Genomic DNA, 144,179 nt, shown 5'->3' on the forward strand with positions numbered 1-144,179 from the left:
TTGTGGTGTTGGTGATCGGTGGTGATTGTGGTGATGCCGGTGATTGTTATTGGGTCATGTAGAGATTGGTGATGGCATCATTTTATTTGTCGATTGTCAGATAGTTAGGAAAGGACAAGTAGGAAATAGATTTGACGGATAAACGAGGACAGGCGAGAAGGATAGAACAGTTAAATGTGCAGACAAAGAGACAGGAAGGAAATTACACTCACTTTTAGAAAACTATATTCGATATCTTCGAAATGAAGTTGATTCTTAATGAGGCAGGTTGCTAATTGAAATATCGCGTTACTTCACACCCCGCTTACTGTTCTAACGTATTTTTGGCGATTTCATAATTTTAATTACTCTCGCTTTAAGGAAAGTAGACACAATCATCTATCTGGGAGATCTTTTTGCCCTTTATTGCTGTAACTCACGGTGTCCATATAAGTGTTGTAACAAATTACTTTATTCTCTCGCAACAATTGATTCCGTGGTTATTTCATGCATGGCACTCGCACGCCCTCCCCACGTGCACGTAAATGTGATGTGGTCTTAGTCACATTCAACAACAAGCAAAGAGTTGTTATATCATAGTTAAAACTCGGAACAAACCTTGAGGCTTTTGAAGGAATACTACAGAAATACGCATTTCTCCAACATCAAGTAACAGCTGTTCCTGCTTAGAATTAATAACGGGCATTGATAATTTATTGGCATATAAATACTTTCGTAAAGATACAAATCGGACCTTCTTTGACGTGGGGTTAGCACGACGCAAAACCACCACCGAGAAGCACAATATACGAAATATATTATCAATCCCGTGATATGAAGATAGATTTCTTCATTACTCACGCTGGAAAGTGAACCGAATATATCTGGTTAAGAAGCACATTGAAGCTAGCTGTGATCCACTACGACAGAAATTTATGTGGTTATTCGTTACTGAAGTCGAAAATCTTATACTTCAACGAGTCTGAAACGACTAAGAGCACAATTCAGCATGCGACACAAGTAATATGAGGGTCAGCGAAGAAGTAAGGGTCAATCAAATACTACAGCGATCAAAAGTTCAGAATAGTTTCTCCCATAAGCAGTATTTTTACTTGGTTATTTAACGACGCTGTTTCAACTACTGAGTTACCTAGCTTCGATGAAATTGGTGCAAGCGAGATGCCGAGGATTCGCCATAAAGCACCTGATATTCGCCTTATGGTTTGGAAAAACCTCAGGAAAAACCAAACCAGGTAATCAGCCCAAGCGGGAATCGAACGAACGCCCGAGCACAACTCCGGATCAGCAGGCAAACGCGCTAACGCCTTAGCTACGCCAGTGGCCTCATAGGCAGTGTCAAAATAAAACATGGGGAAGCAATGTCTCTCTGTGAGCTCGTGTGATATATATATATATATATATATATATATATATATATATATATATATATATATATATATATTCGTTGTGAAATATTGGTTGAAATGAACAATACAATCGGCAGTCTCGCCATTCGTGAAGACGGTGATGTGCCTGATGGACATCAATAAACAAAAGACATTTGTGCTAAATTGTGGTGTCAAATCTCTTGTACACACTTCAATTGCTTCGAAGCTTTAAGTATAATTTATGTGATAAATCACCGTATACCTGTGACCTGGATACAAGCAATTATCACCCATTTTTCCGCTTTAACACTTTCTACGAGGACTTCATGAAGTTTCTTAAACGACTGAAAACTGTGGTGAAAATTGGCTTTTCTCAATGGCACATCTGAAAGAAGAATTCTCTGGTGCTCTTTTGGGGCTAGTCGGATGGAAGTCAATGGAAACAAATATACTGAGTGTTAAAAAATCCATTCAATATTTCGAGAGGTGGTAGCATTCATCTAAACCACTGGTCGGCAGGTTGTGCATTTGTGATGTCGGAGCAAAGTCAGACTAGGTGAGCACCTGAAGAGGACCACAGCAATCGCGCAGCGGCAAGCTGTTACAGTTATATAATAATAAGTGGTTTAGGGGAATCGGTTAAGCTTTAATTTTATTTATGCGTTGTATTGTATCTATATAGGATGACTCTACGTAATGTCATTACTTTCAAGGGTTTATTCTTTGAAATATTTCAAACAAACAAGTTAAATACAATTTTGCTCGTTTTTACTTCCTTATCGAGATAAAAATTATTCTATATGAAATATTTCATAGGATTTTTATGAAAGGAATTGGTTTAATTCCCAATATGCTCAGTCAATTTAAGGGAGCGGTGTATTATGGTTAATAATTATTGAAAGAATTTTAGTTTTGTCCTTTAAATGTGCAAAAATTTGATCCGAACAAATGTAATGTTGTAAATTTCCTTTTGCAGAACGAAAAGCTACATTTCATCGTATCAAATTTATACACATTTAAAGGACAAAACTAAAATTATTGCAATCATTTGTTATCATAATACACTGCTCTCTTAAACCGACTGAGCATATTGGGAATTAAATCAATGCTTTCCCAAAATACGCTAAGGAATTTTACATATAAAATCCATTTTTGTCTCGGAAAGGAAACAAAAACGAGAAAAATTGTATAAAATAATCATATTTACGAAATTAGATGTAGGCCTATAGATCGTCACTGTAGAGTTCAGTATTGAAGCTATTCTTCGCCCTCAGAGCTCTGGATGCCGATCTTCTTGAAAGAGAGCACTATTGCTCTGAGGGATGACGTCACAGAGCACTGATTCTGCCGATCACTGGCTTAAAGTATTTATTTCTATATTTATATGTTTATAGCAGTTTCGGAGCCTCATTTATATCTGCGAACGCTTCTGCAGCTGGCGGTATTATGAATTTCATGTTATTGTAAGTATATTAAATAGATTACAAACCAAAATATTTTGTTACGTTGATTTATCACGGTTGTACAGGTTTGTTTTCGTACAAATGTATTGTAAATTGTCCTGTTCCCATACTATCTCAGAAGAATGGATCGCGCTCTGTCAGTGCATAGGCGCCGTACCGTCACTGTTCAGATGAACCTTCTCTCCACGCATTGCTCAGTATGGAGACATTGCCGAGCAAAGAGCAAGGCGGCTCCGTCGTATGACGTCACAGAGCACAGAACATGCCGGCCATTGCTAAACAATAAAAAAGTCATAATACAAAAGAATCATATATTAATATCTTCCGAGATATGAGTACTTCTCCATCAGCATCATAGGGGATGCGCAATGTGACTTCCATCAAAAAAGAGTATTCAGTATTCTGAGAGGGAGTAGCATTCATCAAAACAAGAAAAGAAGTGTAATAAACATGGGGCCCAAAATGATTACATTCCGAGATATAGTGCTTGTTCATCAACTTCATAGGAGATGCTTAATGTGACTTCCATTCATTGTAAAGCATCCTCCTAACCTACGTCTTAAGGAATCATATCTTGTTACCCCTCTGTTTACTGCATTTCAGATATGATATGAAGGGTTCAGAGCCATAGTGGGCCAAGCGCCATTTATTAAAAACAGAGAAAGCAAGGATTAAAGTTAAGTGAATACCATAATTTTATGAAGATTGACATATAATTTAGTTTTAATACACATACTTTCTATTATTAGCTATATTTTTAATTAAATTGTGATAATTACTTAATTTTAACCCTTGTTTTCTCCGTTTTTTATATGGCACTTGGCCCACTATGGCTCTGAACCCTTCATATCGTATACCCAATAAGAAACAAGTGAAGACCTCACATGAGAAAATATGCTGTTTTTATTGTAGCAATTTCAAATCCATTCTTTCGAAAAAAATTTAATTTTAGGATACAAAAAATGTTATGTTTTATTTAACGACGCTCGCAACTGCAGAGGTTATATCAGCGTCGCCGGATGTGCCGGAATTTTTGTCCCGCAGGAGTTCTTTTACATACCAGTAAATCTACTGACATGAGCCTGTCGCATTTAAGCACACTTAAATGCCTAGGCCGGGATCGAACCCGCAACCTCGAGCACAGAAGGCCAGCGCTATACCGACTACGATACTCAGGCCGACTACGACTACGATGCGAGCATAATCTTGAGTTCGCGCCGCGTATGCGCGAAGCGCGAGTGGCGACCCACGAACACTGGCGGTCAATTTGGGCGTGGATGAACAATTCTGGGCAGTATATCTCGCGATTTCGATGTGCTAGCGCGCTGATTTTGGTGCCAGACGAAAGAGTTCGTCTAGATCTGTCGATTTAAGCCAGACGGATTCACGTAAAACCCATTGTCGTGTCCGCGACATAGACACCCCGATTTTTTATGCCTTTCATTAATACTAACACCTCTCAAAATGTTGAATGCTGTTTCTTGGAATTCACATGAAGATTCTCATATGATGTTGCGGAAGAAGTAAGGTAAATGCTCCTAAGATTGCGCGCTTAGTGGATTTGTGTCCTTAGATACTCATTTTTGAGACCAATATAAAAACTATATTTATGAATCGAAAGTCTTGAATCATAAGATCACAATAATATGGAAAAAGTTACAAAAATGAAATATTTGTTCTTTGCAAAAATACTTCTTTGAATAGTTGTGAACCCGCAATCTTACAGGCACTGTCCTTTAAGACTGCGCACGTTGTCCTTTAAGAATGCGCGTTAACACATGCCACATTTAAAAAGTTCTACGCCTTCGTAGCTTGATTCGTAGCTTGAACAATCTTCATGCCACCATTGTTTGCACCCACTACACTGCACCCAGTCCTCAGAAATTGGTTCTTCATAGGCTTCGTTACAATCAGGACAGAAAATATTTCCTTCTGAATCTCTTTGATATGATGAAGTTAACGCTGATGGATTGTAGTAATTGAAACTCTTTCTGCATTGTTTAATGTTGCATTACTTTTTTGTTGTAGCTGAAGAATCACTAGAACTGGTCTTTTTGAATTGTTTCTTGTTGCTAGAAGTTTTCATTGTTTCTAGAAATGAGTTCTTGTACGGAGACGAAGAGAAAGTTTCTTTTTTTTTAATTCATTTCCTTTTCTTTGACTCCGTTGTCTCTGGTAACGAAGAGATTGATGAAATTAGTGCCTGTTCAATAATCTCAGGTTGAACTGCTAAGGAAATTCATCTCCATTTTCGTGTGCTTTTATCATTTTCGATTATTGTTCGAATTTTCTCCAATATTTCTTGGGTAAATGTTAATTTTCTGTCTGATTTCCTAACATACGACGAAGTCATGATACACGTAAGTACTGTAGAAAGTTGCAAGAAATAATATTTCATTTTTAAAAACTGGTTGTATGAGACAATGTGCCCCTAAGATTGTTTATTGCCTCTAAGATTGTGCACTGAAACGCAATCTTAGAGGATTCTACATAGTTCTGCATTCTAGTCAATAAATGGCAGGAGTGTTTACTTAGACAAACAGGAAAAATTGCATAACGTAGCTTATGCATTTATCTAGCAACAGTAATACACGCATGCAGGTTTACATCGTTGGAATTGTTAAATAAACTTAATCTTCTTCATATGCAAATTTATAAAGGAATCTGAATGAAATAAATTTTTACCTAATAAAACTTTAGAAATCCACTTTCACACAAACACTTTACACCTCACAAGCAACTTCACTCGACGGAACGCCGAGAATCAACAATGCTCTGGAATATATTAATTTAAGGACAAATATTTGTTAAACCTTTTCTCTTGTTTTGATCAAAGCTACCAAGTTGCAATTCATTGAATGCTTTATTTTAACAGCGTGTATAACTGAGAGATATAGTCTGCATAATAAACCAAACATATAGTCAGACATTATGAAAGCAATGTATATTAAAATGGGTTGCCCATGTAATTCATGAAGGATAACCATTTAAAATGAAGCTGTTTATTGTAAAACGAGAAGAAACCAGACAAAGACAAGGGGAAGACAAAAGTTAAGATAGGAAGGAGTCGAGAAAGAAGCCAAACACTGAGGGAAAGATTTGTAGGGAAGAAATACAAAAAATGGAAACACATCTGAGGAAAATCAATACTCACATTGGGCTGTAGAGCCGGATAGGATTATGAATGATTGAAACGGTGAAAATTAGCTATCTTCAATAGCGGAGAGTTTGTTTGGTGAGTGAATTTGAATGCTCGTATCACATTACAATGCCTGAATTGTCGTCCACTGCTGTGGAGTAACGGTTAGCATGTCCGACCATGAAAGGAGCCGGCCCGGGTTCAAATTCTGGTTGGGATGAATTATCTAGTTAAGGTTGTTTTTCTGGGTTTTCCCTCAAGCAATTAAAAGCAAATGTCTTTAGGCGCTGCACTCTGGACTCATTATATTGGCATTATCACCTTCATCTCACTCAGGCTAGATAACCATTGCAGTTGACAAAGCGTCGTGAAATAAACCAAAAATTGTTAATTGTCATGGTGATTACACAGAAAAATATAATGGTCGTAAGTAAGAATTAGATGAAATAAATAATTTACTTCATTTTTCCGGCCCTTACTTTCCTAACAGCCCTCGTACACATAAAAAAAAATCCATCTCTTAGTCATCTGTGATTACAGTCGCGAAAGACTTGTCGCAGAACAGTTTGCCACTAAATTTAATGCGTCGTAGTAGTTCATGAACAGGTGTCGTGTCATTGTTTTGTGGAGGCTCTATTTAAAGATAAAATGTGATGATTCAGTATGCATTAGTAGTAGGCAAACAAGGAAAACAAACCTTATGACAGCACAGAAAAATATTCCTACTAGTTATGAAACACGTTGTTAGCGCGTAGTTTCAAATAGTCTCGTATTACAACGCCCAGCTTCGAAACTTACATTGTATTAGCTTTCACACATACCAAGCCTGTTTGGAATTAATTTCTTATTTAACACACAAGTTGAGTAGAAATTATGGAACACTGCTTGTACCAGAACATGTTTTTACTTCTATGAAGAAACTCTATATACAAAAGTTGTATTGGGTGAAGAAAGAACTATTTTGAACATTGTTTTCAGAAACAATCGTTTAATTTATAAATGGTCTGCTAGGAGTTTGCTTTTTCCTAACGACATTTATTTATTTTTCCAGTTTTGGATTCATTATTACGGTGTATATCGAAAAGGCCGATTTTTTTCCGAAATAAAAAATTGATGGATTCTCAAGGTCCACCGCTGTGGAGTAATAGTTAGTACGTCTGACGATGAAACGAGCGGGCCCGAGTTCAAATCCTGGTTGGGACCAGTTACCTGGATGGGTTTTTTCCGGGATTTTGCCTCAACCAATTGAAGCAGAATTGCAGGGTAACTTTCAGCGTTGAACATCGGAATCATTTCGCCACCACATCATCATCATCATCATCAACATGTTACATCTATAGACCACTACTTTATATTCTACAACGAATCCACAGATCAGTTACCCATAAAGGCCCATTCACAATGAAAATTAAACATAACCGTAACATAAACACGGAAGTTTGCGCCCAGACTACCAAATGGGATCATTCATAATGATTCACATAAGCATTGACATAAACATTACAGTAAGACGTTAACATGAAAGTTTGCAAACTCCAAACTTTCATGCTTATGCTTACGTGATTTGCAAACAGGACACAATCGTGGAGCGCTGAAGTATACCGAATACAGAATATGAGGAAATGGCGTCGTTGTTATGTTTCCATGGTTACCAAGTATGTTTGCTGTTATGTTTATGTTCACATCGTGAATGATCTTGATTTTACCGTAACGTTTATACTCTTAAGTTCACGCTTACGTTATGTTTAATTTTCATTATGAATGAGCCTTAACCATAGCAAGTGCTAAGTCCTATGTTATATTCAAAATAGTCTATGTTTCGTGTAGTTAATTTAAACATAAAATTTATTTTTAAATTATCATACATTTTGATTTGTACGTTCAGAGTTATTGTGTTATTCTGTAATACAAAAATGTGTTATTTAAATGGTAGCTATTTGGACAGTATTTAATTTATCTGTCGATCGGGATACGGGGCGAGTGACATAATAAGTACAAATATAAGACTTAGGAAACTGAATATGTAAGCCAAAAATTTCTGGAACTCTTATAATTGAGGCACTCAGAAGCAAAGTGATACAAGTGACGTTTAGTAAGTTTTGAAACAAATGACTTTGAAGGTGAAAAGAAAATTAAAAAATCTGTTACAGGATTATGTTGCTGTAAATTTACGGTTGTATATGTTGTTACTTAAATCTTTAATTTCTAAATAAAAATTGTCTATTCTAAAACCAATTTAGGTAAAATTGGGTCCTAAAGTCACTTGTACTATTTTACCACGGAAATATTTTTGTGGAGAAGTAATAGGCCTATAAGTGCAAGGGTTTTCAGTATTTGTATATTGTTTAAAAGAAGAACTAGAGCATTGCTAACAACATTGAAACATTCCTATCTTAACAGCATTTGAGCTATCTTATTATCATATTATGATACAAAAATGTGTCTATATAATCGAAAAAAGTGGGTGAAGAATATTTTTAATTTTCAATGAAATTCAGCCTTAGTCGCTGTCCATTACGTCACTAGCCTCATCTGAATCAGTCACATCTCTCTCTGCTGCAACATCTGTGTTTCTACCATGAAGTGCATTTGTAGGCCTCCTACGGCGAATATTCCTTGAACTTCCTCTTCCACGTCCACGTCCTGCAGTCCTTATTATAGGCCCCTCCTCTTGCTTCAGGTCGTCAAAGAAAGAGTGGTGTATGGGTGGGATAAATTTCTTTAGCTCTTGCAAGTTGCTCCACTTAGCAAAAGTTATCTTTATTGGATCACTGTATTGCTGGTCCAGCTCAATGTGTGCAGGCCTTTCACGAAGATGTTTGGAGAAGTCAGCGCTGTAATATATTACCTCTTTCCATTATGGCAAATGAATTAGTCATAAACAGAAGAAACGCAACAACACTATGTAAACAACGCACTTGCATTAATTTGGCTCTCAGTCAAAACTCTGTATGCATTGCAATACAAGAGTTAGACCAACAGGGAACAGCACTGACTGGAACTGCACTTATATTATTTTTCTCTGAACGGAAATGACATTAAAGATTCAGAATATACACTTATCTCACTTTTCTTTTTAATGTCACTTGTATCACTTTGCTTCTGAGTGCCTCAATTATGTTAATAAAATAAAATATAATTTAGCAAAATCAATATGATAGAATAATTGCTTAATACGGGGAAAATTTTCCAAAAAAAAAATTGATAATTATATCAGTAGACCTACACGTCTAAGAGCTAAGCAATATAAGCAAATTAAAAATATTATTTCAGAATAGGACAATTTTGGATAACTTAAAGGCCTAAGACCTCTCCGGAATAAGGAACTAACCAACAAAACTACAGTTAATGTTTCAGAAGACAGGAAAATAATTTCAGGGGCATATTACTAGCAGAACCATTTGACTAATCAAGGATATAACTTTGAAATAGTTTTTTATTATTATAAATGAATGCTTCAAAATAACTTTTTCCAACTGTCACACATTTCATTAAGTTCATGTTACATCCTTTTTCCTGGGAGGTCTTTAATTATATCAGTACAACTACAGAATTAGCAAAATCACTAGATTAAAAAAAAATACTTAATGAGGGAAAATTTTTCTGAGTAATTTATAATTATATTAGTAGAGTTAAAAAACTTAGCAAAATGAACAAACGAAGAAACAGTGTACTAAATTGAACTTTTTTAGGAAGAGTTTGAGATCTAAAATTTTCAGACAATTTTTATATTTAGTATTACCACAGTCTAGTACAGGCCTGCAGAACTCGCAAGTAGGGGAAATATGACGTCAGCCTCACTCCACTTCTATTGGGGATGATCGACTTCAGCAGCGAGAATGAATGTTGATGCAGCCGAACGTAATTAGAACGCCGTGACCGCTCAGGTAGAAAAGGTGAGTGGGGTAAGAAAGGGGAGGAAAGCAGTCGCTTTCAAGATCTACAGTTCTGAAGGTCTGGTCTAGCATATGCAGTCACGAAGCTTGAGTTTTGAGGGTGCTAGAAACAATTGACTGTGCCGGTACTATTTCGCATTGTCTGTAATGAGGCGATATTAGCGATCCTAGTGGTTAGCAACTATCTATGGATGCATATTTACTACGTATTGAGCTTCGTGACTGTATATACTAGACTGTGGTATTACCTCAGCTTTCAAGCTTCGCGCCTTGCTTTGAAACCCACGTCAGTCAGCTGTATAAAGATCTAACTTTATCGTACGTATGCATTACTTTATTGTCCTAGAAGATGATGAAGCAAAGGGCTGTAGTGCTTTGATGCAAGAATCAGGAGTACTTAAAAATTTGACTCCCTTTTTTCCTCAAGTGCATTATTTTATAAAGTCGTCAATAGTTTTGAATTGAATGTTTTGAATGTTATTCAGTAGATCTGACAGCGATACACACTGAAGTTTGCTGTTACCTGAAAAATCTGAACGTGTATTTGCGGCATGTTATGTCATCCTTTCCGCAGGACGTCCTCAAGGGGCTTGCAATTGCGATAACAAATTTTTTCAATAGACCCGTATGAACCAGTCATTCGGCTCTAATGACACTCTTCATAGTAGACCTACAGAGTCACTCTCACCAATCCGAACCCGATAAATTAGTTACAAAATATGGCGTATTTCACTGAAGAACATGTGTTTACTGTGCGTTCTTATTGGTTCAAAGTATGTTTTCTTCAAACCTGACGACAGTCCAGGGCGAAGTTTGGAGGGCGGCAATATGAAAACATGAATCCCAATTCCATCCAATGAAAGTCTGAGTATGTGCGCCATATCTTTTTAAGGATTATAATTATGACTATTTTATCGGGATACGTTTGAAACTAAAGCATATAACAAGATACTGACAGAGTTTAAGGGCAACTTGATGATGTAGAAATAACCAAGGATATTTTCAGTAAATTGGGGCGCACTGTCATACAACCGAAGGGTCAATGAAAACAATATCCTGTCATTTTAACAACCGAATCATATCTGTGATTTGTGGCCGCTACGTTTGCCCGATCTTACCAGGTCTGAATTTTTATTGTGAGGTTATCTCAGAGATAGGGAGGACAACATCTAGGAAAATATAAAGAACATTGATGTAAATGCATAATGTTTTTTACTTGGTTATTTAATAACGATGTATCAACTACTAGGTTCTTTAGCGTCGATGGGATTGGTGATAGCGAGGTGGTATTTCGCGAGATGAGGCTGAGGATTCGCCATAGATTACCTGACATTCGCTTTACGGTAGGGAAAAACCTCGGAAGAAACCCAATCAGGTAATGAGCCCGAGCGGGAATCGAACCCACGCCCTAGCGCAACCGCAGATCGGCAGGCAAGTGCCTTAGCCGACTGAGCTACGTCGGTGATGGCATAAAGTTGACACGTAAAATAAAACATATAGTGCAGCGTCGAAATGTACCTAACTACCTAGCGGAGAAAGACGGTCACTTTCACCACCTGAAGCGATGTGCATGTGTTTCATATGTACGAAGGTAAGTAAGTCTCCTGCGAATTTTACCATTTTGTCTTCATTTGTTTCTGACTTGTCGGAAAGACATTGATTTCGGTTCTATAAGAATCACTGCGTGTTAACGCAATACAATTTCCAAAGAGAGTTAGTAAGTTGAAAGAGACTTAACACCGGTAAATGAAAAGATTTTCGCACATGACTTTCAGCGAAGTTACAAATCCAGGATTTATGTCACTGTTATCCTATAGTTCTCAGCGCCTAATAAACTATCTATGCTGATTCATGCATATGCTAATATACAGTACAGGAAATCAACAACATGGCTGTAAACAAAAATCCACTTGGTAAAACAAGCCCTACTCTATTCTGATAAAATACACATTTACTGATTCATTCTCCAAACACTGAGCCGAGCAATGAATGACAGATGTAACAATGACTAACGGATGTTATGTTGAGCATAATCATGATTACGCCACAGTATATAATTGTGCACGGCAATGTGTGGTATTCTGTTTTAATAATAGATTTGTAATGAAATATCCCAAGAGGAATTTAACGTTAGAAATACCTAACCAACATATAAGTTGCCCATACACGATGACACATGCCTCGAGGCATGCGGCGATACACGGGTCTTATGATACACGGTTTCATGTGTCATCTATCTACACACGCTTGAGACAGTATCAGCAAGGAGAGTGTACAGTCTTAAGAAATTGTCGCACAGATACTTTATGTCCCAGAAGGAATGCATTGCGCTTGATCAGATTACAACGAGACAGAACTAATTTTATTACCTTAACTATGCCCTTTTCGCTGCAAGAAAAATCCTAATCTAAACACAAGCACGTGGCTGTCATACCCGCGATTGGCTCCCATTCGAAACACTCACACAACGCAAGAAAATATAGTTCCGTATTTGGAAATCATAACCTTGTATTATATGAAAATAAAAATTGAATTCTAGTTATTAAATACGACGAAACATGTAGGCCTAACTTCACTCATATATAAAACGCTATGTAAAAGAAAAGCTACTCTTATATTTTATTATTTACGTTGTAAGCGCATGAATACTAACAGTAATGCCAAGGTATTCTGTTCTTGTAATATGCTGGCGCCACTTGAGCTTGTTCTCGTAAGCACGTGATAGTATGACTTCTGCATACTCAATGTGTGTAGTTACTAAACATAAGAGTGAAAACTCTCTCAAAACCGCACAGAAACAAATGTTGAATGTATATAGTAAGTTCTAATTAATAAATTATAAAGTAACATGTTCTTAAGCAAACAAATGCATAGTAGTGAGGTTAGGTCTGCTCTGACGAGAAACGGAAAATGTTTAATATGAAACAGAATGTACAGGAGTGCGCGGGATCACTTACTGAGACTCTCTGGCGCCAAATTGTGGCCAATCAAGTCTCACTTCAGTCACGCACCATTGTTTACTGTAGGATTATTCTTACAACGAAAAGATTATAGTCATTCTCTTGTAAACCAGGTCTCTCGTTCTCTGATCATGCGCACTGTCTCAAAGTATTTATGCGACAAAACCTTTATATAAGACTGTACAGTAAGGAAAAAATACTCAAACTGAAGAAATTGTACGTGGCGAATGGAGACATTGAGGACTTAATGTCCTTACAAAGACTGCCAAGATCCTCAATCATCTCTACAAGGGAAGTACGAGATAAGTTCCGATATTTCTTTAGTAAATTTTCAAGAAATCATGGCTTTCAGACCCTACTCAGTGACATACCCTACCCAGTGACATGAGAGACTGTCGGAATTTAGTAGCGTTCAAATGCAAGCTTATTAAGCATTTTCTTACTGCGTAGAGTAGGTTTAATTTGTACTTACGTAATCAATAAAAGAAATGCTTCTCTCTTCTTAACTTTTACAATAAACTGTCTAGCTTTTATTAATCAGTTAATCTTTTAGTACTTTGATTTTTATTGTATCTGTAAATTTAATATTAATTGTAATTATAATTGTAATTGTATTCTTAATATTGTAGTTGTAATCCCCTGATAGAGGGGAAGAGAAGGCCTGATGGCCTTATCTCTACCAGGTTAAATAAATAAATAAATAAATAAATAAATAAATAAATAAATAAATAAATAAATAAATAAATAAAAACATATATGTTTTGAAGACTGCGATAGAAAATTCAGACTCTTCAATTATAATAAAAATTATGAACTACGATATTGGATGCATTCTTTAATTTAGACAGTTACACATTTTTATTCTGCACGGAGCGTTTGTTACGAATTATAATATAGATACGGTAACATAATTTTTATGGTTTAAATGAAACACATCTAGCGTAAACTGCTATGTAGGCTATGGGTAAAATGTTGTAGGTTCAAGAGTAATTATTTGTATTTGTAAAATTAACTTCTTGTTCTTTCTACTGCAGCAGGTGATGAGACTAAATTACGGTAATTAATAAAGTGCCTAAATATAACAATTAACACATGATGCAATAGCAATTTCGTTTTAGTGTTATATTTCAAGGAAAGTGAATGTGTTCTCTGATAATTTAAAAAATAAAAACACAGATGCAGAATAAATAGTCTGCCATTAAACTAATTACATTAACTAATTAATTCATTGTTTAAACATAGTGGACAAATTCTAAGTGTAATAAAACATTCAATTTTTTATACTATATATAAAACGCATTAAGCTATAAAATACCCTAATTATTATTAACAACAAATATTATTGGCAATTAATACTTCAGGAGAAAAATTCGCTCCGGCACCGGGGATCGAACCCGGGTCCTTGGTTCTACTGTATATACCAAGCGCTCTGACCACTGAGCTACGCTTGGTACGTAGAACCAAGGACCCGGGTTCGATCCCCGGCGCCGGAGCGAACCTTTCTCCTCAAATATTAATTGTCAATATTACAGATATTATTCTGCATGACAAATTAATAAATCTATAATAAAATATTATTGGGGTTAAAAACTCCCCAGATAAGTAGTATGAAATTCTAGAGCATCTAAGTTGCAAGGTTTAACAAGAACATTTATGTCAGTTCAAATCAGTATTCAGTGACAAGTGATTAAAATAGACTTCACTTAAGTAGCACTCGCTGCTGGCTGTATTTCCACGCTACCTACAGATGATCGCGAGGCAGTTAAATGCGCAGAAGGAAGTTGGCTTCTTTCCCGCGGACGCTATCCACATTTGGCTAACGTCGCGAAATTTCCTTGTGTGAGTTACTTTACAAAATTACTACAGACGCAGCTGAGAGCAGCGTTCTGTGAATAGGTGAATAATATTCCACTCACTAGGTATTGGCAGCGGGACTTTTCTCATTTTCTCACATAACCCGAATCTCCCACGCGCTTAAGGAGACCGAAGCTTCGGTTCGCGAAGGTTCGAAACCGACATTTTAGGCTGTACTAATTGCTGCAGTTATTAGTCAAGTTCTCGAACACGCAACCTCTGACATAAATAAATATCTTCAGTAAACTCTGTACGTTATACAAAATGCAAGATACCGAACAATAATTGTATATGTTCCCTCGTCTGAAAATTCTCTCCTGTTTCACAATGTTTACAATCTTTGTAAATTGTAAACTTTGTTTATAAATTGTAAACTTCTGTTTCACAATCTTTGTTTGTAATGTTGAACTTTACAAAGGAAATCAAATCTTTACTAATTACATTTTGCGCAATTTACAAGTATTTTGTTTCACAATGAAGGGTAATTTCACAAACGTGTAAACTTTACTTGTAAAGTTAGCACATTTTCTACAATAGCTCTGAGATGTGTAAAGTTTGATATTGCAACAAATTGTGAATAAATAAGGTAAAGTACCCAAATAAGAGACACTTTTATTTAACTGCTTATAAATGAGGATGGGAATAGACATTTTTAATCTGAATGAGTGGAATACATACAGCATTTCGTCCATTTTTAGAATTGACAATACAAATTTTAGTCAGTTTTTATTATTACTTTAAATTATAAAAAAAGTAAAACTGGGAAATACTGATGTTTTCAAAGGGGTTCCAAATAAGAGATACGTGTGTTATTTAAGTTTATTTTTGAACATGGACAAAAATTATCATAATTTGGCTGAAAATTGAAGCAATATAAAACATTGTGAAGTCATGTAGATACTTTAATAAATTCAGGAACATTTTAAAATTGAATAGGGCAGTGTAACAGTGACCTAACTCCTCTCAACAGAATATCTGTTGTTTGTTTGGCATATTTCCAAGTGAAATTAAGATGGTTTACGAAAAGAACACAAAGTCGGTCAAATCGGACATAAATGTACTAATCTTATTTAGGCTACTATTGCTAACGTTAATATTTTGCTAGAGAAAGAAAAATGATAGAATATTAAATTTCGATCTCCATATTTTAATTTTAAGTTCATTGCACTTAATTTGCCGTCCCCTTTAATTGACAAAATTCTTATTTCGCTTTATTGAGCAAGTTGGACAAACGAAAGGTTAATCATCAGTGCTGCAGTCTTCGTGTGCCCACTATTTCTCCCCCCTGAGCCCTGGTGTCCTTTGAAAAAAATTCAGTCCAAAACAAGCACTCTCCATCATCATAATTTTCTCCATATTCCGAGTCTCTAGAGTTAATTAATTCCATTTCCACATCGGATTCTTCATCACTGGACGAACTCAAGCAGTGCTTCTTGTACTGAGTTTTTCTGCGATTTTTGTTGTTTTTCGAACAACTTCTTGCGAGCTCCGTCTTTTCTTTGATTTTCCTTATCTAAACTCTCTCTCATTTTTTTCTGATCAGAACTGATATTATGATAGCTCCTTCTCTTGCCCTGGATGACTTTACATGCGACTACCCACTGGTTGAAGCTTACGGCTCTTGAGGTTGTGGTTGTTGCTGCTGCTGCTGTTTCTGCTGCTTCTGTAGGCCTGGCTGTGGTATAACCAAAGTCACCGTTTCTGGCGCGTGAAATAAGTAATGGGAACGTTGAGAGCGAGTAACTTATATTTGCCATAGTCTGTGGGGATTAAAGCTGACAACTGTGATTCGCAGATTACTTACGTCACATCTGTTTAGGAGGTGGTACCACTCAGCCAAAGTGCAACAGATGCCGCAGAACCTTGAGTACATTGAGCAGTCCACTGACTGGTCAGTGTACTCAAGGATACATCCCAGAAACCCAAAGTGCGAGTTTCTTGCCTTTGACGCAGTCAGTGGGCAACAAGACTGACAACTCTGATTGGCAGATTGCTTACGTGACGTGTTGGGTGTTACCGTTCTCAGCTACACTGGAAACAAGTGCTCATTGACTGGCTTTTACTCAAGAACACGCGCCACAAACGCTGGCACTGGCTGTAGTGGCGATGTTTACACAGGTCCAACGAAATTTTCGAAATCAGGAATCACAATTAAATTTAATAGTTTTAATAATTACACAAGATTTTTATTTGAAATGTATAGAGAATATTTTACGAATTAAGCACTTATGTTTTGATCTTTAAATAAGGTAAATACTGTCGGACTAGCTGATTTTAATTGACTTTAGCTATTGATATTATTGTCATCTCAATGAATAATTAATTTTAGTCATTAATAATGATAACTTAATCATTTCAATTAGTAATGTTTGTAATGAATAATTGAAGACAATGGATAATTAATGATTGACCTAATTCGTAATTAATTTTAATTAATAGTTAATTAATCTTTCATTGTTTCTTATGTAGTTGCTGGCAGACAAATTAACACGACTAGAAGCTTTAACGCTTTTCGCAAACTCTCAAAGGTGAGCATCATAATAATACCAAATAAGGGTTCTAAATAAGAGATACTAACTCTTAATAGGACCCCTAGGTATCTCTTATTAGGGAACGAAGTAAATAAAAATGAAATAGCTACCCAAGATCATAAGTCATTATCTTCCTTATTAGCAATCTACCTATTACTAGTGGCTTGTGCAGCAAATGCTGCTGCAAACTAAGTTCGTTAGACGTTCAAATAAAAATATTTCAGATTTATTTTCAATGAAGAATACTTGTCTTTTTGATAGTTATTTGCTTCCATAATAATGAAACATACTCCCTCTGAATGGATTTTTTTAGGCCAAATACTTTTTCTTGAACCTATCCAACTTCAGTTTTTGAGTTTCAACGCGAAACCGCAAGTATCAATGTCAGGACGATAGCAGTAGCTATTTCAGGTCATTGTGGATTGTAGGTAAAAGTTAAAAAAAATGTCAGGTTTGCTAAGCTTTCGAACAATAGCATTTGCATATAGCTGCTGCATGTAGAACTTGAAATGTAGAGCGTAAAATCATTTTATCCTACTAAGAGATCTTGCTGAAATGATCTGGAGGCTACAAAATTTTCTAGGCCTCTTATTTTATCTGTAAGTAATATATTTTTATCTTTCCTTAGGAACTGTAATTTTTGCGCTCTCTCGAGCCAATACTGAAGACAATGACACATATCAACATCTACACTACACCGCCATTAAGTATATGAAAAAGACCCAACCCCACTGGGTTAATAAGTATAAAAATATTTAATTTTTAATAACAATATTATTATCTTACTTAAGTTTTGTAGTTATATATAGCAGTCACTCAGTAAATTATAGAAATGAAGATCTAAATTAAGATATTCTCTACATTTACTTACATAACCTCAAAACGTTTCACTTTCATATCATCAATATAGCATCAATATTATGTACAATTAATGAAAAATAGACGCATCATGATATTAACTATAATAATATTTAATTTCTAATGGTAATAATGTCATCAAACCACCTCAAGTTTCGTAGATTTGAATATTCAATACACAGCTGTACTCAGAAAATTATACACTGCAGAATCAGTTTTTAATAACAAATTGAATTGAGCTCTAAATATGTCGGCAGGTCATGGCCTTCGTGTAATAGCCTATTTATTGTAGTGTGTGTTTTGTTCTGAAATTCAATCAAGTCTGTCGTGATTCAATAAAATTAGTTCTCAAAACTGACAACAGATGGATTTAGGAAAATAGGAAAATTATGTAGGAAAATTGACATTTCACTGAAAACTACTACTTTTCCGAAAAACTTTGGATGCCAAGCGTGAAAATGAGGGGTCATTCATTAAAATCCGTTCAGCCGTTTTCCCGTAATTTCCATTACCAGTTCAAATTATATATATAGATATGCAACATTTTGCTAGCAATTTTATAAAATTAATAATAAATTTGTTGTAGTTTACATTACCTGCTGTTCTCTTCCTCAACAAAAACCAGTAAAAAGTTTAAAGTGTGAAAAATTACTTTTCTTGCTCTCAGCTTCGTTGCTTACTTTCAACTGAGGTTAGACAAAGAACACGATGCCTTAGAAACACAAACATTGATTTACCATAGTTGTCGAGAGATGGCAAATTATACCGGAGAAGTTAACAAAGGTATCTCTTATTAGGGCCCTGGCTCTTATTTGGGTATTTTACCTTACAATATCCTGCCTGGGAAGGAAACTTTTTTTTTGTTCCTTATTCAAATTTATTCCCAATACTTTTCTATACTTGTACAATTCATGTTCTGGGAATAATGCAAGTTAATTAAGTAGTGAAATATTGCTGCAATCGAAAAGTATTGGGAATAAATCTGAATAAGGAACAAAAAAAAGTTTCCTTCCCAGGCAGGATTCGAACCACGAAAGTCTTAGTTACCAGTCTATCGAGTTCTGGAGTGAACAAAGGTCGGTCCGGTTTTTTTTGCCACTACTTTACATGTACGTACGTGTTTAAAATATCTATTCTCATCAATATTGAACCTGAGAATTTACTTACTTATCAGTAGCAGTTACAATTTTTATCAATTATCAGTAAAATAAATTCATTATATGGGCTTACATAACTGGGCTTAAAATGATTGAGGTGAAAGCTTTGTTTCTGTTATCAGCAAGCCTACAAAAATATGAATGATGCAATTGAACTTTAATGAAAAACAGCCTGCAGAAGACTGCCTGTCTAATCAGTATTGATCCACACCTTATCTGCCACTGTACAAAGGTTGTTTTACATTTTATTAATATTGCTGTACCCTGACAGATAATAATGCAAACAATATTTTGCAAATGTGTTTAATAAATAACTTTGTGCGATAGGTATTTTCCAGGATAAGTAAGAAGCATCAGATACTTACGTCGAGTGCTCCCCAAAATAGTTTCTAGAATTAAAAGGTGAGATATATATTTGTGAGTTGTACAAATTAAATATAATTGAAACATTCATATCTCAGTATCTTTCCGTCCTAGTGAAATGCAATTTGGCGAACATTAAAAATATTATTTTTGCTTTATTTTTCACTTTTAAAATATTTACAAAGAACTGATTTTAAATAACAGTAGTTCATTTCCAAACTGTGGAATGAAACAGTGCAATAATTAAGCATTTGTTTTGTATATTTTTCACAAATATATGAATATTTCATTAATTCTGACTTTAAAATGTTTGTAAAACATAAGCATGAACAACATAAAGCAAAATCAATTACTTATCTCTTGGAGAAATATTTTTCTTCATTTATATAGAATGAGTAATTATTTTAACGGTTTCATTACATATATTATTTTGTAAAATATAAATAAATCGTCGTTGTTCCTGCAATAACTCCTATGTGACATATTTACCGATTTTCAGATTTTTGCTCTATTAAATAACTTAAATAGTGATACAGCAAATAATAAAATCTCCTATATGTAATTATATCTGTTTCGAAAATGTAAGAATTCACATTCTCCTATGTACAGCTACCATTGGATGAATAGATGTGTTTTTTCCTTCCTGCTGAAAGATTTTATATTTTGCACATAGGACTTATTGCAGGAACAACGACGAAATGCTACAATTAAGATTAAAGTCTATGCTAAAAGACGTGGAAAATATACAGGTTGAGCAAAAAGTCTCGTTACCCCCTATAAATACCTAAAATATTCACGTTATTCATGCAATTCCGGTCATAATGCAGACATAAATCCACTTTACACTGACTGTGTGTCCTAAGTGTCCAAAGGGTCAATATGTCCTCCATCATTCTACTCGCACAAAATAATGCGTCGCCAGATTCGGTGTACTATCCGCCTCAGCATTGCTGGTGTAATCTGTTGGAAAGCGCGTCGCACGTCGTCCATCAATTCACCAATGGTGGTCGTACCGTACCTGTGCAAAAATGCCACAGCGCATCGTCACAGGTTACCTCAACTCTGGATTGGCCGTGGGCCACCCATCTTACCAATTCCTCTCGACTGGCCACCTCGCAGCCCTGACTTCACAACCTGTGACAGTGCGCTGTGGGGTCTCATCAAGAGCATTGTTCTGCGTTGTGTAACTTTCTCGATTCCCCTCTAACTTCATTCCTCTTAGTCCCAAGTATTTTCCTAAGCACTTTATTCTCAAAAACCTTTATCCTCTGTTCCTTTCTCAAAGTGAGAGTCCAAGTTTCACAACCATACAGAACAACCAGTAATATAACTGTTTTATAAATTCTAATTTTCAGCTTAAAAAGACAATTCCAGCATTTTGCATTGTCGTCCATTTATAAGTAATACAATTGTCATAGCCAAAATCATGTGTGTCACGTAACGTAGCGTCGTGGTTTAACGCGTTATGCCATGGACTAACGCTACAAAATGGTCGTTGTTTCGAAATCTTCACTGGAAAAAAAATTATCATGAAAGTTCTTCCGGGATTTTTCAACCGGTATCCATCCAGCGTTGTGTTTAATCTGAGGATGTACACTGAGTTGTGAAAGCCAGTTCCGCGACCCATTTATTTGTTTGTTTGAGCCAGCTACTCTTAATCACTCTTAACTATACAAGAATGACAGAAACAACGCAGTAATACAAATACATTTTTACTACAAAAAACTATACACCTACAACCAGAGCAATCTAACTACGCAAAAATGACGAAACAACTGAATAATAGAAATGCACTTTTACTGAAAAAAAACTTGGTATGGAATGAAATGAAACATCTAAAGGGGGCCACTACGATCCAGCACTGCGACTTATCAAGATCTATTGCACAAACCCTCAAGCTAGGCACATTCCCAAACTCACATCGGCTGACTACACTAAGGTTTCCTGCGTACTCATGTTTCGAGCAGGCAACCCTTCTCGTCTCTAAGCCAGTCTCCTCCGTGCGTCGCCAGCCGGCGTTCGGGCACTGCTATGGAATTGTGACGAAATAAAGAAGTTTTGACGAAATGCAGGAATAATCTCCCGCGCGCAGTTAACCTATACCCAAAACTGACCGCCGCGCGCAGTCGGGCACTTTAAAACTTGTATAAATTTATCTTGCGCGCAGTCGGAATCCCCCTGGGAATTCGATCTGGCATCAGAACTGGAATCCGGTGTGGCTTAGTAGATAAAGCGTCAGTACGTAGAGCTGAAAACCCGGGTTCGAGTCCTGGTGTCGGAGAGAATTTTTCTCTATTCTATCCATCCTTCATCATATTATATTTACGATTATATAATCGATAGAACAGGTTTCCTAGGAATAATTTAGTTTTTTACTATTCATAATTCCTCATGATCTTAACACTTTGTCACCTATTGACCCGTAAAATGTAACATATAAGAGCATAAAAATTTATCTACATACATACAAACTATAGACAGAGTTAGTATGGGTTAACTCAGAACGTTGTTGCGCAATTGCCAAACAGAATTATTGAATGTGTTGCGCTTCTTTCAAGTATCTGTTGATGTTCATCCACGTGACGTCAATGGATAGTTGAATGAGTAGACATCGAGATTGTTTTTAATGTTCTTTCATTTCGTGACGTTGATATCTGCGTCAGTTTCGAGGAGGTAAAATATAACAATGGAAATGGAAGATAATAGGATTCAGATTCTAAGTAGAAGTTTTTACGTAAAAAGTCATATTAAATTTCTAAACGGTCATTTAATTTATAAGAAATTAGTATGAACGTAATATTAGTCTTCAGGATATTACGTTAACAACGATCAGTATAAAAATTATGGTTTATTTAACGACGAACGCAACTGCAGAGGTTATATCAGCGTCGCCGGTGTGTCGGAATTTTGTCCCGCAGAAGTTCTTTTACAAGCCAGTAAATCTACTGACATGCGATCTGTGTAATGATATGAACATAAGTGAATAGTGATTTGTTATTTTTTTTTATTTTGAGAATCTGTGTAATTCGCAATCCACATTAGTAGAGCTCTCATGCAGTGTTACTAAGTTACTAGTAGACCTACTGCATTCACAGACTTGTGGTATAACAGTTACTTATCCATGCCTCATATTAAATGCAGATTGAAGGATCAGGTTTTTACCGTCTATTTCCTTAATTGCATGTAAGCAAATACTTTAGTATATTACATTTCTTGAAATTCACTTATTTATAATTAATTTTTGTGAAAGTAAGTGAAAGTCAGAATTGTATAACTGCGTAGTAAACAGCTTAAATAAAATACAACGCTAACCAATGTAATAAAAATAAGATTAGAATAGCCCGAGAGAAGAAGCCTATGTGAGAAGCAAGCATCAGTGCTTTCTCCCACTCAAAAATATTAAATAAAAATCAGTTACGCACATCAATATTTTCAGCTTACTAAGGCATTCCCATCTATGCCATAGACGTCCAATTGTAACTCGTACGAGGTAACCCCTGGCGTAAGCAACCCGCAGCGCATTTTCTTTAAGGTCGTTTTTCCTATTTTATATGGGAAGTTATTGACCTTAGCAGAGCATGCTTGACGTGCAATATCTCCTGGTTCTATAAGCGTTAGGACACCCATGATCTATGCAGTTTCATTCTAAGCATGATTTCTCCCTGTAAAAATACGCATCAAAAATGAGGATAAAATCAAAAAGAATTTTCTCCTAGGTCTGTTTTCAATCAGATTACGTTTTCACCCTTGAACAATTCAGGAAACTGCTCTTGTTGATACTGATTGATCAACTGGTCTGCCATATTGCGATTGTTATTTGTCATGTGATTGTTTTTCATGCTGCAATCCCATCAAAAGATATTTTCTCCAAATTGATTTTAATCAAAATTAGTTCCTTCCAAGAATTTCAAGAGAAAAGTACCTTCCCAAAACTTATATTTGAAATGCCGCAACATTATCACATGAGGATTTGAATAGCTTGTTTCTAACGTTGTAGTCTGTCATCATGAGGATTACAACAAAATTATGGTTTTATCGCGACTGCATAAAGAGAAAAGTGTTTGTCCTTTCTTGATCTGATAATTCTGATCTGAAGGAGTTTGAATACTTGTTATTCATGGGAACAAAGGAGATAGTAGGCCATTGATGATACAAAGGAGGGAAGTTCGGCTGGCATCGTGAATCGGATCTCGGTATAGCTCAGATGGAAAGCGCGCAAAGCTGAGAGGTCCTGGTTTCGATTCCAGATGACGGAACGAATTTTTCTTCAATAATAGCTGTCTACATGTTGACTATATATAGTCTTGATTATTTAGTGAAGAGGGCGAGGCCTCATATATGAATATATTATTATTATTATTATTATTATTATTATTATTATTATTATTATTATTATATCATCATTTCTTCGTGGTCTGTACTGGTCTCAATCAGTCTTTTACTAGTTCTTCCCAATAAAGGTGGCCCTATCCCCAGCACAGGACCTCTTTGCCCAACATGGGACATCATGGCTATATCATTCATTCATTCATTCAATAATGGTAATAATGATGATGAGGATAATAATAATAAAGTAATACTGTAATAATAATAATAATATTAATAATAGTAATAATAATAATAATAATAATAATAATAATAATAATAATAATAATAATAAACTCTCACTTTGAGAGAGGAACAGAGATTAAGAGTGTTTGAGAACAGGTTCTTAGGAAAATATTTGGGGCTAAGAGGGATGAAGTTACAGGAGAATGGAGAAAGTTACACAACGCAGAACTGCACGCATTGTATTCTTCACCTGACATAATTAGGAACATTAAATCCAGACGTTTGAGTTGGGCATGGCATGTAGCACGTATGAGCGAATCCAGAAATGCATATAGAGTGTTAGTTGGGAGGCCGGAGGGTAAGAGACCCTTGGGGAGGCCCAGACATAGATTGGAGGATAATATTAAAATGGATTTGAGGGAGGTGGGATATGATGATAGAGACTGGATTAATTTTGCACAGGATAGGGACCGATGGCGGACTTATGTGAGGGCGGCAATGAACATACAGGTTCCTTAAAACCATTTGTAAGTAGTAGTAGTAGTAGTAATAATAATAATAATAATAATAGTAATAATAATAATAATAATAATAATAATAATAATAATAATAATAATAATTCACGTAGCCACCGGTGTAGTTCAAACGGTAACCCATTTTGCCTCTTGATCCGGTTTTGTGCTCGGGCGTGAGTTGGATTCCCATTGGGCTGATTACCTGATTGAGGTTTTCCGAGGCTTTCCTAACCGTAAGGCAAATGTTAGGTAATCTATGACGAATCCTCTGTCTTATGTCGCCAAATACCATCTCTCTATCACCAATGTCATCGACGCTAAATATCCGAGTATTTTATACAGCGTCGTTAAATAACCAAGTAAAAAACAATTTACATTACATCGTGGCAGTGGATCGAATTACAAATCTACGTGACACGAGTTCGATTCTTGGCAACAAATACCAGGTTGACACTATCAATTGATCTGAAGCATGTTCTTGTCTTTCCATTCTGCTGTGTTGTCTCAATAGGCGACCTTATACATCTTACGCCACAGAAATATAGTAGGTTGATAATAACTGTTATATGAAACAATTTCATTCTAATTTCTGGATGCGTATGATTAATAAATCTTTGCCCGAAATTAGCATGGTTATTAAGAAGAGGCCCATGTCTCAATGGAAAAACTCAATCGAAAGAAAAATTCCTTCCAAGAGTATATTGATATATTATTAATGAGCCTAAAAATAAACGACTGCTAATAGAATGGTAATTATCAGGGAACGGATTTATATGGACTAAAAATATATGAAATATGTAAATATATATGTAGTTATTTTTACCAAAATATGGAATTAAATATGGATTTTTACCAAAATATGGAATTAAATATGGACTTAAAATTATAAAAAAATGACTATGTACGTTAAATATTGGTACATTTTAATCAAACTAAACAAAAAATATAATGGACGTACCTTATCTTCCAATGTAGTTTCAACAAAACACAATTTTTATTGTCTGTTACCATAACAATAGGTTACAAACATTTCTTTCAAGTGCTGAAAAGTGAATCTTCTTCTATTGTCTCTGAGGATAGATTTATACTGACTAAAAGAGCGTTCGACGTCACAAGAAGTAACTGGTACATAATTCAATTTCACAATGTCTGCTGGGGATAAGTCCAAGTTAATCTTCACTGTTGATTCACCACTCATCACAGCAACAACCTTTTGTAGTTCTTCATATCCAGGGTTTTTTGAAAGTACAGTGTCCACCTTAGCTCTTACTGCATCTGCAACTTTACCTCTACCACGATTCAGTTGTTCCACAGTACTATTTATAATTTCAAAACTTTCAGATAGTGAAAGGTGCCTATTTTGGAGACTTTTGAGCGTTTTTATGATGCATGAAAATGTATGCTGAATGTGAGCTAAGTCATTCTTCACACTTATGTCACAGGTAACTGTTTTCGCAGTATCAATTGAGACTGCATCTTCAGAGTCCAATGCAAGGAGAACATTGTTAATAGAGTCTATATGTTCGGCATAATATTCAACTGCTTCTAGCCATGTACCCCATCTAGTTAAAATTGGCTTTGGTGGCAATGGAATTTCAGGGTACATTTCTTTCAACACGTTAACTCTACTGGGAGCTTTGAGAAATACTTTTTTCACTGATGAAATCAACAAATCTACTTTAGGGAAATTGTCTCTGACCACTTCTGCCACACGATGAAATGCATGCGCCACACAAGTAAAATGAGTCAATTTAGGATATACAACAGATAATGCTTGTCCAGCTTTGACCATATAAGGGGCAGCATCGCTAATAAAGAATAACACATTATCGTACATAATACCCTTTGGCCACAGGATACCCATAGCTTCGTTGAACAGTTTAACTATAGTTTTGTTATTGCACTTTTCTAGAACATCACAATGTAAAAGAATTCGTTCAGAATATTGTTCACTTAACAAACCGATAACTACATTACCAACAAGTCTACCTTCTTTGTCGGGAGTCTCATCAATGGAAACCCAAATTGAACTATCTTTAATTTCATCTCTTATCTTCTGTATTGTCTCATCGTAGATGGATGGAGCATACGTCTTCCTAAGTGTTGACTCATCCGGGATTGTATGTTGAGTATATTTTTCAAGGAATTCCCTGAAGACCTTATTCTTTAGTTTGTAGAGAGGAATATCAGCAGAGATGAGAGAACGGCACAGGTCGATGTTAAACTCAGATCTTACATTCGATGTTGTTGGTTGTGTTAAAAACAATTGTCTCTGCTTGGAATTTAGTTGTTTGTTGGCCTGATGTTTACTAGTTGTAATGTGTTGTTGCACCAGGAACTTTTGTGTAGATGATACTGCACACTGACACAAATTACAAAATAATATTTTATTGTCAGTTGATAAACCATCTTCTTTAAATTCTGAAATGTAACTTGTTAGTTTTGATTTTAAATTGACTGAATGACGTACTTTTGGCATATTTACCGTCTTTATAGTATGATTTACAAAACTGAACCTATGTGTACTCTGACTGGCATTTAACTGTTGAGCTGCACAACTGAAGTCTGATAAAAATTTTAAATTAAATTAATACAGTTTTGTAACTTACTTTCCCATTGTTGATAGGACTGCTAATTTTCAAATAACTCTGATGTTAAAGGGATTACTGAACATGTGTTTAAATCTCTATTGTTGAAATGTATTTTTAAAAGTTAATGGAATTTTGTTTTGTTTTATTGTTAAACCTAATATAATATGGACTGTTTTATATGAAATATGGAAAATATATGGAAATTAACGAAAATATGTACTAAACTCTAAAATATGGAAAAATATGGAAAATAAAAGTAGGATTTTTCAACCCTACACATTGTGAAACATAAAGATAACGCAAAATATAAATTATATTAGCTTTATAAGTAAATATGTATTTACATATAAATCCTTTCCCTGGTAATTATTATTCATTTTTGTATAACATTCATTATAAACATATTTTTGATATTTGAAAGTAATTTCCCCAGGACAGGTCTATATATTCTGAAGGACCAAAAATTAATCTTGACGTAGATTCTTCGCCCAACAGTGCATATTACTGTGGAATCCCGGCCACAAGTCACTCAGCTGAATGCGCTCCTTGTATAATGGCAGTTGACTTAATATATGTCGAACTTGGAGTCAGGCCACAAGGGGAAAAACACTAGAGGTGAGGGATTCGATCCGGTGTTGTGGATGGAACTTCGGCGTAGCTCAGTGGTTAGAGCACTTGGTACGTAGAACCAAAGACGCGGGTTCGATCCCCGGCGCCGGAGCGAATTTTTCTCCTCTAATAATCATTAATGTTCATCCAGCTGTAACGCCCATGCTAACCATACGATACCTCTGTTTTTGTTGGAAGATCGTTCATCTCTGATGAGGCATGTAGACATGAGGCCAGCAACCGGCTGGTCGGCCTTGGCCGTTTATGAACTATCGCTCCACGTATTAATTTTAATTATTACTATTTTTCATAGTTGGTATTTTTTAATATTATTCTGAAGAAGACATTTCTATATAAAGTAATTTAGCATGTACCGAAAGAAGAAGATAAACATTCTTTTTCTAGAAAAACACAAAAAAAGTTGTTTAATTTCAAAATTAAGAATTTGACTTAGTATGTAAATGGGCTATAACTACTTGCATTTAATTAACTTATTTTATACAAATTTACATTCAAATAATATACAGGGTGTTAAGAAATGTATCCAATATTTTAGGAGGTGCTAGTATGCATCAAAACAAGAAAATAATGTCTAATAAACATGGGTCCTACAACACATACTTTTTGAGATCTGTGCACTTGTTCATAAGTGGTGCCCAATGTGACGTCCATTCATGGCAGTGCATTCCTCTGTCCTTCGGCGTAAGGAATCACACACTCTTTGAAATTGACCTGGCTGTTATTGATAACCAAAAGTCTAGGGGATTTAGGTTTGGGGGAACGAGCAGGTCAAGGTGTGGGGCCTCCCCAGTCAATCCAACAGTCCCGAAATGTCAGCGTCAGGTGTTTGCGCTCACTGAGGAAAAAAAATGTGCTGATGTGCCATCATGCATGAACCATTGTATGTAGTCTTTGCTGACATGGCACATACTCTAACAAGGTAGGCAATACGTTAATAAGAAAGTCCTGATAACGAGCCCCAGTTAATCTATGGTAGCACGTATGGCCCTTAATCTATCGCCAAGAACGCCTGCCCATACGTTGATTGAGAATCGGTGCTGATGACTTATTTCTTCAACCGCATGGACATTTTCATCAGCCCACACATGCTGATTACGAAAATTCACAACACTATCTCTGCTGAATCCCGCTCATATCCGCAACCAAACTTTTGTTTTCAGTATGTCTTGCGACGTATCAGTATTCTATGTCAGGGGTGTCAACTACGGTATGATTATCTGGTAGCCTGCTGTATTGTAGGGCAGAAAAATGCATTACCTGTACCATAACTGGACGTCACACTGAGCACCTTCTATGAGCAAGTGTTCAGATCTTAGAAAGTATGTGTTGTAGGACCCATGTTTATTAGACTTTTTTCTTGTTTTGATGCATACTATCACCTCCTAAAATATTTGATACTTTGTTAACACTCTGCGTAGCGTAATCATTCGTAATTCATTGTTGCTCACAAAAATTCGCATTTAACAGTAACACTCATGTAGACCACTGCTGTGGAGGAAGCCAACGAAGACAGTATTTCTCTAAGTGTTGACCAAAGAACTAATATTATGTCACATACGGAAAACCGAAGCAAGAATGCAGAATGTAGTATGAATATTGTACTTTAATAAGGTAGGTCGAAACCGCACGGAATTATTATCGAATAATCAGATATAGCTGGGTTCTAATCTTTATCTGTAGACGTATTTAATTTACGATGAATAAACACTTACTTTGGACGTGACGGTAGGAGTTATTTGTGTATTAATTCCCAAGAATTTAATCTCAGATACATGTCAAACATTACATCCTCAATGGCAGAAACTTCTTTAGACACTTACAGTAAGTGGGTAAATATTATCGGTCAGTGTTACCGAAATTATGATTACATAATAATCTTGCTCAGTCTAAATTACAAAAATATATCAATTTTGATTGATTGCTTCTCAGAAGATTTTCTTACGGTGGATCCCCCAGAGTTTTCCACTTATCCTTTAGGGTTAGACCAGTGGTGGGCAAAATGAACGCAACCCACAAGACAAGATTTAAATGGCAACCACATACTGTGGGAGGGGTTGCACTCTACAGTGCAGTGATGGATTTACACACAATTGAGCCACTACACTCCTACCTACCATATGTAATTAGAATAGTCCATTCACGTGATATTTAATTAATCATGTTTCAAAGCAATTTCTTCGAAATTGGGATTTATCTGTGCATGCTATTTTCAGTTGAGCAGGGAGATGAGCATCGCTTAAGCGGGATCTGTGGATGGATTTTATAAATTTCATTTTAGAAAGCAGCTGTTCGCACTGGTAGGTTGATGAATACGTACCATCATTTCCCATAATTATGGTCCTGGAACACATCTATGGTTCACGATACAACCATTCAAAGACCATTGTAGAAGTAACATAGACCGTTCGTAGATAGCTGCAGTGACTTGAATTCAAACTACAGTACAGCAAGAACATAGATAAACGAGGTACTACGTTATGGAGTACAAAATTTGAATAGTATCGTGGACAATAGTTATGTTCCAGGACCATATTTATGGGAAATGACGGTACTCATTATTTTTTAAGCAAACTGTCTAAGCAGTGGGTATGTAGTACTGGACATCTTTTAAAAAAATTTTAGCCCCCAGTAGACCTTTACATTCTGCCTTCAAGAAGCCATCATTCTGCAAATCCAGTACCTCTAACTGCAATTCTTGGATAACATTTTCAATTTAAACATGAAAAGGAGTGGCAAAAATATTGAAATCTTTCTCCATCCTTTGAAAATCACTGAATCTGTGTTCTTTGAACTCGTATAACAGGTGATCTATATTAAGAATGTACATATTTAAGTTCGCGTCCTGAATATTTGTAACTAATCCTAAACATGAGAAATGAAAGAACCGCCTTTCTTGTAAGTGTGATATCCTCTCGATTCGTATGATTCTGCGAAAGACATTGTATCACTGATTAAATTACATAAGTTAGGTCAGATGCAACAGTGTTCATGAATAAGATAGTTATATATAATAAAAGTAATATAATACAGTTATATGAACACTTTTTAATGATTGAATATAATTAATAAAATCGGTTAAAAACCATACATGTTTCGGAGGAATGCTCCTCAATCTTCAGTGGTAGTACCACGACGCTGATACAGATGTTCGACCGCGTAACGTAGCTTAAGGAAGACTGACAAGACATCTGTACCAGCGTCGTGGTACTACCACTGAAGATGGAGGAGCATTCCTCCGAAACATGTATGGTTTTTAACCGATTTTATTAATTTTATTCAATCATTAAAAAGTGTTCATATAACTGTATTATATTACTTTTGTTATATATAACTATCTTACTCATGAACACTGTTGCATCTGACCTAACTTATGTAATTTAATCATGGTTACTAGTGAAGAAAACTTGGTCAATCAGTACCACGACATGCGTCTCCAGGTCAGTCTTCCTTAAGCTACGTTACGCGGTCGAACATCTGTACCAGCGTCGTGGTACTACCACTGAAGATGGAGGAACATTCCTCCGAAACATGTATGGTTTTTAACCGATTTTATTAATTTTATTCAATCATTAAAAAGTGTTCATATAACTGTATTATATTACTTTTATTATATATAACTATTGTATCACTAATGATGCTCCGAAGTACAGCAGTCCAGTATTATCCGCCACGTACACGCGCAGTATTTTCATGGAGTGGGGAAAGGGAAGGTAGGGGCTAAGTTTGATGCTTCGCTGAGGTCTGACGTCACTACGGCAATGCCGCAGGAATGCTCACCATTGGATTAGACTGTTAGATGAGAAGACAAGTTGGAAGCCAGAAACTTGCAAAAAGAATCGAGACAAAATTTCTGCCTCTGGAGTCGGGTCCAGCACCTTCATTTCATGCCTCTCCAATCGGCAATACGAAGTTTGTGGGCCTAAACGTAATTATGTAAAGTTGTTATTGTGTTGCTTATTGTACGGAATTTGATTTATTTGAGATTTTTTAATTTCATAAATGACAAAATGGTTAAACGATTTGCTGCCAACAGTTTCATGGAAAAGTGGTTGAGATTTCCACACTAGTTACTGGTAATATAAATTTATCTTAACATGAAAAATGTTGCAGTTAGTATAATTGAGACAGGGAGATCAAAAACCCACTAACTCCAATTTTTGACAAAATTGAGTTACGGGCTGGATGGTGCTTTTTAGTTTGTCCCGTATGTGTGGAAGGCAAGAATACACTAATTTCGACATTCATTTGCATTCTGGGGGCTGTTTTAAAACTCGTGGAAGTCAGAACTCCATTTACTCCATGGAATAAGAGAGTTTTTACATTCAAAGCTTAATTTCCCGGTAGGTGGCAAAACTATCGCTCAACCAGCTGGGTAAATTGATACGGTATTCAGAATCTCAAAAAAATCTATGAAATCCATGTAAGTAAAACTATGAAACGCACAATATGGAGTCGGTTTAACTTCCAGAAACCCAATACAGATGCATCCTTCCCCAGTTAACTAAAGTACAATTCAGCATTGCCATTGAAAAAAGAAAGCAAAAGGACTTACAAAATTTAATACAGATTATTTCTGAGGAAAGTAGGATGTATTATCAAACTCTGTTTGCGGACAGTAATAATTAAAGACGAGAATTCCATGCAAATGCATGTTTCTATAGGAACACTGAGCATAGCTCAAACTTAGTACTTATCCATTTCATTACTCTCCGGTTCCAAATATGTGTACTTTTTCCGTGCATATTTGCATGTTTTGGCCTTTTTGGGGATAACAACTTTCATAATGCATAATTTTTAGTTTAATCATGCATATAATATACATTATGTTCTGTTTAAATGCATGTTTTAATGGTTTTAAGTGGACACCTCAGTTTGTCGATTTTTATGTCCCTTCCTTTATCTTCAGGAATCAGGATTGAAGAGGGAAAGGAAAAAAAAACTAAATATCAGAAAAAGGTTCATTCAAGTTTGCACCCATAACCACTTGCGATGTAGAAATGGCATTCTCTGTCTACAAAAACATATTGACTGGCAAGCACAGGAACCTCACAGAAACCAATTTAGAAATGTTGTTAGTAGTAAACTGTGCAAAAAAAGAAAGAAGTGAAGTAAGAAATTTGGAACAAAAATGAAAGTGCGTATTTTAATGTATTTTTCGCTTGATCGTGCATGTTTAATAGATTGATAGTGCATGAATGCATGCATATTTTGGGATTTTAAAGTGCATGAAATTCTCGTTTCTAGTAATAATCTAGCTGCACAGGAAGAACATGAGAGTGAGAGAAAAAAACAGAATCTGTAACATGAATCACATTGTGTTAACATTTTAATACTGTTTGTGGTTTTATTTGTGTATTTTGATGTGCTTTATGGTAATTTGTGATTTTCTGTCTCATATTTGAAATAAAAAAATTAGCTATGTTAATCTTAATAATAAATGTCCATTTTCTCGTATATTTAAATGTTTCATAAGGGAATTATGGTATAATTATATTTTTTCTTCGCATGGCTCATATTTATTCAGTTTTCTTAATTCATACACTGTAGAAGTCAGAAAACCCCTAACTCTAGCAATGTTTATTTCAAATTGTAGCGTAAGATAATGTACAAATTTAGGTTTTGAAGTTTTTAATTGATAAAGAATGTAATTTTACACAATATTAATAGGTAAATGTATAATATTTAAAGTTAGTACGACAGATGGTAAGTTTTTTCTCTCTCCTGTCAAATTTGGTTTATTGCAGTTAGGGAGTTTTTGATTTCCCTGTCTCAGTTTCAATGTCTATGTCCACTTACTATTGTGAACAGTATTTTTCTAGATTATCAGTGTAGCCTAAATCAGCTGCACGCTCAAGGTTAAATGATTGTCATCTTACCTTTATTCTGCGTCTATGTATTAACACAATCCAGCTGAATATTGATACATTAGTGCGAAACAAGAGGTGTCTGCGATAAGATAATCACTAAATAGGTGAATGTTCAATAGTTTGTGTGTGGATTTATCAATCTTGTCCTAATTTGTGTTTAGAGTGGTGATTGTTTTAAGAACATGAGTTAATGTCCTACACGCCACTGAAGCAAGTTTTCATTGAGAGCGATGCTGGACGTCAATCGTGTCTAAAGTTTTGGAGTGAGGTTGACGTCATATTTTCCCCTTCAAGTATACCACAGGCGGCCGATCTATATTACGCTCCTAATACAATGACCGAAAATTTAATATGATCCAATATTCTCCTTTGCAAAATTCATCTTTCCACTCAAATTACCTATGTCTTAGTAATTTCGCCAAAATTTCAAGTTAGGCTATTTTATGGGTTCTTAAAACTTTTGCAGACACATGGCGCAATAAAATATTCGGTCAGTAGGACGTCTTTGTTCCGTCATTGAGAACAGAGAAACAACAATGCCTTTCAAAGTAACCTTCCAAAATTATAAGGCCAAATTCCCATTTAAAATTTCGTATTCAATTAAATCAGAGATGGGGATTAGGGGATGAGAATAGTGAGAGTCAAGTAAACTAAAGCTTAGTCCACCGCTGTGGAGTAATGATCAATACGTCTGGCTATGAAACGAGCGGGCCCGAGTTCAAATCCTGGTTGGGACAAATTACCTGGTTGGAGTTTTACCGGGGTTTTCCCTCAACCAATTGAAGTAGAATTGCTGTGTAATTTTCGGCGATGGATCTCGGACTCATTTCGCCACCATTAATTCACATATCATCATAATCATCATCACCATCATCATCTATGCAGTCCACACCTGTGGAGTAACGGTTAGCGCGCCTGGCCGCGAAACCAGGTGGCCCGGGTTCGAATCCCGGTCGGGGCAAGTTACCTGGTTGAGGTTTTTCCGGGGTTTTCCCTCAACCCAATACGAGCAAATGCTGGGTAACTTTCGGTGCTGGACCCCGGACTTATTTCACCGGCATTATCATCACCTTCAATTCATTCAGACGCTAAATAACCTAGATGTTGATACAGCGTCGTAAAATAACCCAATAAAATAAAATAAATCATCTATGCAATAGCCCGGGTTAAGTTCATGGTGCCGCGTGCTGTACTTGTACAAGAGCGCGGCCGTTCGGCTACCCAATCACTCACAAGAATAGGAGTGGTAAGCACAATAAGCCTTCGGCTGCAGTGTAAGTCTTTGGGTCCCTCCTCCGTAGAAAGAGAAAAAAGCTAAAGCTTGTTTCACTCTTATTTCCGGCTGCACGCTTCAGCGATAACATCACCCCTTTGTACTTCTATTTTCGTACAAAATTGCACGAGGACAAACAGTGACGGAATGGAGTACGAATATAATTTATTTGGATCTATGGACAGGACATGTAGCACTTATGGGCGAATCAAGAAATGCATATAGTGTTAGTTGGGAGGCCGGAGGGAAAAAGACCTTTGGAGAGGCCGAGACGTAGATGGGAGGATAGTATTAAAATGGATTTGAAGGAGGTGGGATATGATTGTAGAGACTGGATTAATCGTGCTCAAGGTAGGGACCGATGGCAGGCTTATGTTAGGGCGGCAACGAACGTCCGGGTTCCTTAAAAGCCATTAGTAAGTATTACTATACTCGAAAACTAAAAAATGCTAAAATGTTAGCAGCAAAGAGAAACTGTGTATGTATTTCAAGCTTACCCAATTCACTTGCGTGATTCGAGTTCCGCATACTGCGGATAGATGGGGGACTGTGACTCATTTTTCAAGTTGCACACCACTTTGTCGGGCCACGTTATGCATGATGTATATCTGTGAAGTGTTATGTCGTGTACTACGGTGAGTATTCGTGTAAGTGTAGTGTAGAGAATGGGTGAGGATGATGATGATAATGAGGAAGGAAGAATGGAAAAGCCGGTCCGACACGTAGACTACTCCTGTCGAATAGCACCAAGAGAGACGCCAGGCTTAACGTCCCCATTCGACGGACGAATCACTATCAACAGTGACATATGCCTTCTCTTCATATGCACTGCGGAGAAATTTAGGATTTAACCCTAGCATAGGGTCTATTAGTGCACATTTAATGATCAGAAGTAGAAATTTTGCATGAAAATTTCGCCGATATTCGAACCCGGGACGGCTAGTCAGGAGGCAGACGCGCTACCACAGAGCTAACTCCGCGGACCTAAAAGAGAAGCTTTCACACTTTAGTTAACAAGACTGTACTATTTCATTAAATATTACCAAAATAGTCTCATGCGTATATTAGATAAAAATAAACTTATAGAATTAACTAGAAATATATATTTTTACACGTTTATTTTCATAAAAGTTACTATAAAGCTAACAGAACTTCAGAACTTGTCTTCACACATGTACGCTCTTTTCTTGTCACAAGATTATCTATGTCAGGATTTAAGTTTGTGGAACATAATAGTAAATTTTAACACAGACGTAAGATGCAAGTCTTATCTCTGATCGCCTCGCTGATTTGACAATGCCCATTTTAGAAAACATCTGCTTGTGTATATATATATATATATAAATCCAATCAATACTAACAGGCTGGCAGCGAAACTACGAACAAAATACCTGACTATTACAAAGAACACAAAAATACTTCAGCTTCCATTTGTTTTTGATCACATACTTCTGTGGTCTAATGTGAGACATAATTCTGCTACTGACGCAAACGTAATTGATTTGAACGATACACTGATGCGCATGTACTACTGCCCGACCGAGCGATTATGTTGTATGGTCGCCGAAAAGTGTAAAGTCACGTGACAGTTATTTTAAAGGGCCGTTTTATTTAAATTATTTTACACTGTTGCATAATATTACATAGAGTTCCAATTCCGAACGGCAAATATTTTCAGGAAAGAACCAGCCACTAGCTTTTACAGAAATGCATGCAGAAACGGGTGGGGGAAATCGAGAAGCGACATCACCACTCGGTCGGACAGTAGTTTGGTTTACCGACCTACGACATATGGATTGGCTGGCGCTAATCTACCATCTGGAGTCCATTCTGCTCCCCGATTCCCCTTCACCTTGGACGCACCCATGCGTGTTGTGCAATTATCTGATTCTTGTGAGTGCATTTTCGTGTGAGATGGCTCACATAATGCCACACTATTTGACTCTAGAAGAGGAAGTGTTTGTGTAATGTACAAGACATATACTGTAAGTATGAATCGACTCTCCGGATCTGTACAGAATTTATTGCATCCTCGACCGTCGAAGAGGCAGGTGGTACATAAATTAGTGAATAAGTTTGAGAAAATGGGTCGGTTGTAAACAAAAAACGAGCTAGAAACCGTACAGTCCTAACAGAGGCTAGATTAGATGGAATAGGCAATTCCCGAACATTCGCCACAAAAATACTGACAAAAATATCTCAGCAGATTGGCGTCCCTGTATCATCTACAAAAAACGCAACACGTTAGTACAATTGAGTTATAAATTAGAAGAACTTCAGTGGAAGAACTGGGGAGAGTTAACGATAGCACATTTACGTGATACTGCACTTGCGTGGGACGAGAAGGTTGACATTTTCAGCTACTATTATAAAGTAAATGTGTTTTAGTTTGTGTTGCTACGGAACCTACTAATTCTGACGGCCGCAACCGCAGTCCAGGCCGAGGACCCGCGCGCCGGTACATCGGTAAAGCAAACCGATAACAACTTTGTAGTACAGGTTTTTATGTATGTTTGTAGGCACTATTTCCCTTAACTGGGTTAAGTGCTACATAGGGAAGGTTAAATATTATTATTAGACACCAGTAGTAAATGTGAGGCTCAAGAAACAGCTTCTAAAATTACCTAAAAATATTTATTTGATTAGCTTCTACTAAACTGCAGGTACACAGGTGTTTGATAATATTCTACGTGATCCTTCGCCTTCCACTATTAACACAACATATAAAGTCATCGGCATAGTTCAGGATGAGGTTCTGGTCTGCTACTCCGACGCAGCGCTCGGTGTTGGTTCCAATCTCACTTGGGTTCATAATACTCGGTGTCATCTGGCTAAAATAAAATCTCGCTATCACCAATTCCGCCAACACTAGACACTATCGCAGTTGATACAACGTCGTAAAATAACTGATTCAGAAGAAACTGGACGTGTAAAAAAAAACTAAAATTTAATATTCGCGTTTCACCTCTTTCTACTAAAAAATATGCTAAGAATTTCCTTATTATCTCTTTGAAGATAGTACACCAGTTAGAGTTATATTGTAAAATTTACATATTTAACGTTAATCTGAATGTGAATTATATCTGGCTCTCCTGTGTTAATGCCACGTAGAAAGGCTATTCAGGTAGGGGAAACTAGCCTAAATTGACATACTCGGATAAATTGACATACTGAGTATTTCTAAGAAACGTCACAAGTCTCGCTGCATTTCCGGGTTGTATTGTGTTGCTACATTGGGAATACATAACCTTTATTGATGGTAGCATTCAAGACGAACTGTGTGTTACGTAGGAAATTCATTTCCAAATACAGATTGTTCAAACTTTTGAGGTAAGATTTGTTTCTTGTTTCTTATGTCATATAGCTTGTTTTAAATAGAGTTTGTATTGAATACTCTAGTATACCAAATATTAAGGAATGCAGCAGTACTTAGGTTGATGTGATTGTGGAATTATAATGGCGGAATTTTTAAGTTATGTACAACAGATGGTGTCAGGCTAAAGTGACATACTACTGATCAGGGTAAAGTGACATAACTGGTAAAGTGACATAGTTATGTCACTTTGCTCGGACAAATTAAAAGTTGCAGATATAATGGAATATCTGTGTTTATAATGCGTTATGTTATAAATTAGCCTAATTACGAATACTGAAATAACTTCAAAAGTAGCTTTATTAATTTATAAATAAAATTTTGAATGTTTTCAAAAATTGAAAATATTAAATTTGACCGAAAATATTATATATTAACTTCTTTACAAATGGTTGGGCAATACAAAAGGAAAACTTTCAAAGTTGGGGTAAAGATTGCATGCAAAGAGCTATACAGGCTGTTGAAAACAAAGAAATGGGATGGCTTAAAGCTGCAAAGCAATATGGTGTGCCACAAGCAACTTTCAGAAGAAGAGTGTCAAAAGGGAAAAACAAAATTTTACGTGACACTGAGAAAGGTCTAGGACGTTATAAATGCACTTTTGATCAAATCTAGAGAGGGAGCTCGTTGATCACATCAAGGTGTTACAATCTCGAATGTTTGGATTGACGGCTATTGAAGTAAGAATACTTGCATATCAGCTGGCCGAAATTAATGACACAGAACACCGTTTCAATAAAGTCACTCGTATGGCAGGCTGAGACTGTCTGATTGGCTTTCGTAAACGTAATCCTGATATTTCTCTGAGAAAACCTGAACCTACAAGTGCTGCTCGTAATATGGGTTTCAATAAGCCAAGAGTTTAACATTTTTTAAAACATATGAGAGAGTTATAACTGATAACAATATTAGTATGACGCGAATTTATAATGTTGATGAAAGTGCCTTATCAACGGTTCAAAAACCAAGAAAGATATTTGCTGCCAAGGGGAAAAAAACAGTAGGATGCTTGACAAGTGCTGAGAGAGGACAGCATGTTACAGCGGTGTGTTGCATGGGAACTACAGGACATTTTATACCTCCTGCCCTAATCTTCCCACGTAAGAATTGGAAACATGAATTGTTAGATGGCGCGCCAGTAGGAACATTAGGACTTGTTCAGGAGAAAGGTTGGATAACGGAAGAGGTTTTCTTGCAGTGGTTGGAGCACTTTTGCCAGCATGTGAAGGCGAGGTTGGAAGATAAAGGTTCTCTTGGTTTTGGACGGGCATTCTAGCCACAAAAATCTAGACGTGCTAGAATATGCTAAAACAAATGGAGTAATGGTTTGTTTGCCTCCCCACTGTACCAATCGTATGCAACCTCTTGTTGTTGCATTCTTTGGCCCCTTTAAGATTTTCTATGACCAGGAGATTACCAGATGGTTAAAGGCACATCCTGGTGGAGTCGTTACACAATACCAAATAAGTTCAATTCTTTCAGTTGCATTTGGTAAAGCTGTTAGTGTAAAAACAGCTCAAAGTGGCTTTGAGAAGACAGGACTCTGCCCAGTGAATGCTGACATATTTGAGGATCATCAATTTGCACCAAGTGAGACAACAGATCGTCCCAAGAAGCCAGCTAATGCAGAAGAATTTCCTTCTTCATCTACATCTTTCACTAATGCTGCCAAGGAATCCTCAACACCATCACCTGCTGCAGACACTAATGCTTCTTCAAATGAAAAAAATTGTGATGTGGCTGTAGCTTTGAAAGTTCCTATTTTAGAGATTTCACCTTTGCCTACGTCAGATAAAGTTACAGCGAAACGTAGAGCAACCCAAGGGCCAACTGAACTGACCAGTACCCCAAATATTAAAATGACAAAGCAAAAGGCAGAAGAAAAGAAATCCAGAGTTCAACGACAATCGAAAAGGATAGTGAAAAAAAGATTGGAATTCTCACAAGAAGAAGCTGATGATTCGTTTGATGATGTGGATGATAATGATGATGATGATGATGTTGATGATGATGATGATGATGAAGCTTGTTTGTATTGTAACGACCTTTACAGTCAGTCTAAGACAAAAGAAACATGGTTCCAATGTATGAAATGTAAAATATAGGCTCATGCTGAATGCGCAGGTATTTCTTCACGAGCAAAGAAAATATGCGAAATATGCAAATAAGACTCTTAATTACTTGTTTTCTATTAACGTGTTTTCTTTAATGATAGGGAAAAAATTTATTGTGTAATTTTTGTATTTTTTTTTGATAATGCACTTAGTTAAAGTAAAAATTGTACCACTATGTCATTTTAGGCACATATAAGCCTAAAGTGACATATTCCATGCTTTTCATAATATGTTTTTTGAATATTTTTCATTCATGTGTATCATTTATTTCTTTATGTAGAATGAAGAATTATAATAATAGCTTATATTAAAAAAGTAATTCACATCAAAAATTTTAATTACTTCGATAATATTGAAGGAAAACAAAATGGTATGTCAATTTAGGCCGATCTCCCCTATCGTTAAACCCTAAGGAGTCTGAGTGGTCAAACCTTCATTCTGTCACGCAGATTGTCCGGGTTCGAATCCTGGTCAGACTTGGAATTTTTAATTGAAAGATCCTTACTGATGCTTGTGATGGAAAAGATCGCACGTAGGGTTTTCCTAGGAGTCTTCCCGTTTCCCAATATTAGGCATCTACTCGTAAATAATTCCGTCAAAAATGTTCAATTTCGGTCCATAACATTCCTCGAACGCTGGCTGGCGACGCATGAAGGAGGCTGACCTAGGGACGAGTGGGGTTGCCTGCTCGAAACCTGAGTACGCTGCGAACCTTAGTGCAGTCAGTCGATGCGGGCTTGGGAATGCGCCTAGGTTGAGAGTTAGAGCAATAGATTTTGGAAGATCGCAGTGCTGGGTCCCGAAATTCCATTCCATGAATTAGTAGAATGGAGTATTTGACGTTGTCTTCAATTTTGTGCGTGTGTGCGTTGGCTACCATTACGCTGCAGTTACAGGGTAACTCAGGAGGAATACTACGGCAGTAGGGCTATGGACTATTCTTAGTAACAACTTCATATAAACGTTTGTTCAATTTTCAATGGGGATGGAGATACAGCTGTTTAAATTTTACGCATAACAAACCTCACATGTGGCAAGAAAGACAAAAAAAATACTTAATGATCACATTTATGGCTTATGTGCAGGGAACGGATTTATATGGACTAAAAATATATGAAATATGTAAATATATATGTAGTTATTTTTACCAAAATATGGAATTAAATATGGATTTTTACCAAAATATGGAATTAAATATGGACTTAAAATTATAAAAAAATGACTATGTACGTTAAATATTGGTACATTTTAATCAAACTAAACAAAAAATATAATGGACGTACCTTATCTTCCAATGTAGTTTCAACAAAACACAATTTTTATTGTCTGTTACCATAACAATAGGTTACAAACATTTCTTTCAAGTGCTGAAAAGTGAATCTTCTTCTATTGTCTCTGAGGATAGATTTATACTGACTAAAAGAGCGTTCGACGTCACAAGAAGTAACTGGTACATAATTCAATTTCACAGTGTCTGCTGGGGATAAGTCCAAGTTAATCTTCACTGTTGATTCACCACTCATCACAGCAACAACCTTTTGTAGTTCTTCATATCCAGGGTTTTTTGAAAGTACAGTGTCCACCTTAGCTCTTACTGCATCTGCAACTTTACCTCTACCACGATTCAGTTGTTCCACAGTACTATTTATAATTTCAAAACTTTCAGATAGTGAAAGGTGCCTATTTTGGAGACTTTTGAGCGTTTTTATGATGCATGAAAATGTATGCTGAATGTGAGCTAAGTCATTCTTCACACTTATGTCACAGGTAACTGTTTTCGCAGTATCAATTGAGACTGCATCTTCAGAGTCCAATGCAAGGAGAACATTGTTAATAGAGTCTATATGTTCGGCATAATATTCAACTGCTTCTAGCCATGTACCCCATCTAGTTAAAATTGGCTTTGGTGGCAATGGAATTTCAGGGTACATTTCTTTCAACACGTTAACTCTACTGGGAGCTTTGAGAAATACTTTTTTCACTGATGAAATCAACAAATCTACTTTAGGGAAATTGTCTCTGACCACTTCTGCCACACGATGAAATGCATGCGCCACACAAGTAAAATGAGTCAATTTAGGATATACAACAGATAATGCTTGTCCAGCTTTGACCATATAAGGGGCAGCATCGCTAATAAAGAATAACACATTATCGTACATAATACCCTTTGGCCACAGGATACCCATAGCTTCGTTGAACAGTTTAACTATAGTTTTGTTATTGCACTTTTCTAGAACATCACAATGTAAAAGAATTCGTTCAGAATATTGTTCACTTAACAAACCGATAACTACATTACCAACAAGTCTACCTTCTTTGTCGGGAGTCTCATCAATGGAAACCCAAATTGAACTATCTTTAATTTCATCTCTTATCTTCCGTATTGTCTCATCGTAGATGGATGGAGCATACGTCTTCCTAAGTGTTGACTCATCCGGGATTGTATGTTGAGTATATTTTTCAAGGAATTCCCTGAAGACCTTATTCTTTAGTTTGTAGAGAGGAATATCAGCAGAGATGAGAGAACGGCACAGGTCGATGTTAAACTCAGATCTTACATTCGATGTTGTTGGTTGTGTTAAAAACAATTGTCTCTGCTTGGAATTTAGTTGTTTGTTGGCCTGATGTTTACTAGTTGTAATGTGTTGTTGCACCAGGAACTTTTGTGTAGATGATACTGCACACTGACACAAATTACAAAATAATATTTTATTGTCAGTTGATAAACCATCTTCTTTAAATTCTGAAATGTAACTTGTTAGTTTTGATTTTAAATTGACTGAATGACGTACTTTTGGCATATTTACCGTCTTTATAGTATGATTTACAAAACTGAACCTATGTGTACTCTGACTGGCATTTAACTGTTGAGCTGCACAACTGAAGTCTGATAAAAATTTTAAATTAAATTAATACAGTTTTGTAACTTACTTTCCCATTGTTGATAGGACTGCTAATTTTCAAATAACTCTGATGTTAAAGGGATTACTGAACATGTGTTTAAATCTCTATTGTTGAAATGTATTTTTAAAAGTTAATGGAATTTTGTTTTGTTTTATTGTTAAACCTAATATAATATGGACTGTTTTATATGAAATATGGAAAATATATGGAAATTAACGAAAATATGTACTAAACTCTAAAATATGGAAAAATATGGAAAATAAAAGTAGGATTTTTCAACCCTACACATTGTGAAACATAAAGATAATGCAAAATATAAATTATATTAGCTTTATAAGTAAATATGTATTTACATATAAATCCTTTCCCTGCTTATGTGCAATTCGCCGATACATTTCAACAGTTCTTTGCACTCTCCGCTCTGTTGATGTGTGTTGCTCTTTTCAGGTCGAATTGTTCTTTAAAGAGGGTAGCTTCTATTCATAATGCGATCGACCAATTGAAAGTATCTTGCGTTTACTTTGTTTTGGTACACTTCGCATTTCCTCCACTCCCACAGAAAAAAATAACAGGAGTAAGGTCTGGGGACATTCGTGGTTAATGCACGTTACCACCGCGGCCGAATCATCGTTCGGGGAATGTGAGATTTAAATTATGTGCCACCTTATGGCTAAACTGTACAGGGGCTCTGTCATTCTGAAAGAACATGTCTAATCTTGCAGCCAAGGGAACTACAAACATCTGTTTCTCTACACCCATTATTATAAACAGTGCTGCCTTCAGGTAATCTCAGAAAAGCGACACGTACTACTCCTTTGTATGTACTCAATATTACGAAGCCGTTTGTCGTTCCTTCATACCATTTGTAAAGTAAGTTATGCGTAATTTTCAAACAGGTCTACCTCCATACTCATTGAAAATTGGACACAGGATTACATCGCTCTATCATTCCACCAACACTCCCCATATTCCCTTCACTTCATCTGTCGTGTGCAATATTTACAAATAAGCTGGAGTAAATTGTTGGGAGTACTAAATGTTTTTTTTTTTCACTTGGTTAATTAACGACGCTATATCAACGACTGGGTTATTTAGCGTCGATGGAAGTGGTGATAGCGAGATAGTATTTAGCGAGATGAGGCCGAGGATTTGCCATAGATTAATTGACATTTGCATTATGACTGGGGAAATTCTAGGAAATAAACCAACCAGGTAATCAGCCCAAGTGGGGATCGAGCCCGGGCCCGAGCGAAACTCCGGATCGATAGTAAATATTTCCGATGCTGATAAAGAAAGGCCAGATGTCAACACTGATTTCAAGAATGCCACCCAAGCCACCTGTTCATCATGAACAATCAGCGCACAATGGACCAATGCTAACCTACAGTAAATACAAGGGTCAGTCCGGTGTCCGATATGTCTGACCCTCGAAAAGTAAAGCCGATCGAAGCCATAGTCTTGTTTATTATTTTTTTTGTGCAATGGTAAAGCTCTTTACTTTCTGCTATTTTTCATTGCAACAGAGTTGCATGGATCACACGTAATTATTGGAATATTTTTACTCACATGTGTATCACGACATTTAATTATACATTTTTCATCAAATCGCCAGTTTAATTCGAAGCAGCAGCTTTATATTGATATTTCGCCGATTCTATGCGTGTGTGTCTCATAGATGTCATTAGTGCCGAGAAGTGTAGACCACTTAGTTCGTCAGAGACTATCGAGAGTGTGCCACAGTTGCTGGGTCTACATTACACCCGTAAGCAATGGATGATGATGATGATGATGATGATGATGATGATGATGATGATGATGATGATGTAGAAATGTGATGTCACAGGGAACCGGAGTTCCTGGAGAAAACACAAGTTACAAATTCAATATGGTTCGGGATTTGAATCCGGGCTTCTTGGTTCAGAAACCCAGAGCGCTACCACTGATCCACCGTGGTGTTAAAATTAAATTAAATTTTAAAAGATGGCTCCAACTTAATACATACTACGCTTTCATGGTGTATTCAAATCGATCTGAATAAGTTACATTTTCTGTACGGAATACGATCCCTGTTTTCATGCAATTTTCGATACGTATGGGCTATTTCGTATGGAATCGATCAGTAAAAAACCTAGCATTTTTTAATACTCTAATTTTTTCCCTATTTATACAAGGTGTTGAGGAGAGTGCATTTTCAAAAATATACTATCGACAGTCAAATGGTTTTCGTACTATTGAGCGACAAATTTAGCGTATTTTATAAAAACAAGCCTCTTTCAGCGCTCAGAACTCTGGAACCATTTACTGCAGAACATTGAACGAGAGCTCATTTTGAAGCTGACATTTAGTAGGTTATGATAAGAAGTAATACTTATGTTTATTGTATAGAGAGAGACAAATAATCTGATTTTACTTACTTTTAGGCTTTTTGCCCATTTTTTTAAATATAAAAAATATTAAGAAAAAACCTTGCATTATTAAGAGGTATTCGGTATTGTTTGCTTAGTGGCTCGGCAATAAATTTCGAGGGTATTAAGTAAATTATTTTCACACGCATAGACTTGAACGGCGCAGTACCCCACACACTGGCCGAGAGCTTAAGCTAAGCGAGCATTGGGCGTCATTTTACTCCTGTGTTTATGAAAACTTGTGATAAAGCTAGCCCAGCCATGACTGCTAGACGACACATCACGTGTTTGTCTCCTGGCCTTGCTTGTCTCTACTACCTACAGTCAGCTGGTTAGTTCACGCGCGTACTATTTATTTTCTCTATTTGATATTTTCAATACTTTCTTATCAAAGGTGCACCAGTAAAAAATATGTGTTTATTTGTACTTTCAATGCGGAATCTAACCATATATTTTAAAAATATTTTTTCGTGGGCAAAGGCGTCTTAATGAAAAAAAATCTAAATTTCTCCATTTCCATAAAAAGTAAGAAAAACTATTTACATGTCAATATAAACTATAATTCTTCAGCATCAAAATAAACGATGATTTTGATCATTGGGGTGAAAGGGTTTCGGAGCCACAACAGTTTAAAGTTGCTAATTTTATGAAAATAGGCTAAATTAAAATATTTTTAATTTGAAGACTATGAAGTTCTGATGCCTCAAACTTTGCACAAAGCATTGTATCACAGTTGTCAACGGACAGAAAAAGTTTCATTGTATTTAAAAGTTGCAAGGTCAATTTTCTCTATATTTCGGTCGATTTAAGATGGAATAGCCCGTATTGAAAACGATCTGAGTACGAAAGCTGAAGTTTCGAAAGTAGTTGTGTTGGTTAACATGTCATCGACATATTGGCGTGTTAGTCACTTTGTAGGTATTAGCTACAAACAATGTTGCGTTTTCTAAATGAGGCGCATGGAAATTTAGTAATGAATAATGGTAATATTGACTTTTAGGAAAACACGAAATAATGTTTTACAGCACTCCTTTTGAACATACATATTGCCCTAGCTTTTGGTAAAACTGCCGACACATCAAACAAATGACGATCGGTCACGCGCTTAGCGTATTGAGATCGTATTGAATACGATACCCGTTTTCATGGAACTCAATTCGAATTGAATACGATCCGAACCCACTTTTTAGGTGCAGCCTATCGACCTTGAGACATAGATCGAATTGAATCCCCGTTTTCATTAAGATTTCAATACGGTAAGTATATTCAGATCGATTTGAATACTCCATGAAAACGTAGTACCTGTGGAATGTTTACTTCTTAAGTAAGTTTACCATACGTCCCGTAAAAAGCAGGACAGTCCCCTTTTTTTGGTCTAGTGTCCGACGTCGTCATAATTTTTGTCGTGACGCGCTAAAGCCTGTTTTCAATCAAATTTCGTTTCATAATGTCAATAATTTCACTAAAATTTACTTCATAAGTTAATTTTCAAATTACTGTTTTTACTTGTATAAATGTTTTCAAATGTTAGACTTTTAAATCAGCAAACATGAATAAATTATGTATGAAAAGTAGGCTTTTATTAGACAAAGAGGTAAGTGTAAAGTTGTGTAAAGTGACATAAATGAAATGGCAAACATTCCTTAAAGGCAATAGTGTTTTTTTTTCTTAACTCCCTTGTATCAATCTTTCTTAATACGTTTTGCAGTAACTTCTAACTTCAATTCCCTTACGGAAAAATGTCGATAGTAAAAGTATTCCATATTTTCATGAGAAATTTAGGGCAGGCTTATTCTTAGGTGACACTCGGAACTCACGACCACGGCTTCAACACAACTCTCGTCTTGGGCGTTGCATATGCTGAATGGATATTAATTTATTTACTACTGTAATTGTTTTATCAATTCTCATTTGTTACTTTTTGTTATTTGTTATCATCCATTCCTTTATTTCTGTGTTTATTTTTCAATTACGCAATCACAACAGCTACGACATTATTGTTCAAAAACAAATCAACAAGTCAAAGAACAACATCCTACAATGTACGATTTAAGACTAAAGACCTTTCAGATAACAGTGAAATGCTTTTAATACAAAATAGCAAATGGAATATAAATATGGCAGTAAACAAGTGTTAAGCATGACAAACAATTCCGTTTGATATCCTCGTGTTAGATAAAGGGCGTTACCTTGCCAGTTATTTCATCACTATGATGAAAACGGCTATTTCGAGATTACAAAACAGCTGCGAACCTTATCATGCTTCATCATGCAGATGTGTTATTCAATGATTTATCTTATCTGGCATGGCAATACCACGCAGAGACTTCTGAACAAAGACGAGTAATGACTTGTTTCTGGTTGACAACGCAGTTATCGCCCACATTAAAGTCAATTTCTATGAGAAATCAAGCCCGTCGACAATGGAAAGGATTTTCGCTGCGCACAATATCGTGTACAGCACAATGAATCCACGTGAACAAGGGAATTCATTTCCACCTACGTATCCACGTGCACAGCAAGAGTATTGTATGTAGGCTATATATTTTTACGTTCGACCTTAATAATTCTTTCAATTTATTTATACACAAGTATTACAGTATATTTAACGATGTTTTCACGTGCAGAGTTTATTCAGTATCGAGGATTGGTAGGCGAGAAATGACAGAGAAAGTTTCCTCTTTCAGGGATGTACTGTATACCTACAGAATTCATGCTAAAATTTTATCGTCCGGGTTTGAATCCTCGAATGTCGGAATCAAACGTTCACCATGGTAACCACTTGAACATCGTAGACGACTTATTCAGGAAACGTGGTAAAGCGAGTCCGTCGCGATGGCTATGTGGATAGCGTATGCACTGCACAACCATGCCGTTCGAGGTTCAATTCCATGCGTGGGTTGGGAAAGAGATGCATCTTCCATCTACGAAATTGGTTGTTCGTCCGTTGACCTGTGATGTCTCGGCTGTGACCCTGGGTCATGCTGATCCTAAGACTACTAAGGCTCGCATTTGTGGAGTGTCTAGTACGATAAAGAATATATTTCCCTTCCCGCAATGGTGGACAAAAAAGGGAAGTTAAGGGCAGACTGTACTTCCATATCTTACAATGTTAAATTCCTCAATTTTGGGTGCACTTTTCTCAGAAGTTATAAAAGATACAAATGTGGAGAAATAGGGCATATTTAACATACCTTTATGTATACAACCGGTTAAATAAATTTAAAATTCCACTGAGCGGTTGGGTAAAAGAAAAAATTCATTGATAACATTTTTTGCATTAAGAACTACTACAAATTATTTTTATTTTTGCTGAAGATAGAAATGAGCCGTTCAGAGCAGAAGTGGTGTAAGTCAAACATGGGTAATGAGGGTTAAAGTAAACATTCTGTAAAATATAGCGCAAAGTAGCTATCAATATTAAATTCATTTGAACTATTAGTAGACAAGTGGATAGCACGAAGGGCATATTAATTGCTACTTTGCGTTATATTTTACAGAATTTTTATTTTAAACCTCAATACCCAATTTTGACTTACACCACTTCTGCTCTGAACGGCTCAAATAATCTTATTTTTTTATATTATAGATTTATCAGCTGAGCGGCGCCGGAGTGAATTTTTCTCCTCAAATATTAATTGTCAATATTACAGATATTATTCTGTAGGACAAATTGATAAATCTATAATATTTTCATGGCTGCAGTACATATATTCGTACAGATTACTGTGCACGTAACTGCGGAATCCCGGCCAAACAAGTCACTCAGATGAGTGCGCTCCTAGTAAAATGGCCGTTGACATTGGACATATACGTCAACATATATGCCCAACTTGGAGTCAGGCCACAAAGGGAAACATTGAAGGAGGAGGGTTAGGTCCGGTGCTGTGGATTGAAAGCGGCATAGCTCAGTGAGAGCGTTTGGTACGTAGAACCAAGGACCCGGATTCAATCCCCGGCGCCGGAGTGAATTTTTCTCCTCAAATATTAATTAATTTTTTTAACCTAATGTGTGAAATGCCATCACATTGATATTGTAAATTAATTTCAGCCTTCTGGGTACAATACTTTTTGAGAAAATTGCATCAAATGTAGAAAAAAAATAATAAAGTGCAGAAAGATGGTATCAAAGTTTTCATATCATGCAATGTTAAATTCCTCAATTTTGGGAGTATTTTCTCAGAAGTGATAAAGCATAAAATGTAGGAAAAATAGGGCATATGTAACATACTTCTATGTATAGAATCGGCTAAATACATTTAAAAATTCACTGAACAGTTGGCAAAAAATTGTCATTGATAACATATTTGCATTAAGAATTACTACAATATTTTCGCTGAAGATAGGGCTAAAAGCTGACAATTAGAAGAAATAAAATCATATTATCATTTTACACATAGTAAACTATCGAAAAACTATAAAAACCAAAATTTTATTTTTTTTTTGTCAAAGTCCTGTGTACAGAATCCCTTTAAGCAGAGTAAAAAATAAATAAAAACATAGAAAGTTGAAATAAGATAACGGTGGCTGAATCGAATTAGAAGTGGCGCAAATGACCTACACGGATTATTGCCATCTGGACATAAACATGGAACTATCGTGTATACTGGAGTAAATCCCCCTTTTTAAATTCGTAGACGAAGAAGACCAAAGGAAATTAAGCGCTGACTGCAAAATATCAGTACTATAACATCGAACAATTCATGTACTAATAAAATTAATATTTATAGGGAGTTCTGCAGATACACTATGCACTTCATTCCGGTCTTCAAATCAGTATACTACAGGGAGCTCAGGAAATGGGTAGTGGTAGGAATGGATGCAATGCTAGTAGCCGAACGTTACTGTCACTTACGAGTACTACGCGTCCGGAAAATATTGGTCGCTTCACCTAATACACAGTACGTTTAGTAAAATAGACTTTTAACTGTTGAATTTTAAAGTAACTTATTTTTATCACTACGAGAGTCGTTATTAGGCCTATATTATTTTAAAGCATTTGCGTAATTGTATCTACATCTCTTATGGTAGGCCTATATTACTGAATAATTTTATATTATAACAATTTATCTACACAAAAGAGTAGGATAGTATTTAAAATAATAATAATAATAATAATAATAATAATAACATCCATTACTACTCCAAAATTAAGGCTGAAGAGTTATTTTCATCTTCTTGCTTTCTTGGATTGAAACAAGTAAATTCAACAGTTAATAACAAAAACTTACTTGATCTTGTATTTACAAATTTAACCGAGACTGAGGTCAATCTGGCCACTCACTCACTAGTCTTTCAGGATGACTATCATCCTCCCTTAGCAATAACTCTTGAAGTCACACTAAATTTTTCTCCCCAGAATCAACAAAATTCTTTCCCAAATTATTCTGAAGGTGATTACTTGAATTTATATTGGAGTCTACATAATTACGATTGGTCCTGTGTTTACCAAGCTGTTGATGTAAATGATGCAGCTAGCTCACTATGTTGAGTAGTTAATAGTGTCATATCCCAGGCAGTTCCTGTCACTAGAGTCAAAAGATCTAGTTATCCACAATGGTTTTCTAACACCTTACGTAAACTTATTAGAAAGAAAGACCATGCACATAAAAAATATAAAAAATTCAAAACTGAATTTTATTATCAAACATTTTCCTACTATAGAAAACTTGTGAAATCTAAAATTAAATCGGATAAATTATCACGGCTTCAAAATATTAATGAAAATCTTAAAACGGAACCAAAAAAGTTTTGGAAATACATTGAATCATTTCGGAAGACAGATAATTATCCCTCTGAATTAATTCTTAATGATAAACACATCACAGATCAATTAGACATTGTCAATGCTTTTGCTGATCACTTCAAATCTGTTCAGACTAAACACAGCCATACATATGAAAACATTATTACGAATATAACAGACTCATTACCTATACCTAAAGTAACACATGATGACGTTCGTAAAGCAATTAAAAAGCTGAAACCAACAAAAACAATTGGCACTGACGGCATTCCAAATTTTATAATTAAAGGATGCTCTGATATATTTATTCCTCTTTTAGCCCACATATTTAATATTAGCTTGAAAAAATGATGATTTCCCTCACTATGGAAACAAGCTGTAATTATTCCTATATTTAAAAATGTAAAAAGAAACGATGACAGAAACTACAGACCTATCTCGATCCTAAATAACTTTTTAAAAATTTTTGAAACCATTATTCACAGACATATATCTTTTTATGTGAAAAACAAGCTCAATTCTTCTCAACATGGATTTACTAAAACTAAATCCACTGTCACTAACCTGGTCACATATCTAAATCAAATTTACCAATAATTGAAACGCAAGGACAAACTGATTCAATATATTTCGATTTCAGTAAAGCTTTTGATGTAGTTCCGCACTATATCCTTCTTCATAAGTTAGGAAATATTGGCCTTTCTGTAAGCTAAGTAAACTGGTTCGAAAATTATTTAAGTAATAGAGTTTCATGTGTAAGACTGTTTAATATACACTCTTATTCTTATAATATAAATTGTGGAGTCCCGCAGGGATCTACTTTAGGACCTCTCCTATTTATTATATTCATAGATGATATATGTAAAAGAATAACTTCTGACTGTTCATTATTTGCAGACGATTTAAAAATTTTTCGTACAATCAAAAGCAGTACTGACTGTCAATCACTTCAATGTGACATTAATTCAGTCGCTAAATGGTCGGAAGACAATGGTATGAAAATTAACGTATCCAAAACTAATGTAATAATCTTTTCTAGAAAAACTTCTTCACTGAAATTTAATTATTATCTAAATAATGTTCTAATTAACAGAACGGATTGCGTAAAAGATTTGGGAATATTCTTTGACAGTAAATTGTATTTTCATAGTCACGTTGATTATATTTATAATCACGCAATCAGAATGTTAGGAATAATACGGTCAATAACTTATTCTTTTTCCACGCCCGATTCTCTTTAATGCTTTACTATACATTGGTGCGATCGAAACTCGAATATGCATCTGTAGTTTGGAACTCGATTACAACTACGGACTCGGTTAAATTAGAAAATATACAAAGAAAATATACAAATGTTCATTCAGATTTCTGCCCATTAATTCGGGGTACAGTTATGAGAGAAAACGTGAATGTTTTTAATTGTCAAAATCTATATGCTAGACGCCATGAGCTGTACTCAAAGGTGATATATCCTGTGACTCTTTCTTAAACAATATTACCTTACGTACTCCAACACCCACAGAGTTCCATTATCGGGCCCATACTTTTCAATATATTCATTAATGACCTCCCGTTTCGCTATATCCACGGCAGAAGTAGTCATCTGTATATCTATGCAGACGACACTGCCCTCTTGGCGATGGGCAAAACCTATAGATTAGCGTCCCGTAGATTACAGTCGATCTTAGATCACCTCCAGCCGTGGTTCCACGACTGGAGAATCAAGGTCAATGTAGAGAAATGTCAGGCCATACTCTTTTCACTCAGAGCGAGGCTCGAAGACATAGCACCACCACCCACACTTTTCGGACGAGAAATGCCGTGGATGAACCAAATTAAATATTTAGGGATCATTATGGACTCTCATCTCAACTTCCGAGATCACATCCAATCCCTTCTTCGTAAGGCCAACGGGCTGATAGTTAGACACTATCCCATTCTGGCGGCCTTAACTCCTGACAACCTGAAGGTAGGACTTACCATGTATAAGGCCCTCATTCGCTCTGTCATTACCTATGCCGCACCCGCATGGGGGTTTGCGGCAGTGTCCCATCTCCGTAAACTCCAAGTTGTCCAAAACCAGGTGATTCGACTCATTACCCATCTCCCCCGAGTCGCCTCGAGAAGAAAGTTCCATGATGAACTAGAGTTGCCAACCATAGACGAGTTCATTGCTCGACTGGCTAGGAACCTGTATGCGGAAGCTCGTGCTAACCCCAACCCGCTCATATCTGGCCTCGGCCAGTATTATCCTAGGTTACGGCGTAGACACCAGACAGGTCCATTAGCTATACTATTGAGACAGGAGGACAGGGAGGCTGGCGTTACTCCCAGGTTTTGGTAGCCACGACTCAACTCCATGAGACTCCTTGGATAGTGCAACCGCTGTAAAATGACCTTGTCTTAACTGGGCTAAACAAAATCCCTCCATAACATATCTACTTTTGTTGATCGATGGAAATCTAATAGAGCCAATTGGCTAGTATATATCCATCTATTCATAGAGTCATTCAACCTAAGAGCCAACTGGCTAGTCTCTGATATTGAGACAACTCATCCTGCCTAAGGTTTTTCCGTGGTTTTCCTAAGGCGCTAAGACAAATGTCGGGATGAGCCCTAAAAGAAATGGGCCACGGACCTGCACTCATATCCCCATGAATCTCCCTAATTAACAATTACATCTCTCCCCCCTCTTCGCAATTGAGCCAACATATAGCCAAATGGCTGGTCTCGAAATTGAGACAAATCAACAAGGCTCATGACCTCCTACATAATAGCCAAATTGGCTAGTCTCTTATATGAGACAACTCATCCTGCCTAAGGTATTCCGTGGTTTTCCTCAGGCGTAAGACAAATGTCGGGATGAGCCCTATAAGAAATGGGCCACGGACCTATATGCCCTTCCCCATATATACTCACCTTTATTATAAATTATGTATGCCCTAGTTCAGATAATATTAATAGTCTATTAAACATACGAGGTCACTCAATAAGTCGCAAATTGAAAGGACAGGGACCTCTCAAATTGCAGCTTAGATTTCACGGCGCTTCTTCCGACGGCCTTCACCTGCTTTGTCATCGAACAACAGATGACGGCGTCTTGCCATCCTAACGGCAAACACCAGCCAACTCCTCCTCGCCCCGTTCCGTGATCAATTGATCAATCTCAGCCCCCCTCGCGTATGTGGTACCTAAGAGGTTACGTCCAATTTCGGCTTCCCCTTCAAAATTTTCTAGAGCTCCTTCAGGAGAGCAGCGTAACCCGGAGTGAGACTAGTGGCCAACAGGCTTGGAGCTCACATATTTAGTTTTGTACAGCCCCCAACCCCTTGCAAGGACGCGTTTTGCATACCTTTTAAATTTTCCTCCCAATTCTCCTTCGATTTTTCGATTTTTTTCGTACTCCAACAAAAGATATGAGAGCCCACAAACTTTTCTATATTATAAATTCGAAATTTCTTTCACCAGTCTCCAGATGCATAAAAATGCCAACATGCATGGCTGCGAATTCGATCCATTCAGTGTATAGAATTAATTTGCTCTTGGCAACGATTTATCATTTATGTATTCTTTTAGGCATTATACTCAATTATCATTGGCTCATAGTATTCTTAGTTATGTATTTTAAAGTCATCCATTATTTATCCATTCATCGTCATTATTGTAATTAATTGTAATTTTATTTATGTGTAATAATTATTTTTGTATTATGTTTTTGTTATATTTGTGCTGAACTGTAACTGGCCACTGGCTGTTGTACAGCACATTAAATAAATAAATAAATAAATAAATAATAAATAAATAAATAAATAAAAATTATTATTATTATCATTATTATTATTATTATTATTATTACAATATATTTTCTGTTATTTGCAGAAGACCAGCTAGTTATAACACAGGACTATGAGGACATAGAATATATGACCAGAAAACTTATAGAAGAATATAACAAATGGGGTTTAAAAATAAATTTAGAGAAAACACTATATATGTCCTGTGGGGAGGAAATAGAAGATTTGGTTTTGGAAGATGGAATGGGATGTATCAAAGGATGTGAGGAGGTGAATATTTGGGGGTAAAAATTAACTAAACATACAGCCAGGAAAGTGACATAAAATATAGAATTCAGAAAGGTAGATCAGCAATGGGGGTTTGATGGGATAAGACAGTAACAATTGAAACAAAACTCCAAATCTATAATAAGGAGTAAAGGTAAAAAAAGGTAAAGGTATCCCCGTAACATGCCATGAAGGCACTTGGGGGACATGGAGGTAGAGCCCCATGCTTTCCATGACCTCGGCCCTAGAATGAGGTGGTGTGGTCGGCACCACGCTCTGACCGCCTTTTACCCCCGGGAAAGACCCGGTACTCAATTTTATAGGAGGCTGAGTGAACCTCGGGGCCGTTCTGAAAGTTTGGCAACGAGAAAAAATCCTGTCACCACCTGGGATCGAACCCCGGACCTTCCAGTCCGTAGCCAGCTGCTCTACCAACTGAGCTACCCGGCCTCCCATAATAAGGAGTAATTATAACATAATATGGGGCGGAAACGTGGCATTTAAACACGAAATATAATATAATATAATATAATATAATATAATATAATATAATATAATATAATAATTTACAAAGAATATATAACTTAAGCTCAATTTATATCTCTGATTTTACGGTACAAATATGTACTGAATAGTAATGTTTAGAATTAATGTTACAGTCCCATAATTCAAAACCTGGCGATGATTTCGATCTGATTACAGATCGAAATCATCGCATCAATTTCAGCATAGAACACTTGAAATTTCCTCAGTAGCAGATAAAAATGTTTTTTTTTTTTTTTTAAGACAAGTGTAATTTATTGAGTATAGCAGTATGAGGTTACGATACGCATATTCTACCCACAACATTCATCGGCTTTCAAATTCCACTATTAATGATTTTTTGCTATTTCGCTATTATTTCACTTTCCACTATTATTTTAATAAAAAATGACGTTTATTGAAACAATTAAAATTACATTGGTTATGGTAAACAAATTAGGAGAAAAATATTGTTTCCCCTTTTCTGTCCTCATTTTTGCATCAATGTAAAAATGAGTGATACGGACAAAAAATTGTTACGTCTCATATCGATATTGCAGCGAATTCTCAAATTTTGTATTTAATATAACTTATACAGTTAATAAATTACATTTTATCTATTTCAACTTATCGTCGCTCTACTTCTTAACAGTTCTGTCTCCACAAAATCTGAATTGGATAAATCGAGGTTTAAAGGTTAAGATGCGTAGCATTAAAGGCAGGGAAGTTAGAAAAAAAACAATTAGGCTACATGGTATACCTACTTTTTTGTTCATAATCAAGTACTTATTACTCACACCAACAGAAATTTATATTGCCGTGTTTGGTTGTATTTTAGACAAAAACTTTGGGGATAGAACATTTGACAAATTAAATTACTAGAAGGTGCATCTCCAAAAAAACAATAAATAAAAAAAATGCTTCTTAATAGTCTTTCAACACATATTTTGTAAAACTGGACATAAACTGTGGGCATGTATGGATATATTGACATCAGTCTTTCACAATTGCAGAAGGAATGATCACATGATTATTACAAGGAGAAGTGTTGAGCATTGTTTAAGAAATAAGACTTGTGCTATCTTCTGATATTATCACTTGCGTCCTGGTTTTCCTTCCTTTGAAAAGTTTTACGGGAACAAATTCACTATAATAACTTAACCTACATTTTATCTGGAAATTATAGTCATTCGTGTACAGGAGGTTTAACTTTTGAGTGAGGTAGGGCTACTGCAGAGAAATTCATACCTTTGGAGATCTTTTTTTTTATAATTAATAAATTCTCTCATCTCAATTTCATCAGCCACTAGGTGCAATTATTTGTCTGAATGGCTTTAAGATTTCTTATTAGTGACACAGGACTGAATACACTATTTCAATAAATATTAGTTTATTTTCAATTACTGTACATTATAAAACCCGTCAACTTCACCCAAGAGTGGTAGACTAGCATCGGTACGAGCAAGTTCAAATGTATGCAAAAATGCCAGAAGAAACAAAGTGAATTCATACTCAATTACGACAAGCTAAATACGATAAGAAAAGTCACTTCTACTCTAAGTATGTAGTTCGAAAAGAAAGGACGCGTAATCGTACTAGTGTGAAAATTTCTACGAGAAGGTTTACCTACTTGCATTTTTTCAAGGTTAATGATGAACTTATCGGAATATTTTCTAAGTATCCTTGATATAAGGCAAAACAGATTTTATCATAGCTTTGAAAATTTAGTAAGCGCAGAAACTGGTGTGCCTCCCTCTCCCATTAAGCGAAAACATTCCAACAGTGATCTTCCAGAATATAAACTTGATGAGGTTCGAAATCACATGAAGTCATTCCCAATAACCGATTATCATTATTGTCGATACTTAACAAGTCGCCAATTTTGGACTCAAATTTAAACATATCACGGATTCACAGATGTGTAGGCTATATTATACAAGTACATCATTTTATTTTACTAACATTTCTAATATTAACCTGGCTGTACCTTAGGATTAACGGTTGAGAACCGGAAACACCGTTTGCTACCCCCTTCCACGACTGGAGTTCAATGATACTGGTGTAAAATACAAATAAATCACTTTACTTGGTATAGGAGGGAAGAAATGTAGTTCATCCATTTACGTAAACTAAGAAATATCGCGATTTTGAGTTTGATAATTTTCATTATGTTTTTGTTTAATCAAAATATAGTACTGTATTAACAATAAGTGCTTTTACTCACGAACTGACCTATCCATTCGGACGTATTTATTATGCAGTGTATTTTGTATTGTCTACAGCACATTAGCGTACAATATAGAGAATGAAGTTAAATTGAAATATAATCATAATGTGGATATTTAAACACATTTTTGAAAATGGTGGCCATTCATTTCGATACAGGCTTCAGTTCTTTTGTGCATATTATCTCTATTATCTCACTATAGACTATTGTACCTAATTCCAATGACCAGTTTCGTCCTTCGTACTAGTAACTCATGTTGAAATAATTCTGTACCTACTCTATAAAACAGTAACTTACGTACTGTAAATTCAATCTTCGCTTCTGCCCGATCCGAAAAGATGAAATTACTCGGAAATGCTATCTACTGACCGTCCAAAAGGTTATGTTGCAGGATCGTAGAAAGGGGGGAAATCACGTGACAATCAATTACTTAACGCGACCCTTTTGCTTAAGTCATTTTAAAAAGTTGTGTAACATTGCGTAGATGTTCAATTCCTAAGATAAATTAATGTTTTCAGAAAAGAGCTAAGACAGCCCAGCCACTAGCCTTTACAGAGGGGCGAGCAGAATCGGTTGGGGGAAACCGGAATGCGACGTAGGCAAACGGACAACAGTACCTGTGTGAAAATATGATTCAATATTGAAAGCTCTTTCGTCACTGGAAAACGCGAACATATTTCTGGAACATACTATAGGCCTACTGACTAGCTGAATACTGTATACTGTGACCGTAAGGCGACTTTCACTGCATACGCGGCCTTGGTTCTGTGTGGAGGATTATTGGAAGTTTACTAGTAGAGTGTGTGGAAGTGAAGTACATTAAAAAAACTCAGGTACAATAAAAATTCAAGTAAAATAAAATGTTATCCCTGTATAAAGAGTACTGGATAGCCCGTAAAAGAAAATATTTATACAGAATTTAATCTTATTTTCTTCAAACATAAGAGAGATCGATGCGATCACCGTGAAGTGTTTAAATGTAATATAAACTCAACTGATGATGAAGTGAAATATAATACAGATAATCTTTTCAGGAAAATGAAGGCAATGAAGAAAAATGCAAAGATAAGAAAGAGTTCGTGGCTGCGGATCAAACCATAACCCTGAAATGCTATGATCTAGAATATGTTTTTGCACCTCCTAAATCAAATGTTTCCATTTTTCTCTAATTTAACAGCGCATTGTTTTCTAGAAAAGAAAACTTACTGTTCTGTGCGGAACGAATATGACAGGAAGAGCGGGAAACGATACCGCCACTTCTCTAGTTTCAGTTCTTAACTCAATTTTTATGAACACTTCCAAGGTCACACATTTTAAACTTTGGTCTAATTCATGTGTTCGTCAAAACAAAAACAATATTATGTCAGTAGCAGTTTTGCATTTTCTAACAAGCGTGGAACAAAAGTTCTCAGAAACAGGCATTTTTTGCGTACATTTGAACTTTCTCGTACCAAGGCGGGTCTATCACTCTTGGATCGTCCTTTATCTTTTAAAATTTCCCTTTCCGTCCACATACCCAGTTCCTTGCTCTCGTCTTCTTTTCTTTACGTTTTTCGCCCAATGAATTGGATCCCATACCCTTTTCCGAAAACGCCCTCTTTCTTGCCTATATGAACAGAATTCGTCCCGGAAAAATCGTACCGCGACAATTCGTCCCAAACTATTTGTCACAACGCGTTTTAGTACCGCTACAAGATTTGTACCGCGACAAATCGTTCCAAAATATTTGTCTCAACATGTTTTCGTCCCACGTTTGTGCCAAATAAATCATAGCCTAAGTGTTTTCACAAGTATTTATTAATGCACTATTGAGTGAAATAAATCATTACATAATACTTTTAGAATAGATTTCCTGCTATGACGTGCCCCAGAGCTCGGATATATTGCTGAATTTGCCCAAGTGTAGGCCTATGATTACTTTCGTTTAGAACTTGATGTGACTCTACTTCTAAATCAACTCTAGCAGAACATTCTCCTCTTCTTTCACATCTTTCTGTTTTCTCCCTTGCTTCCCTATGCTTGGTGTACAAATATCCTTTCCAAATTAATTTGGTTTTGACTTTCTGAGATGTGGTGAGACGTGACGTTCGATGATGTTTAATCAGTTTGTACAACGAATTTTGATCTTGTTTTAAAATTTCGTCTGTTATTAAGCAACTGAAATTTATTAATTATTAATATTTCGCAATGGGACAATATGTCGTGGTACGTCGTAGATTCGGGACAAAATATTCTTTTATCAATTTGTCGTGGGACGAATTATTATTCTTGGGACGAAATGTCGCGTTACAAATTATATTCTTGGGATGAATTGTCGCGATACGTATTTCCCGGTACGATTTGTCGGGCTTCCATATGAACATGATGGCGATAACTTTCTGTATTGTCTCTAATTTAAGTCCACAAGGTATAAAAATTTTGGGGATCCTGAGGAAAACTGGTGTGGATCGGAAAGATAGGAGGCTCTTCAGTAAAATATTTATATAAAACGAGTCAAACTCAGGATAGGAGAAGAATTGTCAGAGGGAAGTAGAATAGGGAGAGGAGTATGACAAGGATGTCCTTTATCACCTATTCTGTTCAACATATACTTGGAGAATTTATATTACTATGATGTATCGAAGTACATGCGATATTTCCGTGCAGGAATTCTGCATTACCATATGGTGAAGAATGGGTAGAATGGAGAAAAATTCTCTCCAGCACCGGGATTCGAACCGGGTTTTCAGCTCTACGTGCTGACGCTTTATCCACGAAGCTACACCGAATTCAAATTCCGATGCCGGATTGAATCCTTCTCAGTAAGGAGAACAGAGAGAGAGAACTAAAATTGAGGGGTGATAATAGGAGGAAGCAGAATAAAGTGCATAAGATCTGGTGATGATATGGCTTTGTTAGCAGAAGAGGAGATGGTATTAAAGGATATGTCACTGGAGTTGAAAGACAGCTGTGAATAGTATTGAGGCTGAGAAGAATTGCCTATGTGTGCTCCAAAGTTGTTGGCCATTTGTCTCACTACGATTTTTTTTAAGAAACATTACACAATTCTGACGAAAGAATGCCGAAAATGAACGTAACCAAGTAGCTATGACATGAAAGGGGCACCAAGCTCGACAAAACAGCAACAGGGCCGATCCTGAAGATGTTAACAGTCTGGGTAACGCGTAGGAACAGGGGTTCCCGCAGTCCTCGCAAGAGAAGACATTCGAGTCCTTGCGCTGTGCGACTGGCACTCGAGTATATCTCGCCCTAAAGTAGGGTACCGAAAGCGACATGCGGAAACCAAGACTCCGATTTCAGAAGACTTTAATTTGGAAAATGCCGAAATTTATGTGAGGGAAGATGTAAGTCCGTGCCCCATTTTTTTAATGCATACAGAATATAGCCAAATAATACTGGATAGAGGAATTCATTAGAAAACAATCATCAATATAGGTTTAGTGATTTAGACAGATACGGTACCAAAATGACAGACCCACACAGGATAACAAAAGATGCAGTAAAGCAGTGGTATTCAATCCATGGTACGCCTATTCCCAGGGACACGTGGGGATGTCTCAATGGGTACGCATCCCACTGATTGCGTATGTAAAAATGATAACATATTTATTTTACTACTCTTGTTGACAATTATTGCATTATATTATAGTCCCTTTTGTAATATCAACTCTTGTTTTGCCTTGCTTGAATACCATTTTACGTAAATCATTACTATTATTATTAATATAATAATAATAATAATAATAATAATAATAATAATAATAATAATAATAACAATAATAATAAATTGTAGTACAACATCAAACCGAGCGGGCTAGCGGCGTGGTAGAGGGCTGGCCTTGCATTCGGGAGGTCCGGGATTCGATGCCAGGGGTTGGCAATCCTAACTGAGGTTTTTCATGGTTTCCTCAGTTATTTTCAGGCAAATGTCGGGATTGTACAGCTGTCAAAAGAAAAAGTGGCCGCTCTCCTGGAACAAAGTTCCCTTCGGGTATCTTCGCTACAATTCGGAGACAGGCGATGTTACATGTTGTTGGATCACATTGCCTGATATCTACAGTTATAATTGAAGTATACTGTGTGTTATTCGATAGCATAAGGGTAGCGTTCAGGCCTCTTATTCATGAGGTCCTGCGTTCGACTACAACCTTGTGCTTTTTATGTCCTTTTTTGTTCTGTTTTTGAGAGAGACAAACTAGACATAATGGCTCCTTTCTCTTTTATGATTATTTTAGTAATTAACATCAGGTTCATTAATATATTATGCCATGACTTTATCATTATCATTATGATATTGTGGCTGCAAATGGAAAGAAAAAAGATTTTATTCTCAATAAAATAACTTTCGTGGCATAAACATAACAAATTTACTGGCGTCGGCCTTAAATCATTCAAACAATTAAGCGTTCAAAAAACAAAACAAAAAGCCACAATTCAATATTTAGTCTATCTTCCTCTTATCTCGATCATCTTGCAGTAGAGTGGGCATGGAATTGACTAGTCTTTGCAAATAGCGACTGTTCTTAGACACGATATTCCAGACATTCTGAACATACACACATAAATGTTCTGTCCATGGGCAGGTCTTTCATTGCAAACCCAGCAATCTCCAATCTTTCCTATTTTCTGCCTTCCTCTTAGTCTCCGCATATGATCCACGTATCCTAATGTCGTCTATTATTCTTTTCAACCAGAGACCCAACCAATTCCTTTTTCTCTTTCTATCTCTTTCTAATCAGTTTCAGCATCATTATTTCTTCACTCACTTTTTCAAACACAATTTTATTTCTTATTCTGTCTGTCCACTTTACACGCACCGTTCTTCTCCACATCCACATTTCAAATGCTTCAATTCGTTTCTCTTCATTTTGTCGTAATGTCCATGTTCTTTCCCCATACAATGCCACACTCCACACAAAGCACTTCACTAGTCTCTTCCTTAGTTCTTTTTCCAGAGGTCCGCAGAAGATCCTTCTTCTTCTATTAAAAGCTTCCTTTGTTCATGTTTGCAGTTTTCTTGGGAAGGATAGGCCTAAATGCGGTAACATCCCGTTGCTTTCCGCACACCACTATCTCTTTCGCATCTTATTAAATTCCAGGGGGCCCAAGCGTGGAGATGAGGAGAGTGGATTTGACTAATTGGGCCCTCCGGACTTCACCGAAAGTCACGGCAAGGGTTAAATATTAATTCTATCAGGATGTTTGACCCGGTCAGAGACCGGGAAATCTCCATTAGCCTTTGCCCCCCGCATCCTGGACTAGCTTCTACGAATCATCAGAAAATCTTAGAGTGTGATTGGGCCAATTTTTCCGAAAATGTTTCCACACCTTTGCTCTCGTAGCTCAGCGGACGAACGTCGGAATTTAGATGTCAACGTCTCAGGTTCAATTCCTCGTTACTCCTTTTCATTTTATTGTGGTTCAAGATAGTATGATGTAATAATACAAAAAGAAAAACTAATACCAGTATTATGCAACTGGATTTTTCCAAACCTAATATTAAATTTATGTTATTTATATCGCTAAATAACAGTTACAATATAAATAACTTGAATATTATTTATACACTATCACTAAAGAACGATAACAGAATATAAATGATAAATATCGGTTTGTTTAATTAATATATTGCGAAAGAACAATAACAATATAAATAACTTGAATATGGTTTTATAATGCTAATGAAGGAAAACAGAATATAAATGATAACTTGAATATTATTTAAATCGCTAAGAACGATAACAATATAAAAAACGTGAATATTATTCATATCGGAATTTCACAGATTTATTACAGATATATTTAAGAAATTGTAGAAGAATAGTAATTAGTAACAGTGTCCTATTTATTCTTCTTGGAGCCAAATTTGTAACTTTTAAAAGTGTGGTTACTATGTTGAAGTGTATGTGTTGTAACGGATGCTTGATTTGTTATGTATGTGAGTCAGTTATGGGATGCTTGATGTCGTCGCAATTTCGTAATTATAGTTTAATTGTGTTTGTGTGACTATTGTGTATTAATTTATGATGTATGGTACGGAAAGCTGCATATTTGTGTTATAGAAGTGTTACGTATGTGTGTTGTTAATGTTTTTGTATGTTTCAAATTGATACCTGATATTTGTTTTGCAATCGCAATGCCTAATTTACGGTTTGTTTATGTTTTGTTTACATCGCGTAAGCTAATTTAATTTTCTTTTCCATTTCTCTTTATGCTTACCTTTTTTGTGTATGAAACTATAGCCCTAACATACATATGTAAAATAGGGCTATCCCCCATTGGAGATACAATAATAATAATTATTATTCATATCGTTATAATACGATAACAGAATACAAATGATGACCTGAATTTTATTCATATCTCTAAAGAACGATAACAAAATATAAATAACGTGATATCCATAAAGAACGATAACTGGATATAAATGATAATTTGAATATCATTTACATGCTAAAGAACGATTAAAAAATAAAATGAAAATTTGAAGAAGGCCCGAACCCACGACCTTTGAATCATTAAACAAGCACTCTACCGCTGGTCTACGAGGCGCAGATATGGAACACTCTCATAGTTCCGGAACTGCGTGTACAAGCACATGCATCGTGTAACATCGCCGCGACCCGAAGTGGACTTTGAAAATATTCGCTGTTTACGAGTGCGGCCACTTTTTTTTTTTTGACAGCTGTACCTCTTGAAAGTCCGGCCTGGACGGCGATCCTTCTCTTAATCCTTTCATATGTGTGAGTGAATACTGTGTAATGTCTTAAATGTTTGTGTTGTATCGGAGGTGGCCCTGGCATTGAGCTGATCCCTCTTCCGGGGAGGCCCTCCATGTCCTTGTGTGGTCAAAAAAGTATGTATATGATCCAATAGATTAATTCCTCTCCCGACAGATCGTGGCCCTGTAAGGCCCGTGAGGCGTGGGTCGTATAAATGAATCTAAAAGGGACAGGTTAAAGCTAAGGTAAAGAAAGAAAGAAAGTACATCAATCTTAGTCTTTTGTTAATTTTTATATAATTGCAATGGATTTTGGGAGTACAAATATATTTTCGGGGTACGCTAGCAAAAAATGGCTAAATACCACTGCAGTAGAGGAGCTCCAGATGAAGAAGTAGAAGGTACAATCACAGTCTAGTATATACAGTCACGAAGCTCAATACGTAGTAAATATGCATCCATAGATAGTTGCTAACCACTAGGATCGCTAATATCGCCTCATTACAGAAAATGCGAAATAGTACCGGCACAGTCTATTGTTCCTAGCACCCTCACAACTCAAGCTTCGTGACTGTATATACTAAACTGTGGTACAATCATCTTAGCAGAAGTAGGCCACAATATGTATTAAATGAGTAAGTTTTTGTAGTTAATTTTCTTCTTTGTACTGTTCACTTCCAAAACAAACATTATAAAAGTCTAAACAGAACAGTATTCCATGACACATTGGGACTTGGGGTTCCGCTCAACTTGACTTAAGAGCAGTAGCCCAGTTATCACGCATAATATTTCCCTCTAACGAGACATGTTTATGTTCGCCACTTCCGCCCACAAAATCTCTGGTGATAAGCGCTTCAGACCGACACATTTGAAACCAGCTTTGTGTATTGAACATGTCAGTCCATATCCCACATTTTTACTGTATACAATTCCCCCAAACCTTGTACAAAACGACGCAGTAACATTCGAACTATAGTTCACGACTTTATAATAATTATTTTATCTGAGATGAGGCTGTGTTTACTTAACCTGAATTTTGTTCCTCTCTTTCCTTGGGCAGACAGCTGACCATATAATCAGTTTCTTTTCATATTTGATTAATTTTGTTCTAGCTTGAGGTATGGTTTTTAATAGAATATTTCCAACCATGCAATTAATTACTCAGTTTCCAAATGACCCGAGCTAGACCTCATATCTTACAGCAAATTAAATTCAAAACTTTCCAGTATCTATCTTTATAGTGATGTTAAAATTCTCTCAAATGTTACAATGGAGACAATGACAACACAGTGTACAAACTTATATCGCAATTCTGACTACGATTCTTCAGTAGTATTATTTATAACGATTTGTTAGATGTCAGCTGTGTTGTCAGTATCCCAAACGAGACTTCGTCACTTTTATTACATGACGCACAAATTTTGAAAACCGTCGAAACTGTTATTCTGAGCCACGTATCCTTTTACATGTGACGAAACAAGTTCAATAGATTTGAGTTCGCAGTAGAATGGTCGAAGACGCAGTACGTGTCCTTTATTTTGTTCTAATTTCATCAATCACTTATCTTCAAATTGCTCCCATTTTCAAAATGTAACTTAATATATTTGCCTTACACATATTTTCTTCCGTTAAAAGGACATTTTTCTGCCCTAATCTACCTTCAGTTTTAATTTTACCAGTTGTGTGTCGGCGAGTTAGCTGCCCTACACAATGGATAAGTAGGATTTTTATGACAACCTAGCAGTTAGGCTCAAGATTTGGAAATATTTTTGAAACCTAGAAAACGAAACTCGTTTTCTCCTAACACTCTTTGGTTCAGTCAGATTTACAGACCCAGAGCCCATTAGAAATAATAATTTGTCGCTACCTAGGCCTAGCCTACTAGGCCTCTCCCAGTGGAGAGCCCTGTTGACTGTCCCTGAAAGAACGCATCTTTTGCAGATTTTGTGCTAGTTTGGCTTAGATTTATTCTCTTCTGTTTCTTCGCATATTTACTTCAGGTAATACATTGTTCCTCAACTGCATTATACTGTTTCATAGCTAGCAAGTAATTTCTTAAAAATTAAAAAAAAAAACAATTACCTTACATTTGACTATTGTTCTTTCAAATTCCAGATTTTTTCAGAAATTTATATACAGTGAAGTTTTAAAATTTAACAGAAATTTCTCATTTCCGGTAATAGAATTTTCTAGATAGAAGTAGGCCTAATGTAATTTAGTCGAAATGCAGGTTTTCAAAATTCGACCATAACACTGAAAATTCTCTCACATTCCGCTTTTATTTTACTTGTCGCCGGGCCGGGTGGTTAAGCCCTCTAAGACGTGCTCTCCTTAAGTGGCACGGTCCGGAGGTTCGTGGGTTCGAAACCCGCGTGGGCCCAGGCTAGGAGAGGCCAACAAATATGTTTCGGTGTCTAGTATGTGTGATCGATTGCATCATCCTTCCCCTACAAGCGTTAGTAAATCTTGCAGGTGGAGGTTAAATGAAAATATACAGAGAGGTTAGTTGGGGACGCTCGGGATTTGCAGGAGCCGTTCCCTGCCAAGAGATGGCATGATATGGCATGATCACCAGGAATAGTGTGTCCGCATTCTCGGCGCGCGCGCAAACAATGACTCAAACTACAGTTTCGCTATAGTTGTGTTGTGAGAAGTAAGTTGGCGGTGAAAGTTGTAATCTTAAAAGTTTAAGTTAAGTTTAAAGTGTTCCGTGTAGGCTACTGTTGTAATGACGTGAACGTACTTATCTATATAATACATACATACAGAAATGAAAATCTTGTGCGGCGACAAGACGCAGATTTCAGGAAAAGTTTCCAGAGAGACGTGTTCCAACTGCCAGTACAGGAATCCGCTATTTTCGTCGCCGATTTTTCGTCACATATTACATTTTGCCACTGCAACATTTTGTCACAGAGTCACTTTTGTCACCACCATATTTTGTCACAAATCACTTTTGTCGCTACCATATTTTGTCACCAATTTAATTTCCTCATCACTATCCGCCACCACAATTCCCCCCCCCCCTTCGTGTCACTTCCCTTGATGATACCTATATGAAATGACACGTAATATAAAACTTCCTACTTCATTGTATTCATATTGTTCATTTTGTTTCCAAGGATACATTCATTTTTTGGTTTCGAAATCTTCAGTTACAGGATTCATTGGTTTAAAAATCTTCACGTTAAGGTATGGCGGAATCATTTCGAATCTTAAAAAGTAACAGCGCAAGAGATAAATTGATCTATAAAGGACATATACTCGTATATACAAAGCACAAAATTACAAATATCGGGATTGTATGGAGGTGCGATCAGCGAGACATTTGTAATTCACTGATAGATATTTCCTCAGGTAAGAAAACAATTATAAAAGAAATTACAGAGCATTCGAACCACTCGGTAAATTGGGGTAGAATTGGAGCTGCGGAATGTGTAGAAGCAATGAAATCTGAAGCTGGAACTTCAGTGGAAGCAACGTTATCTATTTTACGACATACAATTATTATTTTTGCGACGAAATCCCCTCAGTTTTAAAAAATGATGACAAAATGTATATGATGACGACTTATGTTCGGTGACAAATCTCCTTAGTGACAAAAATATGATGACAATATGTATTTGATGACCAAAAAACTAATGACGAAAAATAGGTGAGAACCTATAACGGTAACGAAATTTCCGGTTACGAGATGCCCTAGACCCGCCAGTACAATAAGAAAACGTTTATGAGAAGTTCATGCGGAAAGGTTCGGTAAACGATGAAAAACCGAAAATAGAACGCCATGTTCTGTCAGAAGAAAAATTAGACGAGATTGGTGAAAGATTGGAACAGACCTCTCAAAAATCTTGCGAGAGTGACTGCAAATTTCATAAAAGAAAAAAGATATCAAGTGTGTGTTACAGTAAATGGAGGACATTTTGAACAACTAATGTGAGCTTGGTAAGCACTGTAACTTTTAAGCATCGTAACAGTAGGATTGCAGACCTAAAAGTGCCGGAGACGCGCGTGTGATCCTCGCGGTAACCAACACATTGATTGCCGGGACGGCTCCGAACGAAAACCCGAGCGTTACTAACTAACCTCACTGTGTATATGTGCTAGTTTTAGCAACTCGTGATAATGTGTCCTTAATAAATTTTACAAATCTCTCGATGTAGTGGAAGAAGGTGTCACTCGTTCCACAATGTCACTTCACCATTGCTTTACAGACATTGAAAAGTTACTTTTTCAGTCATACGGCATCCTTTTCCTCGTTTTAGCTTCTTCGGAAGTGCGGGTGTCGACATAATTATTGTTTCACAATTATCAAGTATAACGCAAATTAAAATTCTTATAAACTTTTCCAATATTATTATACAACAAACACTATCTTGTTATCCAATGAACCCAAATAGAAACCTGGAACAGTGTGGGCCACAGAAAGCATATTTATGAGCGACCCTATGACTGACTGACAGCTATTGGATAATAAAACACACAGTTATACTAAACATAAGTTCATATATATTGGTGTCCTGACCTCACGCCAACAAGGTGATAAAAAGAATCGCTTCATCCCAGTGAAAACTAATGTGCCGTGAGACAGCATTGGGGAAAGAAGTTATTTTCCTTAACAAGGAGATAAGTTATTTCAGGATATAGACAGATCATATACAGTATGTATATTAATACATTCATCCATCCACCACAGATGTATTCATTCATTCATTCATTCATTCATTCATTGCAAATATGCACATACATATATGTATTATTAATAAAATGCATACATTCGAACACCTATCGCAGACATGCACACATATAGAAAGTACCTATGCGGACAGATCCCAGATAATAATGTTCCGTTGACTTAATGACCTCAGTGCAGAGCGCCCGTCTCGAGAATGCTAACAAACAATCATTCTCATGGGGACAAATAAAAAAGTTTTTTTTCCACCATGTTAATAACGTTACAACATAGTGCTTACACAAACTTTGACCACTAGAGGGCAATTACGAAGGCTGTATAAAATTAAGTTTCCCTGGGGCCGTTTAAAGAAGGAAAAGACAATTTCATGGACAGAATTATTGGAACATATATATTGCAATTTTTAACTATTTTTTTAACATTTGTCATCAGTGGTCTCGACTTTTGTATCCCTGTGTCGTAGAAGTCTGCCGCCTGGGATCGGAACCAGTGTGTGACAGCCCTCAGCATCTCTCTGTCGATCCCGTGGTATGACAAATGTCTCATTTCCAGTGGGGAATATGCTGTACCTGAAATTGTTTTCATACTGTAAACGGTCCCAGGGAAACTTATTTTACGGACCATGTAATTGCTTTCCACTAGCCAAAATTTGTATAAACACTTGTTTTGACATTATTAACATGGTGGAAGAAGAAATAACTTTTTCATCTGCCCCCTTAGAATGTTTGCTTGTAAGCGGTAAGGTGTGACGTGGGACTCGTCCTCGTAGGGCAGCGTGCATGGACTTGTCTGTACACTGGCATATGACCACTCGCCGTTCGCCAACAGATTTTGTTGCGTAGAGGTTGGAGTGCCTAAAATATGCCAGTAGGAAAGTTCAGGATAACAGAGAGGGTTTGGAATTGAACGGGTTACATCAGTTTCGTGTCCATGCGGATGACGTGAATACCTTAGGAAAAAATCCACAAACGATCAGGAAAAACAAGGAAATTTTACTTGAAGCAAGTAAAGCGATAGGTTTGGAAGTGAACCCTGAAAAGACAAAGTATATGATTATGTCTCGTGACCAGAATATTGTACGAAATGGAAATATAAAAATTGGAGACTTATTCTTCGAAGAAGTGGAAAAATTCAAATATCTTGAAGCAACAGTAACAAATATAAATGACACTCGGGAGGAAATTAAACGCAGAATAAATATGGGAAATGCCTGTTATTCGGTTGAGAAGCTTTTGTCATCTAGTCTGCTGTCAAAAAATCTGAAAGTTAGAATTTATAAAACAGTTATATTACCGGTTGTTCTGTATGGCTGTGAAACTTGGACTCTCACGTTCAGAGAGGAACAGAGATTAAGAGTGTATTTAATTCGTAAATTTTAAGCCATCTCTTAGTATAGCTATTTATTTCTTCTAAAGTAACATGTTTAATAGCTATATTTATATCTAATGGTTATAGGAAGAAATACATACATACATATATATATATATATATATATATATATGTGTGTGTGTGTGTGTATTTCTTCCTATAACCATTAGATATAAATATAGAGACATGCCTTGAGGCTTTATGAAACGATCCATTCTTTCATTAAAGTGCATTCTTGTACATAATTCATGTGAATTGTAACCATGACCACAATTTTGTATTATAATTTTATTATTGTTTATTGCTTATAAAATATGTATTTTGATACCAACTATAACCCTAATATACTTCAGGGTGAAATATGGTTTATTAAATTGGATAATAATAATAAAAAGGATGTTTGAGAATAAGGTGCTTAGGAAAATATTTGGGGCTAAGAGGGATGAAGTTACAGGAGAATGGAGAAAGTTACACAACGCAGAGCTGCACGCATTTTATTCTTCACCCGACATAATTCGGAACATTAAATCCAGACGTTTGAGATGGGCAGGGCATGTAGCACGTATGGCAGAATCCAGAAATGCATATAGAGTGTTACTTGTGAGGCCGGAGGGAAATATACCTTTGGGGTGGCCGAGACGTAGATGGGAAGATAATATAAAAATGGTTTTGAGGAAGGTGGGATATGAAGAGAGAGATTGGATTAATCTTGCACAGGATAGGGACTGATGGCGGGTTTATCTGAGGGCGGCAATGAACCTGCGGGTTCCTTAAAAGCCATTTGTAAGTAAGTAATTAAGAGGTTGGAGTGAGGCCGGCCTGCATAAAATCTCTCTCTACATTACATAACCTTTAAATGTAGTGAATTAACAGATGTGTGCAAATTTTTCCTCATACATTTTTGTGGACAGTGATGGTGGTTACGATGAGAGGAATGATATTGTGTGCTAGTGGTGGTAGTATTAATGTTTAAGGTTGACTAGAATTACTATGATATAAACATTATTACTATTAATATAATTTTATTAAGCTATTACTTAAAAGCTGTGACTCAAGGGATAGCGTTTTTTGCAACAAATCAATATAAAGCGTGTCTGGTTTCAAACAAGGAACTGGGGACTTGAGTCCTTTTTGTAGGAACTCGGCGTGTCCTTTGTTTATGTTTGTCTGTGCACCGTAATGATCACGTATCTATGGAGTCACGCTACCTTCCAATGTCTATTTTTGGTCTCCAACACGGCCAGAGGCGTATCAGATCATAGGCCAAATCCTTGAAAGTAGGAAAATGGATGTTAATTGTTTATTATTATTATTATTATTATTATTATTATTATTATTATTATTATTATTATTATTATTAGACAGTGGATGCGGGACGACTTAAGGAAAAGTGAAGTTGTTTCGTATCGGAGTATATGACACATGCCGCGCCGTCCGTCTTTTGTGTACCTGGCGAGTAAAGCAGCGTACATAACGAAGGAACCCCGATCCACATTGTAACGCAATGTTTGCAGTTGTGTTATCCTGCTCAAGTATTTAGTACGAGATGAACAGTGTAGTGCTGATGCATTCATAATGTCGAAGTCAAAACGTTACATTCGCTTAGAGATACGAAATGCAATTAAGAAGTATGAGAGTGACATTTCACGTATTAACGAAGACAATATCGAGTGTAATGTACGTAAAATTGAAATAAAAACCAGGACAACTCAGGCTGTAGAGAAACATTGCAACAGTACATCGCACAGGAAATGCGTTGAAATGAAATCTGAGGAGCCATCATCATCATCATCATCATCATCATCATCATCATCATCATCATTTAGTTGTGCGGGTTTAAACGACACGTGCAACATGATGCTCAGTGCAAATATTCCTCTAAAGAAATTGAGTGATCCCCATTTTAGAGGTTTTCTTCAGAAATTCTCTCGATACAAAAACTGTTTAAGCGATAGGCGAAGACGATTCAGCTTCGACAACTTACGAGAATTTATCGTCGTTTAATGCAACGCTGGTAATTGCATCAATGATGACGAGGACTGAACTTGCAAGGTACGTGCCACACTACTACAGTACGTTATTTTTCTTTTCCTTCTGACTGCACGGAGATACAGTAGCATGTTGACCTCGTCTGTTTACGTTTAAAACCTGTTGAGCCAATGGTCTGAATGAAAAAATGTAACATATAGTAAATGTGCACCTACATTCAACGATAAGTCATCCCTCATCCACTGTCTTATTATTATTATTATTATTATTATTATTATTATTATTATTATTATAGTTGTAAATATATACGATATGAATCCTATAGATTCAAAATCCCCTATATTCACTTTCACAAATTGAAAAATTTTAACAGTAACCTATGACAAATATATTGAATTTTCAACCTAACAGTGAATTTTATCAAACCTTTTGCTTCAAATTCATTGTCTTTTTTAATTAAAACTGTATAAATCATTCCAATTGATTATTAACAAGCAATATGTGGGCGTAACACAATTACGAACAAAATGATCTTTAGAGGGTTTTGAATATAGAGGATTATTATTATTATTATTATTATTATTATTATTATTATTATTATGGTTGTAAATATATGTGATAATTGAATATGTAGAATCAAAATCCCCTATATCCACTTTCACAAATTGAAAAATTTTAACAGTAACTGGTGACAAATAGAGGGAATTTTCAACCTAACAGTGAATTTTAACAAACCTTTTGCTTCAAATTCAGTGGCTTTTTAATTAAAACTGTATAAATCATTAAAATTGATTCTTAACAAGCAATATGTGGGCGTAACTCAATTACGAGCAAAATGATCTTTGGAGGGTTTTGAATCTAGAGGATTCAGATTATTATTATTATTATTATTATTATTATTAACAGTTACTTCCTACCATATATATATACACTTTATGACATAAAAGAGAGAAGAAAAAACACATTAAGCGGTGTAACTACATCTGTATAATAACATCAATTTAAATACGTAATTATGTGAATTTTGTTTCGCGAACGTGCAGAACATCGTGTGTGAAGCCTAGCCTTTATCATTTAATTCTATTTGAGTTGTTGCGTCACAAACAATCTCATTGTACCGGTACTTTACCCTTACGTTTTCCTAAAACGGGAACTGTCTTACGTAACCAGTCCTCAGCTGTCACTATTAAGTGTTTACTGTCAAGAAGTTTTCATATAGCTGGCGTTTTAAGTGCTGATATCCGTTACATCACTTCCCATAACCTCTTTGCAGTGTTTTGAACACAACGCTGTTACGCTTCTTCCATTCAGATAGGCAGGCGTTAGTGACAAGTGTACGCGATAACTGAGAGTCCGTCCTTCCCTCTTTTGTGTGTAGTATGAAATTGAGATTTTAAATTTCAAATTTCAAATTTATTTATTTAATACACAAGGTTTACACTACATCAGGCATTACAGCCTGAAGGAGCAGAAGCTCGTGCTCGGGAGCAGTTCAGTCTAGTTATACAGGGTGTTTCCGGGCTGGTGTTACTAACTTTCAGAGATGATGGGAAGGGCACATGTATCAATTTGAGATAAGGAACCCTGGTCCGGAAATGACTGAGTCGAAAGTTATAAGCAAAAATAGTTGTGTGGAAATGAAATAATTTTATTCCTCTATACACCTTATTTATGTGTATTTATCTGTACATCTTACACATACTGTATTCATCTGACGTTCTTTACGTTGTCTACCTACAGTATTCCGTTTTAGAGAGACGTAATCCCCGAGTTGTTGGAACATATCCCACTGGATGTGCGTCAACGTAGGTGCTTCAAACATGATGGAGCCCCATCCCACTTTGCACATACTGTTCGTTACCACCTGTGTGCGACGTTCCCTGAAAGGTGGATAGGAAGAGGAGGTTCTGTTTCGTGGCCAGCTCGTTCACCTGATCTGACAGCACTTGATTTCTTCTTGTGGAGTTATGTGAAAAGTCTTCTGTATGAGACACCAGTCGACACGGAAGAGGATCTCCGAGCACGAATTCTCCCTGCCTGTGACAATGTTCGAACAAAACCGGGGTTGTTCCAAAGGATACGTCAGAACCTTGTGCGACGATGTCATGCCTGCATCGAAGCCGGGGGCGCAACTTTGTACACCTGTTGTGAATACAGTACAGGCATGTGTACGATGTACTGATAAATACGCATAAATAGGTGTGCAGAGGAATAAAATTATTTAATTTCCACACAACTATTTTCGCTTATAACTTTCGACTCAGTCATTTCCGGACGAGGATTCCTTATCGAAAATTGATACATGCGCCCTTCGCCATCATCCCTGAAAGTTAGTAACACCAGCCCGGAAACACCTTGTATAAAATTGAAGCGTGTTCATTCAGCACAAGTCCACATCTGTGGAGTAACGGTCAGCGCGTCTGGCTGCGAAACCAGGTGGCCCGGGTTCGAATCCCGGTCGGGGCAAGTTACCTGGTTGAGGTTTTTTTCGGGGTTTTCCCTCAACCCAATACGAGCAAATGCTGGGTAACTTTCGGTGCTGGACCCCGGACTCATTTCACCGGCATTATCACCTTAATATCATTCAGACGCTAAATAAGCTAGATATTGATACAGCGTCGTAAAATAACACAATAAAATAAAATAAAAAATAAACATTCAGCACAATAATATTAATATATAGTAAAATACAGACCATGTAATAACATATACGAATACACACACACGAGTATTATATTACAATTTTAAACTCATGCAGCTTAATAAAAGACAATACAATTAAATAATTAATCTAATTTGTTTCCTAAATCCATGTGTGTCCAGTGTACTTAGTTCAGGGTAAGTTCTAATTAATGCGTTATATATTCTGGGTCCAAAATTTTTGCTGTGTTTTAATCCAGGAGTTGTGTGGCATTTGGAAGTGATTAGAAAGAAACTGTAGTATTGTCTCGTGTCATATTCATGAATGTCAAATATAAATTTATTGTGATTTTTATGAAAGTAAATCAGCAATGTTTGTTTATAAGTTTGTTCAAGATTTCATACACCAAGTTCCTTAAAAATTAATTTCGTTGGGTAACCAAAAGATTTATACAGACAAATTTTCATAATTCTTTTTGGAGCAAGTTTAAAGGATGGAGAGTCGATTTTGCCATTCCAGCCCAACCTAAATACCATACTAAATTAATGATTGAAACAGAGCTAAGTACACAGTACGCAGAACATAAATAGGTAAATAAGAACGTCGAATGTAAAATTTGTGGTTTATTTACGCAATCTGTTACATACATACAAAATTTATCATCTGTGTATTAGAATTGGGTTTGGTTACTTTCGCACATTCGTTAAGTTTCCATGATACAAGATTTCATTGAAAAATACATAGTGACACTTGTGGCGGAGTTGGAGTTTTTCTCGGGGTTCTCCTCTTTCCTCATATTAGGCATCTACATCATCCCGTCACCATTTCTCCATTTCGTCATCATTCCATAGCATTCTCCGAAAGCCGTCTGGCGACGCAAGGAACGGACTGGCCTAGGGACGAGTGGGTTTGCCTGCTTGAAACCTGGGTAAGCAGCGAAACTTAGTGTAGTCAGCCGGTGTGGATTTGGGAATGCATCTAGCTTGAGGGTTAACACAATGGACTTCGAAAGGTCGAGGTGCTGGGTCGTAGTGTCCCCTCCCGAAATTCCATTATAAAAAGTATTACGCGTCTTGAAAATTGGAATGCATTATATCAGTGGTAGGCATATTTATATCTTTAGTTTACTTTAGTGTGTCTCAAATCCTCCTTACTACAACTCAGTGGTTGCTCGTATATATAAAAGTACAAAATCACTCCTACCCTTAATGGAAACAGAACTAGTTTATTTATTACAAATAATATGAATTAAGAACTCAAATTTACGCAAAAAATGGACGAAATTATGTTTTTTTTATCATGAGCTCACCAGAATATTTAACGTACTATTTAACATGATGATTTGATTATTATCTTCTTCAAATTTCGCCTTTTCTTGAGAACATACATGTTGTGGTACATTAAAAAGACACTTTTCTATACATTCTACTTCATATACGGTTTGTTGCTTTAAGAACTACATAGCGCGTCTGAATATTTTTACTTATGAATTTTGACTCGACTGTTGTATTTGGTTTGTTGTTAGTTACATTTTATTTATTTCTACTAAAAAACTTGATTTTAAGTTCTATCACTTGTTTAACGCTATCAGCACATGCGAATGGATAAAGTTGGTAATAGAGTAGGCCTAACTTATATTATCGTGGTGATGAATTTTATGTTGAAATTAGTATGGATAGATGCATACATATATTATACAGGGTGTTAGGGGTATAAGTGTCATTATTTTAAATGATTGTTAATGTCATAAGGAAGAAAAATGTCCTCACAATTTTTTCCTAATTGCAAAATTTAACTAATTATTAAAGTTTACAATATTAGGTGTTTGGCAACGTTACTGGATGGGGAGGAGGAAGTTTACAAGTAGACAGTACAGCTCAAGCGGATACAGACATTCCGGTACAAAACAGATGCTCTGTTCTAATGCAGGGGCGGACCGTTGTTTACATAAAACGAGCAGCAAAATACAAACTTTCAATCTCATTAATAGAATTTTATGGTAAATAATATTTTATTTAACAATACTGACAACATTGGTGCATTTTTTATTGTATGTCTAAAAAGTAAACAATACTGGTTTACTGCACAAAATCACACGAACTTTTTTTTAAATGCAACATTTTAATCGCTCCCGTTTTCATAAAGCAGTGCCATTTTTAAATAAATTTATCTTTGTGTGACGTTCGAAACGAGGTAAGAGACTTCTAGTTTCCAATAATCATAGAGAAACCGCCGATTAGGTAACCTTCATTTCGGAAAACTTTGACGGTACATCTTCTTGCCTCACTTGAATTACGACGACTTTCTCCTAAATGAATAACATATGATATTCCTAAACAGTGAATGACATTGTAAATTGTTTATCGAATACCTGGTACTGATCTGCCATCCGCTCTACAGTAGAGCTATGGAAAGGGAGCTTGAACTCAGCTGACATGTACTTACGTCTGTGCAGAGTTCTGCCTACGGAACACGTTGCCACGTTTCTCACGCCAGAATATTAACAAATTTAAGCATGCAATTTTATTTAATTTCACGAAAACGTAATAGAAAACACAAATATGTATTTAAACTAACATTAACTCTTTGCTAGATATACTTACTGATGTAATTGTTTTCGTAATTTTACTAAATATATACTGTAAACAGTATAACGCGAATAAAATAAGAGATGAAATATTTCTTTCTGGAAAAACTAGGTTTTGACCCTATGTTGTATGGACATTTTTTGATCTTGTAGACCAGCGGTCATCAGCACAGAGCACCCTGGTGCTAGCGTCTCTTACCCGCGGAGAACACACTGCACTATGGTGCATTCGTAGCTGGTAGTGGGTATGCTCTCTACCTCTTCCTGCTGCACGACGGGGCACACGGGACGGCTCCGCTTACCCTTTGCCCGTTTCAGTGAGTGCTGACGACCATTGTTGTAGACCGTCCCCGACGATTGTGAAAATGACAGCACTTATACCACTTACACGCTGTATAATTATTTATGATTAAAAAGAAAAGAGCTGCAGGTTTCGAAAAAAAGGGAACTGTATCATAGTTAATAGAACCTTGCAAAATTAAACACTTAACCTTTAATGTACAGTATCTATGAGCATGATAGGCTATGTATTTTTATAATACCATTACACATTTCTTATTTTAGCAAGCTAGTAACACCTTTTGGCACAACAAACTATAATGTTTTCTCCTTCTTTACAAATGTATTTTTCTTCCCATTCCTTATGGAAATATTATTTCCTTGTCATCATCGATTTACTTACTTCCTTTGAAAGAGACATATTTCTCATTAAGGCTCCGCTGATAACTACTCGAATGAATACATTAAAGCATGTCAACAAACCCTGACGGTACAGGTGAACTAGAAGGTGAGGGTTGAGAAGAGTTCTACAGAGAAGTTCTAAATGTATTACATTTTCCGACTGCTGTATTATACGTTTACCGCGTTTCCTAGCAATTTAATGATTTACCATGCCACCAATCAGACTTCGTTTAAAAATGTTGTGCATACAGAGTGATTCAAATACTTGCGCTCAAACTGAAGAACCTTAAAGAGGGGTTGGAATATGACAGTTTTGCAATAGGAGCTCATGGTCCAGGAAGTAATTCTCAATCAGTAGTTATAAGCTGTGAATGAACTACATTATGGACAAAATACAAATCAAATAGTAGTCATTTGCAAAAATTTAAAAAGGCGAAAATTACTTCAACTTGATTAAATTTTTGTTACACCAAAACTTGTTCTAACTGGCGATCACAACGTTCAGTGGATGCATTGCATCATCGAAAGGAACTCGGAGCACTCTCCTAAATACTCCACGCACCTTTCGTACCACATCAAGCGCTGTAAGTATCCCGGCTAAAAGTGTTTCTGAATATTACACCAGTGGTTTTTGATAGGACCCTCCAAAAGGAGTATCCAATTGTCATAAAATCAGGGGAACGGGCTTGCCATTCAATCGGACCTCGTCTTTCGGTCCAACACCCGGGATATACAAGATTTAGGACATGTCGTACAGCAAGAGTAAAGTCCGCTGGTGTTCTGTCCTGTTGCATACACATCTGCTGACACGATAAGTGGCACTTATTCAAACATCTCTAATTTGTTGTAAAAATGTTTGTAAAAACTTCCCATTCAAATGTGGTGATAAAAGTATGATTACATTCCCTATTGTAGGTCCTGACATTACTGGCTTATACTCAGAATTACTTTGGAGACCACAGGTTTCTATACTAAAAATGTTATATTTCAACCTCTTTATAAGCTCTTTCAATTTGATAACAAATTCTGAATTACCTGTCAGTAAAATTTGCATAAATTCACATAAAACAGGTATTCGATAGCTTAATATCGTCCTCGGTGGTCTAGCGTTTATAATGCTAATCATTGGAACCGGGATTCGCACGTTCAAATCCGGCCGATGACAATGGATCTTGAAGGACGATAAAATCCTTTGTATAGCTTAGAATACCGTGTTGTGGATTTACGGCAATGAGGCCTGTCCCTCATAAAAGCCTGCAGTTGAAAGTTTGTTTTAAATGTGTGTTGTTCAATTTATCCCCATAAATAATGTCTTCTTATGCACTTGTTCAATTTTTTTCACACATGAAGACATAGGGAAAGAACGAGGTTACTTTGTGTTACTGCTGAAGCAAATTGGAATTTAATATTAAGGGTTTCTTATGTATATTTACTTACTTAGCGTAAAATCAGAGTCACCAGTTAGTTCCTCTTAGTTACTTGCCTACCCACTTACTCACTTTCGCATACACTCATTCACTTGTCACCCACTCAATCACTTGCTCACCCACTAAGTCAGCTGCCCAGCCACTGAGTCAACTGCCCAACCACTGGGTTAATTGCCCACCCAGTCAGCCACTCGCCCACTCATTCAGTGATTTGTCACCCTTCAGTCACTTTCCCCAGTCATTTACTCATTCACTAAGTCACTTTCCCAACCACTCAGTTGTCCACACACTCAATCAATTGTTCGCCACTCATTCACTTGCCCATCCACTCAGTCACTCGCCCACCCACTCAGTCAATCGTGCAATATCTGTTACTTTCCCAACCAGTCACTTGCCAACCCATTAAGCCACTTGCCCATCCACTCACTCACTTATTCACCCTCTCAGGAGGTTTTCCAACCAGTCAGTTACTTTCCTAGGCATACAGTAACTTGCCACCAATACAGGAACTCGCCCACCCACTTACTTTATTGTGAACTCTCCCATTCACTTGCCCACCACCCACTTATTTACTTGCCTACTCACTCAGTTGCCCAATCATTCAGTTATTGTCCATACATTCAGTCATTTACCCACCAACTCAGTCACTTATCTACGCACTTAATCACTTGTCCAACCGCTCAGTAACTTGTCCACTTATTTAATCACTTATGCACCATTCGTATATTCATTAATTTTTCTATGTAACATTCATTATTTGCATGTACATATGTATTAATTCTTCGTTAATTTATTCATTTATCCACTGCATCTAAACTTTCTACCTTCACCTCATTAAACTTCATCTCTCAACTGCAATAATTAAAGGATTAAAAAAAAGTGAGATCCATAGTCCATTTTGGACTTTTTTTTCAAATTTGAGGTGTTCATACTGTATGTTGAACGTATTGTAGCAGCCTCTACCGAATTATTTGATAGGAGAAGAAACACCATGAAAAATCATAATAAATTCTTCCAATAAAATGATTGGTTTCTTTGCCTTCATGCAACATTTCGGACTTATTTCATTTTAGTAGAATACAGAGCACGGAAAGACAATTCGAGGACTGTACTTAACTTATTTTAGACAAAAAGTGGACTTAATCCGCTTTACTAGTAATAGGACGGTATATACATATGTAGACCTTCTTATATTATATGCGCACATACATTTTCAAATTTATTTTACATGTCTTTTAAATTATTTATTTCTCGCATTCAGTTTTCTCTTATTTTCTAAAGGTATGTTCCTAAGTATTTTATTATCTGTTCATTTGTAATTCTTGATATCGTAGTGTATACCTGCCGCCGCGAGAATGAATATTGATGAAGCCGAGCGTAACTAGAACGTATGGCCGCACTGGTAGAAAAGGTGGGTGGGGTAAGGAGGGGTAGTAAAGCAGTCGCTCTGAGGTGCTACAGTTTGCAGGTTTGATGTATATAGTAGTATAGTAAAGTATATATATATATATATATATATATATATATATATATTTATTTATTTATTTATTTAACCTGGTATAGATAAGGCCATCAGGCCTTCTCTTCCCTTCTATGGGTCTGGGTAAATTATTTTAATTTGGGATTTAGGAAGTTTATAATTACAAATTATTGTGATGAAAATTGTTGCGGGTAAAGATAAGTTGCAAAAGTTTTTTTCTCGGGGTACTTCCGGTTCCGTCTACCACTGCATATATTATTTTATATTATTCGTTTATTATTTTCTTCTTCTAAGGCTGTGGACTATTGGAGCACATCTTTTGTTACCACTCGGCTGTACATGTTTGTCGTTCTGGTTCACAGGCATTGAGAGATGCGCTATTACTTTTCATTTGGTAGAGATATAGTCCAAACTCACACAACTTAACTGTTTTGGAATGACAATTATGTTGTGAATTTCAAGTGCATTATATATAGGTAAATTTATTAATGCGAGTAATATGTGATGTATTGAATAAGTAGACTTAAATAGATAAATAAACTTTTGTGTAAATAAATGAAGTTGTGAGGATCAAATTCCGACTGCCTGGATCGGAGGCCAACGCATTAGCACTTGAGCTACAGATGCGGCAAACGGCATAGGGCGGGGAAATTAAGTCTACTTATCTCCTACAGTACGTTAAGTAGGTTTGGGAGCACGGGTCCGGTGATTTGCAGTGATTGATTTCACGAGGGCTGGATCCTTGCACTTAGGCCGTTTAGGCCCTATATGCGACGGATTATGTACTTATTCGGAGACTAGCGTCATCTGATTACTCTCGACAATAAACGTGAAATTCTCGACCAGAAAATGAACACTGGAGCTATCTGTGAACAACTACTGAAACCAAGAAGCAAAAGCAATTTCCGTTCTCACTCACCAGTAACAATATTGTTATTGGGTAGAGAACGATATTTCAAAAACGCTCTTCAATAAATGTTCCTGGCCGTGAGGTTAAAAACCTTAGAATTAGCCTGAATTCGCAATGAAAAATATAAATTAATAATTATATTTACACCAATGAATTTCTCTAAACGAATCGGTTTTCCGTCCATACTGACGTCACACTCTCAAGTGTCAGTTTGTCAATTCATTTTACGTATTACAGATATTCAGAAAAAAAAAAAAATCTGATGATTCTTCAAGTGTATCATTATTTCGTTTTTTTTTTTTTTGAGATACAAAACCACTAACTCTTACTAAAATAATTTTAGTGTATTTAAGTTTATTTTGTTATTTGTTCCGAAACGATCTGCATGAAATATAGTAATAATTATTATTACTATTTCTATTTCTATTTATTATTACTATATTTCATGCAGATCGTTTCGGAACAAATAACAAAATAAACTTAAAATTTTTCGATCTAAAATTGACAAAATATACCGGTATAGTAGATTCAATTGTGTAAAAATTAATACAGAATGTAATTTAAGGAAATATACTCTTTGTTACAATTTGTTGGCTATATATGAATAATATTTATAAATACGCAACAAATTGATATATAACATCTTATGGTCAGACTGAAATTATAAAGTCACAAGTAATATCCCATACCCTTTCTCACTCTGTGTACGGAAAACAACACATACTATCGTCAAAACCAGGAGTTCGGTTCATTTCACTCCGCCATAAGTGTTAGCATACGAGTTACAAAAAAAAAATCATTTTCACCTGTAAATAAAATGAAATAAAAACTAGAAAGAATATTATATACTTCACTGATACTCACCATACGTTTGTGCTCCACGTCTGAGTTCAAAATATGGCACCTAATGAAGTTACTTGTTTTCTCTGAAGGACGATAAAACCTGTAATTTTTAAACAAAAAATAAATTTGTATGTCCTTCGCAATGATGAAAGAGTTCTATTTAAGGCAGACTTTAACCTTAGATCATATATACCCAGATTGCTCGGCCTTATAGACTTTGACGGTAACAACTTTTGTCAGGTTTACTATGCTGCCATCTAGTTATTACGTAAGGAATCACGTTATAACTCCCATTTGAACTGTATTAGCGACTGTACTGCCATCTCGTGTTCGTTTACAGCGGACGGGTGGCGATCCTGGCGGTTGTTTTCTTCAAAGTGCTACCGATTTTAACATAGGGATGATCAATCTGTTATATATGTGATCTGGACTTTAACTTACAGAAAATATTCGATTGAAGTTAAATGATATGGTAATCATGCATTTATGACGATAACAATTTGCAAATTATAAGCATTTAAGAATGTACTTATATTGGATCTTTTGAGCACATCCTCAAATCATTATATGTTCGCTCTTGAACTACACCACTTTAGGCTTATTTTGATTAATTAATTTATATTAATTTTTAAATGTGTGTTGTTCAATTTATCCCCTTAAATAATGTCCTCTTATGCACTTGTTCAATTTTTTTTTCACACATGAAAACATAGGGAAAGAACGAGAAGGTTACTTTCTGTATAGATTTTACTGCTGCAGCTAATTGGAATTTAATATTAAGGGCTTCTTATGTATATCTACTTACTTAGCGTAAAATGAGAGTCACCAGTTAGTTCCTCTTAGTCAGTTGCCTACCCACTTACTCACTTTCGCATACACTCATTCATTTATCCACCCACTCAATCACTTGCTCACCCACTGAGTCAGCTGCACAGCCACTGAGTCAACTGCCCAACCACTCGGTTAATTGCACACCCAGTCAGCCACTCGCCCACTCATTCAGTCACTTGTCACCCTTCAGTCACTTTCCCAAGTCATTTACTCATTCAATAAGTCACTTTCCCAACCACTCAGTTAGTTGTCCACACACTCAATCACTTGTTCGCCACTCATTCACTTGCCCATCCACTCAGTCACTCGTGCAATATCTGTTACTTTCCCAACCAGTCACTTGCCGACCCATTAAGTCACTTGCCCATCCACTCACTCACTTATTCACCCTCTCAGGAGGTTTTCCAACCAGTCAGTTACTTTCCTAGACATACAGTCACTTGCCACCAATACAGTAACTCGCCCACCCACTTAGTCAATTGTGAAATCTCCCATTCACTTGCCCACCACCCACTTATTTACTTGCCCAACCACTCAGCTGCCCAATCATTCAGTTATTGTCCATACATTCAGTCATTTACCCACCAACTCAGTCACTTATCTACTCACTTAATAACTCGTCCAGCCGCTCAATAACTCGCCCACTTATTTAATCACTTATGCACCACGCGTTTATTGATTCATTTTTCTATTTAACATTTATTATTTGTATGTACATATTTACTAATTCCTCGTTAATTTAATCACTTATTCACAACTTCATGTATTTACACAAAGGTTTATTTATCTATTTAGGTCTATTTATTCAATATACCACATATTACTCGCATTAATAAATTTACCTATATATAATGCACTTGAAATTCACAACATAATTGCCATTCCATTGGTTTTATGAGCAGGGCTAGGAAGTTGGTACCAAAACAGTTGAGTTCTGTGAGCTTCGACTATATCTCTACCAAATGAAAAGTAATAGCGCATTTCTCAATGTCTGTGAATCAGAATGAAAAACATGTACAACCACGTGGTAACCAAACATGTGCCCCAATAGTCCACAGACTTAGAAGAAGAAAATAATAAACGAATAATATAAAAAACAATAATTTGTAATTATAAACTTCGTAAATCCCAAATTAAAATAATTTACCCAGACCCTAGAGGCGAAGAGAACGCCTGATGGCCTTATCTCTACCAGATTAAATAAATATAATACTATACTACTATATAAATATACGACGACAGAGACAGTCAGGCGCATAGAAGACAGAGTCAAATCACTGGAAGAAGCAGAAGAACGTAGACAACGCAAAGACAAGAGAAACAATGTAGTCATTAAAAGCAAGGATTTTGACGAAGAAACAAGCAAGACACCAGATGACAAAGTTAAGAACATCCTCAGACGGATAGAGTGCAAAGAAACATACAATAAGGCAATATACATAGGTAAAGACAAATCAGATAGAGGCCTGGTAAGGGTAGAATTCAAGACATTGGACGACAAAATTGCAGTCATGAGGAACAAAAACAAACTCAAAGGAGAAGACTGCTACATTGACGCCGATCTCACAAGACAGGAAAGGGAGATACAGCAAGCACTCAGAACTAGAGCGAGAGAAGAAAGAGAGAAAGGTAACATCGTGAAAGTCAGCTACCAAAAGCTCCTAATAAATGATCAGTGGGTAAACTGGCAGACCCAGCTTCAACCACAAGCAACGTAAATCACCCCAAAACACTGACCAGTAAACACAAAAGAAACTCTGAACCAGAAATAATAATAGCGACCCTAAATGCACAAACCCTCAGAACTTGCGACAGAGAGGAAGAACTGGACAATGCCTTAAAAGAAATAAAGTTCGACGTACTAGGCTTAAGCGAAGTTAGAAGAATGGGAGAATCAATAATAGAAAAAGAAAATGGTGATCTACTGTTTCACATAGGCACAACCCCAGGCCAGAAAGGGGTGGGGTTCATTGTCAAAAGAGACCTAAAACACATGGTGATGGAACTAACGGGTATATCAGAAATAATAGCAGTCCTAAAATTAGCAACGAGAAATTCTCCAGTGACGATTATACAAGTGTACGCCCCTACGGAAGCAAGTAGCGAAGACGAATTAGAAAACTTTTACAAGAGTCTAGATAACGCACTAGAAAAGTTCAAGTCACCAACGAACCTAATCATAGGCGACTTCAATGGCAAAGTGGGGTCACGCAGCCACGAAGATGAAGAACCAGTCGGACCACATAGATTTGGGAGAAGAAATGACAGAGGAGATAGATTGGTCCAGTTTGCACAAGAGCACAGATTGAAAATAGCCAACACCTTTTTCAGGAAAAATCCCCAAAACAGATGGACGTGGAGATCACCCAACGGCAGCACGAAAAACGAAATTGACTACATCCTGAGCAACAGACAAAACTCCATAAGTGACATTCAAGTCGTAACAAACCTAAAATTCAGCACTGATCATAGAATGGTAAAAGCAACACTGAAACTAGAAAAAAGACGACGATGGAAGAAACATTCAAAACCAAGCATAGAAATGTTAGACAATGAAGAATATAAGAGGCAAATGCAGAATCGGATGGCACAGACGGACTTCAGCACAGGAAAAAGGCCACAAGAACTATATGACTCATTAGAGCACTGCATACTCCAATCATACGAAGACACTCAAAAGGCAGACAAGGCAAAGAAGCACAAGGGAAAGCTAAGCGAGGAAACCATAACACTAATCAAACGTAGATCGGAGCTGTACCTCACGAGAGATGACTCGGAAAGAAACAAAGAAGAATACGCCAGGATAGATAAGCTAACAAAGAGAGAAATACGAAAAGACATCCGAAACCACCGAGCATCTTCTACGCGACAGATACTTGAATCTTACAAATCAGTCAGAAAGGCAAAAAGAGAGCTATATGGAGGCAAACAATGGATATTAGGAACCAAAGACCCGTCAGGGAATCGCATCACCTCAAGGAATAATATCATCGAAGCAGCCACAAAATACTATGAATCCCTATACACAAGTTCACTCCAGAATCCTGCAACGAACCATATACCCAATACCAACCCCTCCCAGGTCACTCCTCCCATATTAGCCAGCGAAGTCAGGACGGCAATAGAAGAACTGAAGAATGGAAAAACTCCCGGCGAAGACGGTATACACAATGAATTCTTGAAGCAAGCCGCAGATCATCTGATACCGACCATCACCACTATCTACAACAAAATTCTGGACACGGAGGAAATACCGGACCAGTGGAAATCAAGTACTATAATCCTCCTCCACAAGAAAGGCACAAAAGATGACCTAAACAATTATAGGCCAATAAGTCTCATGTCTAACTTATATAAGCTGTTTTCGAAAACAATTACTAGAAGGTTAACGAAAACCCTGGATGAAAATCAACCTAACGAACAAGCGGGCTTCCGCTCAGGGTACAGCACGGCAGACCATCTCCAAACCGTAAGCCAGATCATGGAAAAGGCTGAAGAATTTCATTTAACAGTATACCTGGCCTTTGTAGATTATAGCAAAGCTTTCGATTCGGTTGAATACTCGAGTGTAATGCAAGCACTACATACGCAGGGAGTCGACAACAAATACATCACGATACTAAATAAACTGTATAATCAAAGCTGTGCCAAAGTGAAAACCGAGATCGAAGGACGACCATTCGGGCTCAAAAGAGGAGTGCGACAAGGAGACCCAATTTCCCCAAAATTATTCACAAGTGTATTAGAAGACATTTTTCGCAAACTGAACTGGAACAGAAATTGTGGAATAAACATCAACGTCAGCAGACTAAATAATCTAAGGTTTGCTGATGACGTCGTATTGTTCGCCAAATCACCCAGAGAACTGCAGTCAATGCTCCAAGATTTATGCAACGCCAGCACATCAGCAGGCCTCCTGATGAATATGACCAAGACACAAGTAATGTCGAACGGGCCGGAGTCACCCATAATAATTGATGGTGCAGAACTACAATACGTATCTGAATACGTATACCTAGGACAGCTAGTCTCCTTTCATCAGAAGACAGAGAAGGAAATAAAACGAAGGATTTCTCTCGCGTGGAAGGCATTCTGGAGTCTCAAGTTCATCATACTGGAGGGAACACTCAGCAAGAAACTCAGAGTAGAAATATTGGAGACCTGCGTAACTCCTGTACTGTTATATGGGTGCCAGACGTGGTCTCTTACTGCCAAACTTCGTAACAGTCTCCAAATATGCCAAAGAAAGATGCTGAGAAAGATACTAGGCTTATCACTGAGGGACAGAGTTCCAAACGAAGTGCTACAAAAGATGGCAACAATTAAAGATCCAGCACTGCAAGCCACCAACACCAAATGGAAGTGGGGAGGCCATGTTGCACGACTTAGAGACGAAAGATGGACGCAGAAAGTCACACTATGGGATCCCCGCATTGGCAAGAGATCACCCGGAAGACCAAGACGAAGATGGGCCGACCTCTTCAGTGAACGAGTAGGAAGCCATTGGTCAAGCAGAGCAAGACATAGGGAAGACTGGAGAAACATAAGAAGACAAGTGAACAGCGACTAAAACCAGTGCGACAGAAACAAGCGAACAATACCAAAGTGTGCAGAATGTGAACCAAGTGAACAATTCCATTCTTACGCGGAGTAGCTCATCGCGTGAGACAAATAGAGCTCTCCCTCTATAGGCGGAGGCCTTTGCCCTTAACGGGACATTTTTAGGCTAATCATTTCATCATTTCATATAAATATATATAAAAATAACATACAAAGTATACAATAATTATGATTCTAACCTTATAAGGAATAACAATGAACATTTTCACTTTATCAAAAGAAACTCTCCTTTTATGCCCAGAAAAAAACAATATTTGTACTCCGGAAATATTCGTTCTACGTCACAAGACGTTAATGGAGAAAATCTGAAATACGGTACAGAATATCTTACTATCATCAGGTGAACAACTACTGTGTTAATCTAATAGTGTATCTCGTATATGACACATAATATTAAAGTCATAATTGTTTTCAAGAAATTTTTTTATTTCTATTGTAGTCTAATGACAGGTACGAAGTTCGTATCGTAATTCCGATGTTGAAGTTGGACTATAACGCAACCGAATGCACAGCAGCACGGGACATCAATATTTAACCAAGAATAATCCAGAAAAAAATAAACGTGTTACACACTCCTGTTTGCATAATTATTTAATAACAGATGAGTGTACTCTTTTTGGAATCATGTATAATATCAACATTACGTAAGTAATACAATAATAACAGAATAGCTCACTTTGTTCAGAACTTAAAATATTAATATAAATTAACAATATTTTTCAACTACTCACGGCTCTACACAGATCCACAGAATGCCACTATGCGTTGTTTATGTGAACATACTGTGTATCGTCTGTAGCGAGCGGAAGCAGGGCGAGGCGCGGGTGACATCTATACTTCTCGCTGTACTGATTTGGTACGAACTTTCTACCTATGTTTATGAGATTCAGATCGGAATGTAAATTTCTGCGAGTTCAATACAGAAATATTGGAGGAAAAAACACAAAATAATTTTTCCTCAGAGTAATTCCATTTGTCAAGCCATAATTACTGCAATTCTGTATTATCAATCCATTACAACGGGTATATTAGGAAATGTCGTACCATGTCAACCGACACAACATGTCCAATAATAGGTACATACTAAAAGCATCGTATCTGATGGCCACTTGACTTCAGTTCAGAGTGGATTGCACCGCCACCAGATACGCCTATACTTGCGGGAGGGGCTCCAAGAGCCTTAAAATGAATGGTGCAAAGAAACATTTCTTTTCGTTTCCGGTATGAATTCTTGAAATAAGACGAAGAGAAATGTCTAAACTTTTGTTTCTTCGTTGACGATTTTCTTTAAAACTATACATGTGTTAATATAATTACTTTTTTTATTTTAAGTGATATGATTATTCGGGCTTTAAACAACGATTTTGGTATTTCACACTTTTTCCAACATATATTCATTAAACTTAGGAATCTATAATTTAGTGCCTCTCCACCATATTTGAACAGCTCTGCATTTATCCTTTCTTCACCTGTTGCTTATTCAATTTTTCATTCTTTTCAGTGAAGCTTCCAATTCCTCTATTTTAATTGCATTTTTGTCTCCATATACAATTTCTTTTTCTTTATTTAGAAATGCAAATAGCTCTTTTCCCTCTCTTCTAAAGTACAGTTCCCTTTCGGTCAATTGTAATAAACATGTTCCACTAAATATGTCAGATCATGTAAGTATTCGGAAATATTGAACGTATTGCATTGGGTACAGCAATTTCGAAGTCCTCAACAACTTAATAATTATGAATTAAATTTCTAACGTAATTCGGAATACTCATTCACTAAAGTAAAAAAGTAATTTCATGCGTAGCTCATGCCTTGTTCTTGTTGCCATCTCAGCTTTGTAGCTTACATCACCTTACATATGCAGTATCGATATTGCGTAACCTATAGCTTGAAGTAGAAATTTGGCAATAAATCATTCATTGTATTTGAACAGTTTCCACCATGATTTAATTAGTGAAAGCTTTAAGTCAGAAGAGTAGGGTCTAATGATAATTTAATAAAAGTAACGGATTTAAATACCGGTACAGTTTTCAAAAGACAATGGAGGGTAGTATCCAAAGATGGTCATGTATGGACATATACACTAGTGGAAAAAAAATCGGACCGACCCTTGTAGCTGATTTCAGAGCCTTGTTCACTCCAGAGCACGATAGACTGGTAACTAAGACTTTCGTGGTTCGAATCCTGCCTGGGAAGGTAACTTTTTTTTTTGTTCCTTATTCAAATTTATTCCCAATACTTTTCGAGTGCAGCGATATTTTACTACTTAATTAAAATATTGTGGTGAAGAAGAAGAATGGGGACCTGCGTTTCTGCGTGGACTACAGAAGACTGAATGACGTCACCAGGAAAGACTGCTTTCCCCTTCCACGAATTGACGACACCTTGGACACCCTGGCCGGAGCAGAGTGGTTCTCGACGTTGGATCTCAAGTCAGGATACTGGCAGGTGGCTCTACATCCTGAGGACAAGGAGAAAACGGCATTCTCTACAGGCCAGGGACTATGGCAGTTCACTGTTATGCCGTTCGGCCTCTGCAACGCCCCGGCTACATACCAGAGCACACTAGTGTGGTCCACTGAACCTCGAGGGAAGATGATGGTGGTGCATCTGGACCGATTAGCAGCCTACCCACTTCTGACACCAATCAGGAACACTTCATCCCGACCAAGACGGAGTATACGGCGCCGGACGTCCACCGTCGCATCGAGTAACCGCATGGCGTCGAGTCCCAAGACGACGTCCTCGGTGATGTTGGCGACGAACACCCACATCTCCAGTTTCCTCTTCCCCAAGGTCAGGTCCAGGAAGACCTCTCTCTGGATGGGCAAGCTCTCGCCTGAAGCAGTCCGTAGCTCGTATTGGCGCAGCGGCGTCCTCCCAGGTAGGCCCCGCACGACGTCTGGTCTGGCGATAGTGAGCATCGCCCCGGTGTCCACCAGTACTCTGCATGGACGGCCTCTTATCTGTCTTTCAGCAATCAGCCCATCGTCGCACCTTCTGTCGACCGGTTTCAGAACGAGCCGAGGGGACGGTGATGACGGCGCCGACGTGCTCCTCCGAGCATCGGCCCCCTCTCTCTCCTGACTGTAGCCAGGTCGGTCGCAACTCCTCCGCAGGTGCCCAGGTTCACCGCAGGACCAGCAGGTGGGCACCCGTCGTCTCCGTTGCTCAGGCGACTGTTGGTTTCTCTCGGTGTCAGCCACCTCTCTCTCCTGCCGGTGGCCGGAGCGGTCGCAGTCCCTCCTTAGGTGTCCCGGTCTCCCGCAGGACCAGCAGTTGGGCGTCCGTCGTCTCCGCCGCTCCGTTGACTGTTGGCGCTCCTCGATGTCGGACACCTCTCTCTCCTGCTTGTGGCCAGATCGGTCACAGTCCCTTCTCAGGTGTCCCAGTCTCCCGCAGGACCAGCAGGTGGGCGCCCGTCGACTCCGCCGCTTCGTTGACTGTTGGCGCTCCTCGACGTCGGCCACCCCTCTCTCCTGCCTGTGGCCGGATTGGTCACAGTCCCTTCTCAGGTTTCCCGGTCTGCCGCAGGACCAGCAGGTGGGCGCCCGTCGTCTCCGCCCCTCCGTTGACAGTTGGCGCTCCTCGACGTCGGCCACCTCTCTCTCCTGCTTGTGGCCAGATCGGTCGCAGTCCCTTTTCAAGTGTCCCGGTCTGCCACAGGACCAGCAGGTAGACGCTCCTCTCCTCTGCCGCTCGGGTAGCTTCGGTTGGTTCTCCCCAGCATCCGTCGCCGTGACGCTCCTGATCCAGTGCGGTGCTGAGACTCCCGCCGCCGACTTGGCCGCCTCCATCCTGAGGGCCGCCGCCAGAGCTGCGTTGATGGTACGATGCTCTGCCAGGAGTAGCTGTTGCTTTATTTCCGGGTCTCGAACTCCGCTGCCGAAGGTGTAGGCCGCCTCTCCAGCGATGAAGTCATTAGGTAGGCCCCTGAGCGCCTTATGGGCCAGTTGTTCCACCGCCATCGCGAATTCTTGCAGGGACTCGCCTGACTGTTGGACCCTCGTTTTTAGTTGGGTCCTAAATGCTGCAGCAAGTTGATGGTCACCATAACGCCCCTCCAGGGCCGCCATTATCTCAGCGGCTGTCCCATCTTCTGGAACGCTGTGAAGAATCTCCGACGCCTGTCCTTGAAGCGCGGTCAGCAACTGTGTAGTCTTCTCCGCTGGGGTCCAGCCATTATGTGCTGCGGTGGCCTCGAACTGGCGACGGAATATCGCCCAAGACGTCGTACCGTCGAACTTCGGCGTCTTGACGTTGTAATGTCTGGCTGAAGGCGATGATTCCGCAGGGCCACTATATGGAGTCCTCAACTCTGTGGCCGTTTCTTGCATGGCACGTCGAACCTCCTCGGCAACTATCTGTTTCTGTTCTCTAGCCTGGCGATCCACCAACGCGAGGATGTGCTTGTTTTCTTCAGCATGTCGGTCCATCAACGTGAGTATGTGCTTGTTTTCCTCGGCGTGTTTTTCCATCACCTCACTCGTCTTGTCCAGCAACTCGCTCGTCTGCTCTTGACGACGCTCGAGATCGCGGATTTTGCCGTCGAAATGGTCTACCTCCTGTCTCAATTCGGTTACTGTCTCGTTTATAGTTGTAAAATTCTTGTTTAGGTTGTCAAGGTCGGCTTTGAGTTCGTCTTTCACGATGGCGACAATTCCATCTACGTGGGCTGAAACGCTTTCAATTTGCGTAGTGACGTCATCTTTCACTCCGCTTATGTCACTTTTCATCTCCGTTTTCACTTCACTTATGTCGCCTTTCACTTCACTTATGTCGCCTTTCACTTCACTTATGTCCTTTTTCATTTCAGCTTTCACTGCACTTAGGTCGTTTTTCAGTTCCGCGATGGCTTGCAGGATCAGCTGTAGGTTCTCCATTGTCGATAATATCCCACTTCTGACACCAGTGTGAATTTTATTAGTTTCAACAATGTAATTTATTCGCCACAACAATAATTTCTTTCTACAATTCGCCTTAAACGCTCTCGTCAATAATTGGATCCTCACTCAACACAGTATTCGTTATGGCACTCCACCGACGACAATGACAATTTACTTGGACTATTAAGCACAACAATGAACTGTTAATCTTAACTAGTATTTACAAAGCACTATTTACAAATCAGAACTACCAGTTCTCAGTTCACAGTTCTTCTATCTCAGTCACTCGAGTTCACAGTATCTCGAACCACAGACCTTCAGAGACAGTTCACTGTACTCGAAATCGGGTCCCTCCAACTGCGGTCCACTGCACTCGAACTCAGGTCCCTCCAACTGCGATCCACTGCACTCGAACTCAGGCCTTCGGATGCTGACGCAGATGCGGACGCACACTCGAGTCGAACTCCGGTTGGCTTGACTGGCTTGCTTGCTCTGGCTTACTCACTGACTGAATAACTGAAAACTCTGAAACTGCTCGAGTTCGCTGCCGCTTCTTCTTTTATAGCAAAATCATAGTTGCGAGAATTTTCTACAGGTGTGTAGAGAATTATCTCGTTATCTCCACATCGACGGACTTCTGGAATCGTCGGGAAGGTCGTTCCACATTCACTGCGTTAAGTAGCAGCTGCGCGAGCAGCCTTCCCTCGCGTGTAGGCTCCTTTCCCCTTTCCCCGTGAAGCCCGCGCGATATGCTCTCTCGCGGGACGCTGGTCGTGAGTTCGAATCTCACGTCGCTGTCACAATATTATTCCTAGAACATGAATTTTACCAGCAATCGAAAAGTATTGGGAATAAATTTGAATAAGGAACAAAAAAAAGTCTTCCCAGGCAGGATTCGAACCACGAAAGTCATAGTTACCAGTCTATCGTGCTCTGGAGTGAACAAGGCTCTGAAATAGCTACAAGGGTCGGTCCGGTTTTTTTTTTTTTGCCACTACTGTACCAGAAAAATGTGTAACATTAATTTGAATTTGCGTCAAAACCGCAATCTGTCAGTAGGACGGAAAGTTGTATTTCCATTGCACGGAGGAAAGAGGACTACAAATTACCAGTTTTTACAACCTAAATTCGAAGGAAACTGGTGCATGACACCCGTGAATTTGGTTTGAGATGGAAGGGAAAAGCTGTACTTTCTTTCGGGAGGGATTGGAGCTACGTGTTTAGGAGGGAATCAGACAATTCCGATGCTGATTCTCATTGTTAATAGGAATGGACTCGTTCACATTGTTGAGCTTATCGAATATAACGTAAGCATTTCCACGACAACATAAGTCGAATAACGTCAGTGTAATTATCGTTCCACAAAATCTTTGATTTATTTTTAATTATTTTAGGTCGAATATGAACGTTAAAGTCAAGAGACACAAGCTACACTGGAACTAGAACCAGGATCGCATACTTGACAAGCAGGTCTAGACCAATCAGCCATTGCAGGGACTTGCATGAAGGAAAGTGAGATGTTTTCTTACTGCTCTATTAATATTGTTTCGCCTGTGGTTGAAAATTAAGAAGAGAGGATGGTAAAGTGATGAAAAACCACTACATTGTCTATTATATTTTCCTTTAAAATATTCTTTGATATATTATTATGATGTACCGAAGGACATATTATATTTCTGTCCAGAAATTCTGCGTCATCATATGATGAAGGATGAGTGGAACAGAGAAAAATTCTCTCCGGCACCGGGATTTGAACCCGGGTTTTTAGCTCTACATGCTGACGCTCTATCCACTAAGCCAAACCGGATTCCCATCCCGATGTCAGATTGAATCCTCTCAGTTTAAGTTCCACCGATAAGGTTCCCTCTTGTGGCCTACCCTCATGCACTGCGTCAAAGATGTATGGCAGTGGCACGATGTCCATATACTGTATGTGCAGAGAGATGTACTCGTTATGAGTGACTAACTGGCCGGGACCCGACTGAGAGGATTCAATCCGACATCGGGATGGGAGTCCGGTGTGGCTTAGTGGATAGAGAGTCAGCACAAAGAGTTGAAAATCCGGGTTAAAATCCCGGTGGCGGAGAGAATTTTTCTCTGTTACATTCATCCTTCATCATGCTCTTTGATATGACAGAAAAAATATATTATAAAACAATTAACATGCATTTATGGAATTATGTGACCCCATTTTTAAAACTCTATTACACAGGGTTTTTAAATTGCACAAAACTTTGATTGTCATTTTCCGTAACTTATTTTTTCCTCTTGAAAATACACCATGGCGTGTGAAAAAGTGTTAAATTAAATTTAATGCCTATTTTTGGACTTGTCAGCTACTATGACGCCATTTCGAAAGTACTGGTGAACAGAGTTTTTAAGTGACACTGAACTTTGCGGTTTCCCGTAACTTTAATTTCTTGCTTTACTCCACATAGAGAATATTATATCTTTGACGCCATTAAACCTAACTGCACTATATTTGGTACACATTATTTAGGTACGTTATTAGGAAACTTTCCTCTGTAATATAAATTTCTTATTTTGTTGTATTTCAAAAATATGTCTTCATATTTCTATATAAACGTACCCTCCACAATTTATCCTTGAAATGTAATTGTTTGTCTTAAAAGTTTGCAAGCTAATATCAAAATTGTGCTACAAATATTTTAAAGAACGTGTTTTTAGTGGTAAAACGTCATGGAAATGTTTAATATATTTTCGAAAATGGCTGAGATATATCTATCCTGTTCACCCCTGTGGAGTAACGGCTAGCGCGTCTGGCCGCGAAACCAGGTGGCCCGGGTTCGATTCCCGGTAGGGGAAAGTTACCTGGTTGAGGTTTTTTTCCGGAGTTTTCCCTCAACCCAATATGAGAAAATGCTGGGTAACATTCGGTGTTGGACCCCGGACTCATTTCACCGGCATTATCACCTTCATCTCATTCAGACGCTAAATAGCCTAAGATGTTGATAAAGCGTCGTAAAATAACCTATAATAATAATAATTATTATTATTATTATTATTATTATTATATATCAGTAGAATACAAATGACGTGTAACTCTGGAGGTAGGCTGGCGGTAGGGTGGAGTTAGGGAGTGACTGGCGGTAGGGTTGAGGTAGGGAGTGACTTGCGGTAGGGTGGAGGTAGGGGGTTACATGTGACGTCACAGGGGGCGTGGCAAGTGACGTCAGACGTGGGCGTGGCCAAAGTATGGCGTCATGGAGGGGGCGGGGCTTAAATTATGACATCACGAAGAGGGTGGAGGGCTTAAAGTATGACGTAGGAAAGGGGCGTAACTTAAATTACGTCAAGGTTAAAGTGTGATGTCATGCAGGTATGTAATGGCATGACATGTTTATCTCCTCAATGTGGAAATTATGACGTAAGAAAGGGGCGTAACGTCATAAATGGCAATCTAAGAGTTCAAGGTTAAAGTGTGACGTGCAGGTATGTAATGGCATGAGAAGTTCATACATGTTTATCTCCTGAATGTTGCTATGTGTGCAAATATAATGCTGAGTCATATCCGGCAATTGTTCTCAGGTGAAAGACACAAGTTCATACATGTTTGAAAACTGCTATGTGTGCAAATATTATGCAAGGTCACATCCGGTGAGTGTCCAAGAATTAATCTATCACACTTAAACACATACATTCTTTTTCTTAAGATTCTAATGTAATGGTAATTTAATTGATTGGGGAATGGGTGTTGGAATGTGGGACATAAATGGATAAAAAATTAATCTAGCACACTTGTAAATTAAACAGGATGTGGCTGAAGTGACGTTATAAATTTGTAATTGAAGTTGGAAATGGGGGAGGGGGTGTAAAAATTTGAAATACGAACGGCATAACTTAAAGTGTGGCGTCATAAATTTTTAATTGAAGTTAAAAATGTAATAATTTGAAATGCACATGTTCATACAAGTTTGTATAGTGGGGGGGAATAGACAAGTTCATACATGTTTGTATATTTGAAAGTGAGTTGTGAATGTTAAAATAATCACTATCTGCTATGTGTGCAAATATTATGCAAGGTTGCTAATTTTACTGGTTGTACTTTAAGCCAATTGCTGAGTAATTGATAAAAAATATTAAGATTCTAATGTACTGGTAATTGAATTGATAAATAGTAATGGGAAATGGAAATTGGAATGGGGGAATTATTGATGGCGTAAATGGTTGTACTTTAAGCCAATTTATAAAAAAATTAATCTAGCACACTTGTAAATTAAACACATACATTCTTTTCATATTATTCCAGTGTAATACATTTTGAGTGGTTTGTTTAGCGTATTTAATACATTATTACCAACATTAAATTCATCAGACTGTGACATTATTATTTCGTAATACATTAATTGTAGCAGATAAATCAATGTAGATGTATATGTTGTGTAATGCATAAGCGTGCAAATATTATGCAAGCTTGCTTAATCACTTCCGGTGACGATGCAATTGCTGAGTAATGATAAAAGCATGTTCTTTAAGCACCTGCAACGTGTCATATTACACAAATATTGCATGATGCAAATAATATGCAAGCTGTTAATTCACATCCGATGAAGACGCAAGTGCTGAATAATGACCAGCTATCCAATGGATGTCCTGAAACTGGTTGTACTTTAAGCCAATTGTTGAGTAATTGGTAAAAAATATTAAGATTCTAATGTACTGGTAATTGAATTGATAAATAGTAATGGGAAATGGAAATTGGAATGCGGGAATTATTGTTGGCGTAAATGGTTGTACTTTAAGCCAATTTATAAAAAAAATTAATCTAGCACACTTGTAAATTAAACACATACATTCTTCTCATATTATTCCAATGTAATACATTTTGAGTGGTTTGTTTAGCGTATTTAATACATTATTACCAACATTCAGAATGTGACATTATTATTTCGTAATACATTAATTGTAGCAGATAAATCAATGTAGATGTATATGTTGTGTAATGCATAAGCGTGCAAATATTATGCAAGCTTGCTTAATCACTTCCGGCGACGATGCAATTGCTGAGCAATGATAAAAACATGTTTTTGAAGCACCTGGAACGATTATTATTATTATTATTATTATTATTATTATTATTATGGTTCCAATTTAATACAGTTTGAAGTAACATTTATAGGATTGATTAATAATTTAATACATTTTGAAGTAAAATTTATTGGACTTATTTTAAGCCATACATTATTACCGAAACAGTTCGTAATATAAATATGTGTTATGAGATTGAAATATACAAGTTCATACATGTTTGTAATTACAGTCGGAGTGGGGGGTTTGAAATATACAAGTTCATACATGTTTGTAATTAGAGTTGGAGTGTGGTTTTGAAATATACAAGCTCATACATGTTTGTATGGTGAATGATATAAAAGCTGAGGATATGAAAACATAATTAACAGTTATGGATAGCACAATTATGGGAAACGATGTGGCGCTAGCCATTGATAATCCACTAATATTGAAAGAAGAAAGATATAAAGTACCATTTGAGGTAACGTACGCATATTTTCCAGATGTGAGAGATGAGTGGTTAAATGAACCATATGCAATAACACGCAAATACAATATAATAAATTCTGAGAAAGTATACACTGAGGTGGTAAGAAAAATTTATGGTGCTAATCAGTTACATACGGATTGGTCATTGGTGTTGCCTTGTGGTAATACGGAAATGAGTTTTATAAATGCACCTTCAACACACGAGGACACATATCACCGCAATATCTGTTTGGGTAACGGTGAACATCGCATTGAATGCACAGATCTCAAAGAGTCCAGCTTACATGTGTGGCGGAAACTGTGTGATCCCAGCTGTCTTACTTACAAAGAGGTGAGTACAGTTTATATTGCTTTTATTAATTATAATATTATGATATATTTAATGGTGATATTTCTTATTTTGTTTTTGTGCAGAAACCAGAGATTGTTGCCAAAGCACCTAAAATGAGATTTTATCGGAAGAGATGTGATGAAGCTTGTCCCAACTACAAAGCAGTAAGTTTTTTTCCCCCCACATGAAGTTTGTCTATATTTGTGATTCAAAATGGTTATATTTGTGATTGTTTTTGTTTAACAGAAGTCGGAAATTGTTGAGAAAAAAGGAAAAAGGAGGAAAAACAGATTGTGGCGGGAGACATGCATTGAAACATGCCCCAACTATAAAGCGGTGAGTTTATGTTTTGTGTTCTGATATTGAATGGTGATTACGTAGAGCATATACATGACTAATTTACATTATTGTTTTCAGAAGACAACTAAACGAGGAGAAAAGAGGAAACATAGCGCATTGAAGGAGGAGGTGATGGATATTGAAGCCATTGTTCAACAATTGAGTGTATAGAAAATAGAAAATAAATGTGACATTTTCATGGTTGTGATCAAGTGAGATGCAAGGACAAAAGTGGTTGTTAAGACAATACATGTATGTAGTGTGCATAATATGAGAATAGTAATAATAAAAAATGAATTTAATGAGTTATTATTTCGAATGAACCTGAATTCCCTGTCATTGGGGATGGGAGAGTAACCTCACCTTAAGTCCTTGTCATTGTGGATTATGTCGAAAACGTTGCAATAACGCAACAGCATGTCGTTGCAATAACGCAACACCATGTCGAAAATCGTATTCGTGTTGCGATAATGCAACACCATGTCGAAAATCGTATTCGTGTTGCGATAATGCAACACCATGTCGAAAATCGTATTCGTGTTGCGATAATGCAACACCATGTCGAAAATCGTATTCGTGTTGCGATAATGCAACACCATGTCGAAAATCGTATTCGTGTTGCGATAATGCAACACCATGTCGAAAATCGTATTCGTGTTGCGATAATGCAACACCATGTCGAAAATCGTATTCGTGTTGCGATAATGCAACACCATGTCGAAGTTGCTACATATATGTCGCAAGATTACGATTTTCGACAAGTGGTTGCATATATGTCGCAAGATTACGATTCGACATATCGGTTGGATTGATGAGGGCGATGTATTGAAATGAAAACAAATTTATACACAACCACTGTAGGTTTATTGTGATTAAATCAAAACTGTATAAATTACAACATTATTATTATTATTATTATTATTATTATTATTATTATTATTATTATTATTATTATTATTATTATTTACACACATTTAAATCAAAACTATATAAATTACAACATTATTATTATTTACACACACATTTAAATCAAAACTATATAAATCAAACATTATTATTATTTACACACACATTTAAATCAAAACTATATAAATTACAACATTATTATTATTATTTACACACACATTTAAATCAAAACTATATAAATTAAACATTATTATTATTTACACACACATTTAAATCAAAACTATATAAATTACATTATTATTATTTACACATACACATTTAAATCAAAACTATATAAATTACAACATTATTATTATTTACACAAACATTTTACTCTTGCACACGCCTTCTTTTACATGGTGGTTCATAAAATCCATGCGGCGCTGTATTAATCCCATCTTGTAATACAACTCTCTTATCATCAAAAGAATTTAAAGTCACTTTATTTACACACATTGTAAACACATTGTGAAAATATGATCTAATAGCATTGTTTTTTGTGTAAGTAGTGATACCAGATTCACGACATGTTGCATAATCTTCAAACGTAAGTTCATTCCTAATTAAGCTTTTCTTAATGCCCTTCATTTCTTAATTTCAAAATCTGAACACTTTAAGGCATACACTTTAACCTTCAAACCAACAAACTCATCAATATGCGAATTTGGAATTTCATCCTTGAACTTCCCAAGCACACCCTTATTATGTGATGAAAATAAAATATGATTTGGTGAATACATACTAGTATCCAAATGATCCCGAACATTTTGCAGATCATGGTACAAATCATCTGTTTCAATGAGATATATAAAACTATCTGTATCCATATAACACAACTTCAATTTATCGCCAAACTCTTCTTTCATAATGCTATAGTGAAAATTGTACATGTGCACTTTTGAAAGTTCTAAAATACACATACCCACATATAACGCTTTGTCAAACAAAATTTGAGTTTGCGCTAAATGAATACCCACCAGGTTTTCAGCATAAATTACTCTGTCAAGAAAGTATGGTTTCGAAATGAGTTTTTTCAGTTTCTCGTCGTTTGAAACTAATCTGAAATGCAGTCTTTTTCGAACATTTTCCATCGTCTTTCCAAATACCGCATTATTCATAAGCTTGAAAAAGTCTTTTTCAAAGTTATTTTTTGCATTTTTACGCAATTCAGTATTCAAATCAATGTATTGTTTTAACCAATACGATTGCTTAAATTTTATAACACGGTGTATTTTGACAATTTGCAAGCCATTATCCACTGCCTGTTGCAAAAGTTTGTAGTGCGCCACGTAGTGTTGTTTGGAATGCAGTGTTGTCAACAATTTTTTATGCTTTCCACCTGGTGGTTTCGCAAACTCAGCACAAAATGGTAAATCTCTATGTTTTTCAAACAGATGATTTGGATACTCTAGATCAACCTCTAAAATATAACCTATTTCACTATCATCATTTATTGCTTGAAGATCAAAATGATGTATTTCCTCATCTGATAGCCATTCAAATCCTCCATATGGTAATTTTTGTGACATGGCGAATCCATACAAATTATTCGCATCCACATAGTAAATTGCAGAAGGAGATTTAGATTTATCAAAGTTTTCGCTTTTAGGATCATTCGCAACTGCGTGACGAGTCACACATTGACATATTCCACCACGGATCCCTTGCTCAAAAAGTAATAGCATTGTCATGTCCGTAATCAGCTGCAATTCAACACCTGTTAATTTCAACATTGCCGAATATGCAAGTCCTGGTACTGTATAGTAATACATACAATCTAAATCGTATGTTTTCAGACACATTTTGCGAAAATTTTCAAACACATCTGTTAAGATGAGGGTGTCGGATTTTAAGTATAAATCTGAATTTTCTCCCAGGGTCTGAATATTAAATGCCTCCCACACACATTTTGCATGGTTATAGTCCTCTTCGGTAATGTGCTCATTATTTAATTTGCTGAAAAACTTCTCCTTCGGCGGCAGGCAATTGTCTTCTAATTTATCTGATGTCAAATAATCATAGGGAAAGACACCCTTGCGAGAAACAAGATCAAATTTATCTTTGAACATTTTTTTCGTTTCCGAAAACTTATCCTTTGGTAGATTGTCTGCTAATTGTGCTAAACTGGAGGGCATAAACCGAAAAGAATCAAGAAATCGCATTTGCATATAACGTTTTTTTCTGTAAGTGCTAGGGACATTTTTAACAAAACTGATGTACTTTTCCTGTGTATTTGGTAGAACTTGAATAGGGTTGTCATCATAACCTAATTCCTTCACAATAAAATGTCCATCATATGATGACAAATTATGTTATACAATAGGAATAAAGTGCTGATGCTGATACCTCAAATTACACTCATTGTGAGCAGCACCGCGAAATTTCCCCGTCAAATGATCATGATCTCGAACTTTATAATTATCAAATGTAAAATTACCCTTTTTGCAAATGTGACATATATTTGCATTCGAGTATGCAACATTTTCTTCACTGGTTAATGGAATAATTTCTTTAATATCCTCAAATAATATTTGCTCAATTTTTTTCGTTTCCATTACCATGTCTTGCACAAAATGCTTTGCCGCATCACACCCCCTGTATAATTTCATATCTGTGTATGTATCCTGACTATCCTTAAGGACATAACAATAACTAAACGGTGTATGTTTCTGATATTGCGCTGTGTAACTAGAGTCTGGATTCCCATGACAATTCTCAATGGGCTCTAGCAAACACTCAAAATCTGCATAAATCACAAATCTCACCTTTTTTGAAAATTCTGGATGATCAAAAGATAGATATTCCTTATTTGGAAATACTGATCTAACAGCGCTAAATTGTGAACATACGCTTTCATGATCCTTTAATCGTTCTGCACACGACCTAAACTCATTATGCCGAAAATATGCAAAACATCGTTTACAAACAGCAATTTGACTTTTAACGGCAGCTGTCAGTTGAGGCTTTACGAGGGTGTTGAAATTTGTTTTGCAACAATAGTGTGACGTATTTTCATTACTAATGTATAGCAAATCCCTATGATCTGGTAATTCCTTTTCACACATTCTAAGAGGAAACACATCATCATTCTCGTCAAGTGCAAACACATTAATAGAAATGTCATTACGTTTTTCAAATTTTGCAATATCCTTAATTCCCACGGGAAAGTCAATACACCAATCGTATTTACATTCCAAATCTGGTCTGTTCACATAGCTAGACATAACGTTCTTGTCTCTATCGAGAAATTTCGATAGTATACAATACTTGAAACAATAGATATCACTATTGGCAATGTTTACTAGAGATTTTGAATTATTGTACCTATGAGGAAGTTCTATATATGCACTGCCGCCCATCAATGGTGTATATTTATTTACTCGCAATTCTAATTTATGCAATTTGACATAAAACAAGCCCGATCCCTTCATACTACACTCTTCAAACTCTTTGAGAATCTTTTCCTTTTGTTTGTTTACAAACTGGCTAACATCTGAATATTGGTATAGCACATCATTCTTACTTTTAAAATTATGAAATATTGTCTCGTTATGAACATTTGCAAACACACATTCAACAAATATGTTAAATTTTAATGCAAGCTGCTCCTTTAAATTTCCCTTTAAAATGTCTTCCATTTCATCAGCGATACAGTCTAGAATATCTTTCAATTCACGATCATGATTTTTCAAATTTAGAGCAATATAAGTCTTCAAACGATTTTTGAATGCTCTGCCTGATAACGTAAACACTGATTCGGAACATACTTGGCTTGATCCAGACACTAAGGCTGCTATGGGGGTAGATGAGGCACCCATCCCAGCATCCGCTCCAGAGGTAGATGGTGTAGTCATCTCGACATCCACTCCAGAGGTAGATGGCGTAACCATCTCTGATGTTTGAACCAATGCAGTGCACATCACAGGTGTAGCGTTTTCATCCTCATACAGTTTCTCATAAGTTGCTTTGACTTCTGTAACCTGATACAATAATCAATCATTAATATTCTCATAAGTACCAAAAAAACTCAGTACATGCTCATATTCACATCCTACTCACCATACTGTGATTTTTCACATGTTCAACCATACATCTCTCCACTTTGCCAATTGTTCCACATAATTTACATCTGAATCTGATTGTGTTGTGCGTTTCTTTTTTGTGTCTTTCTAAATTCATTTTGGACGAATAGTCTTTTGCACAAATATCACATTTGTAACCTATTACATTGTGCTTGTCCTTGACATGAGCTCTCAATTTCCATTTGTGTGAAAATGTTTTACCGCAAAGGTCACATTTATTCTCCATTTTGTTTTCTTTATTCAGTTAATTGCTGAAGAATATCACCTCCTCCTTAAATGCGTTGTTTCCTTCTTCTGCTCTTTTAGTTCTCTCTGCTGAAAATAATAATATGAGTTAGTCTTACATACGCTCCACATAATCATCATTCAATATCAGATCACAAGACATACACTCACATACCTATAGCTGAGGCATGTTTCAATGCATTTCTTCCGCTACAATATATGTTTCCTCTTTTTAACTTTCTTCGTCTCCTCAACAACAACTATTTTCACAATTCCTGGCACCTGTTAAATAAATCAATTACAAATAATATAACCATTTTGCATCACAAATACAGACATACTTCATATGAAAAGAAAAATACACTTACCGGTTTGTGGTTGGGACGAGAATCATCATATGTCTCCCAGTGGACTATCAACGGTTAGTGTCACAACGTTTCCCACGACTATGCATCCATGACTCTCAATCATGCTTTCATAATCTCAGATTTTATACCAATACAACATTTGTGTAATATAAGACGCTGCAGGTGGTCATATGCTACATAATCAAAAACACGTTTTTTTATCATCACTCAGCAATTTCATCGCCGGATGTAAAATTAGCAACCTTGTATAATATTTGCACACATAGCAGAAAGCGCTTATGCAATATTTGTGTAACATAAGACGTTGCGAGAACAATCGCCGGATGTTTGCATCATGCAATATTTGTGTAATATAACAGGTGCTTCAAAAACATGTTTTTATCATTACTCAGCAATTGCATCGTCGCCGGAAGTGATTCAGCAAGCTTGCATAATATTTGCACACTTATGCAGTACTCAACATATACATCTACGTTGATTTTTCTGCTACAATTATTGTATTACGAAATAATAATGTCACATTCTGAATGTTGGTAATAATGTATGGCTTAAATTAAATACGCTAAACAAACCACTCAAAATGTATTACACTGGAATAATAATAATATGAGAAGAATGTATGTGTTTAATTTACTAGTGTGCTAGGTTAATTTTTTTATAAATTGGCTTAAAGTACAACTATTTACGCCATCAATAATTCCCGCATTCCAATTTCCATTTCCCATTACTATTTATCAATTCAATTACCAGTACATTAGAATCTTAATATTTTTTATCAATTACTCAACAATTGGCTTAAAGTACAACCAGTTTCAGGACATCCATTGGACAGCTGGCCATTATTCAGCACTTGCGTCTTCACAGGATGTGAATTTAACAGCTTGCATATTATATGCATCATGCAATATTTGTGTAATGTGACACGTTGCTTCAAAAACATGCTTTTATTATTACTCAGCAATTGCATCACCGGATGTGAGATTGCATAATATTTGCACATCATTGTGTAGATGAAATCTCAGACATGTATGAACTTGTGTATTTCAACTATACAAACTTGTATGAACATATGTAATTCAAATTATTACTTTACGCCTCAACCTGCACTTGTGAATGACGTCACACTTTAAGTTATGCCGTGTGTATTTCAAATTATTACCCCCCTCCCCCATTTCCAACTTCAGCCACATCCTGTTTAATTTACAAGTGTGCTAGATTAATTTTTTATCCATTTATGTCCCACATTCCAACACCCATTCCCCAATCAATTAAATTACCATTACATTAGAATCTTAAGAAAAAGAATGTATGTGTTTAAGTGTGATAGATTAATTCTTGGACACTTACCGGATGTGACCTTGCATAATATTTGCACACATAGCAGTTTTCAAACATGTATGAACTTGTGTCTTTCACCTGAGAACAATTGCCGGATATGACTCAGCATAATATTTGCACACATAGCAGACATTGAGGAGATAAACATGTATGAACTTGTCATGCCATTACATACCTGCACGTCATACTTTAACCTTGAACTCTTAGATTGCCATTTATGACGTTACGCCCCTTTCCTACGTCATAATTTAAGCCCCCCACATTGAGGAGATAAACATGTATGAACATGTCATGCCATTACATACCCGCATGACGTCACACTTTAACCTTGACGTAATTTAAGTTACGCCCCTTTCCTACGTCATAATTTAAGCCCCCCACCCCCTCCGTGACGTCATACTTTAAGCCCCGCCCCCTCCATGACGCCATACTTTGGCCACGCCCACTATGACGTAATACTTTGGCCACGCCCACCTGTGACGTCACATGGAACCCCCTACGTCCACCCTACAGCCAGCCTAACTCCAGGAGGTTCCCATCATTTGTATTCTACTAATATCTATCCTGGATTACTTTATCCTGTTACTTTTTTATTTCGGTTCCAATTTTTTTTATTAATTTAGAATTCTAGTTGTTGCAGCAATAATATTTCTACGTACAAAAGAAATTACAATTGTGCAACAATTAGGAAAAAAATTGGAATTTAAACAACCTCTCCCCTTAAGAACAAGTGCTTCGAAACTCTTATTAAAGGGCCTGCAGCATTATAAATAGAGCAAGCTAAAAGTGATATTTTCAGATTTGTATTTCTTGGTTTACGCGGGATATAAAATAAGTTCGGTTGAGAGCACAATAGTGGAAGCGACACGATACGTTATTTCCAGCCGAGAAGTGCGCTAAGTGAGCGGGGTGGGAGGGTGGAACACGTGCTCCCAATTCGTACTTCACGTGTTCATACTCCCCCTGCGTTCGTAGCTATAGAAGCCACACTTGCTCCGTCTCTCTCAGAGCCATGCTTTCGTCCCCATTCTCTTGTGTAACTTTTTATCCAATAACTTACTTCACTTTCTGTAACGACACGTTTTACCACAATTCTTACATAAACTTAAGGCAAAATTACGTAAAAATAACAGAAAAATATACATCCACTATGTGTTTTTTGTGTTTTCAGCAATAGGTAGAAAAAAGTTATTTTAAGGAAATTTTCTTTTATCCTCTAATAACGAAACTTGTTTTCGTTACGTACATTACCAAGGACGATGATTTCACATCCCAGGTAATGATCAAAATTATGTTTAGTTCATAAGGTTACTTTTATTACTAGGAAACGGATTTCTGGGTGCTAAAAATAGAAAAAAAGAAATAAAACAGAAACACACACAAGATCGTATCTCCATTTAAGAAATTAAACTACAACATCGCATGTAGGGGCCTGTTTCACAATGTTTACAACCCTTGTAAATTGTAAACTTTGCTTGTAAATTGTGAACTTCTGTTTCACAATTTTTGTTTGTAATGTTGAACTTTACAAAGGAAATCAAATCTCTACAAATTTAATTTTGCTCACTTTACAAGTGTTCTGTTTCACAATGAAGAGTAATTTTACAAACGTGTAAATTTTACTTGTAAAATTAGCACATTTTCTACAATACCTCTGAGATGTGATAAAGTTTGTTATTGCAACAAATTATGAATAAATATAATAAAGAAATACTTATTAAATTAATTTTTGAGTAACTGGATAATATTACGAATTAAACTAAAGTAGTTTTGATGTTATTAAGGAGTTCTAATGACTCAGACAAAGATATTGAATTTAGGCCTAATCAAACGAAGACGTATACGTAAAATTCTCCGGGCGAGAATTAATAACACGTTCGTATCTTTGTACAAATTTAATGAAAGGTTTGGAATGAGTCCCGCGCTATACTTCAGAATACCGCGTAACTATTTATATACGAAGACTGTATTTAATACCTAAATACTCGCACTTAATAAAGAAGTTCCTTGCACCAAAAATAAATAATTCAATAATGCAACAGCGGCACTACTTACTCGGTATTCTGAAGTCGTTTCGAGTCCCGTTTCGCTGGAATCTCTCCTACAAGATATGGGACATCATATCCAACATCCAAAAGAGAAAAGTGATGCCCTAACCTCAAAGCGAGAACTGTATTGTTTTGCACTGGATGCATACTAGCTGTCAGTTCCGTGGGTTAGCAGATAAGCATGAAATTTCTAAGATATCAGTGTGAAAAAGTGCCCACAGGGTAGTTGATGTTGTTAAAAGAGTTAAATTCGGCGCAGGTTTTTGATCACCAAAATATTATTTACTATAGCACAGAATTTTTATGCTGCTGATGGGATCACTAATGTTTGAGAGGTTAGGAATGCAACATTAATAAATACTGATGGATCAACACAAAAAATTAATCTGATTTTGTGTTTAGACATCGGTAATTATTTTATAAATTGCATATTTGTATGTGGACCAAATCTGTTATTTACTTATTTGACTGAATTTTGTGCTAACTTGGTCATCTAAGTAACAAACGTATTGGTATACTCGACCAATCACATCACATGAAACTCCATTGTCGCCAATATATAAAAATCTAAATACTTTTATTTTTTTAACAATACTTTATATTTTCTGTTGGTGAAATATGAATCAGCAAGCTTAGAATAATCTATTTTAGTACAAAATATAAACATATGTATCGATAGTAGTAAAAATACAGCGACTTCAGCTCTGCTCCTTAGCAATTTTTGTAAACTGTCGTTGGCGATATTGTGTAACCATTAATGCGTATTTTTAAATTTCTTTAGCTGATTTACAAGCATTTGTAAACTTTTACTTGTTATCTGTAAAATGTTAATTTGTAATTTGTAAGGATAGTGAAACGGGCCCCAGAACACAAAATACTCTACAAAAGCATCTCAACACACAAACAACAAAAACAAATACAACCTAACCGGTATATACAAACTAACATGCAATAGTTGCAACAACTTCTACAGGGACATCATTTTATTTTTACTAACATGTCTAATATTAACCTGTCTATACCTTTGGATTAAAGGTTGAGACCCGGAAACACCATTTGCTACCCCCTTTTACGACTGGCGTTCAGTGTTACTGGCGTAAAATACAAACAAATCACTTCACTACGTATAGGAGGGTAGAAAAGTATGTAGTTCATCCATTTACGTAAACTAGGAAATGTTGCGATTTTGAGTTTAATAATTTTCATTAGGTTTTTGTTTGATCAAAATAGAGTACTGTATTAAAATAAGTGTTTTTACTCACGAACTGATCTATTGCGATTTTGAGTTTAATAATTTTCATTAGGTTTTTGTTTGATCAAAATAGAGTACTGTATTAAAATAAGTGTTTTTACTCACGAACTGATCTATTCAATCATACGCAGTGTATATTATACTGTATACAACACATCAGCGTACAATTTAGAGAATGAAGTTAAATTGAAAAATAATCATAATATGGATATTTAAACACATTTTTGAAAATGGTTGCCGTTCATTTCGATACAGTCTTCAGTTCTTTTGTGCATATTATCCACTATAGACTACTGTACCTAATTCCAATTAGCAGTTTCGTCCTTCATATTAGTAACACATGTTGAAATAATTCTGTACCTACTCTATAAAAGAGTGCTATAAATTCAATCTTCACTTCTGCCCGATTCGAAAAGATAAAATTACTCAGACATGCTATCTACTGTCCGTCCAAGTAGTTTTGTCGCAAGGTCGTAGAAAGGTGGAAAATCACGTGACAGTTAATTACTTAACGAGGCCCTTGCATTTAAGTTATTTTAAACAGTTGTATAATATTACGTAGACGTCCAATTCCTAAGAGAAATTAATGTTTTCAGAAAAGTGCTAAGACAGCCAAGCCACTAGTCTTTACAGGGGGACAAGCAGAAATGGGTAGAGGAAACCGGGATGCGACGTAGGCAAACGGACGACAGTACCTGTGCGAAAATATGATTCAATATTGAAAGCTCTTTCGTAACTGGAAAACGCGAACATATTTCTGGAACGTACTATACTCACTAATACAGTACTGTTTACTATGACCGTAAGGCAACTTTGACTGCATACGCGGCCTTGGTTCTGTGTGGAGGACGATTGGAAGTATACTAGTAGAGGGAGTGGGAGTGAAGTAACAAAAATTGAAGTAAAAATCAAATGATGTCCCAGTGTAGGCTAAATATTAATAATAATAATAGAAAGTCCTCACCGTATGAAACAGAAGACTGCACTAACTAGTGAGGAAAATGTTTCCGTTTGTAACTTTTGATGCAAACTAAATGTAATTAAACACGGTGGCAGGCTGATAAGCTTTTGTCATCCAGTCAGCTCTAAAGAAACCTGAAAGTTAGAATTTATAAAACAGTTATATTACCGGTTGTTCTGTATGGTTGTGAAATTTGGACTCTCACTTTGAGATAGGAACAGAGGTTAAGGGTGTTTGAGAATAAGGCGCTTAGGAAAATATTTGGGGCTAAGAGGGATGAAGTTACAGGAGAATGGAGAAAGTTACGAAAAACAGAACTGCACGCATTGCATTCTTCAGCTGACATAATTGAGGGGTTAGAAGCAAAGAGTAGGCTATATGTGTACTTAAGTTATTTGTGAGAAAATGTGGTTGAAAGTACTTAAGATTTCGTAAATTCCGTGGAATTTGTTATTTCAATTTTAGTGTATGATGTAGTTAAAATATGTATCCCTTTGTCACTAAAATTGTAAGTGTTTCAGCTTGCCTTAGATGCACTGAACTGATGTTCTTAGAAATGTCTCTTGTACAGCTTTGGTTCTGACACCCTCAATTAGGAATATAAAATCCAGACGTCTGAGTTGGACAGGGCATGTAGCACATATGAGTGAATATAGAAATTCATATAGAGTGTTAGTTGGGAGGCTGAAGGAAAAGACCTTTGGGGAGGCCGAGACGTAGATGGGAGGATAATATTGAAATGGATTTGAGGGAGGTGGTATATGATTGTAGAAACTGGATTAATCTTGGTCAGGATAGGGACCGATGGCGGGCTTATGTAAGGGCGGCAATGAAACTCTGTGTCCCTTAAAAGCCATAAGTAAGTAAGTACTACGTAAGTAAGTAAGTAAGTAAGTAAGCAGGCTGTCAATAGCGAGGTTGAGAATGGTCGAGAATTTCGAGAACTGAAAATCGGCTTGAGAATTTGTGGCGATCGATGTGTTGAGCACCCCTAGCCTAGACTGAGAATTGACGCAATAGATCTTTAAAGGTCGCAGTGCCGGGTCGTAGTGTCTCCATTCTATTCCATCCCTTACACATAATCAGGATTCGCCTAGGGATACAGAGTAACCAGTATGAGGTTTAGATTACACGGAGAATACGTAAATGACGTCATGACCCTGTGCAGTCGCCCGACTGCAACAGCACAGGTGGGTCCGTAATGTGCATTACCGTTGTGTGTAGGCCTATTGCTCCTTGGCTACGGTACGTGTAACAGGCTTCGGCTTAGGGACACCTGATTGAAGGTTACAGCTCACGTTAATATACATCTTGATTACACAACTTTTAACACTGTATCACTTCGGAATATGTATGGTAAGAATTTCCTGTATTAAATTTCAACGTACCTCGTTTACATGTTTCGACCTATTTATGGGTCATCTTCAGAACTGGTCGTTGTTGGTCTTGGTGCCACTTGTTCTGTTTCCTGTGAGGGTGTGTTCCTGTGGTATAGCGTAGAGTCAAAGAGTGTGTGTGTTTTGAAGTTGAGTTGTGTGTTGAGAATTTCGGTGGGGTGTGTTTTTGTGCGTCTGTATATTTCATATTGTTCTAGTGTGTTTAGTTTCTGGCTTTTTGGTTGGATGTGTAGTATTTCCATGTCTCTGTTGATGTCTTTGTGGGTGTGGTTAGCATTTGTGATGTGTTCTGCATATGTGGAGGTATTTTGTAATTTTGTTATGGCTGTGATGTGTTCTTTGTAACGTGCTTGAAACGATCTGCCTGTCTGACCTATGTAGAAGTTAATACTTTAATGGTAGACATTTCTTATCTACAGTAGGAATGTATTGTATATACTGCATCGGTACAGGGTGAAATATATTTTGTCCCGTACTGTGACGGATTGTTTACATGTTGAGACACGAAGTAACGGCGCGCTGCATCTCCCACTCCACTCGGCCAACAGAACACTATCGTCCGTGCATTCTGAAATTCATGCGTTTCTGTGCCCAGGGCCGAAGCCTGCACATAATACAACTTCAAGATCATAAAACCATCACCATGATGATAATCATCTATCCGTCTTCAAGAGTCGCCATCGAACATAACGATATTCGATTTCGAAGATTGGGAAGAATCATATGCAGACATCAATCATAAACAGCAGAATTTCGTGTCATCGTGGCAGAAAGTCACAAATTAAGACTGTGTTACAAATAAAATAATGGACACGTACACACAGTGTATCTGTAAAAAAATGAATGTATTTTCTGAAATTCAATTCGGATCCACAAAAAAATAAGCAAATAATAATAATAATAATAATAATAATAATAACGAATACGCGGTATTGTCCCCTATATTAGATTCCATGTGATAAATATGTCATAAATATATATTACCCCAATACAGCGCAGACAGGATCCTTCAGATTCCTGTGACTTGTATACCCAGCAGTCGGTCAGGAATTCTACGTCATTGTCGTTGACGAATGTCGTTGGTCGCAGCTGTGACATAGACATCAATGCTTCCCCGTCAGCACATTGCGTCATTCACTTCTATCAAGTTCCATGCTGCTAACTAAATCAATTTTATCGAAATGACAGGACTCGCTTATTGGCTATTCGATTCAATTGGAAGAAATAAATTCATAGGGAAATGTATTATGAAACAGGAACCAATGGAAAAAAAGGAAACTTTTCTTAGTTCATTGTTTCTTACTATTCATTAATATTATGTTACTATTTATATTATTTTGTTAATTCACGAGTATTTTAAGCATATTTACCAAATTTAGTCGCATTTTCCTACCGATCTGGAGCTGCGCTCGAGTGTGGTTTCGATTCCCGCTTGGTCTGATTATGTGGTTTCGTTTTATCGAGGTTCTTTCCAACCAACCGTAAGACGAATGTCAGATAGTTTATACAGGGTGATTCACGAGGATTTACCGTCACTTACGGAGCTTATTTCCGAAGACATTCTTAACAAAAAACGTCATAATATAAACATTTGTCCTTATCTCAATATTTTCGAAGTTACACTTATTTGAAATTGTTTGTAAAATACATTTTTCTTTAGTTTTAAGGGTAAAAGAATATTACAAATAGAGAATGAACTATTTAGAAGTATCATTTCTTTAATTGACTAATATTCTGAAGCTATAAATGTGTTGTCAGCTGCTTTGTACAGATTTTGTTTTTCAATTTTTAACTAAAAATAATATTCTTACGCACTTAACACAAAACTTGTTACAAATCCTACGACTTTAGGAACTTGGTTCTTTAGAGCTTAATTATGCATCCTAATTTACAGTCTTCAAGAATTTACAAGAGTGCAGTGATTTGTAACAATTGTCGTGGTAAATACAGGCTATAAGAAAATGTAATTTTGTAGTTAAAACTCGAAAGAAAAAAAAATCTGTACGAAGCAACTATGGAATTCACAACACATTTTTAACATCATAATTTAGCTAATTAATGCAATGATACTCCTGAATAGTTCATTATTTATCTGTAATATTCTTTTACCCTTAAAACTCAAGAATAATGGTATTTAACAAACAATTTCAAATCAATGTAACTTTGAAAATATTGAGATTAGGACAAATGTTTATATGACATTTTTTCTAAGAATGTCTTCGGAAATAAGCTCCATAAGGGACGGTAAATCCTCGTGAATCACCCTGTATAGCGAATCCTATACCTCATCTCGCGAGTCGACCTGGTTGGCGAGTTGGTATAGCGCTTGGTCTTCTATGCCCAAGGTTGCGGGTTCGATCCCGGCCAGGTTGATGGCATTTAAGTGGCATGTGACAGGCTCATGTCAGTAGATTTACTGGCACATAAAAGAACTCCTGCGGGACAAAATTCCGGCACATCCGGCGACGCTGATATAACCTCTGCAGTTGCGAGCGTCGTTAAATAAAAACATGACATGAACCATCTCGCGAAACACAATCTCGCTAGGGCCAAGTCCATCGACGCTAACTGTTGTACGTACAGTTGAGCTGATGCTCAGTCTCCATTTCTTCTACTCTAACAAGCGCATGTGTGCGCTTTAAAAATAAACCAGTACTTAAGAGGAAATGATTAGGTCTAATGTGTTCTTTATTCTTTGAAAGTGAGTAGGCCTATTTCTTGTCGCTTCTATTATGAAGCTAATGTAAGTAAGTCTACATAGCCTATATTTTAGAATTTGAAAGCATTGTTTCTCTTCTTTATTTGGTTATTTAACGACGCTGTATAAACTACTAGGTTATTTAGGGTCGACCGAATTGGTAATAGCAAGATGAGGGCGAGAAGTCGCCAAAGATACCTGACTTTTGAATTATGGTTGGGGAAAACTCCGAAAAACCTAACCAGGTAATCAGCCCAAACGGGAATCGAACTCACGCCTGAGCGCAAATCCGGATCGGCAGGCAAATGCATTATCGTCTGAACTACGTCGGTGGCTAGTATTGTTTTTGAATTAGCTTTAATTTCTATGTCGAAATATATACAGAGGGTTGTTTCCGATCTCTGATAACGAATTTGAATGACGTCATGTGCGTCAGGAATCACACAGACAGCTGAATTGTGGCGAGAGGTGACAGACCAGTAGTGAGTGATTTCACAACCAGAGTGCACGGAGTATCACAGTAGCAATGCCCAAGGAAATCGAGCCTTTTTGGGAGGGATACATAACAACTCTTTCCGATGTCAAGTACAGTTACGTGAAAATCATAGGAGCATGCAAAAAAAACGTGGTTTCATTATTTCCAAGAAAGGCATCTTGTGTGTACCTAATAAGACTGGCAAAGCTCAGATGGGATTAATTCCAGAGTGAAAAAAGCAAGCAAATCCACCCCCTGTCACAAGTCGCCACACCCCACGAGATGATACAAATTAATTCCATTCGAGCTCTACCAATCTTATTAAGTACACAGAAGATGCCTTTCTTGGAAATAAGGAAACCTCGTTTATTTCAGGCTTCTTTTATTTTCACTTGACTGTACTTGGCATTGGAAACGGTCGTAATGTACTCCTCCCTAAAAGGCTCGAATTTCTTGGGAATTTCTGCTGTGACTCGCCGTGCACTCTGATTATGAAATCACTCACTACTGGTCTGTCACCTCTCGCCGCAATTCAGCTGTCGGTGTGATTCCTGACGCACATGACGTCATTAAATTTCGTTATCAGAAATCGGAAACAACCCTCTGTATACAGCACGCAGCACAGTGAACTTAATCCGGATTATGATATTAATGACATTGATACGTGAATAGATGATGGCGAAACGAGTCCTAGGTCCAACATGGAATTCTGCTTCAACTGGTTGAGAGAAAACTTCGAAAATAACCCAACCAGGTAACTTGTACCAACGAGGATTTGAAACTGGGTCCGCTCATTTCTCAGTCAAACACGCTAACCGTTACTCTACAACGGTGAACGCAAGAAGTAATTACCCTCCGATTAAGTTAGACGAATGCGTCTTCCAGTAATTTTTCTAATGTTTTTGAATGACACTGTAATGAATAATCCCACCTGTCTTTTTTTAAGAGTTTCGGGGCCATTTTTTAAATGCATTTCACACAGTTTACAAAATCCACCTCACCGAGTACGATCGAAATACAACCAATTATATTTAGTTTCCCATCGTTTTTTATATTTAATTTCGCGTCAAACCATTATTTTCATTTATTGACACCACTAACAGCACTAGATCAAGGAAACACAGATGGAATTATTTCACTTTCACTTAAAGCTAATTGAGAATGTTTTCATTCTTTTGAACGGATGTACTTTCCATTGACTTCTTATACGCCTTTTCCTTTTAAGTGAAGTAAACATTGTCTCTTGTTTTGCCATCATACACTGAAATTACCATTATTATTTACTGTGTATGCTACAATTATTTTACTTACTTACAAATGGCTTTTAAGGAACCCGCAGGTTCATTGCCGCCCTCACATTAGCCCGCCTTCGGTCAGTATCCTGTGCAAGATTAATCCAGTCTCTATTATCATATCCCACCTCCTTCAAATCCATTTTAATATTATCCATCCATATATGTCTCGGCCTCCCCATGGTCTTTTTCCCTCCGGTCTCACAACTAACACTCTATATGCATTTCTGGATCTGCCCATACGTGCTACATGCCCTGTCCATCCCAAACGTCTGGATTTAATGTTCCTAATTATGTCAGGTAAACAATACAATGCATGCAGTTCTGCGTTGTGTAACTTCCTCCATTCTCCTGTAACTCCATCCCGCTTAGCCCCAAATATTTTGCTAAGAACCTTATTCTCAAACACCCTTAATCTCTGTTCCTGTCTCAAAGTGAGAGTTCAAGTTTCACAACCATACAGAACTGGTACTATAACTATTTTATAAATTCTAACTTTCAGATTCTTTAACAGCAGACTAGATGACGAAACCTTCTCAACCGAACAATAACACGCATTTCCCATATTTATTCCGTGTTTAATTTCCTCCCGAGTGTCATTTATATCTGTTACTGTTGCTTCAATATATTTGAACTTTCCACTCTTCGGAGGATAAATCTCCAATTTCATGTTTCCATTTCGTACAATATCCTGGTCACGAGACATAATCATATACTTTGTCTTTTCGGAATTTACTTCCAAACCTATCGCTTTACTTGCTTCAAGTAAAATTTCCGTGTTTTCCCTAATCATTTGTGGATTTTCTCCTAACATATTCACGCCATACGCATAGAGATGAAGCTGATGTAACCCGTTCAATTTCAAACCCTGTCTGCTATCCTGAACTTTCCTAATGGCATATTCTAGAGCGAAGTTAAAAAGTAAAAGTGATAGTGCATCTTCTTGCTTTAGCCCGCAGTGAATTGGAATAGTATCAGATAGAGACTGACCTATACGGACTCTGCTGCAAGTTTCACTGAGACACATTTTAATTAATCGAACTAGTTTCATGGGAATACCAGATTCAATAAGAATATTATTTAAAACTTCTGTCTTAACCGAGCCATATGCCTTTTTGAAATCTATGAATAACTGATGTACTGTACCCTTACCTGCTAAATAAATCTAACGCTAAAACCACGCCAATAAAAACACAGCACACCTGACTTCTAAACTGTAAGAGTCAAGACTGAAAATTCAAACGGTTTACTTATATTTTAACCAATCAAGAACGGCCGGCTGACCACCAACCTCCAAGAAATCAACTACCTGGAAATCTATGTAACAGAATTGATTGTAGTCTCTGAAAAGTCATATATAAAATTGAAATATATTATTGTACAAATTATATTTTCTTTTGTTTAAGAACTTTTGAAATCTACAACGGGGGACCATCCTGGAACCCGGAGGTGGAAATTCCCTCGCGGGCCATCCTCTGACTTCATCACTATATTATAGGATATAACGTTTTTCATTCCATCACACTTCGCTAATCGCTTCCAATAACATCTCACTGAAGCGTCTGTTGTCGCATTCAAGGGATATTGTTATTTAAAGACCAAGGTTGAGACATGTGGCAATTATGTGCTGTAGAAGGAAAGGTGAGAGGTTATCATTGTGTCAATGGATCATGTTATTAAGCTAGGAGTTATACACAACAAAGGCATCCTTGTCATGGACAGAAATACGTATCACAAGTCATGGGGCTACTGGATATTAATTCTGTATACAGTAGGCCTATAGGTATCGAACAGACCTCATGATTACGTTACAATCTGCAATTTATTACATGTCGAAGGTAGTGTTACAAATTATGTAAGGCCATGGCCTTGCCAACAGGTTGTTTATTTATACTCGTAGAACTCCGAAAATAAATTCTGTGATAACACGTCAACACGTTTCCTTAAGTGTCGCATGTATTGTAGTAGGACTCTGTAAATGGTGGATTTCAAAAGGAAAAAAGTTGCTACCGGTTAAGTAACTGGTGACCATGAGTTGAAAGGGAGTGGCTAGACTACTTAAAATTAATTCTCTATTATTATTATTATTATTATTATTATTATTAAAAGGTATCCCCGTAGCATGCCATGAAGGCACTTGGGGGGCATGGAAGTTGAGCCCCATGCTTTCCATGACCTCGGCACTAGAATGAGGTGGTGTGGTCGGCACTACGCTCTGACCGCCTTTTACCCCCGGGAAAGACCCGGTACTCAATTTTATAGGAGGCTGAGTGAACCTCGGGGCCGTTCTGAAAGTTTGGCAACGAGGAAAAAATCCTGTCATCACCTGGGATCGAACCCCGACCTTCCAGTCCGTAGCCAGCTGCTCCACCAACTGAGCTACTCAACCGCCCATTTTATTATTATTATTATTATTATTATTATTATTATTATTATTATTATTATTATTATTATTATTATTACTTGACTGTGCTCAGATTGTATTCGCAAGAAATAGATCTACAGTTGATAATATATTTCTTATACGAATGCTGCTGGGAAAGAAACGCGAGTTTGATCAAAATGTACAGCTCGATTCAGCGTTAATGGCCCTCGTCCTTGGTTGTTTGGCTAGTGAGCGAGCTGTGTGTTGCGTCAAAAGAACGAAATTTAATCACAAATGTGCATAGGAGGGGAAGAGGAAATATGAAGAATGAAAATAATATCTATACTCGTAGCTGACTGACACTCATGTCAAGAAAATATAAGTAATCATGACATTGTTTAGTGAACAGACTAGTGATTAGTAGCGGGACGTGTGAAAGAATATTGTGTTTTAAGACGTAATAAGAAGGAAGTGTTTGGTTTTATGACTGCGCGGCCTGACCTGTGTGACCCAGCCCGCCAGTAGTGATGAGTAACTCGCTCTTAGTCTACCTACTTACTTTTGGCAAGGGCCAAAATCCCTGAATCAAGCTGTACATATACTGTACTGTTTATTGATCTGCAAAAACCTTTCGACAGCATTGATAGAGATTGCCTTTGGAATGTTATGAAAGAATTTGGCATCCCTCAGAAATTAATACATTTGGTGAAAATGTGTACAGCAAAATCCAACTATGAAGTTAAAGTACACAATTTTATGTTCATCGATTTCAACGTTACTTCTGAAGTTAAACAGGGAGATTTCTTGTCACCTGTCCTGTTTAATTTAGCTACTGCAAAAATTATTCTGGCAATAAAGTCTTCCCGATTTGGTGCAAAGCTAGAGAGCAAAATGAATGCATTTGCATATGCACATGATGTAGTTTTACTTGGGTGACAACGAACATGAAATTAAAATGCTAACTCTATTGTTATTAAAAGCTTTACAAGGAACTGGTCTTAAGTAAATGCTGACAAATGTTGTGCTTACTCGTAATTTAAATGTAAATACCATAACAATTAACGTTCACAGTTACAAGCTATTCAGTAGCTTCCTTCCACAAAGAGGGGTAGTTGAATTACCCCAGTAAATGTTTGTATATTTTCAGATGTTTGAAGCAAATTTTTATTATCTTGTAACATATTATCTTTATCTATCTGTCTGTCTGCTTGTCTGTCTATCTATCTATCTATCTATCTATCTATCTATCTATCTATCTATCTATCTATCTATCTATCTATCTATCTATCTATCTATCTATCTATCTATCTATCTATCTATCTATCTATCTATCTATCTATCTATCTATCTTATTATTATTATTATTATTATTATTATTATTATTACTACTACTACTACTACTACTACTACTACTACATACAAATGGCTTTTAGAGAACACGGAGGTTCACTGTCGCCCACAAATAAACGCGCCATCGGTCCCTATTCTGAGGAAGATTGATCCTGTTCCTACTATCATATCCCACCTCTCATCTACGTCTCGGCCTCCTCAAAGGTCTTTTTCCTTCCGATGTCCCAACTAACACTCTATATGGATTTCTGGATTCGCTCATACGTCCTACATCCTTACCCATCTCAAACGTCTGGATTTATTGTTCGTAAATTATGTCAGATGAAGAATACAATGCGTGCAGTTCTGTATTGTGTAACTTTCTCCATTCTCCTGTAACTTCATCCCTCCTAGCCTCAAATATTTTCCTAAGCACCATATTCTCAAACACTATTAACCTCTATTTCTCTCTCAAAGTCAGAATACAAATTTCACAACCATACAGAACAACAGGTAATATAGCTGTTTTATAAATTCTAAATTTCAGGTTTTTTGAGAGCAGACTGGATGACAAAAGCTTCTCAGCCGAATAATAACAGGCATTTCCCATATTTATTCTGCGTTTAATTTCTTCCCGAGTGTCATTTATATATATTATTCTTGCTTGAATTTCTTAAACCTTTTCAAAGGATAAATTTCCAGCTTTTATATTTCCATTTCGTACTATATTCTTCTCACGAGACATAATAGCATATTTTGTCTTTTCGGAATTTACTTCCAAACCTATCTCTTTATTTGCTTCAAGTAAAATATCCGTTTTTCCCTAATAGTTTCTGGATTTTCTCCTAACATATTCACGTTATCCCCATAAACATGCAGTTGATGTAACCCGTTCAATTCCAAACCCTCTGTGCTCCTTACTTTATCCCGCAGTGAATTGGAAAAGCATCATACAGAAACTGATCTACTGGGACATCATTTTATTTTTAATTCAATTTTTATTGTACCTGAGTTTTTTAATGTACTTCAGTCTCAACCCGTCTACTAATGAAGTTCCAACTGTCATCCACACAGAATCAAGGCCGCATCTAGTAAACAGCACTGAATGAGTGAGTATAGTACGTTCCAGAAATATGTTCGCGTTTTCCAGTGACGAAAGAGCTTTCAATAATGAATCATATTATCGCACAGGTAGGGCCTACTGTTCGTCTGCCTACGTCGCGTCCCGACTTCCCCCACCTGCTTCTGCTCGCCCCTCTGTAAAAGCTGGGCTGTCTTAGCTCTTTTCTGAAAACATTAATTTCTGTTAGGAATTGGACGTTTACGTAATGTTATACAACTGTTTAAAATAACTTAAATAAAAGAGCCTCGTTAAGTAATTAACTGTTACGTGATTTCCCCCCTTTCTACGTTCCTGCGGCATAACCACTTCGACGGACAGTAGATAGCATGTCTGAGTAATTTGATCTGTGCGGGTTGAGCAGAAATGAAGATTGAATTTACAGTACGTAAGGTACTCTTAAGATACAGAATTATTTCAACATGAGGTACTAGTGCGAGGGACGAAATTGGCAATTGAAATTAGATGCAATAGTCTATAGTGCGATAATATGCACAAAATAACTGAAGCCTGTATCGAAATGAACGGCCACCATTAAAAAAAAGTGTTTAAATATTCATATTATGATTATTTTTCAATTCAATTTCTTTCTCTATATTGTACGCTAATGTGCTGTAGACAGTATAATATACACTGCATAATGAATACGTTCGCATGGATAACTCAGTTCGTGAGTATAAACGCTTATTCTTAATACAGTACTGTATTTTGATTAAACAAAAACCTAATGAAAATTATCGAACTCAAAATCGCGATATTTCCTAGTTTACGTAAATGGATGAACTACTTTTCTCCCCTCCTATACCTAGTAGAGTGATTTGTTTGTGTTTTACGCCAGTATCATCGAACTCCAGTCGTGGAAGGAGGTAGCAAACTGTGTTTCCGGTTCTCTAAAGGTACAGCCAGGTTAATATTAAAAATGTTAGTAAAAATAAAATGATGTCCCTGTATATGATCTCTGCTGTACGTTTCACACAGACACATTTCAATGTAGTTGCTTGGGAATACCAAATTCAATAAGAATATTATATAAAACTTATCTCTTAACCAAGTCGTATGCCTTTTTGAAATCTATGTATAATTACTGATGAACTTTTGCTCTTATACTTCCATTTTGCCTTCAATATCTGTCGAATACAAAAAATCTTATTAATAGTCGATCTATTACGCCTAAAACCACATTGATGATCCCCAATAATTTCATCTACATGTGGAGTTAATCTTCTGAAAAGATTGTTGTATAAAATTTTGTACTATATCAACAAAAATAATATTTCTCGAAAGTTACTACAGTTAGTATTTTCCTCCTTCTTAAAGATCGGTACAATTATGGACACCTTCCATTATTCTGGTACAATTTCCTTTTCCCAAATTACAAGTACAAGCTCATAAATTTCGCTAGATATTGCTCTTCCACATCCTTATTATTATTATTATTATTATTATTATTATTATTACTACTACTACTACTACTACTACAACTACTACTACTATTATTATTATTTACTTACAACTAATTGGTTTTACAGAACCCGGAGATTCATTGCCGTCCTCAAATCCACCATCGGTCTCTATCCTGAGCAAGATTAAGTCTAGTCCCTAACATCATATTCCACCGCCCAAAAATCCATTTTGATATGATCCTCCCATCTACGTCTCGGCCTCCCCAAAAGTCGTTTTCCCTCCGGCCTCCCAACTAACACTCTATATGCATTTCTGAATTCACCCATACGTGCTACATGCCCTGCCCATCTCAAAAGTCTGGATTTAATGTTCCTGAATATGTTAGATGAAGAATACAATAAGTGCAGTTCTGCGCTGTGTAATTTTCTCCGTTCTCCTGTAACTTCATCCCTCTTAGCCCCAAAGTATTATTATTATTATTATTATTATTATTATTATTATTATCATCATTATCATTATTATGAAAATATTAAGAGAAAAGTAATGAGCAACAGCTTTTATGTTATTTCACTGTATTATAGTTGTTTTGAAACCGTAAATCGTATCGAGGAAGGTAATGAGTGTAAATCTAAGTTACCTGGGGCCTGTTTCTCAAAAATACTAGTTTAGTAGTTCACCAGTTACTAGTTACAAGAGAATATTTCACCAGCTCTAGTAGATTCTGTTTCTCAAACTATTTTACCAGTCTAATAACTTGTGACAATTCTTCACTAGTCACATGATCTGTTTCACTAGTCAGCTGATTGAGTTCTTTTGTTTATAGTCATTGGCAGATATTGTGATTTGAGGTTAGAAAGCTGAGTTGTTTGTTTTGGTTTTGATTTCTCTTTTCGGTTGAAATTCCATCAATTAAAAGCAAATTAACTATACTCAATATGATTAATAAATCAAAGGATATACTAGTCGGTGCTTTTTAAAGCATATTAACAAAAAATGATGAAGTAAACGAAATGACAAGAAATTTTGTAATGTGTGAGGCTAGGGAACAGATGCCTCAGAACAAAAATTATGCATACGTTAGGGACACTTACTGCCCAACATTAAGAAAGCAACTTCGATAAGTACCAATTCATATTGACTAGTGGGTCTACTTCCAACATAAATGTCACTTATGACTTGATGAAATATCCGCTATTTTTTTTTTTTTTTTAGTTTTAAATTTGATATATTCATAATTATTATTGTCGTTTTATATTTAATTTGTAGGCTAAATGTCAGAAGAAGTAGCAGTGGAGGAGGAAAGCCAGTAAAAATTACTGCAGTTGATGAATTGGTATTAGATTATTAGTACAGAATTCTGCAAGTTTTGCTGGTCTAGGACAGAAAGACCTGATGGCATTGGAAAATAATCAACATCCCGATTTGTTGAGCAATTGTATTTGAAGCTTTGCTGATAATGTATGACTTCTATTTGTTTGCCTTGTTATGGCAGGTCCCACTATATTTAACAACTCTTCAAGCTTTTCAGCACTTTACCTAAACTTTTCAATATAATATTTAAACAATGCTCCTTTAAAGGAATAATATTTTTCCTTCCTCTATATAGTTTTAGCTCTTCTCATAACAACTTTATCACTTCAATCAGAATCACGAAACCACATAACCACAATATTTTGTTTTATTATCTGATAAAGGTTGTCACTGGTAATTGATAATATAGGAATCACCAGTCTTCAGAGTCTTGTAGGAATATTTCTGTTGAATACTAGAATAATCAACTAGATTAGCATTTTTAGAAACAGAATCACTTAAGAACTGGTGAAATCGACCAATATTACTAGTCTGTGAACTGGTAACTACTACTTTACCCTTGTAGTTTCTAGAAACACAGATTTGTAAAATAAACTAATATTACTACTGTACAGACTAGTATTACTAGTCCATGAGGTTTGAGAAACAAGCCCCTGTAGAACATTGGATTTATATGAAAATGCATGTTTTATTTGTTCTGACACAAGATGAGCAAATTAGGGTCGAAGTATGTTTCACGTTCTTCTAAATACGTATGTGAAATTTCATTATATATATACGCCTACTATTCTCCAACCAGGAGATTAACCGTGAAAGGAATGTGCTTACTATTGCGTCATCTATTGGAGCGAAGTAGATGAATAATATTACCGTTACAACATCAGTTTAAAAAACATGCGCTCTTCTCTATATGTTATTTCCTGTATGGAGGGATTAAAAGACCACGAGATTAACAGTGATCTAATTGTGTAACTAGGGTAGTATAAGTATGTGTGTATCAGTGATATTGTTTGTGCTGTGAGAGTTAGCCAATGGAGATGCGTGTACCCACGTGTGTGACCTTATGACATCTTATGACATCAACATTCATTCACAGCATTACTCCGCTGCATCTCATTCCCCTGAGACTTTCTCGTGGTTGGACTACAGTATGTATACTTCGGCTGCTGTGGCATACGTATTATAGGAATACAGGCTTAACTGTCGATATTTTTAAGATAACTATGATCATAAATATATTTTAATATATTGCTTTTCGGTAAAATCCAGTTTTCGTGATCATAATATAACAAAGGATTGATATTGCATAACCGCACTGCCATGTATTGTCTCGATCAGCTTACAAGTTAGCTATTAGTGTGGTTGAAGGCCTAAAGGCTGGTTCACAATAAACCGGGAACGGAAACAACGAGAACGAGAACGGAAATATTGTTAAAATAAATGTATTTAAATGTGAGCATTCAGAATTAACTACTGTGAACGATCACATTTAAATGCATTTATTTTAACATTATTTCCGTTCTCGTTGTCGTTTCCGTTCCCGGTTTATTGTGAACCAGCCTTAAGGGTGAAGGAAGTCATTAATTCCAGTTGCAAATTGCCAGCTCGGAAATACTGCCTTTATTAATTTGAAATTATATTTTATAAGCAACATCTTTAATTAATTTTAATGTCGTAGTTAAGTGCATATTTCTCTTTGGTGGCATTTTAATTGTATATTTATTCGATTATAACAGCATAATTCAAATATTTGGTAAACAAATACTCAATGTCTACCTATCTGTCTTATTCTCTACAAGACCGTGAAAGTGTTGCATAAAATTGTTTGCCCTTTATATACGTTGACTGTCAAGTCCAACAGATTGCATGGGTGACATTTGTAAATCCGACGCTGATGGGTGAGTGGGCCATTCCCCATCAGCACTTGACAGTCACATCCCAGCCGCAAAAAATATCTGATAAGCCACAAGGTCCCAAGCCCCAAGCTTGGAAAACAGTATTATCCCGAAGAATTCACCCCAGCCCAAATTTAACTACTGCAGACGATAGTGATGGAGAGTTTTCGTGGAATGATAGAGAGAAACTGTGATCACAAATTCCAGCACGACCTCCCCAGGAATCAAACCCGGGCCTAATGGATGAAGACCTGCGCGGTAGCACTTTAGCCATATGGGCTACGTTACACTAGCACCAATGTTACTGCTACTTCTATCCTATTACTACCACCACCAATACTACTAGTACTACTACTACTAACTTACTAATACCACCACCATAACCACCAGTACTGCTACTACTATCACTACTATTACTAATACCATCACCATAACCACCAGTACTAATACTACTAATTTACGAATACCATTTTAACCACCAGTACTAAAACTAGTAACTTAATAATACCACCACCATAACCACCAGTACTATTATTGCTACCACTACCACTACTAATGACATCACCATAACCATCAGTACTACTACCACCACCTCCACAAGTACCGCCACCTCCATAAGTACCACCACTGTTACCACTAACATAAACACAGTACATACCACCAACATAATCACTAGTTCTACTACCAACATCATAATTACCAGTACTACTACTGGCATCATAACCATCAGCACTACTATTACCACCATAACCATCAATACTACTACAACCACTATCACAAGTTCTAACTACTAATACTACCATCGTAACAACTATTACTATCACAACCATAACAACCAATAATACTACTACCAACACCATAACCATCAGTACTGTTACCACAACCATCAACACCATAACCAACAGTACTACTACTACCACAATCATAAACACCAATATTACAATTACCACAACCATCACCAACATAATCATCCCTACTACAATTACCAACACCATAACCAACAGTACCACCACCACGACCACCACCATTACCATCAGTGCTACTACCAACATAACCACCAATACTACTAGTACCACCACCATAACCACCGGTACCGGTACTACTACCGCCACCATAGCCATTGTGTCTTTTTTTTCTATTTGTATTTTATCGCGTGTGTTTTTTTTATGTATTACCTTTATATTTATTAGTTGGATTATTTCGTGCAGTCTCAATAAGGAATTGAATTGTATATATATATATATATATATATATATATATATATATATATATATATATATATATATATATATGTTTCACTGTGTTTTTTTCTCTCTCTCTTTTCATATCTTACATTTTTTTTGTGAAATTTGGTTTGAAGTTAGATTAGTCGTAATTGTGATAATTAATGATAACGGTAGTAATAATAATAACTGTTGTTTTACTATTTTATTATTAGTAGTATTATTTTTGTTTTCTTTGAAGATTCAAACTGTGCATAGTTACAGCACGAATGGCCGTACGGGCTCGTGTGAAGGATCTTCTGTACATGAGTTTGTATAATTTATCATGCCTCAATAAATGCACTTATCTATCTATCATAACTATCAATACTATTACTACCACCACCATAACCAACAATACTATTACTACCACCATCATTACCACCAATACTACTATAATACCACCACTATAGCCACGAGTAGGTCTAGTACTATACTACCACCACCGTAACCACCAGTACACTGCTCCGTCCATTTACTAGAATGCGTTTGAGTCTAAAGAAAGCAGAAAACAGTACAACATGGTCTGTTGTGACGAGAATCCAAGCCCCCGCATGCCGGTAAGGCATCGTGCCACAAACACTCTCAAGTCTGAGTATTTCTGACACAGTCCTTGGAAACGGCACATATGTTAAGGATGTTGCTGGAGAAAGTAAAGTAATATTTATTCGTTTCTATTTATTCCTTTATATTTTACTTACTCATTTATTTTTTTGTTTATTTCTTTATTTATTCCTTCATTCATTAAGTCGTTCAATCATTCATTTGTATTCACTCATTTATTCTTCATTCATTCATTCATTCATTCAATCTTTCACTCATTCATTTCTATTTACCTTTCTTCATAACCTCACTCACTCACTCACTCACTCACTCACTCACTCACTCACTCACTCACACACTCACTCAAATTGATAACTGCGTTTTCAACAATTGTTCATTTAATTAACGTATTTAATTAGGTTATTTGTAATTATATTATAAAATGTTTAAATTAATTTATGATTTCAGCAGATAATGAAAATGTATTGCCGTTGTAATAACAAGAGAAAAGCGCAGTACATGTAATTAACATTGTTAAACCTGTATTTCGCTTTCGCAATTGGCATTACCGAATAACATCCAATTTCTTTATTGCAGTAATCGATATTCATCTATTTCAACTTTACAATGTCTGAATAGGTAAATATTAATAAATACATAATTATTAACATTTTGTGAGAGAATTTTAGGGATATATTATTTATATACTTATTTTATTCACGAAATAGTGCTAATAATTATCACTCGAGATCTGAGATTACTATTGCATTATTTTCCCCCTTTTTTATCACACTTAGTCTGCGAAAATACCATAAGTTGCAGGGGTAATATTTTAGAGTCTATATAATTAGCCTAGTAACACGCCAAATTATATTATCAATGAGTACCTTCCAAGAAAACAAGGTTACTTTCAAAGCGCCATCACGAAAAGTGTTACTCCTATATTTTGTTTTCAAAGACGTTAAGGAAATAATTAAAGTAAAAACATTAACACTCATCAACACACACGCACGTATCCCAGTGAACACGGTACCGTCTGAGAGGATACAAAAGACGTTAGTGAGTAATAAGTATTCACGCTGAATGCTAAGTGGCAGTGTAGAAGTTTCCTTTGCTATGCGTCACATTTGTTCTTCTACAGGTAAGCAAACTGCCAGGTCTCTGTGAGAGCCGTTTTAAATCAACACATGCAAAATATTTTTGTTTATAAAATTATAAAATATTTGATTTGGATGTAAATAATTTGGGATCTATTACAAAACTAAAGAATAAAACATAAATTTACATTTCAAGAACAAAACTGGAGTTACAGCTGTATTCAGCGTTACTGGCCCTTGTCCTTGGTTGTTTGGCTAGTGTTGCGTCAAAAGAAAGAAATTTAATCACAAATGTCCATAGGAGGAGAAGAGGAAAGAGGATGAATGAAGTCATCGTAACATTGTTTACTCAACAGACTAGTGATTAGTAGCGGGACGTGTGGAACAATATTGTGTTTTAAGACGGACTGTACATGATAAGAAGAAAGTGTTTGGTGTTATGACTGCGCGGACTGACCTGTGTGATCCAGTCCTCCAGTAGTGATGAGTAACTCGCTTTTAGTCTATCTACTTACTTTTTGCAGGGGCCAAAATTCCTGAATCAAGCTGTTCATTGTTAGAATATTTAACTAACTTTGAACGATTACCCTAATTTACAGAGGATATGTAATAATGATATCATCAAATTCCAGGAATTGTGTCTCTTGGCCCTTCTTTGAGGATTTTCAACATCAAACGTTCACGAGCATCAGGACTCCCTGGTCACAAAATCAACGCGGCACAACGCTACTGCTTCCGAGAAAAGAACTTCAGTACTATAATGGGAAGACTCTCGCAATAAGAAGTTAAAGATTAGTTTAAGGTGGAGAATGTCCTACTTCAATGTGAAAGAGATCCGTTTAAAGAGGGAAGAAATAATCATAAAATGGGACAGAAGAGGCGAATATTGTGGCGAGGATAATGAAAGCAAGAAGTGGAAAAAGAAAGATGCATAATGAGGAAGAGTCACAGATTGAAAGAAGAAGTTGGAGGGAGGAAAGCTTTTAGGAAACATAGTTTAACAATTTTAACTTCATCTCGAAATTAGGAACTGCTCCATTTATGTCGAATTAACTAATTTCTGTATGGTATGGTTTTCGCAAAGAAACTCTTTTATTACGGAGTCGAGCATCAATCCGGAAACTTCCAACAGTTGTTGCCAAGTTTCGAGTCCTCACCTTGGTTCACACAAATTGAAATGTGCTAAGTGTTGCTATTGCAGGAAGGCTCAACGGCTTTTCTCGAAGTCTGTATACTAATTTCGCACTAATTACTCAACGACGTGCAAACAATTTTCGGCTTGTGGACTATTATGAATCATTTACGTACAAGAGTTAACTCAAGCTATGGACAATAATTGTGTGGTGGAAAGCAATAAGCTGATATGGGCATTTTTGCGATACTTTTATTTCACTGACGTTTTACTTTGGCGACAAACCTTAATGTGTCATAAGCTGATAAGTGTAGGAATTGAAGTCGAGTAATACATTTTTCAGGACACTCCTAGATACTGATTTTGTAGAGAAATAATAACAGCCAAAAGCTGATATGTGACACTTATCATGGTATGACAAGTTTTTCTTTCATTCATTTAAATAAGTCAAAACATGATATGCGGGGCAAATCGTAAAACAGCGAACGCTAAGCTCCGCCCACGACCCCTTTCCACTTTTCCCCTACAAGCTCACCACACACACTCTAGCGGGAAAGAGTGGAAATAGGGGTGTAGGGTGGGGTGACATCTAGTGGAGGAAAGTGGAACAAAAAGAGTGAATGCGGCATCTACGAAGCAAAAGACGAACTTCGTCCTGTTTCCCTCTCCAGCCTCTCCTTCTCTCTTCCTTGCTTCATGTCTCTCTCTTTTTTTTCTTATGACTTTGCGGAGGGTAGTATTCGATCCGTTGATCTCCCTAACGAAACGCACGCACGCTTTTTGGTCACGCTTTAGACTTCTCGGCTACCGAGACGAGTTGGTGGTAGAAGGGAAAATGAATCTATTTATGTTCAAGGGAACTGCCATAACGTATTGCAGAAATGCAATGTGTGTCGTTGAATATGTCTTAGTACGTATGTGGTTGTTGTCTAATGCACATTAATTTGGTTGTATTGTGTTGTGTTGTAAAATATGAAATACGTGCGAGGCGGTAGGCAGTGAGCCACCGAAGCGGGGCAGATAGTAGAGAGAGACAGTAGAGGGAGAGAGCAGGCGAGCGAGGTGCCGAGCGGCGAAGGTGGGGATAACTTCCCCTACTGGCGTTCGCTGTTTTACGATTTATCCTATATGTGATTCATGAAAAGAAATTAATTATGTTGAAAACATGATACGTGATTCATGAAAAGAAACTAATTGTGTTGAAAACATGATATGTGATTCATGAAAAGAATTAATTGTGTTGGCTACACTGAAACCAAGCCACACTTTGTGTTAGCTGCACTGATACCAAGCCACACATTGTATTGGCTGCATTACCTTCTCTAGCCAAACATATTATTATGTTAGTTGCACTGTGTTCTCTAGCATTTTCTTTGCTCGTATGACGACATAGCATAGCATACTTTCCCCATTGTTCACTGTATATAGTAATAAGTCATGTTGTTACTGAAAAATGAATCGTGAGTTCCGGAGCGAAGTGACTGGTTCAGTTATCAAACATCATATAATTATAAAAATGGCAAGATAAGTTATCAGAATATATATATTTTTATGTTGTATCACGTCAGTGGACATAGTAATAAATATAAAAACAAAATTAATAATAATAATAATAATAATAATAATAATAATAATAATAATAATAATAATATAATATTAATTTATAATTTGGAAAACTTTTATTTGACTTCCTGTTCCTGATAAAGATAATATAATAAAAAATGACTCAGAAGAGTGAATGTATGTAATGAGCAGGAAAGAAAATGTTGATAATGAAACACCAATGAAGAGACACAAAACCAAGAAAACGTGCCAGACTCTTGCTAGTAAATCAAGACCAGTGAAACAACATACGTCTACTGTAACTCTATCAATAAACAAAGATGCCCAGATTTCGAATCCTTAGCACTAATCAAGCAGTTACATCCCTAATTACAAGGACAAAATGCCCCTGAGATCTATTAAATTGTTCTTACAGATGTCCTTTGTTATCTTAATACAATCACCAATATCAACAGTAGCATCATCAACATTCTTCTCACAAACATCATTTTATTATCCACGTCATCCCTCTCATCATAATCATTGTTGAGTCTCTGAAGGCAATCGATCTTTTTCTTGGCGATCCACAAAAGAGGGGTTCAACAAGGCTCAGTTCTCGGTCCGCTACTCTTTTCAATTATGTAATGACGTCTCAATTAACATAGTACATTGTCGCTACCATCTATATGCTGATGATATCCAACATTTCCTAAAAAAATAAATGACACGATGGAATATTCTAACTCCCAGATACAAGACACTGCGCATGATCGAAGACTCGGAGCCCAGATACACAAGACAACGCGTAATTCAGTTATTTAAATTCAATTTATTAGGTTTGTTGTTGGAACTAGTTCCGAAACTTACTTGAAAAACTGCAAAAAAAATGTAAATGTGTTGTGAAAATAGATAAATATGTACAAAAATCGTTCAGTAACATTGAAATTTGGGCCTTCATGGCGGATTGGCATACCCCCCAGAAGAAAGATATTTCCTCTCGTCTCAATAGCTCAGTCGGTTAAAGCTTCTTCGTATCATGCGGAAAGGAGCCCGCGAGTTTTTTTTTTTTATTTCCTTAAGAACGTTGAAACTGAGTTTTACAGAGTCCTGAGATTAAGTGGCCGATTGATAGCAAAATGAGACCTGTTTTCGATATGTGTTAATGGTCACAGACACTACAAAATTAAAAATTATAACATTATAAAAAATAATGAATGCGTTAATTATGAAACATATATATTTAAAATGTAGAATGTTTTTAACAAGCATTAAGAAACTGAATTTAAATAGCAATAATAATTATATTTGAATATTAACCGCATGAGCCACCGAGACGACTAGCGACACAAGTATTTATCCAGCCGTTTGGTCTCACCGCAGGCAGGTGCTGTTCCAAAATACTGAAAAACAATGTTATAACACGACAAAGACCAAGACAGCAATCATGAAAGTGACCACGACAAGCACAACAAGTACAACGATAAAGAACGCGACAAGACAATGCTGCTTTTAAATATCATTGATAGTTAACCTAGAATTATGTGATCGTGCAAACGAGTTCTCTAACCATCGGATATGTCAAAACCGAAGATGATAAACAAATGGATAAACTTTGAAATAGTTCTGCTAGTTCTCAATCAGTGACAATCTTATACACTCATCCGTCATAGCTTTGCATAAAAGGATACTAACCACTGCAATTGATATTTATGCCTAAAGCAAATTAAAGAATTAGAACGAATCCTTAAATTACGTATTTCTGAACTTCTAAAGTATTACTTACCGGTACATAAAATAATAGAATAGGAACAATAATATAAAATAAACTCGCATTATTTATTAATTTATTCGTAACATTGTCTACATTCTTTCATATATTTTTATTTTCTTGGGTTATTTTACGACGCTGTATCAACATCTCAGATTATTTAACTTCTGAATAAAATGAAGATGATAATCCGGGTGAAATGAGTCCGTGGTCCAGCACCGAAAGTTACCCAGCATTTGCTGGTATTAGATTGAGGGAAAACCCCGGAAAAACCTCAACCAGGTAACTTGTCTCGACCGGGATTCGAACCCGGGCCACTTGGTTTCGCGGTCAGACGCGCTGACCGTTACTCCACAGGCGTAGACTTATTTCACATATACAGGGTGTTTCCGGGCTGGTGTTACAAACTTTCAGGGATGATGGGGAAGGGCACATGTATCAATATGAAATCAGGAACCCTGGTACGGAAATGACCGAGTCGAAAGTTATAAGCAAAAATAGTTGTGTGGAAATGGAATTGTAATTTCGCACCAAGTCCCCTCCTTCTCTTAACCTTTGGAACAGTCGTGGAGAGATGTATGGGCCGGATGTCTCCTACGTTGGTACTCGGCCCGATACAATCTGTAAGCTTGTCTACTGTTCCCATTGGCTCATCCGTATTCGAAAATCAGGTCTGCATATTCCGCTCTCGTGTATTCCTCCATTTCGCTAGGACTGATAGACTGGACACTGCAATTTGTACACATACACTTCTGTCTACAGACATGCATATCAGGACCAACCATGTCCGTTACACATTACGCTATCTGCATTCATTTAGTGTAGTTTCCTGTCCCCACCCCTCAGACAGCGCACTGAATGGAATACTGTAAGTAGACAACGTAAACAATGTCAGATTAATACAGTATGTGTAAGATGTACGGATAAATACACATAAATGTGGTGTACAGAGGAATAAGATTATTTCATTTCCACACAAATATTTTTGCTTGTAACTTTCGACTCAGTCGTTTCCGGACGAGGGTTCCTTATCTCAAATTGATACATGTGCCCTTCCCCATCATCCCTGAAAGTTTGTAACACTAGCTCGGAAACATCCTGTATTTATAGCATTAAATAACTCAATCGAGTCACTACAGGCTACCCCTTAACTCCTCATTCCACCTTCCCCGGATGAGACAGTAATGTTTGGCGCAATAGGAGTAGACAGCAAAGTAAACATTGCTCAGTGACGGATTGTGCAAGGCAGACATCAAAGCTTTTACAAAATTTCGGCTCTCGCTGGTCGGCTGAAATCCACCGCTGATGCACAGTGCCCTACTCTGCGTTTGTTTGTAGGGCGGTATAAGCGAATAGGATATGAGAGAGGATTTTCTGTTCCCTTTCACTTCCTTGCTGTACCCAGGGTTGTTTTATAGTATATGCATATTTCTCACAGGATAACTATTGACGTAGAGTTGTGAAGTTAAGAAAGTTTTGGCGGGTGTTTCAAGAAGTGCAATATGCCGTATGTATCTTCAGTATTCTGTCGTTATGGACTCCATTTACATTATCGAAGCCTGGATTGCATCTAATCCGCCATGACTGTGCTTTTCGGAATGACGAAATAATAAAGAAATAAAACTAAATAAATACTAACGAAATCACTCATGAGCTCATTGTGGGTATGTGGGAGGCAGGACGTTCTGTCGACGTCATATGCCTTGCAGTACTAAGATCAAAGACGACAGTCAAAAAGTGGATCAAGCGTTAGAAACACTAAACTTTGTTTTAGTATATTTATTTTATATGCTGTTGACAACACTGACCTCGTCTATCTACCCCACCTATTGTACAAGTAGTAACTTATGAAGCCACACTCACACATTATCAATTGCTATCGATTAGTTGGAATCAGGTATCTTTGAACGCCTGTGAGATTTGTAAGAAGCATTGTGTGAGGTATTAAGATACTTTATCCCGTATACTGATATCAACTATTCTATAATTTACTAGTTCATATAAAAACAGTAAAGTGCTGATATCTTTTTTGTGTGATAATGCAGGAACATTGTAAAACACAATCCTAATTGTGTATATTTCATATTGGGGATAACAATTAAAACTTCCAAAATATATTTATGATAGAAATACAGAGTGTTTAGAAAACATGTCGCATACTTTTACAAGAGGTAGCATTGGTCGAATCTAGAAAAAAGTTCCTATAAACATGTGTCCGAAAACTAATATCTGTTGAGATATGGGCCATGATGTATTGTGGCCTACGATACCCACCTGTCTGTTACGTACACACTACAGAAGGTGTCCTATGTGGTTACCACGCATTGTTACACACGCTTCAGCTCTTCTTCTCAGTGAATCACGAGCTCTTGCGACCACACCTGGCTGTTGTCGGATTTGCTCACATGCATTGGATACACGCTCCTGTAACGTTTGTACGTTGTCGATGGGTGTGACATACAACAATGTCTTTAAATTTCCCATAGTCAGAAATCCAAAGGATTTAGGACAGGTGATCGGGGAGACCATGATACTGTACCTCCTCAACCAATCCATAGCCCATTAATCCTCCGGGTTAGGTATTGTCGCACAAGGCGTAGAAAATGTGGTGGTGCCCCGTCGTGCATAAAAAGAAAGAGCCTACATCACTGAATACTTTGCATACCTATTAACGCAAGTAAAATGATAGACACCGTAGTATCCTGGAATTTTGTTTACTACTACATTCATTGTTTACTTCTGTTGAGGGATGCTATCAGCTCTCAAAACAAGCACCATTGTTTTGTTTTTAAACGAATGAAGATCGTAGGCCACAATACAGCATGGCCCATATCTCAACAGATATTTGCTTCTGGACACATGATTAAAGGAACTTTTTTTCTAGTTTCGACCTATGCTATCACCTGTAAAAATATACGACACTTTTTAACATCCTGTATAGTTTGAACTTGTACAGATAAATTGATATTTTCATTGGGTTCCAAAACATAGAACAGTATTCTAATTTTGATTAATTAGTTTCTTATTATTATTATTATTATTTTTTTATTAAATTGGTTATTTTACGACGCTTTATCAACTGCTATAGTTACCGAGCGTCTGATTAAGATGAAGTTGATAATGTCAGCGAAATGAGTTCTGGGTTCAGCGCCGAACGTTACCCAGCATTTGTTCTTAATGGGTTGAGGGAAAGCCCTAGAAAAACCGTCAACCAGGTAACTTGTCCCAACCAAAATTTGAACTCGTGCCCACTCGTTTCACGCTCAGGCATGGTTACTCGACAGCGGTGGACAATTGGTTCCTTTTCTTGCAAATCGGCATCAGTAGGCCTATATTTTTCTCTTCATATCTAGTTTTCATTATAATAATATGTTGAATATCAGCGGAGAAATATACAAGTTGTACAGTGAACCAGAGGAATAAACAGAAGTAATAATTTAAGCATTGCTGAGAACTCACCTAAAACCGACCCACTCCGTTTCTCCTCCTACTACGTATCTTTCGAGGTCACTTGAACTTTGACGATGACACGACCTAGTTAGGAGGAGAAAAACAAACATGAGGGTGGTTCGTATGCAAGCAGGAAAAGTGAATATACATTAGTAAATTATTAATGCTCCTTGAAAATGTTGTCTTTACTTTTTATTTATTGAAAGTCTATACTTGAAAACCGCTTTCGTCATGAAATGGAGGTTCCGATACTCTTAGTTTTCACCTTCGCATTTTACAATTCTGTTGCATTATTATCAGGCGCCACCAACTCATCACTCTGTTATCAATATAATTATCATTTATGAATAAGTAACTTTTTGGTGAAGGGTTAAGTACACCTAATATTTCAGGCGGCTACATCAGGGATGCTTTCATTAAGGGGTTAGGTACAGCTTACAGCAGTAAAATAATTGGAAATATTCAAACATTTTACTGTTGACCTGGTTGGCGAGTTGGTATAGCGCTGGCCTTCTATGCCCAAGATTGCGGGTTCGATCCCGGGCCATCCCGGGCCAGGTCGATGGTATTTAAGTGTGCTTAAATGCGACAGGCTCGTGTCAGTAGATTTACTGGCATATAAAAGAACTCCTGCGGGACAAAATTCCGCCACGTCCGGCGACGCTGATATAACCTCTGCAATGGCGAGCGTCGTTAAATAAAACATAACTTTTTTAACATTTCAACATTTATCTCCTTCATTACGGTACTGTACCTGGTACAATAATGAAAATTGGTATGTGTAAAATACTGTCCTTCTGCTATATGAAAAAAATATATTTACGATTAAATTTATTTTATTTATTTTATTTTTTTTCAAATTCAAAATGTTGGCAGTTCACTGTGCAGTGATGAAGCGTTTCCCTCATAACTCATACACATGTTAACTTTTTCATGTTGTCTCTCTTTTATTTTATTCCTGAAACTCATGTTTACAATATCATGCTCTTTCAATTACATTTCTTAATAAATAATATATATTTTTTTATTTTGTGTTAGAAGAAAATACTGACATTTGACCATTTTTAAGATGATTTTATTTTTTATCAGACAATCTATCAAAGGTAGAGAAGTGATCTTGCATTATACTGTAGATATGACATGCCTAAATACTCACAAAAAATTTGATCACAGACTGTTGAGTAGTTTTTGAGTTATGTGGGAAACGCTTCATCACTGCACAGTGAACTGAATTTTGAAAAATAAATTTAAATAATTTTTTTCAATTGTAAAATATATTTTGTAATATTGCAGAAGGACAGTGTTTTACACATACTAATTTTCATTATTGAATAAGATACAGTAATGGAGGAAAAAAAATGTTGAACATTTCCAAAATTTTACTGCTGTAAGCTGTACCTAATCTTTTAAGGACTGCCTACTAGTTTGTCTGAGGATAATTAAGAAACGAAGAGCAATGTACTATGTAGAAGTACAAATACGAATATAGTCGTATACTTACATACTTGTACTATCTTCGCACTATCTGTCGTAAGAAACATTTATATTTGCGTCAGTGGCAGTGTTGAATTCAGATCTTTTCTCCCAGGGGGATTTTACTATGCCGGAGGAAGTAGAACCGATAGCAAAATAAGCTATAATTCGGATCTTAAGTAACAACAGAGGCAGTCTATATAGAAGGGAACATAGAAAAAATGGGGTCTATTAAAGAAATAGATCTTCCTTTCGTTAACATTAGTTTGAACTATTACTGAACATTAATATAGGCACTAACTTAAAAAATGTTAATAATATTGTTATGTAAAACATGGTGAATATGACTTATCCTTCTATGTAAAATTGTCCTATAAAGCCGGTGTTAAGTACACCTCTTACATAAACTGCAGCTACCACCGATTAAATAATACGAATGCGTCTTCCGGTAGTTTTCTATATTTTTTTACATAGCAAATCATATGAATGCCTCACGGTTACTTTTAAAGCTTGGATGTCAGTTTTAAATGCATTTCACATAGTTTACGAAATGCTCCACCCCGAGTACGATCTAAATACAGCCGATTTCATTAATTAATTAATTCACTCATTCAATCATGTATTTATTTATTTATTTACTTATTTATTTATATTTTAGTAGGTTATTTTACGACGCTTTATCAACATCTCAGGTTATTTAGCGTCTGAGTGAGATGAAGGTGATAATGCCGGTGAAATGAGTCCGGAGTCCAACACCGAAAGTTACCCAGCATTTGCTCATATTGGGTTGAGGGAAAACCCCGGAAAAACCCTCAACCAGTTAACTTGCCCCGACCGGGAATCGAACCCGTGCCTAGTTTCGCGGCTAGAGGCGCTAACCGTTACTCCGCAGGCGTGGACATTACGATCTAAATATAACCAATTTCATTAATTAATTAATTCACTCATCCAATCATTTATTTATTTATTTATTTATTTATTTATTTATTTATTTATTTATTTATTTATATTTTAGTAGGCTATTTTACGACGCTTTATCAACATCTTAGGTTATTTAGCGTCTGAATGAGATGGAGGTCATAATGCCGGTGAAATGAGTCCGGGGTCCAACACCAAAAGTTACCCAGCATTTGCTCATATTGGGTTGAGGGAAAACCCCGGAAAAAACCTCAACCAGGTAACTTGTCCCGACCGGGAAACAAACCCGGGCCACCTGGTTTCGAGGCTAGACACGCTAACCGTTACTCCACCTGTGTGGACTTTTTATTTATTTATGTATTATTTATTTATTTATTTATTTATGTATTTAATCCTGTAGAGTTAAGGCCATGAGGCCTTCTCTTCCACACTACTATAGCTACTACTGTACAATTATTTTAGTAAAAAAATTTCATTTGTTAAACAAAACCAACACTGAAAACTACAATAAAAATACAGCACACATACAATTCAGAGGGTTTAAATTTCAATCATTGAAGATCGTCCGGCAGACAAGCAAACTTCAAGGAAACATCTAGGGCCTACCTGAAAATCTACATAACAGAATTTAGTTTTTTTTTGTAAATCGCGATCAAATGTTTGGGATTCTGTAAATCATAATAATGATTATTTTAAACATTTCTCTAAAATTTTCTTTGTGATTTTTTCGCCAGTCTAAGCGGGAAACAATGGATACTTTTTAAGAAAAAAAAAAACTTTTTTTTTAGATATTTGGGGACTGGTTCCTCAAGTTTATTTTGATGCAAACATTTTTACCACCGTATTAGTTTACGAATATTAAAAGTAACAGATCTAAATAAATTATTTTCGTATTGTTTTCCACCACTGCAATTTATTGCGCCGTCTTGTATGTAAACAGAAGTGGAAAGAAGGAAACAAATTTATCACTGCTGTCAGAGATGTAGAGTGGGTAAACCAAGTTTACTTGACTTTTACCCCTATTCTCCATGCCTGCTCTAGACAAATGTTCACTTGTTTTCGCCCTTAGAATTTGGTATGAGAGAAGTCTACATTCAGTCGAAGCTTTTCCTTGATGAGACAGCTGCTGCATAAAGGAGGTCATAGGACATTACCTCAGTAGAGCACAGAGAGAGATTACATGCAGAAATTAGGACACAGCAGAGAAACCAGGTGAGCGCGGGGAAGTGGAAAAGTTACTGAAAGAAACACAAACTTCTCTCAAATCGAAAGAATGCCACCGCTCATTTTAACCTGTGACGTTGTTCTGTGTGTAATGCAAAATATCCGCCGCAGAGACTGACATCTGCCCTGTGACTCACTTTGTATTTCCAAGTACAGTGACTAAGCGCCATGTCATTAAGCCGTTACACTTGGTGTTATCCAACCGTTTGCTCGGTAGTTATGTTCATGAAATTAGCTACTCAATTCTGTGTATTGTGTAAAGTCCATTACCGTGATCTCGTACGCCACTATCCGATGCAATTTTGTTCTTCTATATACTCTTTCATTTGTTTTCTAATTTTGAAAATAGTTTCTTTAAAAAAAACAGATATAGTACCAGTACTATATCTTTGACTGGAATTTCTTTATTTATCTTGACTTTTAATGAAACCTGTTTCTAATATTTTGTGTACTTTTCGGATACAAATATATCAGTATGTAGGCCTACTATTTGGCCATTTATCTGGATTCACTGCAGCGTCGGCCTCGGTAATGTAGTTGGTATAGCGTTGGCCTTGTATGCTCGAGGTTGCGGGTTCGATCCCGGCCCAGGTCGATGGCATTTAAGTGTATTTAAGTGCGACAGGCTCATGTCAGTAGTTATACTGTCATATAAAATCTCCGGCGGGACAACATTCCGGCACACCGGCGACGCTGATATAACCTCTGCAATTGCGAGCGTCTTTAAATGAACCGTAATTTAATTTTTCTCTGCAGCTTCCAATTTGTTTTCATATAGGCCCACTTTAAATAAAGAATAAACATCCGGCTTTTTTATTTTAAACTAACTTGTTTTTGTTCACACCTGTGGAGTAACGGTTAGCGCGTCTGGCCGCGAAACTACGTAGCCCAGGTTCGAATCCCGGTCGGGGCAAGTTACCTGGTTGAGATTTTTTCCGGGGTTTTCCCTCAACCCAATTTGAGCAAAATAATGCTGGGTAACTTTCGGTGCTGGACCCCGGACTCATTTCACCGGCATTATGACCTTCATCTCATTCAGACGCTAAATAACCTGAGATGTTGATACAGCGTCGTAAAAAAACCTCCTTAATAAAGAGTTGTTCATTGATCAAATTTCTGTCTAATAACTTTAGATTATACGTTTTATTTAATGAACGTTTTCGTCTTTCTTTAAGGCATCTTTAGGTTAAAATAAAAATTACTAATTTACATATTTGTGGTATTAAAAATACATTTTCAATTATCTAAACATTAGAATTAAAATAAAATTACATCCCTATAGCAAACATCTATATACATCACTATTTACAAATAGAATCATGAAAAATAGCTTATAAAATGACGAGTATAATATGTGTTTTAATGTTCGCAGACTAGTCCAAATGGTTCCATTATATGGGGCGTTCAGAGCACAAGGAAATCAAGTCCACTTTTGGTCAATTGGGAGACATTTCGTCTGTACATACCTTAGATGAGGCTACTTTCAGACCATAAAAGAATCATGTCGTCACAATCTTTGTAATGGTACAGATGTTTAAAATCACACTCACATTTAATGGGTTATTAACTATACATAAAGACTTTAAGTATAATTTTCTGAAAAGTTTATTTTTGTGACTTGTTTCCCTTGTGCTCTGAACGCCCCATATGCTAGTTCTTACATAGCTATTATATGTACAGTAATGGCAAAAATAATTCGGACCGACCCTTGTAGCTGATTTCAGAGCCTTGTTCACTCAGAGCACGATAGACTGGTAACTAAGACTTTTGTGGTTCGAATCCTGCCTGGGAAGGAAACATTTTTTTTGTTCCTTATTCAAATTTATTCCCAATACTTTTCGATTGCAGAGATATTTTACTACTTAATTAACTTATTATTCCCAAAACATGAATTTTACCAGCAATCTGTAGCTGATACAAAAGAATCCTATGCTGTGTATTGTGTCAAACTGTGGTAATTTCAATATGGATAGTGAAGCCAGAGGTATGTCCTGCTATTTAATGTAAAAATACGTAGTTATCTTTGCCGAATAGAGGTAGAAATGTAATATTGATGCCAGGTGAAAATAAAACTCTTAAAGTTTTTTTGTGTGTAAGTTTGAGGCAGTGAAGGAAACAAAAAACGGTAGGAATCGAACAAATACAATAAATTTCATTGTTACAATTAAGTATACAAGATGGATGTGTTTTGTGACTAGCAAAATTTGAATCTGTGACTCTGAAATCAGCTACAAGTGTCAGTCTGGTATTTTTGCCATTACTGTACATTTTTTTCTTATGTTTTGTTATGCAACTATCATATCTTTACAAACAAGCAATGTACCTTTTTTTTTAAATCCAAGTGGTTTTGCAACTGCTGTCATTTTTTCACTTGAATTTCTAAAAATGTACATTGCTTGTTTGTAAAAACATTATAGTTGCGTAACAAAAGAATGATGAAATAATTGCAGGCTACATACAACAGCTGTATAACAATTAACATAATATAATAAAACCATTTGAATTTGACTGCGAACATTAAACACATAACATACTAGTTCATTTCAAAATAAATTGTTCACGATACTATAAATTGTAAACAGTGGTGTATAGATGTTGACTCCTGCGGTGGCTGAGTGGTCAGACCTTCAGCCTGTCACGCAGGTGTCCGGGTTCGAGTCCCGGCCAGGTCTGGGATTTTTCATTGAAAAATCCATAGTGACATTTGTGGCGGACAAGGTCGCAGTTGAGGTTTTTCTCGGGGTTCTCCCGTTTTTCCCCCATATTAGGTATCTACATCATTCCGTTATTTCGTCATCATTCCATAGCATTCCCCTATCTCCGGCTGGCGACGCACTGCTTAGGGACGAGGAGATTTGTCTGCTCGAAACCTGGGTACGCAGCGAACCTTAGTGTAGTCAGCCGGTGTGGTTTGGGAATGCAACTAGCTTGAGGGTTAGCACAATAGATCGTAACAGTTCGCAATGCTGGAGCATAGTGCCTCCCTCCCGTAAATTCCATATAGATGTTGGTTATAAGCAGAACTAGAAAG

The sequence above is a fragment of the Periplaneta americana genome, chromosome 10 (genome assembly GCF_040183065.1).
Source record: "Periplaneta americana isolate PAMFEO1 chromosome 10, P.americana_PAMFEO1_priV1, whole genome shotgun sequence".
In the NCBI taxonomy this organism is placed as follows: domain Eukaryota; kingdom Metazoa; phylum Arthropoda; class Insecta; order Blattodea; family Blattidae; genus Periplaneta; species Periplaneta americana.